The 131,594-nt window shown below is 46.3% G+C and overlaps 1 pseudogene; it reads right to left on the minus strand.

Moving 5' to 3' along the window:
* Positions 1-6,893: 6,893 nt before the first annotated feature.
* Positions 6,894-87,308, minus strand: LOC138651788 (oocyte zinc finger protein XlCOF22-like; annotated as a pseudogene).
* Between the last annotated feature and the right edge of the window lie 44,286 nt (positions 87,309-131,594).

Raw genomic sequence — 131,594 nt, forward strand, 5'->3', positions numbered from 1 at the left:
CTCTGATCTTAGCTTGTTTGACTACTATCCTGTTTTTATCGTCTCCTCTGCACCCCGGTGTTTGGCTCTGCCCCGACCACCTCCTTCTCTGTCACATGGTTCAGGTCCTGGTTGTTACCTGGTTAGTTATCCAGCACTTTCATCAGCTCCCTTGCTGCTGTGTGCAGCTCTCCCAGCAGCAGTAATACCCGGGACTTGGGATATTATAGCTGACCATACAGCCTTTTCCCTGGTGGGGGGTGTTAGCATGCTATGGATCTGGTACAGGCTCTCACGGGGCAGGTTAATGACCTTTCCCAGCTTATGCAGAAGCTGTCCCTGGAGCAGCAAGCCCTGGTCCACTCACACCAACAGGTGCAAAGATGTGGCAGGTGCTTTACAGTGGTCTGCTCCGTTGGGGTTCTGGGAGGGGGGCCCCACTGATATATACCTAGCGGACCCCGAGCCACTGGTAACGTTACCTGACAATTTTTCCAGAGATAAAAATTGTTTAGGGTCTTCAAGGAGGGATGCAAGTTGTTCTTTGAATTGCGTCCCCGGGCCTATGGGAATGAAAGGCAGAGGGTGGGGGTCATAATGTCCTTGTTAAGGGGGCTCCACAGGCATGGGCTTTCTCTCTTCCTCTGCTTCTGTAAGTATGTCTGTGAACCTGTTCTTTGAGGTTCTGGGGCACATTTATGATGAGCCTGATAGAGTGCGTCTGGCAGACGATATGGTGATGAGTGTGACACGGGGAGGCACCCTGCTGAATGGTTCTGCTCAGAATTTAGACATTGGGCAGCCGAACTATCTTGGAACGATGCCACCCTAAGGGGGTTGTTCTGCAAGGGCTTGTCTGACCATCTCAAGGACGCTATGGCACTTCATCCTCCTCCTGATACCATGACGCAGGCGGTCCGGATGGACCAGAGACTCCGTGCTAAAGGAGTGATGCAACAAGAGACTCCCTTGTCCTCCAAATTGTGTGACACTGCACCTGTATCTGAGCCCATGGAGATTGGGTCACTCTCGGTTAAGAAAAGCGAAAAGGCACCGTAGAGACAACTTACTGGAATTAGGTACAGTCATCGATAGACCATTATTTTTAATCTTTAAAGACTCCATAATAACAGGGTCTGTGCCACAGGACTGGCGTATAGCAAATGTGGTGCCAATATTCAAAAAGGGGACAAAAACTGAATCGGAAATTATAGGCCAGTAAGCTTAACCTCTACTGTGGGTAAAATCCTGGAGGGCATTCTAAGGGATGCTATACTGGAGTATCTGAAGAGGAAGAACCTCATGACCCAATATCAACATGGGTTTACTAGGGACTGTTCCTGTCAAGACTATATGGATAGATGGATGCAGGGAAGGTTCGGGCCATTTCAGATTGGGTTCAACCTCATGACCTGAAGGGGTTGCAATGATTCCTGGGCTTCGCTAATTACTATAGGAAGTTCATTAAAGGGTTTTTGCAGGTGGTGAAACACTTGATGGACCTCACTGTCAAAGGGGCAGATGTAAAAAATTGGTCTGTGGCAACAAAAAATTCCTTCCAGACACTGAAGAAATGTTTTACTTCAGCATTCGTGTTGATACAACCCAATCCGTCAAGACCTTTTATCGTGGAGATCGACGCTTCGGAGGTGTGGGTGGAAGCAGTGTTGTCCCAGGGTCCATCCACCCTTACTAAGCTTAAAACCTTTGTCTTTTTCTCTAAAAAATTATCTTCAACAGAGAGAGATTATGTTGTCGGCAACAGGGAATTGTTGGCGGTTAAATTGACCTTCGAAGAATGGAGGCATTTTCTGGAGGGGGCTGTTCATCCCATTACGGTCATCACTGATCATAATAACCTGGCCTATATCGAGTCCGCTAAGAGATTGACCCCCAGACAGTTTTTTTTTCTCTATTTCATTTCATGGTCTAAAAATGTAAAAGGTGGATGCCTTATCCCGAAGTTTTGATTCTGTGTCCGCCTCCAGAACCTCCTTCCTCCATTCTTCAACCGGGAGTGGTTGTGGCAGAAGTCTCATCTGAGTTACAGAGAGAGATTTTGGAAGCACAAGTTCAAGCTCCCAGGAATAAACCCCCAGGTAAACTGTTTGTATCAGAACCTTTCTTATCTCACACTCCTGCAAGAATTTCATGATTCTTTGCTAAGTGCACACTAGTGATGAGTGAATTGCATTGTTGCTCACTTGGGTGATCTCCGAGTATTTTGTAGTGTTCGGACATTTAGTTTTCGTCCTCCTCAGCTGCATGATTTATGGCTGCTAGCCAGGCTGAATACATGTGAGGAATCCCTGATTGTTAGGGAATTCCCACAAGTATTCAGGCTGTCCAGCAACCGTAAATCATGCAGCTGAGGCGACGAAAACTAAATGTACGAGCACTACAAAATACTCGGAGATCACCCGAGCATGCTCAGGGAGACCCGAGCAACAATGCTATTCGGTCATCACTAGTGCACACCCTGGGATTGCAGCTACCCGGGGTGCAGTAGCTAGGAGTTTTTGGCGGCCCTCTATGGGTACTGATATCAAAAGGTTTGTAAGTACTCGTGGGGTGTGCGCTCGCTCTAAGGTTCAGCTGGCTGGGGAATTGGTACCTTTGCCAATTCCAGATAAACCATGGACCACAGGACTTTATCACTAATCTTCCATCTTTAAAGGGGAACTCAGTAGTATGGGTAGTGGTTTTCTAAGCAAGCCCACTTTGTACCTTTACTTGCGCTACCTTCTGCTGAAACCTTGGCTTGTTTGTTTATACAGCATAGTTCAGTTGCATGGGGTACCTGTGAATGTGGTGTCTGACAGGGGTGTGCAATTTGTGGCTAGGTTTTGGAGGGCTTTTTGTAAGAAGTTGGGGGTTACGTTGTTATTCTCCTCTGGTTATCACCCAGAATCTAACGGACAGACTGAACTCACCGAGTCGTTGGAACAAATTTGGAGATGCCTGGCCTCTTCCAGACAAGAGAACTGGTTTGAGGTATTGCCCATGGCAGAATTTGCGTTCAACTATTGTATTAATCAATCTACTGGTAAATCTCCCTTTCAGGTCAATTATGGGTTTGTTTTGCAGTTTGGAGAATTTTCCCGCCTGGATTCTGGTTGCCCTGGTGCCGAGGGTATAGTTCAACAGTTAAGAACCCTTTGGAGTGAGGTTCAGGGGAACATTTCCAAAGCCCAGAAGAACTAAACACATTTTGTGGACAGGATGAGGGGGTCAGCTCCTGCATTGGCTGAGGGGGAGAAGGTGTGGTTGTCTACCCCTAACATCAAACTTAAGATACTCTCTATGAAGTTGGGACCCAGGTTTATAGGTCCATACAAGATTGTAGAGGTGATCAACCCGGTGGCCTATAGAGTAGTTGCCCGCCTCCTTCAAAATATCTAATGTCTTCCACAGGTTCTTATTAAAACCTGTGGGGATGGTTAAGAGAGGATTCCTGGTCCAGTGTCCTCCCAGTGTTGGTAGAGGGTCAGCTATAGTACGAGGTAGGGCGTATCATTGATTCACGGTGGGTGCGCCGAAGGCTTCAGTACCTAATCCATTGGAAGGGATAATCCATTGAGGATCAGTCATAGGTTCCGGCCAGTTCTGTGCGTGCTGATCGACTGGTGTAGGCTTTTCAATACCCTGAAAAGCCTGGGGGTCCAGTGGCCCACCGTTAAGAGGGGGGTACTGTCATGGTTAGGACATGGTTAATGTCCTGTTCTCTCAGGGTTAATTTTGCTGACCTTCCTTTGGATCTGGGAGGGGTATTTATACTCACTTCAGACTAGGCTTCCTTGTCAGCTATACTTTCGTCTTGTCTGTGTGCCTGAACCAATCTCCTGTCTCACCCCTTTGGTACCTAGTGATCTCCTAGCTCTGATCTTAGCTTGTTTAACTACTCTCCTGTGTTTATCGTCTCCTCTGCACCCCGCGTGTGGCTCTTTCCCAACCACCTCCTACTCTGTCACATGGTTCAGGTCCTGGTTGTTACCTGGTTAGTTATCCAGCGCTTTCCTCAGCTCCCTTGCTGCTGTGTGCAGTTATTCCCGCAGCAGTAATACCCGGGAGTCGTGACAGAAATCACATGTTACATTCCATACATAAAACTGTAAGAGGCTTTGGGGGTAATTGTGCCAGTAGTGAAGGGCAAATAATGTCGGAAATGTCACTGACTGAGAAGTTTCCATGTAGCATCCTCTCTCCGGATATCATTCACTGAGGCCCCTGATCATGTGACTCCTGACTCATCCCCTCCTCATTTCTCCTACTCCTGCACTGTTTAAAAGCACTTCACCTTCATATTAAATGGTGAAGGTTTCCTTTAGAAGTGCAGGGGTTCATATGCTCAGCTGAGAGCTCTTGGAAGCTTTCCTACATTAAGCTCTCAGCTGTTAACTGATAGCCACTCCCATCTCCTATATAATCTTGGCCCTGGCTAGCACTCATTGTCAGAACAAGCTTATGCTGCATGGTTTAGAGATGGTGGTTTGTTGTTTGAGAAGGCGTTTGGTGGATTTATCCGAGACTGTGGCGTGGTTTAAGTTGTGTGCTAATCCTCTCCTTCTACTTTGGTTTTAAGCCATCCTCCACTCCCCACTGTTTACCTCTGCTGTTTGTGTGAGCATATTTGTATGATTAGTATTTTCCTTTATATGTTTGTATTAGCTTGTTAGTCTGGTTGATGAATTACTGTACACTATCACTCCCCTCTTCCCTGGGTGGGGGGAGGGTACAAACTGGGGGCAGATTCAAGTGCTAAGGCAAGGTACATGGTCCCGGCGTCTTCTCCATCAGAAGTATACTTCTGGGAAACAGGGCGAGATAGGGTGCCATTAGCATTAGGGAAAGGGAAGGAACCCCTGGTCTCGGAATACCCGACAACTGAGTCATTATAGTGTTTAGAGAGGTTTTAGTTATTTGATATGGTTGCTAAGTTTCCTCTGAATAAATATCATAAAATTGGCACAACACAATGTGAAGATCTGAGGTTGTGGGTTGTAAGAATCACCCAGTCAGGTTAACGATGCAGCAAGCTTTATTTCTTCCATCCACGGTTATACAGCAAATCCAGGTAGATGGCCAAAATACAATGTCCTCAGTCCACAAGTACTCAACCCCGATCGGTAGTTCCACTGCCCAGTACCAGGTGATACCCACTCTGTCTCCCAACTTTTGGTTGGCCCAAAGCTTTTGGTATCTCCCGCTGGTATAGTGTGTAGACACAGCCTATATTCCTCCAGATGACGGATATCACAACCGTAGCAAGTAGCACCCCACCAGTCAACAACCGATCCCCAAACTCCATAGGCCATCCATCCATACGCTCCAGGACCTCAGCGATAGATGTTTGCCCCTTGACATCACTCCAACAATTCCTTGACTATACATGTGGCTTCTGTTCCTCTCTCTAGGATCAGCCCCCTGAATGGACAGAAGTGTTAAGATTGCATGTGAGACATGTGTGGTGACAGCTCTCCTGGGTTTACTATCCTCATTCACACAATGGGTGTAGCAGCTGGTAGAACAATAGCTTGAGTCTCCTGAGATACAGATGAGATAAATAAATGATTGCTTTAAGCCCCCGTCACACACAGCGAGATCGCTAGCGAGATCGCTGAGTTTTGTGACGCAACAGCGATCTCAGTAGCGATCTCGCTATGTGTGACACGTACCAGCGATCAGGCCCCTGCTGTGAGATCGCTGGTCGTGTCGGAATGGCCTGGGCCATTTTTTGATCGTTGAGGTCCCGCTGACATCGCTGAATCGGCGTGTGTGACGCCGATTCAGCGATGTCTTCGCTGGTAACCAGGGTAAACATCGGGTAACTAAGCGCAGGGCCGCGCTTAGTAACCCGATGTTTACCCTGGTTACCATCCTAAAAGTAAAAAAAAACAAACACTACATACTTACCTATCGCTGTCTGTCCTCGGCGCTCAGCTTCTCTGGTCTGGCTGTGAGCGCCGGTCAGCCGGAAAGCAGAGCAGTGACGTCACCGCTCTGCTTTCTGGCCACTGTGCTCACAGCCAGACCAGAGAAGCACAGCGCCGAGGACAGACAGCGATAGGTAAGTATGTAGCAGTTGTTTTTTTTTTACTTTAACGATGGTAACCAGGGTAAACATCGGGTTACTAAGCGCGACCCTGCGCTTAGTTACCCGATGTTTACCCTGGTTACCTGGGACCTCGGGATCGTTGGTCGCTGGAGAGCTGTCTGTGTGACAGCTCTCCAGCGACCAAACAGCGACGCTGCAGCGATCCGGATCGTTGTCGGTATCGCTGCAGCGTCGCTATGTGTGACGGGGCCTTTACAGTAAAGGTACCTTCAGACTGAGCAACTTTTGAACGATAACGATAGCGATTCGTCATGTTGCAGCGTCCTGGATAGCGATCTCGTTGTGTTTGACACGCAACAGCGATCAGGATCCTGCTGTGACATCGCTGGTCGGAGCTAGAAGGCCAGAACTTTATTTTGTCGCTGGATCACCCGTTGTCATCGCTGGATCGGCATGTGTGATGCCGATCCAGCGATGTGTTCACTTGTAACCAGGGTAAACATCGGGTTACTAAGCGCAGGGCCGCGCTTAGTAACCCGATATTTACCCTGTTTACCATTGTAAAAGTAAAAAAAAAAACCAGTACATACTCACATTCCGGTGTCTGTCACGTCCCCCGCCGTCAGTTTCCCGCACTGACTGTGAGCGCCGGCCGTAAAGCACAGCGGTGACGTCACCGCTGTGCTGTGCTTTACGGCCGGCACTGACACAGTCAGTGCGGGAAGCTGACGGCGGGGATGTGACAGACACCGGAATGTGAGTATGTAGTGTTTTTTTTTTTTACATTTACAATGGTAACCAGGGTAAACATCGGGTTACTAAGCGCGGCCCTGCGCTTAGTAACCCGATATTTACCCTGGTTACCTGGGGACTTCGGCATCGTTGGTCGCTGGAGAGCTGTCTGTGTGACAGCTCTCCAGCGACCACACAACGACTTACCAACGATCACGGCCAGGTCGTATCGCTGGTCGTGATCGTTGGAAAGTTGCTTTGTGTGAAGGTACCTTAACCTGTAGCAATCTTCTGTCTTGCCTTATATTTACCAGCATGTCTTCCTCTCCTTAGGGTATGTGCACACGTTCAGGTTTTTTCACGTTTTTTTCACAATAAAAACTCATTAAAAACGCATACATTATGCATCCTATCATTTAGAATGCATTCTGCATGTTTTGTGCACATGATGCATTTCTTTCCGCGAAAAAAACGCATCGCGGTAAAAAAAGCAGCATGTTCATTAATTTTGCGGATTTTCTGCGTTTTTCCTGTTATTCTATGCATTTAGGAAAAAACACACAAAAAACGCACCAAAAATGCGTCAAAAACACATGAAAAAACGCAAAAAAAACCCATGCAGATTTCTGGCAGAAATGTCTGGTTTTTGTCAGGAAAATTTCTGCAAGAAATCCTGACGTGTGCACATACCTTTAGCGTATGTGCACACGATGCGGATTTTGCTGCAGATCCGCAGCAGTTTCCCATGAGTTTACAGTACAATGTAAACCTATGGGAAACCAAAAATGCTGTGCCCATGCTGCGGAAAAAAATGCGCGGAAACGCATTTTATTTTCCGCAGCATGTCAATTCTTTGTGCGGAATCCGCAGCGTTTTTACACATGCTCCAATAGAAAACTGCAGATGTAAAACCGCAGAGGAATCTGCAATAAAAATGTGATATATCCGCAGTAAAAACCGCAGCGGTTTTGCACTGCGGATTTATCAAATCCGCTGCGGAAAAATCCGCAGAGGAGCTTTCTACGTGTGCACATACCCTTACTGTCACTGAATGGAAACATTGATTCCTGAGGTTGAACTGACAAGCAAGCAAATCTCTAATAAAACATAACAATAAGATTGACATAACTGGTGCTCTGTGCTGAAAAAGTCTGCATCCCTTAAAGCCGCGGATTCCACTCTATGTGCATTGGTCCAATCGTCTTTTGCTCCTTACACAAAATATTCTGCATCTTTATATTTGCAAAAACAATAATGTTTTATGCATTAATTATATGTAGCAGTAAAAGGAAAACTTTTATATCCTAGGAACAAGTGAGAACTAAAAACTTTCATTGTCAGATTTGAATTCAGGAGATCAAAATAATTAAGAGATGGCTCATTTCATAACTGAACCTGACAACTTTTGAAAATATGTATAACAGTGTTACATGATCTGAAAGGTTCATAAGCTAGTCGGGTTCTTTAGCTGCACATTCAGGACGTGCAGCCTCTGTGAAGGTCCCAGTACCTTCCTCTCCTGCTCTGCACCAATTAGGCTACTTTCACACTAGCGTCGGCCCGTTGCAGTGCATCGGGCCGAAGTAGCGATGCATCCTGTGACAACGCAGCACAACGGGGGCAGCGGATGCAGTTTTACAACGCATCCGTTGCCCCATTGTGAGTTGCGGGGAGGAGGGGGCGGAGTTCCGGCCGCGCATGCATGAAAAAACATTACATGGAACATTTTTTTGTTCAGACGGTCCGCCACAACACGACGCAACCGTCGCACGATGGTTGCGACGTGTGGCAATGCGTCGCTAATGTTAGTCTATGGGGAAAAACGCATCCTGCAGACAACTTTGCAGGATGCGTTTTTTCTCCAAAACGACACATTGCGACGTGCGTCGTACAACGCTAGTGTGAAAGTAGCCTTAATTACATAAATGTGGGGCTGCAGGAAAGAGCAGTTTTCTCAATGATCAGGAAGGACACAGTCTTATTGTTTTCCTCTGTAACAGGAAGCTGCCTCCAGTGTATAAGATGCAATCACTTATTAGCAAGATTTTTATATTGCTAAAAGTGTGTCTTTCCAAGTAAAACATTTCCACCATAAAGAATATTAAAAAAGGTTTCTCCTCTGTGTGACTGCTCTGGTGACTAAGAAGAGATGATTTCTTCACAAAACATTTTCCATTAAAATGGCTTCACCTCTGTGTGAGTTCTCTGATGTGTAACAAGAGTTGATTTCTTTGAAAAACATTTTCCACATTCTGAACATGAAAAAAGCTTCTCCCGTGTGTGAATTCTTTGGTGCTTTAAAAAATTTGATTTCAGTGCAATACATTTTCCACATTCTGAACATGAAAAAGGCTTCTCACCAGTGTGAATTCTCTGGTGACCAACAAGATATGATTTCTGAACAAAACATTTTCCACATTCGGAACATGAAAAAGGCTTCTCCCCAGTGTGAATTCTCTGGTGACTAACAAGTTCTGATCTCTGGTTAAAACATTTCCCACATTCTAAACATGAAAAAGGCTTCTCCCCTGTGTGGGTTCTCTGGTGTACCACAGCACAGGATTTCCAACTAAAACATTTCCCACATTCTAAACATGAAAAAGGCTTCTCCCCTGTGTGAGTTCTTTGGTGCATAACAAAACTCCATTTCTGTCTAAAGCATTTTCCACATTCTGAACATGAAAATGGTTTCTCCCCTGTGTGAATTCTCTGATGTTTGAGAAGACCTGATTTCTCCGTAAAACATTTTCCACATTCTGAACATGAAAATGGCTTCTCCCCAATGTGAGTTCTCTGATGTGTGGTAAGACTTGATTTCTTTGTAAAATGTTTCCCACATTCGGAACATAAAAATGGCTTCTTCCCAAGGTGATTTCTCTGATGAGTGGTAAGACTTGATTTCTTTGTAAAACTTTTCCCACATTCTGAACATAAAAATGGTTTCTCCTCAATGTGAGCTTTCTGATGTGTGATAAGACTTGATTTCTTTGCAAGACTTTTCCCACATTCTGAACATGAAAATGGCTTTGCCTCAATGTGAGTTTTCTGATGTGTGATAAGACTTGATTTCTTTGTAAACCGTTTCCCACATTCTGAACATAAAAATGGCTTCTCCCCTGTGTGAGTTCTCTGATGTGTGTTAAGACTTGATTTCCTTGTAAAACTTTTCCCACATTCTGAGCATTCTGGCTTTTTTCCTTTAGGAGCAATTTGTTTTTTAATGCCTATTTTGTGGCTTTGATTTTCCTTAGTAGTTGGTAATGAATCAGAAGACATGACCTGTTTCAAAGGATCAGATGACAGATCTTTGCTGTGAAGGGATGATGGTATATCTGTAGTAATGGCATTCACTTCAATTGTATCTTGCGGAATCTCAAGATCATCTGATTTAAAAAATGAAGATGTCTGCTGTCTTTCTAATCTCCTGGTACCGTAATCTGCCAAGAATAAAACCAAATATTATTTTTGAATAAAATATCCATGAATTTTATATTTTAACATTTGTACTTACCAAAAATGGTAAGTTATGTAAAAATACTGAATTATTCACCAAGACAATGATAGTCTAAAAGAAAACCTCATAGGATGTTTATTTTGACTCCCAAATATGGAATGAAAAGTCACAAAACAATTACCGGTAAGTAGGCGAAAATAATACCAATAAAAACTTCTACTCATCTAGCAAAAAACAAACCCCCACTCAGGTCTGTCATCTGTCAGTGGGAATACAGAGGGTGTCTACATTATTTGTGGTACAAAACCTCTAGAAAAGAAGCATGGCTTCCATAAACCAATCCAGCAATATCCACTCTCTCAAAGTCAAATCTCCCCCTCATTTTTGAGCCTTGCAGTGTGCTCAAACCACACTTAGCTTCCATGTATTTAGCATTACTATAGTGAGGATAACCCACTTAAATTTACAAAATTGCAATTTTCACTCTCCAAAATCCATTGCGTGATAATTTGCGGAAAGTGCCTGTGGAGTCAAAATAGTCACTATTCCTATGAATTAATTCACTGATATAATTTTCAAAATGGAGTAACTTTATGGGGATTTCTACTGCTCTGGTTTTCTGTTATTTTGTCATATTAGGACTTCTGCAGAGGATGTGTCCCATCTTCTCTGGGATCAGCTCCTGTGACATCTGTTTTTATCACCAGGATTTATTTATTCTGCAGGCAGCGCTGATAATGGAGGACATGTCGGAACCAGAAGCTCTGGGTGGCACAGGCTCTGCCTAGCCACGAAGGCTACGTTCACATTAGCGTTACGCTAATGTGCGTCGCTGTTGCGTCGGCGACGCAGCGGCGACGCGCCCCTATGTTTAACATAGGGGACGCGTGCGTTTTTTTGTTAGCGTTTTTCGACACGTGCGTCGTTTCCGACGCTAGCGTCGGACGCAAGAAAATGCAACAAGTTGCATTTTTCGTGCGTCCGATTTTCGTCAAAAAACGACGCACGCGTCGCAAAACGCCGCGTTTTTACGCGCGTTTTTTGTGCGTCGTGCCGCCGACGCACCGGCGCGCAACGCTAATGTGAACGTAGCCTAAGAATAGGGTGCCTGGGACCGGTAGCACCATCCAGCCTTGCAATTTAGGTGAGCGTGATGTCCAGCTGAAGTAATCTGCTCCCTGCTTCAGACAATTGGAGCTCGAAGCATATTGCCAGAAGCTTTCAGATACAGCCTGGTTCTCCTCTGGTTCTGTCCTCTCTGCTCAGCTCCCAGCTTGTGTATTTGTTTCCTGTGGTGACCCCGGCAAGTGTACTGACTACTTTTGTGTCTTCTGATTATGTATTTTCTTTGCCCTCCTGGTTCTGACCTGTCTACCTGGTTATGCATGTTGCCATCTCACACCACAGAACAGCAGGTAACACCGTGACCCCAGCCTAGGCGTCTCTGTGTAAGTCTAGATCCATATAAAGGGTTTAAAGAGTGATGAGCAAGACAATCCCTGGGATCTGGAAAACGGAGTAGACAGAGCTAAGCCTTTTTGTGGTGGCCATCTTTTGAGCTGCCAAGTGACCATGAACAGTCCCCCCAATACATTATGTCTGCACATTATTCCAGGAAGTTCTGCATTTAAATAGCTGAATGGCTACTATCAGAATATTTTAATCTAGAAAGGGTAACTAGACAAGTGTGTCCCCTGTCCCCGATGCTCTTTGCCCTACCAATAGAGCCTATTGTTCTTAAAATCAAATCAGGCAATACCCTATGGTAGAAAGAATCACAACAATTTAATCAATTTGGGGGTCTTAAAATAAACTGCAACAATTCCTCAGTTATGCTGCTTACTGAGAATATACACTGCTCAAAAAAATAAAGGGGACACTAAAATCCCACATCCTAGATATCACTGTATGAAATATTCAAGTTGTAAATCTCTATTCATTATATAGTGTAATGCGTTGAGAACAGTAAAACCTAAATATGATCAATGTAAATCACAACTAATATCCCATGGAGGTCTTGAGTTTGTTATGATGCTCAAAATCAAAGTGGAAAATCAAAATGCAGGCTGATCCAACTTCAGTGGAAATGCCTCAAGACAAGGAAATGATACTCAGTAGTGTGGGTGGCCTCGAAATGCCTGTATGACCTCCCTACAACGCCTGGGCATGCTCCTGATGAGTGTTGGTGGATGGAGCAAGACATGATGTCCAAGATGTGTTCAATCGGATTCAGGTCTGGGGAACGGGTGGGCCAGTCCATAGCTTCAAAGCCTTCATCTTGCAGGAAGCGAGAATCATTCTTGCGAAACGCGCGTCGGGGAGAGTGGTCGCCTACAGGTCTGAGCTCTAACATCATGGGTAATTAACCTTTTATTTACAATGCGTACAGATGCAATGCTTTAATACACTCTTTGTGTGACATTTTGCCCTTAACATAGAGCCAGATGGGAGTAACTCTTCCCATAATCTGGCATATATTTGAAATACGAGCACCTTTTCTATTTTCATACTCCTTTATATATTTAATTAACGGTAAAATGTCCGAAATGTGCTATACTTCTCAGCCCTGATTAGCGATCACGTTTGCGCTGTCTGTTGTGAATTCTGTGGCAGAGCTCCCTTTTGTGGTCACAAGTGGTACTTTGGCTGATTCTCTCTGTGAGCTTCCGTTGGTGGAGGAAAGTGGTACTGCGGCTTCTGAGTTTCCTCCTCAGGTAATGTGGTGAAGTCGTTAGGTGCTGCTCTATTTGACTCCACCTGGTGCTTTGATCCTGGCTTCCAGTCAATGTTCTAGTATTGGACCTGTTTCCTCCTGGATCGTTCCTGTGGCCTGCTGCTCTGCATAGCTAAGTTCCGCTTTTGCTTTTTGTTTTCTGTTTTTTTTCTGTCCAGCTTGCTTATTTGTTTTCTCGTGCTTGCTGGAAGCTCTGGGACGCAGAGGGTGTACCTCCGTGCTGTTAGTTCGGTACGGAGGGTTTTTTTGCCCCCTTTGCGTGGTTTTTGTAGGGTTTTGTGTTGACCGCAAAGTTACCTTTCCTATCCTCGCTCTGTTCAGAAAGTCGGGCCTCACTTTGCTAAATCTATTTCATCTCTACGTTTGTCTTTTCATCTTAACTCACAGTCATTATATGTGGGGGCTGCCTTTTCCTTTGGGGTATTTCTCTGAGGCAAGGTAGGCTTATTTTCTATCTTCAGGCTAGCTAGTTTCTCAGGCTGTGCCGAGTTGCATAGGGAGCGTTAGGCGCAATCCACGGCTGCCTCTAGTTGTGTTGGAGAGGATTAGGGATTGCGGTCAGCAGAGTTTCCACGTCTCAGAGCTCGTTCTATGTTTTTGGGTTATTGTCAGGTCACTGTATGTGCTCTGACTCCTATGTCCATTATGGTACTGAATTACTAGATCATGACAGCTGTCACCTAATGGGATCACACAGTTTCTCCATACTGATGACAAATTGTTCTATTTGTATATATATATATTGTTATTGTTTTGCTAATATTTTATATTTAATAAAAGATATACTTTTTATACAAAAAAACTCAATCTCCTAGTTTTCATATTTATCTAGTTTGTATATTCACTAAAAAAAGAGAAAAATACACCATTTTTTTTTCTTTTATTATATTGTGCTGGTTTCCTTTTATATCTTGCAGGAACTGCTGACACACTCCAGGCACATGAGGTCTGGCATTGTCCTGCATTAGGAGGAACTCAGGGCCAACCACACCAGCATATGGTCTCACAAGCGGTCTGAGGATCTCATCTCGGTACCTAATGGCAGTCAGACTACCTCTGGCGAGCACATGGAGGGCTGTGCGGCCCTCCAAAGAAATGCCACCCCACACTATTACTGCCCCACTTCCAAACGGTCATGCTGAAGGATGTTGCAGGCAACAGATTGCTCTCCACGGAGTCTACAGACTCTGTCACATCTGTCACATGTGCTCAGTGTGAACCTCCTTTCATCTGTGAAGAGCACATGGCGCCAGTGGCGAATTTGCCAATCCTGGTGTTCTGTGGCAAGTGCCAAGTGTCCGACATGGTGTTGGGTAGTGAGCACAACCCCATCTGTGGACGTCGGGCACTCAGACCATCCTCATAGAGTCGGTTTCTAACCAATTGTGCAGAAACATGCACATTTGTGGCCTGCTGGAGGTCATTTTGCAGGGCTCTGGCAGTATACCTCCTCGCACAAAGGCTGAGGTAGCGGCCCTGCTGCTGGATTATTGCCCTCCTACGGCCCCCTCCACGTCTCCTGATGTACTGGCTTGTCTCCTGGTAGAGCCTCCAGACTCTGGACACTACGCTGACAGACACAGCAAATCTTCTTGCCACAGTTTACATTGATGTGCCATCCTGGATGAGCTACACTACCTGAGCCACTTGTGTGGGTGGTAGAGTCTGTCTCATGCTACCACGAGTGTGAAAGCACAACGAACATTCAAAAGTGACAAAAAAATCAGCCAAAAGGCATTGGGACAGATGTGGTCTGTGGTCCTCACATGCAGAACCACTCCTTTATTGAGTGTGTCTTGATAATTGCCAATAATTTCCATCTGTTGCCTATTCCATTTGCACAACAGCATGTGAAATTGATTGTCAATCATTGTTGCTTCCTAAGTGGACAGTTTGATTTCACAGAAGTTTGATTTACTTGGAGTTATATTCTGTTGTTTAAGTGTTCCCTTTATTTTTTTGAGCAGTGTACCTTGACCCTAGGAACATGGTTTACAAGTAGTCAACACATTTAAATATCTTGGTATAATTATTAATAAAAGCCTAATTATAGATTTGATAGATAATGTATACCCTCTCACTGAGGTAATTTAAAAAAATGAGAAATGGTCCCAACTCCTTTCTGTAGCAGGACAAATTAGTTTTCTTAAAATGACTTCTCCCAAAGTTTCTCAATATATTGGAACACTCATCAATTAAGATCCCCAAGATATTCTTTAAGAGAATGCACAGTATGATGGTATCCTTCATATGGAGCTCATCAAGGCTTAAAATTAGTATTCGAGCCCGACAGAGACCTAAGTGCCAGGGCGGACATGCAGTACCTGATTTATTTTTATATTATCTAGCTGGCCAGCTGTACCATTTAAAAAGTAGGTTGAGGGATGATAAATCGTCTAATGCGGAGGCTCATATTTTGCAACTTTTAAATAGGATTTAGATATGGGAAATATTGGAGGGATCCTATAAACCACCACAGGGATTACTATTTGTGCATAAACTTGAGATACAGATCTGGAAGGAAAGTAAATTAATTTTGAAATTCACTGACCAAGTGGGTGAGACTCCGTTATGTGACAACCCTGAGTTTCCACATCTTAAGATATTACAGGATCTTATATCTTGGAAGCAATATGGAATAACAACAAATAGTCAAGGTATTTGAAAATGAAGTATTGTTCTCATTTGACCAAATACATACAAAATATGGGATAGGGATTTTTATAAATTTCTGCAAATGAGACATGCTATTACGCACCAGATCCCACATCCCAGAATGCGGATATCAAGATACATGCTAATAGGTGTACTTACTCCCAGGGCCCTACGGGTGTAATTCCCACACTATATACTTTTGTGCTGAATTCAAAAATTGCATCCACATCCTTTGGAAGACAAATGGCGACAATTGATACCCCCATTTACTGAAGAGCAAAGGAGTGATGCTTTAGAAGCCCACAGAATGGTATCTATCACCTGTTGCCAATAATAAATTAATACAATTATATATTTTGCATCAATCTTTACCTAATCCCATCCAAACTAGATAAGTTTGATAGATTATCCTCGGATGGTTGTCATAGATGTGGAAAATGGGGCGTGGATTTTTGAGCATCTTATCTGGAACTGTACAGTGATGAGACATTGGAATGAAGTGGTTTCTACATTATCAAGAATAATTGGGTACCGCTTGATTGTGTGCTGAGACTGTGTGTTGGGAATTTTGGATGGGGGAATTTGGTCACATTATGACATAATTCTCATTTGTGAGACTCTGCTCCTTGCCAGGAAAGCAATAGCATGGAGAAGGATGGGGGGAAGGGCATCTTCCGTTAATCAATGGAAAAAAATAGTAAATATAATACTGTATGAGAATATAGTGTATAGGAATAGAGGATGTCCCCAAAAATTCCATAGAATCTGGGAGAAGTGGTGTGATTCACCTCTGACGCACTTATCTCCCAATGTTTTAGCTTTTTCAATTTCACATTATGTACCCTGGTAGGTTTCAGGTTTTCAACAGGATGAGATACGATTCCTGATACAAAAGAACCTATGAGGGTGTTGCCATTTCTAGCCTCTAAATCATTAAGTTCTTAAGTTTGCAAATTGCTTTTTGTTCTAACAATTGGATGAGAGCATTGTTCTAATTGTGTAAAATACAGTTGTGCTCAAAAGTTCACATACCCCAGCAGAATTTTTGCTTTCTTGTCATTCATATTCTCTGAAAAATGGCCAACACCAAAACTTGGTTGGGTGAAGCCATGTATTGTCAAACTACTGTGTTTTCTCTTTTTAAATCATAATGACAACCCAAAACATCCAAATGATCCTGATCAAAAGTTCACATCCCCTGGTAATTTTGGCCTGATAACTGCCAGGCATCGGGATTTTCTCACTACGTGGGATAGATCCCAAGAATTGCCTGGTGCTGTGGTCTCTCATTCTGGTCCAGCCTCTGTGGGTGCTGCTCCGCACAGACATCGGTCCCAGTGTCTTGCTCAGTCTGATGGTATTCGTTTGGTTACTACTGGCTTTCCAGTCAAACCTATGGTAACCAGCGATAGGCAGGCGCAGCCTGATGCTCGGGAGTCTAAGTCCAGAGATCACCCTATTGAGCACTTCTGTGATGTGGCATCTGCTCATTGGTTGTCAGACAGTTGCTGCACCGACGAGGTGGCAGTTCTGGATTCGACCACGAGTGACGTCACGACTGACTGGGTGTGAGTGTTTGGGGTGGAGCCTTGTGTATAAAAGACCCCCAGCGGCGCATGCAGGTACACTAGTATCACTTATGTGTGGTGTATGTGAGTGGATACGCTACCACTCTGTTTGCATATGTCCCTCTATACTCACAGTCCTTGCTTACGCAGGTAGGGTTAGGACTGGGTAACTCCACTGCGTAAAAACCCACAACTCCCCTTGGCTTAGCATCTGTTTTCTTCATGTGTGCGGTTAGCACAGTAGAGTTACAGAGCAAGTCCAACCCTCAGGTTACACCTTTCAGGGAGAGTGACAGAGCTTTGCACCTAGCGTCATATGAGTTATTTATTTTGGATCAACATCTGCTTCTCTTGTGTGCGGTTAGCACAGCTTAGTTGCAGAGCGAGCGCAATCCATGTGCTATCGTCCATGTGACGTTTAACAGGGTATAGTACTCAGTATTCTGAGTGCAGTACCTCTCAGTGAAGTAACCGAGCTTGGTATTTTGCGTTCTGTTCATATTGTGTGAGTAAACGCAGTCTGATTAACCCCTTAATCCCATATGACGTACTATCCCGTCGAGGCGACCTGGGACTTAATTCCCAGTGATGGGATAGTACGTCATATGCGATCGGCCACGCTCACGGGGGGGGGGGGGGGGAGCGCGGCCGATCGCGGCCGGGTGTCAGCTGACTATCGCAGCTGACATCCGGCACTATGTTCCAGGAGCGGTCACGGACCGCTCCCGGCACATTAACCCCCGGCACACCGCGATCAAACATGATCGCGATGTGCCGGCGGTACAGGGAAGCATCACGCAGGGAGGGGGCTCCCTGCGGGCTTCCCTGAGACGATCGGTACAAGGTGATGTGCTCACCTTGTACCGAACGTTTTCTCCCTGCAGGCCCCGGATCCAAAATGGCCGCAGGGCTGCATCCGGGTCCTGCAGGGAGTACTTCCGGGTCAGGAGCAGGCTGCAGCTGCAGCTCTGTAAGACTGCAGCGATGTCAGTGAGATCGCCGATCTTACAGAGTGCTGTGCAAACTGTAAGATCGGCGATCTGTGATGTCCCCCCCTGGGACAAAGTAAAAAAAAAAATTCCACATGTGTAAAAAAAAATAAAAAATTACTAAATAAATAAATAATAAAAAAAATATTATTCCCATAAATACATTTCTTTATCTAAAAAAAGACAAACAAAACAATAAAAGTACACATATTTAGTATCGCCGCGTCCGTAACGACCCGACCTATAAAACTGTCCCACTAGTTAACCCCTTCAGTGAACACTGTAAGAAAAAAAAAAAAAACAACGAGCCAAAAGACAACGCTTTATTATCATACTGCCGAACAAAAAGTGGAATAACACGCGATCAAAAAGACGGATATAAATAACCGTGATACCGCTGAAAACGTCATCTTGTCCCGCAAAAAACGAGCCACCACAAAGCATAATAAGCAAAAAAATAAAAAAGTTATAGTCCTGAGAATAAAGCGATGCCAAAATAATTATTTTTTCTATAAAATAGCTTTTATCGTATAAAAGCGCCAAAACATAAAAAAATGATATAAATGAGGTATCGCTGTAATCGTACTGACCCGATGAATAAAACTGCTTCATCCACTTTACCAAACGCGGAACGGTATAAACGCCTCCCCCAAAAGAAATTCATGAATAGCTGGTTTTTGGTCATTCTGCCTCACAAAAATCGGAATAAAAAGTGATCAAAAACTGTCACGTGTCCAAAAATGTTACCAATAAAAACGTCAACTCGTCCCGCAAAAAACAAGACCTCACATGACTCTGTGGACCAAAATATGGAAAAATTATAGGTCTCAAAATGTGGGGACGCAAAAACTTTTTTGCTATAAAAAAAAGCGTATTTTAGTGTGTGACGGCTGCCAATCATAAAAATCCATCATCCCTGAGGAAGGAGACCGTTTTGTCTCCGAAACGCGAAGGATTTGGTCCCAAGCTCTTTCCGTAGCCTGTCACGTGATTATTCACGTGACCGTGACGTCACGCTAGGTCCTGCTACTGCAGAATACCGAACGGCTTTGTCCAGCAGCGTGGACACACTCCATAGAACACAGGCGTTCGCTGCCACCGGCCAGGGCAGTGCCTGCAGTCCGGATTTATTTAGGACAGTTTACGGAACATATTCCACCCCACCTTCTCCAGGCACCGCAAGTGGAAGGAACCGTGGAAGACCTCATACCGTCAAAGTAATTGCTTCTTGTATATCCAAAGAAATCATCCGGCAGTGACTTTATCTTATCCCCTTCTGGATAACATGAGTGAACAACGCTAAGGAAGTCCATATTTCCCTCGGACAACTCCTTCAGGTAGTTATTCAACATATTTTAGCTACTTTTTATTTTTTATATGGTTCTTTATATGATGCAGTTTCATTCCAATTTTTTACTGCCGCGGCCCCATTTCTAGATTTTGGTAACCTTTAGTCATTCTGGTTATATTCACCAACTTACTCGGCAGTTTTCTTGATCCTCATGTAGGTCTTATACTGTATTTCCAGCGCAGATAGCTCTTTTTTATCTTTATCATATTTATTGATTTTTGTTTCGGCTGGGTGGTACCGCTACACTATCTGCTGCAGGGACAGTTAGGTGCAAGCGCTACAGGTTTTTTCTTATTAATCATAAAAATCCGATAAAAAAACGCTATAAAAGTAAATCAAACCCCGTTTCATCACCCCCTTAGGGAAAAATAATAAAATTAAAAAAATGTATTTATTTACATTTTCCCATCGGGGCTAGGGTTAGGGTTGGGGCTAGGGTTAGGGTTGGGGCTTGGGTTTGCGCTGGGGTTAGGGTTGGGGCTAGGGTTAGGGCTAGGGTTAGGGTTGGGGCTTGGGTTAGGGTTGGGGCTAGGGTTAGGGTTGGAGCTAAAGTTAGGGTTAGGGTTGGGGCTAAAGTTAGGGTTAGGGTTGGGGCTAAAGTTAGGGTTTGGATTATATTTACGGTTGGGATCAGGGTTGGGATTAGAATTAGGGGTGTGTCAGGGTTAGGGGTGTGGTTAGGGTTACCGTTGGGATTAGGGTTAGGGGTGTGTTAGGGTTAGAGTTTCAGGTAGAATTGGGGAGTTTCCACAATTCAGGCACATCAGGGGCTCTCCAAACGCGACATGGCGTCCGATCTCAATTCCAGCCAATTCTGCGCTGAAAAAGTAAAACAGTGCTCCTTTCCTTCCGAGCTCTCCGATGCGTCCAAACAGGGGTTTACCCCAACATATGGGGTATCAGCGTACTCAGGACAAATTGGACAACAACTTTTGGGGTCCAAGTTCTCTTGTTATCCTTGGGAAAATAAAAATGTGGGAGGCTAAAAATCATTTTTGTGGGAAAAATAAGATTTTTTTTATTTTCGCGGCTCTGCGTTGTAAACTGCAGTGAAACACTTGGGGGTTCAAAGTTCTCACAACACATCTAGATAGGTTCCTTGGGAGGTCTAGTTTCCAATATGGGGTCACTTGTGGGGGGTTTGTACTGTTTGGGTACATCAGGGGCTCTGCAAATGCAACGTGACGCCTGCAGACCAATCCATCTAAGTCTGTATTCCAAATGGCACTCCTTCCCTTCCGAGCTCTGCCATGCGCCCAAACAGTGGTTCCCCCCCACATATAGGGTATCAGCATACTCAGGACAAATTGGACAACAACTTTTGGGGTCCAATTTATCCTGTTACCCTTGTGAAAATACAAAACTGGGGGCTAAAAAATCATTTTTGTGAAAAAAAAAAGAATTTTTATTTTCACGGCTCTGCGTTATAAACTGTAGTGAAACACTTGGGGGTTCAAAGTTCTCACAACACATCTAGATAAGTTCCTTGGGGGGTCTAGTTTCCAATATGGGGTCACTTGTGGGGGGGTTTCTACTGTTTGGGTACATCAGGGGCTCTGCAAATGCAACGTGATGCCTGCAGACCAATCCATCTAAGTCTGCATTCCAAATGGCGCTCCTTCCCTTCCGAGCTCTGCCATGCGCCCAAACAGTGGTTCCCCCCCACATATGGGGTATCGGCGTTCTCAGGACAAATTGGACAACAACTTTTGGGGTACAATTTATCCTGTTACCCTTGTGAAAATACAAAACTTGGGGGTAAAAAAATCATTTTTGTGAAAAAAAAAAAAGAATTTTTATTTTCATGGCTCTGCGTTATAAACTGTAGTGAAACACTTGGGGGTTCAAAGTTCTCACAACACATCTAGATAAGTTCCTTGGGGGTCTAGTTTCCAATATGGGGTCACTTGTGGGGGGTTTCTACTGTTTAGGCACATCAGGGGCTCTCCAAATGCAACATGGCGTCCCATCTCAATTCCAGTCAATTTTGCATTGAAAAGTCAAATGGCGCTCCTTCCCTTCCGAGCTCTGCCATGCGCCCAAACAATGGTTTACACCCACATATGGGGTATCAACGTACTCAGGACAAATTGTACAACAAGTTTTGGGGTCCATTTTCTCCAGTTACCCTTGGTAAAATAAAACAAATTGGAGCTGAAATAAATTTTGTGTGATAAAAAGTTAAATGTTCATTTTTATTTAAACATTCCAAAAATTGCTGTAAAACACCTGAAGGGTTAATAAACTTCTTGAATGTGGTTTTGAGCACCTTGAGGGGTGCAATTTTTAGAATGGTGTCATACTTGGGTATTTTCTATCATATAGACCCCTCAAAATGACTTCAAATGAGATGTGGTCCCTAAAAAAAAAATGGTGTTGTAAAAATGAGAAATTGCTGGTCAAATTTTAACCCTTATAACTCCCTAATAAAAAAAAATTTTGGTTCCAAAATTGTGCTGATGTAAAGTAGACATGTGGGAAATGTTACTTGGGCTACGTTCACATTAGCGTTATGCGTGTTTGCGTCGGATTTGTGTCGGGCGACGCAGCGGCGACGCATGCGTCATGCGCCTCTATATTTAACATTGGGGACGCATGCGTTTTTGTGTGCTGCGTTGTGCGACGCATGCGTTTTTTTTGCCGCAAGCGTCGGGCCAAGAAAACGCAACAAGTTGCATTTTTCTTGCGTCCAAATTTCGGCAAAAAACGACGCATGCGTCGCAAAACGCAGCATTTTTGCGTGCGTTTTTATTTGCGTTGTGCGTTGCGTCGCCGACGCAGCGGCGCACAACGCAAATGTGAACGTAGCCTTATTAAGTATTTTGCATGACATATCTCTGTGATTTAAGGGTATAAAAATTCAAAGTTGGAAAATTGCGAAATTTTCAAAATTTTCGCCAAATTTCCGTTTTTTTCTCAAATAAACGCAAGTTATATCGAATAAATTTTACCACTAACATGAAGTACAATACGTCACGAGAAAACAATGTCAGAATCGCCAAGATCCATTGAAGTGTTCCAGAGTTATAACCTCATAAAGGGACAGTGGTCAGAATTGTAAAAATTGGCCCGGTCATTAACGTGCAAACCACCCTCGGGGATTAAGGGGTTAATATATGCTGTTTATTCTGAGGTATTTTTCAATAAAAAAAAAAGAGTTTAAAAACAGCTGAATGCTGCTTCCCTTCTTAACCCTGCCATGTGCGCAGACAGTAGTGAAAAACTGTGTATAGAGTATTGTCGCATTCAAGAGAAGTTGGTAGATAATTTGTAAGGTCCATTTGTTTCTTATTATTCTTTGTAAAGAATTCCAAAGTTATCACCAAATTAAGTGACCCATGTCAGATATGAAAAATGGGACATGATTAGGAACACAAAACTGCAGGAAGTGGTTAACTCAGAGAATTTTGAAAACTAACTACTGTAGTCAAAAACTGTGACTAAAGACAATAACATCTACTGAAATGATGAAACTCAACAGTCTTTAGGTACCTTCACACATAACGATATCGTTAACGATATCGTTGCTTTTTGTGATGTAGCAACGATATCGTTAAGGAAATCGTTCTGTGTGACAGCGACCAATGATCAGGCCCCTGCTGGGAGATCGTTGGTCGCTGAGGAAAGTCCAGAACTTTATTTTGTCGCTGGATCTCCCGCTGACATCGCTGGATCGGCGTGTGTGACGCCGATCCAGCGATGTCTTCACTGGTAACCAGGGTAAACATCGGGTTACTAAGCGCAGGGCCGCGCTTAGTAACCCGATGTTTACCATGGTTACCAGCGTAAACGTTAAAAAAACAAACACTACATACTTACCTTCAGCTGTCTGTCCCCGGCGCTCTGCTTCTCTGCACTCCTCCTGCATCCTGTGTCAGCGCCGGCCAGCTGGAAAGCACAGCGGTGACGTCACCGCTCTGCTTTCCGGCTGACCGGCGCTGACAGTGCAGAGGAAAGCAGAGCGCCGGAGGACAGACAGCTGAAGGTAAGTATGTAGTGTTTGCTTTTTTAACGTTTACGCTGGTAACCATGGTAAACATCGGGTTACTAAGCGCGGCCCTGCGCTTAGTAACCCGATGTTTACCCTGGTTACCGGGGACCTCGGGATCGTTGGTCGCTGGAGAGCTGTCTGTGTGACAGCTCTCCAGCGACCAAACAGCGACGCTGCAGCGATCGGCATCGTTGTCGGTATCGCTGCAGCGTCGCTCAGTGTGAAGGTACCTTTTTTCAGTAAAAAATGAGTAACTAGTGGTGAAACCTCTCTGGGATATGGGGTTTCGATGGCTCTTGGCTAGAGATGAGCAAATATTTCCATGTTCTGTTCAGATTACGATCACCGATTTTGCAACACTCGACAAATTATTTGTCGAATATTCACCGAACTGTTGTGAATTCAGCTTTTGGGCTCTCTCCGGTGGTTGTAGAGGGTAATGCAGTTGTGCCTGGATTGCAGGAGTGGACATGTGTATCTACTAATTGCAGGACTGACTGGGGTATATAGCTTTGCAGGATCCTTTAGTCAGTGCCAGTTGTCCATTGTTCTTGAAGGATTCACTTCCCTGCTGGTCTCTCCAGTTTGCTGTGTTTTTCTACAAAGATAAGTCCTGGCTTTTTTTGCTGTCCACCTGCAGTGGACCTTATAGTTCTGTGCATTTTCATGTTTTTGTCTTGTCCAGCTTGGTCTGTGAAGGATTTTTTTGCAGTCTAGCTATTTCTCTGGAGATGCAGATATACCCCCCATGTCTTTAGTCAGATGTGGTAATCCGTATTTTCTGCGGTGGATATTTTCTAGTGTTTTTATACTGACCGCATAGTACTCTGTTCTATTCTTTCTTTTTAGCTAGTATGGCCTCCTATGCTATAATCTGATTTCATATCTGCGTATGTTATTTCCATCTCCTCTCACAGTCAATATTTGTGGGGGGCTATCTATCCTTTGGGGATTTTCTCTGAGGCAAGATAGGTTTCCTGTTTCTGTCTTTAGGGGTAGTTAGATCTTAGGCTGTGTCGAGGGGTCTAGGGAGTGTTAGGTACCCCCCACGGCTGCTTCTAGTTGCGTTACTAGGTTCAGGGTTTGCGGTCAGTACAGGGACCACCTTCTCCAGAGTACGTCTCATGCTGCTCCAAGGCCACCAAATCATAACACCGAACGTAGCCGAACGCCATTGGAGTCAATGGGAGGCAAAAACAAACGCATACACAACAAGTTCAAATGGGCCTGAAAGCTGCCAAAATACATCAAATTATGGGCAGACACCAGGAAAGTGGCCTCAATTCACCAACAGTACAAATTTTAGAATGGCAAAGCAGAAATAAGCCATGCATGCGGTATCAGGGTCTGGGCCAGCATTTACAGCTTTGAATTGAACTTCAAATTAAGACGAGGTGGGTGAGGCATTGGTGTAGGCCTGCTGTGATGGGAGACCTGATACCACATGCAACAGCTCAACCTGCCTTTATGCTCAGCCACACTCAGGTGGCACCAATATCAGTTTCATAGACTGCTATTGTAAGAAAAATTTAAGGATTGTAACAGGGGTAGTTGACTGAATATAAGTGGAGGCCTGCCGGTCTCGGAGGCCTACTGTTACAGGCAACACACATGAAAGAAACCCAAAAAGGAGACTACACATTTCCAAAAATTAGTGGCAGACACTACAAAAGTGACATCAATTTCACCAGAGTAGAAGTGGCATCAATTTCACCAGAGTAGAACTAGTATAACGGGGACCTACACCTCTTTCACTACAGACAACTGAACAGATGGAGACTGTAATGGGCAAGGTTGTGGAACCACTCTGCCATAGCACTCAGAAAGCCTGGAGTGGAATAACTAGGTGGCCTACCAAATCCCACCCTGGATAAGCAGCAGCAGGTGAAAACCCGCGACCCAAGGAGGGACAAGGAGGTGGCACCAGGTGCTACTCCAGTGCTGAATTACAGAGGGTGGCACCTAACCCCGTAGAGCGGGGAAGCCTGTACCGCCCAAAGGAGGTATTAAGAATGCAGGTGGGAACTGTAGGGACACTGGAACCATGGGTGCAGATGGTAACAGCTGAGTAACAGAAAAGCACTGGCATGTGCAGGATGGACCGGGTGTTACACAGATGGGCCCTGGCAGGTGCGGACTGGACCAGGTGTTACACAGATTGGCATTGGCAGGTGCGGACTGGGTGTTAGACAGACGGGCCCTGGCAAGTGCTGACTGGACTGGGTGCTACACAGATGTGCACTGGCAGGTGCGGGCTGGACCAGGTGTCACACAGATCATCACTTGCAGCTGCGATCTGGACTGGCAGTTAAACAGATGAGCACTGGCAGGTGTGGGCTGGACCGGGTGTTACACAGATGGGCACTGGCAGGTGCGGACTGGACTGGGTTTTACACAGATGGGCATTGGCAGGTGCGGGCTGGTCTGGGAGTTAAAAAGATGTGCAATGGCTTGTGCGGGCTGGACTGGCAGGGGAATAGGAGGGCACTGGCAGGTGTGGACTGGACTGTGTTAAACAGATGGGTACTAGCAGCTGCGGGCTGGACCAGGTTTTAGACAGAGGAGCACACTGGCAGGAGCAGGCTAGACCAGCTGTTGGACAGATGTGCACAGACAGGTACGAGCAGACGGGTACAGGGTAGACAAGCAGATGGGCTGACCTGGGGAACCTGACAACTAGCAAGCATGCAAGACAAACTAACATGGCTCAGGCACCTCCATATTGGAGGAGGAGCCTTAAATAGAAGGTGTCACCCAGCTATTGGCTGGGAACACCTTAGAGCAATTCGCAGTCACTTTAAGTGGAAGGGAGCACGTGCGCACGCCCTAAGAATAGTGCCCGGGCCGACAACTGAACCTTAGGGGACACGGACACATACAGTTGTGGCCAAAAGTATTGACACCCCTGCAATTCTGCCAGATAATACTCAGTTTCCTCCTGAAAATGATTGCAAACACAAATTCTTTGTTATTTTTATCTTCATTTAATTTGTCTTAAATGAAAAAACACAAAAAGAATTGGATATAATTCCACACCAAACATAAAAAAGGGGGTGGACAAAATTATTGGCACTGTTCAAAAAATAATGTGATGCTTCTCTAATTTGTGTAATTAACAGTATCTGTAACTTACCTGTGGCACCTAACAGGTGTTGGTAATAACTAAATCACACTTGCAGCCAGCTGACATGGATTAAAGTTGACTCAACCTCTGTCCTGTGTCCTTGTGTGTACCACATTGAGCATGGAGAAAAGAGAGAAGACCAAAGAACTGTCTGAGGACTTGAGAAACCAAATTGTGAGCAATCATGAGCAATCTCAAGGCTACAAGTCCATTTCCAAAGACCTGAATGTTCCTGTGTCTACCGTGTGCAGTGTCATCAAGAAGTTTAAAGCCCATGGCACTGTGGCTAACCTCCCTAGATGTGGACAGAAAAGAAAAATTGACAAGAGATTTCAACGCAAGATTGTGCGGATGTTGGATAAAGAACCTTGACTAACATCCAAACAGGTTCAAACTGCCCTGCATTCCGAGGGTACAACAATGTCAACCCATACTATCCGTCGGTGTCTGAATTAAAAAGGGACTGTATGGTAGGAGATCCAGGAAGACCCCACTTCTTACCCCGAGACATAAAAAAGCCAGGCTGGAGTTTGCCAAAACTTACCTGAAAAAGCCGAAAAAGTTTTGGAAGAATGTTCTCTGGTCAGATGAGACAAACGTAGAGCTTTTTGGGCAAAGGCATCAACATAGAGTTTACAGGAGAAAAAAAGAGGCATTAAAAGAAAAGAACACGGTCCCTACAGTCAAACATGGCGGAGGTTCCCTGATGTTTTGGGGTTGCATTGCTGCCTCTGGCACTGGACTGCTTGACCGTGTGCATGGCAATATGAAGTCTGAAGACTACCAACAAATTCTGCAGCATAAAGTAGGGCCCAGTGTGAGAAAGCTGGGTCTCCCTCAGAGGTCATAGGTCTTCCAGCAGGACAATGACCCAAAACACACTTCAAAAAGCACTAGAAAATGGTTTGAGAGAAAGCACTGGAGACTTCTAAGGTGGCCAGCCATGAGTCCAGACCTGAATCCCATAGAACACCTGTGGAAAGATCTAAAAATGGCAGTTTGGAGAAGGCACCCTTCAAATATCAGGGACCTGGAGCAGTTTTCCAAAGAAGAATGGTCTAAAATTCCAGCAGAGCATTGTAAGAAACTCATTGATGGTTACAGGAAGCGGTTGGTTGCAGTTATTTTGGCTAAAGGTTGTGCAACCAAGTATTAGGCTGAGGGTGCCAATACTTTTGTCTGGCCCATTTTTGGAGTTTTGTGTGAAATGATCAATGTTTTGCTTTTTGCTTCATTCTTTTTTGTGTTTTTTTCATTTAAGACAAATTAAATGAAGATAATACCAAAGAATTTGTGATTGCAATCATTTTCAGGAAGAAACTGAGTATTATCTGACAGAATTGCAGGGGTGTCAATACTTTTGGCCACAACTGTAGGGGGGAGATGAGGAGGTGGTGTGTGAGTGGAAGACACTGAATGTTCTGTCTGTTAGGTACGAGGAGACCCAAGAAAGTCTAATGCCAAGACATAAGAAAGTCTGTAGTACGAGGGAATGTCCACTGTGTCAAAGGCAGATGCCAGGTCCAGGAGAAGGAGAAACTAGCATCGCTTTGATTTGGCGGTTAGTAGGTTGATGGGGACTTTAGTCAGGGCGGTTTCAGTGGAATGGTGTGGTTGGAAGCCATATTGTAAGTGGTCAAAAAGAGAGCAAGAGGAGAAGTGGGGGGACAGTTCAAAATGGACGTGTTGTTCCAATATTTTTGAGGCACAGGGGGAAGTGAGATGGGGCGATAGCTAAACAATTAAAATAAAAAATAGCTATATACTTACCTTCTGTCGGCCCCCGGATCCAGCCCAGGCCTTTAGCGATGCTCCTCGCGAAGCTCTGTTCCCAGTGATGCTTTGCGGCAATAACACGTGATGATGTAGCGGTCTCGCGAGACCGCTACGTCATCTCCGGTCATTGCCGCAATGCATTTTTGGGACCGGAGCGTCACAAGGAGCGGGACAAGCTGCCGCGGACGCCGGAAGGTGAGAATATAATGTTTTTTGTTATTATTTTTAACATTATATGTTTTTACTATTGATGCTGCATAGGCAGCATCAATAGTAAAAAGTTGGCCACACAGGGTTAATGGCAGCGTAAACGGACTGCTTTATACCGCGTTATGACGCGGTGTAACGCAGTCCATTTAACGGGCTGCTAAAACCCAATGTGGCCACTGACTGGAGGGGAGTATCGATGGGGCGCTGACTGGAGGAGAGTGGGGAGGGGCCAATTCGCAGCCGGACTGTGCCTGTCGCTGGTCGCGGCAGACAGACAGACAGACGGAAGTACCCCTTAGACCAGGGGTCTCAAACTCGGCTTGGTATATGGGCCGCACACAGAAAAACATTTAATTTCGGGGCTGCATTATTTGCATGACAAAATTACATTTTTAGTGATACCATTTTTTTCTCTATACACCTTTTGAACTGGTCCATATCTTGTAGTAATGTGCCCCATGCTGGTCCCCATCTTGTAGTAATGTGCCCCATGCTGGTCCCCATCTTGTAGTAATGTGCCCCATGCTGGTCCCCATCTTGTAGTAATGTGCCCCATGCTGGTCCCCATCTTGTAGTAATGTGCCCCATGCTGGTCTCCATCTTGTAGTAATGTGCCCCATACTGTTCCCTATCTTGTAGTAATGTGCCCCATCCATGTCCCCATCTTGTAGATATGTCCTCATCCTGGTCCCTTTCTTGTCGTTATGTCCCCCATCCACATACCCATATTGCAGACATGTGCCCCATCTAGGTTCCCCCATATATTGCAGATATGTGCCTGTGACGCCCAAGAGACCGGGGTACCCAGCACCGGACCAATGGGGTCTGTCTCTTGAGGGGGGTGTCACGGGTGGCTTGACCCGGTGCTGTGGCCTCAGGCAATGCACAGTGTAAAGGGTATCGTGAGGGAACAGGCACTTACTTGATCAGCAGCAGGTTCTCCCAGCGGTGATGATCCCAATCCTGGATAGATGGCTATTGTCCAAATGAAAGACTGAGGCACTGAAACGTTTAACCAGTTTATTTTAACAAAAAAGGATTTACAACCAGTCCTGTCACCGGAGTCTGTATGGGAACTCTGAGTTACTTTGACCCTGCCGGGGTCTTCGCCTGTTATTGTACGCAATATCTGTGTGGCCCTGCTGCTGTATGTGAACTGGCTGCCGGCCCAATCTGTCCCCTCCGGGTCCTGGTTCGACGGGCAACCCGAGTCCTTTTATCGGCTTACCCCCTCCAGGAGTACCGCTGAACTCTGTGTCTGTTGCTGCGTCCGGCCCTAGTGAAGCTGATATCACCTCACGTTTTTCCGGTTGCTGTATTATATGTAATGAACACAGCCACAGATCCGGTATCCGTCTTTGCGCCTGTTCTGGGTAGTGATTAATGCTACCCGGTTCTCACAATGTCCTTTTTCTCTATCCCTCTTCTCCTCAGGCCGGTGATTTAGGCCTGGTAACAGTCACAGGGCTGTTAGAGATTCAACTGTATGACCTCTCACTTTCAGCTCCTTAGCCCAACTGCCAGTTCTTCTCTCAGACCAGAATGGATCAAGGGGAGTCTCTGGAGCTCCCCCTTCTGGCCGGAGGTGGTAGTGCAGTCTTGCTATTTTAGTATTTGCATTTACTGTCAGTAACTATTTTTGTGGCAAATACCCCTAGGGGTGCCACATTCCCCCTTAGTTAAGAACAGTACTCCGGGATTGTGGGACAATAACATTTTGAAATAACAATTAATATGTACAGAGTCTTAAAAATGAAAAGTTACAAAAACCACTCGAGGAAACAAAAATATAGTTCTGTACAAAGTCACTTCAAATAGCGTCCATTAATACAGTTCTATCCTTGAAGGTATTAGGAAAGGCACTGTACTTAGTGTCCAGGAATTTAGTTCCATTTTTCCAACGGAGTTATCAATATAAAGTCTAAAGAAAGTTCAAAAAGCAGTCTTTCCGGAGCTTTGATTTAGTGCCTCCGGGCTGATAAAAAGTTCAAGAATATGCAAGAAGTTCATACAGACAAGTCTCTGTAGGCACTGGGCTTAAACGTTGCAGACTGATAACAATGACTATACTACATTTTCTGTTTAACTATATACGGCATAACATATATACAATTCACATTATGAGCTTTATAGTTGGTAATCTGCATACCTGGCCAGTAATTGACCCTGGGTACTACGCTGTGATCTACGTAATAGCGGTGTCTCTTCATGTGGTGTACTACTGTCTACTGCGGATGTAGTATCTGCCCGCTCTGCTAAAGATAATTCCACGACTATGGAGCTGGCAAGTCCACCGTGAATGGGATTACTCTGACCAGGAATCTGTTCTTCCTGGCCTGGAACCTCCTGTAGTACGGGGTCAGCCTCTTCCTGTCTTGGGACTTCTGGTATTGGGTTTGGTGTTGGGTAAAAGGCCACCATGGGAACCACTACTGCACCATGGTATGTTAGTAGGGTTTTGGGAAAGTCTCCTATACAGGTGTGATACACTTCCTCTTCTTTTTCCTTTACTGGTTGAACCTGTATGGGTTGAATAACTTCTGGTTCTGGCTGGACAACGTCTGGCTCTTTCAATGCTTCCGGACATAATTTAAGATTGTCTCTTGACACTAGTACAGATGTTAAGCCTCCGTTTTTGCTAATGAGACACATTTTAGGATTATCCACTCTTGTTGGTAAAACTGTGTAGGGTACGGCTTCCCACTGATTGTCCAGTTTATTGTTTCGACGATTTCTCTTGAGCACTTGGTCACCTGGTCTTAATGGGGTCGCTAGAGCATTCTGGTTGAAAGTTCGCTCTTGTCTTTCTCTAGTTTGCTGAAGGCTTCTTTCCACACTCTCTTGCACTTGGCGATACTGCTTCTGCCGTATGATATCCCAATTGGAGTCTTGGACTTCTGCGTCTGGTTTCAGAATTCCCATTTCTAGATCGATTGGTAATTGGCCGGGTCTTGCACGCATAAGGTAAGCTGGGGTGCAATTGGTGGAACTCACCGGGACATGATTATACAGATCCACCAAGTCAGGCAATTTCTCTGGCCATTGATTCCTTTCTGCCTCAGGTAAAGTCTTTAGTAGTTCTATTACAATATGGTTCATCTTCTCGCATAAGCCGTTTGTTTGTGGATGATAGGCCGTCGTCCGGATCTTTTTGCAACCATACATATTACAGAATTCTCTGAAGATCTCTGATTCAAAGGCTGTACCTTGGTCGGTGAGAACCTGTTCCGGATATCCATGGGGTCTACAAAAGTACGTTTGGAACGCTTTGGCTGCTGTTTTTGCTGTCAGATCTTTTACGGGTACTACTACCAAGAAGCGTGAATAATGGTCCACGATGGTCAAGGCATAGACATAGCCAGACCGGCTTGGTGTCAACTTCACGTGGTCCATGGCTACAAGTTCAAGTGGTTGTTTGGTGATTATGGGCTGCAGTGGTGCTCTTTGGTTCTTTTGATCGTTTCTTCTGAGGTTGCACGGGCCACAATTTCTGCACCACTGTTCGATTGATTTTCTCATCCCGACCCAATAAAATCTTTCTCTTAGAAGTACTTCTAACTTTTTCCAACCGAAGTGACCAGCACCATTATGGTAAGCTTCGAGGACCATCTTGACATCTTGTTTAGGCACGATAATCTGCCAAACCAATTCATGTGTTTTCGGATTGGTGTACCTTCTACAGAGCTTCCCTTGATACAGGAACATTTTGCCTCTCTCTTTCCAGAGTTGATGCGTCTCTTCTGGGGCATCCTCATCGGGATATGCACTTTGCTCAGTTAACAGTTCCTTCACCAACTTCACAGCCGGATTGCTGTCTTGGGTGTCAGCCCATCTATGGTGTGCTAACGGATTTAAATTCACCTCTTGTTGTTTCTGATAGGTACTTGACTGATGATGTTTTACCTTGGGATGATGGAAGGCTGGTAGTTCAATTTCTTCAAGCTCCCCCATTTCTTCTTCTACATCTCTCAAGTGTGGCATCCGGGATAGGGCATCGGCATTTCCATTCTTGCGACCTGCTCGATACTTGATCTTGAAGTTGTAATTAGATAACCGGGCTATCCATCGCTGTTCTAACGCACCTAATTTGGCTGTGTCCAGGTGGGTCAACGGATTGTTGTCAGTATAGACAATAAATTCTGCAGCGGCCAGATAGTGTTTGAAACGTTCAGTCACAGCCCAAACTACTGCCAGTAGTTCCAATTTGAAGGAGCTGTAATTTTCTGAATTTCTTTCAGTAGGCCGGAGCTTTCTACTTGCAAAGGCGATGACTTTCTCCCGACCTTCTTGCTTTTGTGACAGCACCGCTCCTAGTCCCACATTACTGGCATCGGTGTAGAGGATGAAAGGTTGATGGTAATCTGGGTATGCCAGAACCTCTTCTCCGGTTAGTGCCTTCTTTAGTTGTTCAAAGGAGTCTTCCCTTTCGTCGTTCCACTGAAAAGGAGGGTTTCGGTTTGAAGGTTTCTTCGTCTGCCCTACCAAGGTGTCTTGCAAGGGTGCTGCCAACTTGGTAAATCCTTTTATAAATCTGCGATAGTAACCCACCAATCCCAGGAATTGTCTCACTTCTTTTGCGCTGGTAGGTCTTGGCCAATCCCTTATGGCGCTTATTTTCTCGGGATCTGGTGCTACTCCCTCCGAACTCACGATGAGTCCCAGGTACTGTACCTTTGGCTTGAGAAGGTGACATTTGGATGGCTTGACTTTCATGCCATACCTGGATAAGGCTTCGAACACTTCTGCCAGGTCTATTAAGTGTTGTTCGTAAGTCTTTGAGTAGACGATCACATCATCTAGGTACAGGAGGACGGTCTCGAAGTTCTTGTGTCCGAGGCAGCATTCCATCAGCCGCTGGAAGGTACCGGATGCGTTGCAGAGTCCGAACGGCACGCGATTAAATTCACATAGACCCATTGGTGTGGTGAATGCCGTCTTTTCCTTATCTCGCTCAGCCACAGGGACTTGCCAATACCCGCTTGTTAAGTCTAAGGTGGAAAAATAATTAGCAGATTTCAAAGCAGTTAAGGACTCTTCTATCCTAGGCAAGGGGTAGGCGTCTTTATGGGTGATGTTATTAATCTTCCGGTAGTCTACGCACATTCTCATGGTTCCGTCCTTTTTTTTGACAATCACTAGAGGGGCCGCCCAGGGGCTACAGCTGTCTCTTATTACCCCGGCCTGTTTCATCTCCCTCAGCATATCTTTTGCACATTGATAGTGAGCGGGCGGTATGGGTCTATATCTTTCTTTTATTGGGGGATGGTCACTGGTGGGGATTGTGTGTTCTACCCCTTCTATCCGTCCGAAGTCCAATGGGTGTTTACTGAAGACTTGTTCATATTCCGTCACTAGCCTATACACCCCTTGTTTTTGATGGGTAGGTGTTGAATTTATGCCCACGTGTAGCTGTTGGCACCAATCCTCCATTTCTCCATCTGAGCCATTGCCTTCCACCTGACAGGTTGGTTCTAAGGGCTCAATGGTTGTGATGGCATTGTTGTCAACAGTATATAGCTTTGCCATTGTAGCATACCTTGGCAAAGTGACCTCTTCCTCTCCACAGTTCAAAAGTCGTACCGGCACTCGTCCCCGGTGTACCTCGACTATCCCTCGTGCTGTGAGTATAGTGGGCCTGCTGTCGGTGTACACTGGTTCTATTAAGGCTTGATAATCTCGTCCCTTAGTACCAATGGCTGCTCTACACCATACCAGCATTTCTGTTTTTGGTGGGATTACAATAGATGTTGGATCACTTACCCTCACACTGCCGATTTCTCCACCTGCAACTTCTACCTGTTGCCTTAACATCAATACTTTTATTTCCCTCCGGAGAACTCTCTGCTGGCAGGATTGGGCAGTTTCAGCAATTTGCTGTAAGACAGAAATGACTTCGGAAAAGCAGTTCTCTAACACATTCATTCCTATCAATACAGTTGGTTCACAGTTCCGCCGGTCAACATCAACAACAATTATACCCTGTTTCTTCAATTCTACTTTACCAATCTTTATGGTCATCTCCCTGAATCCTAGTTTCGGTACCAACTTACCATTACTGGCCCATATATCTAGTTCAACATCAGAGGGCCCTTTATCAATATCTGCATCAGCCCAGTACCTCTTATAAAGGATATACGATATAGATGAAATCTGGGAACCTGTGTCCAGCAAAGCGTTGAGGGGCATTCCGTCCAGCACGATAGGGATAATGGGTCGTCCTCCGATGTACCTGTCGTGCCAGGGTGTTGGGCCTTGAAAGTTCATTCCTGCGAAGCGGCCCGCATTCCCAGGGGATTCCCGTTTAAATCACAATCTCGTGCAAAGTGGCCTGGCTGCTGGCAACGGCGGCAAATGGGCTGTCCATCCGGTTGGTAGCGGTCGCGGGGTCGTCCTCTCCATGTCGGGTATCTCCGGGGTCTCATCCATGGAACACCTTCTCTACGGTTTGACAACTCCATCTTGGGTCCTCTCATCTCCTGCATGGTTTTAGCCATTGAAGCAACAACATCAGTTAAAGAGTCAAGCTTTTGTTGAAGAGCCTCATTAGTACTGGGCCCCAGGGGCTTAGCAATGGCCCCAGACATAGCTGATGTCACTGGCACTCCCTGTTGTTGAGGTGCCTCTGCCATGAGTTGCGCAGGCTCCTGATCCCGAGGTGCCTCTGCCAGCTGGAGACGTATAACGCTCTCCTTTAATTGGGCAAATGTCAATTCAGGGTTCTTAAAAACAAGCATGCTCACATGCCCCCGGTGAGAAGGGGTGTAGAGTCCCTCAATAAATTGATCTCTTAGCAGTTTATCCGCTCCGGTGTTAAAAATGGGTTCAGCCAGTGTAAGTGATTTAAGGGCTTCCTGCAGGTTTAAGGCAAAGTCTCTCACGCCCTCATTAACTTTTTGTTTGCAATTAAAGAATCGTACTTTAGCTTTGCTGCTGGCAGTGGTTTCAAATGTAGCTTTTAATCCAGCAAATATGCGTTCAACAGTGCCTTTTAGATCAGCTGCCCATGCTGTGACTTCTCGCTTAGCATGGCCACTTAACTGCATCATCAGGAGACTAACACGCTGAACTTCACCCACAGGGAACATGTCAAAATGGGCCAGCATCTTTTCTCTGAAATCGTCAAGGGTATTAGGCTCACCTTCATACATTGGAAGCCATGGGCCACCCGGGGTATATGGCATCAGCACCGGCATGATGGGCGCCACTCCTTGCACCGCTGCGCTACCGGACTCTCTATCGACACTCTGTCTTTCAGCTGCATTAGCGTCGCCGGGTGCTGCGGCGTCTCCGTGCTGCGACATACTGTGCCCCCTTAGTTAATCCGGACCCTTCCGGTCCTCCGCTTCCGTCGGGATAGTGTAGATTCGTTCCGCTGTGCAGCAGGATCGATTTTCCCCTTGCTCTGATGTCAGAGCGCTCAGCTTGGTGCCGCCCACAATGACACGCCCCCTGCTGCTCCCACCCACCGCGCTCTGTAATGGCGGATTCTGAAGTTTTTCAGTTAGACTGGGGCTCAGGTGATGGCGTAGCTCAATTAACAGTCTCGTGCCTAACGGTTATGAAGTGATTACCTCAGGGGATGGCGGCCATCTTTACTCCATTATAACCAATGGGGAAAAGTCACTTTCAATAGTTTTCAATGGAGAATGGATTTTTCTTTAATAAAGTCAATTTTCAAGATTTTTCATCCAAGTTTTCACAGTTTTGGGCTCCAATCACGGCACACAATACCCGGTATACGGGCTGGCTAGATCCTGTTCGTGACGCCAATTGTGACGCCCAAGAGATCGGGGTACCCAGCACCGGACCAATGGGGTCTGTCTCTTGAGGGGGGTGTCACGGGTGGCTTGACCCGGTGCTGTGGCCTCAGGCAATGCACAGTGTAAAGGGTATCGTGAGGGAACAGGCACTTACTTGATCAGCAGCAGGTTCTCCCAGCGGTGATGATCCCAATCCTGGATAGATGGCTATTGTCCAAATGAAAGACTGAGGCACTGAAACGTTTAACCAGTTTACTTTAACAAAAAAGGATTTACAACCAGTCCTGTCACCGGAGTCTGTATGGGAACTCTGAGTTACTTTGACCCTGCCGGGGTCTTCGCCTGTTATTGTACGCAATATCTGTGTGGCCCTGCTGCTGTATGTGAACTGGCTGCCGGCCCAATCTGTCCCCTCCGGGTCCTGGTTCGACGGGCAACCCGAGTCCTTTTATCGACTTACCCCCTCCAGGAGTACCGCTGAACTCTGTGTCTGTTGCTGCGTCCGGCCCTAGTGAAGCTGATATCACCTCACGTTTTTCCGGTTGCTGTATTATATGTAATGAACACAGCCACGGATCCGGTATCCGTCTTTGCGCCTGTTCTGGGTAGTGATTAATGCTACCCGGTTCTCACAATGTCCTTTTTCTCTATCCCTCTTCTCCTCAGGCCGGTGATTTAGGCCTGGTAACAGTCACAGGGCTGTTAGAGATTCAACTGTATGACCTCTCACTTTCAGCTCCTTAGCCCAACTGCCAGTTCTTCTCTCAGACCAGAATGGATCAAGGGGAGTCTCTGGAGCTCCCCCTTCTGGCCGGAGGTGGTAGTGCAGTCTTGCTATTTTAGTATTTGCATTTACTGTCAGTAACTATTTTTGTGGCAAATACCCCTAGGGGTGCCACATGCCCCATCCAGGTTCCCCCATACAGTGCAGAGATATGCCCCATCCAGGTCCCCCCATATTGCAGACATGTCCCCATCCAGGTCCACCCATATATTAGACAGGTCCCCAATCCAGGTCCCCCCATATATTGCAAACAGGTCCTCCATCCAGGTCCCCCCCATATATTGCAGACATTTGTCCCTTCCAGGTCCCCCCATATATTGCAGACATGTGCTCCTTCCAGGTCCCCCCATATATTAGACAGGTCCTTCATCCAGGTCCCCCCCATTTTCACATAGACATAACAGAGAAGAAAAAAAAAAGATTCTTCTCACCTGTCCTCCGTTCCCTCGGCGTCCTTTCTGCTCCTGTGGCCCGCAGGCATATAGACGCCTTGATGATCGCTGCCCGGTCCAGGAGCCGCCGACATCCGCGCTGGCTCTCAGCACAGCAATACTATTGTCAGCCGCCGGCCTATCAGCTGACATCTGCGTCCCGACGTAGTGGCGTATGATGTCACTGCCATGCGCAGATGCCAGCTGCTTGCCTCTGATAGGCCGGTGGCTGACACTAGTATTGCTGTGCCGAGAGCCGTTCTCTGCGTGGCAATACACTGCACTACAGCGCAGATGTCGGTGGCTGCTGGAGCAAGCGCCATCGTTACGGGGCCTATATGTCTGCGGGCCGCATGAAGCAGCCGGAGGCGCCGCGTGTTTGAGACCCCTGCCTTAGACAATTATATATATATACTAGAGGGAAGCCCGATTCTAACGCATCGGGTATTCTAGAATATGTATGTAGTTTATTTATGAAGATTTTAGAATAATACATTGAATACACAGGATTCAGCCGGCCGCGACCAATTAGCGAAGCGTGGTTCAAATCCCACGCCAATTCGCGGCTGGATTGCGCTTGTCGCTAATTGTTCGCGGCCGGCCACGTAGTATATAGCACAGCCACGTAGTATATAACAGCCCACGTAGTAAATAGCACAGCCACGTAGTATATTGCACAGCCACGTAGTATATAGCACAGCAATGTAGTATATAGCACAGCCACATAGTATATAGCACAGCCCACGTAGTATATAGCACAGCCCACGTAGTATATAGCACAGCCCACGGAGTATATTGCACAGCCCGCGTAGTATATTGCACAGCCCGCGCAGTACCACGCACGCAGTATATAACACAGGCCATGTAGTGTATAACACAGGCCACGTAGTGTATAACACAGGGCACGTAGTGTATAACACAGGGCAAGTAGAGTATAGCACACCCCACGTAGTGTATAGCACAGCCCACGCAGTATATTGCACAGCCCACATACTATATTGCACAGCCCGCATAGTACATTGCACAGCCCGTGCAGTACATTGCACAGCGTATATTACACAGCCCACGTAGTATATAGCACAGCCCACGCAGTATATTACACAGCCCGCGTAGTACATTGCACAGCCCGCGTAATATATTGCACAGCCCACGCAGTATATAGCAATGTGGGCACCATATCCCTGTTACAAAAAAGAATTAAAATAGAAAATAGTGATATACTCACCCTCCGTTGGCCCCCGGATCGAAGCGGTTACTGACGCTCCTCGCACGCTCCGGTCTGAAGAGTGCATTGCGAGACCGCTACGTCATCATCTCGTGAGACCGCAATGCATGGAGCGGTCACCGGGGCATCACGAGGAGCGGGAAAGGCCTGTTCCTGATCCGGGGAGCCGACGGACGGTGAGTATATAACTATTTTTTATTTTTTTTCATTATTTTTAACATTAGATCTTTTTACTATTGATGCTGCATAGACAGCATGAATAGTAAAAAGTTGGTCACACAGGGTTAATAGCAGCGTTAACAGAGTGCGTTACACCGCGGTCAACGCTGCCATTAACCCTGTGTGAGCGCTGACTGGAGGGGAGTATGGAGCGGGCACTGATTGCGCGGAGGAAGGAGCGGCCATGTTGCCGCCGGACTGTGCCCGTCGCTGATTGATCGTGGCTGTTTTGCCATGACCAATCAGCGACTTGGATTTCCATGACAGACAGAGGCCGCGACCAATGAATATCCGTGACAGACAGACAGAAGGACAGACAGAAAGACGGAAGTGACCCTTAGACAATTATATAGTATATATATATATATATATATATATATATATATATATATATATATAATATAAGGCTGGGAGCGTCACTCTGTCCGAAGCCTTTATAGACTGCGCAAGCGCCGGCGCAGTCTGGACCCCACAGAGTGACGCAGCCCAGGAGATCGCGGTATGCGTAAGCACTGAACGCACACCGCGATCTCCAACGGAGAAGCAGGGACATGCCAGGAGGGTGAGTACAAGCTATATTCACCTGTCCCGTTCCAGCGCTGCATGCCGCTCCGTGTTCTGGGTCCTCTGCCTGTGACGTTCACAGTTCAGAGGGCGCGATGACGCGCTTAATGCGCGCCGCCCTCTGACTGAACAGTCACAGCCAGAGGACCCGGAACACGGAGCGGCACGCAGCGCTGGAATGGGACAGGTGAATATAGCAAGTGTCGGGGGCCTGAGCTAGCGGCGACTCCGGCACCTGACCCCCACAGCGCGCTGGTGTTCCCGGCTGCTCAGGCCCCCCAGCACTCGGCGCCTAGCGACGATAGGTATGTTATTTTTTTTTTATATATCGCAGCAGCATACGGGGCATATACTATGGAGAATCTTATGGGGGCCATAAACCTTTATGGAGCAGCATACGGGGCATATACTATGGAGCATCTTATGGGGGCCATAAACCTTTATGGAGCAGCATACAGGGAATATACTATGGAGCATCTTATGGGGGCCATCAACCATAATGGAGCAGCATACGGGGCATATACTATGGAGCATCTTATCGGGGCCATAAACCTTTATGGAGCAGCATACGGGGCATATACTATGGAGCATCTTATGGGGCCATAAACCTTTATGGAGCAGTATACGGGGCATATACTATGGAGCATCTTATGGGGGCCATCAACCATAATGCAGCAGCATATGAGGCATATACTATGGAGCATCTTATGGGGGCCATCAACCATAATGCAGCAGCATATGAGGCATATACTATGGAGCATCTTATGGGGGCCATCAACCTTTATGGAGCAGCGTATGGGGCATTTGGATGGGAGCAGCAAATCACAGAACGGTGGCGCAGGATGGGAGCAGCACATGACAGGATGGGGACGCAGGATGGAGCAGCACATGACAGGATGGGGGCGCAGGATGGAGCAGCTCATGACAGGATGGGGGCGCAGGATGGAGCAGCTCATGACAGGATGGGGACGCAGCATGGAGCAGCACGTGACAGGATGGGGACGCAGGATTGAGCAGCACATGACAGGATGGGGGCGCAGGATGGAGCAGCTCATGACAGAATGGGGGCGCAGGATGGAGCAGCACATGACAGGATGGGGACGCAGGATGGAGCAGCACATGACAGGATGGGGGCGCAGGATGGAGCAGCTCATGACAGGATGAGGACGCAGCATGGAGCAGCACATGACAGGATGGGGACGCAGGATGGAGCAGCACATGACAGGATGGGGACGCAGGATGGAGCAGCACATGACAGGATGGGGAGGCAGGATGGAGCAGCACATGACAGGATGGGGACGCAGGATGGAGCAGCACATACCAGGATGGAGACCATATACCAATATAAATGCTCGCCACCGGGGCGTAGAACGGGTTCAATAGCTAATATATATATATATATACAGTGGGGCAAAAAAGTATTTAGTCAGTCAGCAATAGTGCAAGTTCCACCACTTAAAAAGATGAGAGGCGTCTGTAATTTACATCATAGGTAGACCTCAACTATGGGAGACAAACTGAGAAGAAAAAATCCAGAAAATCACATTGTCTGTTTTTTTATCATTTTATTTTCATATTATGGTGGAAAATAAGTATTTGGTCAGAAACAAAATTTCATCTCAATACTTTGTAATATATCCTTTGTTGGCAATGACAGAGGTCAAACGTTTTCTGTAAGTCTTCACAAGGTTGCCACACACTGTTGTTGGTATGTTGGCCCATTCCTCCATGCAGATCTCCTCTAGAGCAGTGATGTTTTTGGCTTTTCGCTTGGCAACACGGACTTTCAACTCCCTCCAAAGGTTTTCTATAGGGTTGAGATCTGGAGACTGGCTAGGCCACTCCAGGACCTTGAAATGCTTCTTACGAAGCCACTCCTTCGTTGCCCTGGCGGTGTGCTTTGGATCATTGTCATGTTGAAAGAACCAGCCACGTTTCATCTTCAATGTCCTTGCTGATGGAAGGAGGTTTGCATTCAAAATCTCACGATACATGGCCCCATTCATTCTTTCATGTACCCGGATCAGTCGTCCTGGCCCCTTTGCAGAGAAACAGCCCCAAAGCATGATGTTTCCATCACCATGCTTTACAGTAGGTATGGTGTTTGATGGATGCAACTCAGTATTCTTTTTCCTCCAAACACGACAAGTTGTGTTTCTACCAAACAGTTCCAGTTTGGTTTCATCAGACCATAGGACATTCTCCCCAAACTCCTCTGGATCATCCAAATGCTCTCTAGCAAACTTCAGAGGGCCCGGACATGTACTGGCTTAAGCAGTGGGACACGTCTGGCACTGCAGGATCTGAGTCCATGGTGGCGTAGTGTGTTACTTATGGTAGGCCTTGTTACATTGGTCCCAGCTCTCTGCAGTTCATTCACTAGGTCCCCCCGCGTGGTTCTGGGATTTTTGCTCACCGTTCTTGTGATCATTCTGACCCCACGGGGTGGGATTTTGCGTGAAGCCCCAGATCGAGGGAGATTATCAGTGGTCTTGTATGTCTTCCATTTTCTAATTATTGCTCCCACTGTTGATTTCTTCACTCCAAGCTGGTTGGCTATTGCAGATTCAGTCTTCCCAGCCTGGTGCAGGGCTACAATTTTGTTTCTGGTGTCCTTTGACAGCTCTTTGGTCTTCACCATAGTGGAGTTTGGAGTCAGACTGTTTGAGGGTGTGCACAGGTGTCTTTTTATACTGATAACAAGTTTAAACAGGTGCCATTACTACAGGTAATGAGTGGAGGAAAGAGGAGACTCTTAAAAAAGAAGTTACAGGTCTGTGAGAGCCAGAAATCTTGATTGTTTGTTTCTGACCAAATACTTATTTTCCACCATAATATGCAAAAAAAATGATAAAAAAACAGACAATGTGATTATCTGGATTTTTTTTTCTCAGTTTGTCTCCCATAGTTGAGGTCTACCTATGATGTCAATTACAGACGCCTCTCATCTTTTTAAGTGGCGGAACTTGCACTATTGCTGACTGACTAAATACTTTTTTGCCCCACTGTATATAGTAGGAAAAAAGGAACAGTACAACACTAGTACTTATCTTCAGGTGCAAGGCCCCAGGCAACCAGTCTAACGATTGCACCAGATTCACAGAGATTCAAAAAAGAGGCAGCACTCCATTGTAAAGTGAAAAAAGTGGAAGGTTTTAATCAACCCACATAGCCGGGCTATGTGGGTTGATTAAAACCTTCCACTTTTTTCACTTTACAATGGAGTGCTGCCTCTTTTTTGAATCTCTCTCTCTCTCTCTCTATATATATTGTAACGTGGCTAAAGGTTGGATAGTCGACGGGAGGTATGTATCACAGAGAAGGCTTGTCGCTGTGATGTGACCCGGAGTGTTTTCTGTGATGCACATAAAGCAATAAGAAATTGTTTAGGATATTTGGGTCCGGGTTACGGACGTTATTGTCCTTGATGAGGGGGTCACTTTATCTCTGACAAACCCTAGCACTGAGGTAGTTAGTGATGGGCTGGGGTTAGAACAGACCTGTAGTAGATCCACATCTGCAATGCCCAGAAAGGGTGAAGTGGCTCAGTATGATGAAGTACCTGATGCTGAAGAGATGGAGAACTCTGAAGTTACCAAGAGTCCAGAGGTACCGAACAGTAAACAGACAGAGAGCCCAGGAGAGACCATAGAGGTGGTTGCGGAAACAGGTCGAACTCTGAAGAGGCAGAGTGTGGGTGGACAAGAGCCCCTGTTTGAAAGTTTAATTAAAGAACTGGTGGTGCGACATGTGCTGGCCAAAAGAGAGCAGGACCATAACATAGAGCTGCTTAAAGAAACTGTTGAACAAGAAAGGGTCCTGAGGCAAGCAATTGAGCACAAAGTGGGTGACCTAGAGAAGGAGGTCGTTGAACTCAGAGGTCACCTATCAGCGTGTCAGGCCATGAATAGGGCCATATTGAAAGATATGGATGTGCTCAGAATGGCTCAAGAAAAGCATCAGCAGGAGCTTCTCCAGAGAAAGGAGGAACGTCGCTGCCTGGCAGAGGAGTTGCCAATGCCCATCTTGGCGAACGCTCAAGCGGAAGAAAAGACTGAGGAAGAGTTTGTGCTAAAAGCGGAACAAAAGAGTCACCCGGTTGTGGCAGATGTCCGTGAAGATGAGACCCCGCTTTTCAAGAGCATAATAGAAGTACCCGAAGACATGCGAGAAGTGTGCGCCAGGAAGGGTGTGCTTTTGTGAATTCTGTTGTCGGGTTCCCTCCTGTGGTCATGAATGGTACTTCGGCTGGTTCTGTCCATGGATTTCCTCTGGTGGGTGTTTCTGAGTTTCCTTCCACAGCTGACGAGGTTAATTCGTTAACTGGCTGCTCTATTTAACTCCACTTAGATCTTTGCTCCATGCCACCTGTCAATGTTCCAGTATTGGTCTAGTTCACTCCTGGATCGTTCTTGTGACCTGTCTTCTCAGCAGAAGCTAAGTTCCTGCTTGTATTTCTTTGGTTTGCTATTTTTCTGTCCAGCTTGCTATTTTTATTGTTGTCTTGCTTGCTGGAAGCTCTGGGACGCAGAGGGAGCGCCTCCGCACCATGAGTCGGTGCGGAGGGTCTTTTTGCGCCCTCTGCGTGGTCTTTTTCTAGGTTTTTGTGCTGACCGCAAAGCAACCTTTCCTATCCTCGGTCTGATCAGTAAGTCGGGCCTCACTTTGCTAAATCTATTTCATCTCTGTGTTTGTATTTTCATCTTTATTCACAGTCATTATATATGGGGGGCTGCCTTTTCCTTTAGGGAATTTTTCTGAGGCAAGGTAGGCTTTATTTTTCTATCTTCAGGGCTAGCTAGTTCCTTAGGCTGTGCCAAGTTGCATAGGGAGCGTTAGGAGCAATCCACGGCTATTTCTAGTGTGTTTGATAGGATTAGGGATTGCGGTCAGCAGAGTTCCCACGTCCCAGAGCTCGTCCTTTATTATCAGTAACTATCAGGTCTTTCCGTGTGCTCTTAACCACCAGGTCCATTATTGTCCTGACCACCAGGTCATAACAGTACAGGTGGCCCAAAGTACTAATGCATCTCAATAGAGGGATAAGAGAAGTTCTGAGACCATTTTTTTTTCTTTGCAGTGTGGTTTGTCTCTCTTTTCCCCTTTACCTCTGGGTGGTTCAGGACACAGGTGTAAACATGGACATTCAAGGTCTGTCCTCTTGGATGGATAATCTCACTACAAGGGTACAAAACATTCAAGATTTTGTGGTTCAGAATCCGATGTCAGAGCCTAGGATTTCAATTCCTGATTTGTTTTTTGGTGATAGATCTAAGTTCTTGAATTTCAAAAATAATTGTAAATTGTTTCTTGCCTTGAAACCTCGCTCCTCAGGTGACCCTGTTCAACAAGTAAAGATCATTATTTCTTTGTTGCGTGGTGACCCTCAAGACTGGGCATTTTCCCTTGCGCCAGGAGATCCGGCATTGCGTGATGTTGATGCATTTTTCCTGGCGCTTGGATTGCTTTATGACGAACCTAATTCAGTGGATCAGGCAGAGAAAATCTTGCTGGCTCTGTGTCAGGGTCAGGATAAAGCGGAGATATATTGTCAGAAGTTTAGAAAGTGGTCTGTGCTCACTCAGTGGAATGAATGTGCCCTGGCAGAAAGGGTCTCTCTGAAGCCCTTAAGGATGTCATGGTGGGATTTCCCATGCCTGCTGGTCTGAATGAGTCTATGTCTTTGGCCATTCAGATCGATCGACGCTTGCGTGAGCGTAAAGCTGTGCACCATTCGGCGGTACTATCTGAGCATGGGTCTGAGCCTATGCAATGTGATAGGACTTTGACCAGAGCTGAATGGCAAGAACACAGACGTCGGAATGGGCTATGTTTTTACTGTGGTGATTCCACTCATGCTATCTCCGATTGTTCTAAGCGCACTAAGCGGTTCGCTAGGTCTGCCACCATTGGTACGGTACAGTCTAAATTTCTATTGTCCGTTACTCTGATTTGTTCTTTGTCATCCTATTCTGTTATGGCATTTGTGGATTCAGGCGCTGCCCTGAATTTGATGGACTTGGAGTATGCTAGGCGCTGTGGTTTTTTCTTGGAGTCCTTGCAGTATCCTATTCCATTGAGAGGAATTGATGCTACGCCTTTGGCCAAGAATAAGCCTCAGTACTGGACCCAATTGACAATGTGCCTGGCTCCTTCACATCAGGAGGATATCCGCTTTCTGGTGTTGCATAATCTGCATGATGTGGTCATTTTGGGGTTGCCATGGCTACAGGTTCATAATCCAGTATTGGACTGGAAATCTATGTCCGTGTCCAGCTGGGGTTGCCAGGGGGTGCATGGTGGTGTTCCATTTTTGTCTATTTTGTCTTCCACTCCTTCTGAAGTTCCAGAGTTTTTGTCGGATTATCGGGATGTATTTGATGAGCCCAAAGCCAGTGCCCCTCCTCATAGGGATTGCGATTGTGCAATTAATTTGATTCCTGGTAGTAAGTTTCCTAAGGGCCGATTGTTCAATTTATCTGTGCCAGAACACGCCGCTATGCGGAGTTATATAAAGGAATCCTTGGAGAAAGGCCATATTCGCCCGTCGTCATCACCGTTAGGAGCAGGGTTCTTTTTTGTGGCCAAGAAGGATGGTTCTTTGAGACCTTGTATTGATTACCGCCTTCTTAATAAAATTACAGTCAAATTTCAGTATCCTTTGCCGTTGCTGTCTGATTTGTTTGCTCGTATTAAAGGGGCTAGTTGGTTCACCAAGATAGATCTCCCCGTCTCTCAAAAGATGTCGGTCATTTGGGTGGTTTGTGATCGCTTTTCTAAAATGGTCCATTTGGTACCTTTGTCTAAATTGCCTTCCTCCTCTGATTTGGTGCCATTATTTTTCCAGCATGTGGTTCGTTTACATGGTATCCCGGAGAACATCGTTTCTGACAGAGGTTCCCAGTTTGTTTCGAGGTTTTGGCGATCCTTTTGTGCTAGGATGGGCATTGATTTGTCTTTTTCCTCGGCTTTCCATCCTCAGACAAATGGCCAAACCGAACGAACTAATCAAACTTTGGAAACATATCTGAGATGCTTTGTTTCTGCTGATCAGGATGATTGGGTGTCCTTTTTGCCGTTGGCTGAGTTCGCCCTTAATAATCGGGCCAGCTCGGCTACTTTGGTTTCGCCGTTTTTCTGCAATTCTGGTTTCCATCCTCGTTTCTCTTCAGGGCAGGTTGAGTCTTCGGACTGTCCTGGTGTAGATACTTTGGTGGATAGGTTGCAGCAGATTTGGACTCATGTGGTGGACAATTTGACATTGTCCCAGGAGAAGGCTCAACGTTTCGCTAACCGCCGGCGCTGTGTGGGTCCCCGACTTCGTGTTGGGGATTTGGTTTGGTTGTCGTCTCGTTATGTTCCTATGAAGGTTTCCTCTCCTAAGTTTAAGCCTCGTTTCATTGGTCCGTATAAGATTTCTGAGGTTATCAATCCTGTGTCATTTCGTTTGGCCCTTCCTGCTTCTTTTGCCATCCATAATGTGTTCCATAGGTCATTATTGCGGAGATACGTGGCGCCTGTGGTTCCATCCGTTGATCCTCCTGCCCCGCTGTTGGTTGAGGGGGAGTTGGAGTATGTGGTGGAGAAGATTTTGGATTCTCGTGTTTCGAGACGGAAACTCCAGTACCTGGTCAAGTGGAAGGGTTATGGTCAGGAAGATAATTCCTGGGTTTTTGCCTCTGATGTTCATGCTGCCGATCTGGTTCGTGCCTTTCATTTGGCTCATCCAGGTCGGCCTGGGGGCTCTGGTGAGGGTTCGGTGACCCCTCCTCAAGGGGGGGGGTACTGTTGTGAATTCTGTTGTCGGGCTCCCTCCTGTGGTCATGAATGGTACTTCGGCTGGTTCTGTCCATGGATTTCCTCTGGTGGGTGTTTCTGAGTTTCCTTCCACAGCTGACGAGGTTAATTCGTTAGCTGGCTGCTCTATTTAACTCCACTTAGATCTTTGGTCCATGCCACCTGTCAATGTTCCAGTATTGGTCTAGTTCACTCCTGGATCGTTCTTGTGACCTGTCTTCTCAGCAGAAGCTAAGTTCCTGCTTGTATTTCTTTGGTTTGCTATTTTTCTGTCCAGCTTGCTATTTTTATTGTTGTCTTGCTTGCTGGAAGCTCTGGGACGCAGAGGGAGCGCCTCCGCACCGTGAGTCGGTGCGGAGGGTCTTTTTGCGCCCGCAAAGCAACCTTTCCTATCCTCGGTCTGTTCAGTAAGTCGGGCCTCACTTTGCTAAATCTATTTCATCTCTGTGTTTGTATTTTCATCTTTACTCACAGTCATTATATGTGGGGGGCTGCCTTTTCCTTTGGGGAATTTCTCTGAGGCAAGGTAGGCTTTATTTTTCTATCTTCAGGGCTAGCTAGTTCCTTAGGCTGTGCCAAGTTGCATAGGGAGCGTTAGGAGCAATCCACGGCTATTTCTAGTGTGTTTGATAGGATTAGGGATTGCGGTCAGCAGAGTTCCCACGTCCCAGAGCTCGTCCTTTATTATCAGTAACTATCAGGTCTTTCCGTGTGCTCTTAACCACCAGGTCCATTATTGTCCTGACCACCAGGTCATAACAGTGTGCATGAAGCATTTAGAAAGGCAGTAGAGGCTTGTAGTGTGCACTGGGCGCCTGAGACTCAGCAATTGGTCATACTGTCGACTAGGGAAGTCACAGTGAAGCGGGTGGCTGTCCTGAGAGATATGCACCTACACTGCCTCCGTACAAAGCGGAAGATCATTTTGAAGAATGATGAAGCCGTTCGACGTTTGGAGCGTGAAAGGAAAGCTCTTAGTCGGCTGGGCTTAGTGGAAGACACAGTCCAAGTACCTAAAGGTCTGGTGGCGGAAGTCATTGGGAAACTTGGGAGAGTGATGCAGGAGATGGTGGATAAATCCGGTCTGAAGAGACTGAGGATACCCGCTGATGAAGAGGTCCAGGTCATGAGTGAAGATGGGATGGTTCCGTTCCTGGTTGTCGGATCCAGAGAGAGTCTCAGGAATATCCGCCTGCTCCTGGAATATCGCATGGCATACCAAAGGGAGGTAGAGAAGCTGAGACTTGAGAGACGGCAAGTTAATAAACAGCTGCCAGAGAGGCGAAGAAGTTTGCGTAAGACCAGAAGTCATCAAGCTGAAGCTAACAGAGGACATAGACAAAAGTGGATGGATTGCTCTCCAGGCAATAAAAACCATGGAAGAAGGTGGCCTGATGAAACGGGTAGAAGCAGTGATGCCTCAGTTAGCTCAGGGTTAAGTGACCTAAGCAGGAGATTCTGTAGCAGACGAGATGACAAGGGGTTATCAAAGGATGTGACGGAAAGGGATGACGAATGCCGACGAAAGGGTTCAATAACAGGCCCTGACTTAGACAGACGGTTTGACTGTCAGGGACGACTGAGAGGGGTCTCTAGTCGGTTTAGGACAAGTGCCAAGCCCCACGGCTTTAGGCAGAGGGGGGAGGTATGTAACGTGGCTAAAGGTTGGATAGTCGACGGGAGGTACAGTTAGGTCCATATATATTTGGACAGAGACAACATTTTTCTAATTTTGGTTATAGACATTACCACAATGAATTTTAAACAAAACAATTCAGATGCAGTTGAAGTTCAGATGTTCAGCTTTCATTTGAGGGTATCCACATTAAAATTGGATGAAGGGTTTAGGAGTATCAGCTCCTTAACACGTGCCATCCTGTTTTTAAAGGGACCAAAAGTAATTGGACAATTGACTCCAAGGCTATTTCATGGACACGTGTGGGCAATCCCTTCGTTATTTCATTCTCAATTAAGCAGATAAAAGGTTTCGAGTTGATTTGAGGTGTGGTGCTTGCATTTGGAAGGTTTTGCTGTGAAGTAAACATGAGGTCAAAGGAGCTCTCCATGCTGGTGAAACAAGCCATCCTTAAGCTGCGAAAACAGAAAAAACCCATCCGAGAATTTGCTACAATATTAGGAATGGCAAAATCTACAGTTTGATACATACTGAGAAAGAAAGAAAGCACTGGGGAACTTATCAATGCAAAAAGACCTGGGCGCCCACGGAAGGCAACAGTGGTGGATGATCGCAGAATAATCTCCATGGTGAAGAGAAACCCCTTCACAACAGTCAACCAAGTGAACAACACTTTCCAGGGGGTCGGCGTATCAATATCCAAATCTACCATAAAGAGAAGACTGCATGAAAGTAAATACAGAGGGTTCACTGAACGGTGCAAGCCACTCATAAGCATCAAGAATAAAAAGGCTAGACTGGACTTTGCTAAAAAACATCTAAAAAAGCCAGCACAGTTCTGGAAGAACATTCTTTGGACAGATGAAACCAAGATCAACCTCTACCAGAATGATGGAAAGAGAAAAGTATGGTGAAGGCGTGGTACAGCTCATGATCCAAAGCATACCACATCATCTGTAAAACACGGTGGAGGCAGTGTGATGGCTTGGGCATGCATGGCTGCCGGTGGCACTGGGTCACTAGTGTTTATTGATGGCGTGACAAAGGACAGAAGCAGCCGAATGAATTCTGAGGTATTCAGAGACATACTGTGTGCTCAGATCCAGCCAAATGCAGCCAAACTGATTGGTCGTCGTTTCATACTACAGATGGACAATGACCCAAAACATAAAGCCAAAGCAACCCAGGAGTTTATTAAAGCAAAGAAGTGCAATATTCTTGATTGGCCAAGTCAGTCACCTGATCTCCACCCAATTGAGCATGCATTTCACTTGTTAAAGACTAAACTTCAGACAGAAAGGCCCACAAACAAACAGCAACTGAAAACCACCGCAGTGAAGGCCTGGCAGAGTGTCAAAAATGAGGAAACACAGCGTCTGGTGATGTCCTTGTGTTCAAGATTTCAGGCAGTCATTGCCAACAAAGGGTTTTCAACCAAGTACTAGAAATGAACATTTTATTTAAAATTATTGAATCTGTCCAATTACTTTTGGTCCCTTTAAAAACAGGGTGGCACATGTTAAGGAGCTGAAACTCCTAAACCCTTCATTCAATTTTAATGTGGATACCCTCAAATGAAAGCTGAAAGTCTGAACTTCAACTGCATCTGAATTGTTTTGTTTAAAATTCATTGTGGTGATGTCTATAACCAAAATTAGAAAAATGTTGTCTCTGTCCAAATATATATGGACCTAACTGTATGTATCACAGAGAAGGCTTGTCGCTGTGATGTGACCCGGAGTGTTTTCTGTAATGCACATAAAGCAATAAGAAATTGTTTAGGATATTTGGGTCCGGGTTACGGGTAGCTATGAGAGATGAGAGGGTCTGGCTACCCATATACCTTACCCCTGGGTAAGGGGCATAACCATGCCTATCTATGTTTGGTTCAGGACCTGTGGTGATGTCACAACCACATGTCTAATCATGTGATGGGTTCCTGGGTGTGGTTACACCTATGTAAAGAGATGTGTGTAGCACATGGAGAGAGTGTGTTTGGGAGTCTGCAAGAGTGGACAGACTTCCATGTGTCCTGGATGGACACTGCAGAGTGGCCTGTGTGTTGGACGGTTCCAGGTGGGGACAGACATCCTGAACAGCACACAGAGACCATATTTAGGCTGGAGAGCCTACGTGCTGGACATGGCACAGCCTGTGTGCCTACAGGTCTGAGAGAGAGCGGAGCTCTAATATGGACATTGAGGATTCAACTGTCTGAAGTAAGACTGTTTACCTGTTGTTTGTAACAACTCTGCTGGCATCACGGCATGGCCTCACATCTCTCACACAATCTTACCCACTGCTCCAGGCCATGATGTGGTTTCTGTTTCATGCCAGCTCCATGTTCTGTGTCTCTACTCTGTGCATGCTTCATGGCTATGTGTATAGGGGGCCGGCGCCTGAACTCTCTGGTTCTTATAGGAATCAGGTGCATCTGTCTAATCAGTTCCTGACCAATTACCGAGAGGCCTCCTGTATATAGTGCAGCTCCTCCCTGTGCTCTGGGCCTGTGCAACTTACTCCCTCAGTCAGTTCTTAGCTGCTGAGGTGCCAGGTCGTGTCTCGGTTACTCTCTCTTGTCTGCCACCCAGGGGGGCGTTGTACCCTGGTCTTGTCCTGTGTAGCCACCCAGCGGGGCTTCGTACCCTGGCCTATGTCTGCCACCCAAAGGGGCATCATACCCTGGCTTGTGTCTATGTCTCTGTGTCTTGTCTCGTTCCTGACTCTGTCTTAGTCTAGTCCTATTCCACTGTCTGTTTATATCTGTCTTGGTTTGCCTTTTCTGCTCTATTCGCCACTGTCTGTGGCTCTGCTTCTCTTTGCTCAGTTCTACCACAACCTGTGCTTCTGTGTCTCTCAGCTTTTCCCTCAGCTCAGCTCTCTGTAACCTTTGGTCTGCACTCTGACCTTGCTTTACACTCTCTGGCTTTGCTATCAGCTCTGCACTCTGACCTTGCTTCGCACTCTGTGGCTTTGCTCTGTGGCTCCGCCTCCAGCGTCTCCGCTCTTGGCTCCTCCTCCAGCATCTCCGCTCTTGGCTCCGCCTCCAGCATCTCCACTCTTGGCTCCGCCTCCAGCATCTCCGCTCTTGGCTCCGCCTCCAGCGTCTCTGCTCTTGGCTCCGCCTCCAGCATCTCCGGTCTTGGCTCCGCCTCCAGCGTCTCCGTTCTTGGCTCCGCCTCCAGTGTCTCCGCTCTTGGCTCTGCCTCCAGCGTCTCCGCTCTTGGCTCCGCCTCTTGCGGCTCAGTCCTTGGCTTTGCCTTCTCTTCTCTTAGTTCCACCTTCTACTCGTACTCAGCCTCCTGGGTTTCTGTTCTTGGTTCTAGCTCTTGTGCTTTCGCCCTGCATCCGCTCTTGCGGTCTTTCTCTACTTGTTACTTAGTCCTCCTGTCTGAACAGGTTCCTACCTGTTTCTCATACCTGCCTGCAGACCGGTCCCTACCGGTTCTTCCTATGTTCCAGCGGTACCTGCCTGCCTACCAGAGAGCCAGTCGTGTCCGCCTGCCCACCAGTGTCTGTTGTACCCGTCTGCCTGCCTGTGTCCCAGCCGTGCCCGCCTGTCAGCCAGTGTGCCAGCCATGCCCGCTCCGTTCTTTAGTGGGATCAGCAGCCACAGCCAGACATTACCCTGGAGTGGCACCTGGTAGCTTCCTATTACACAAGTCTGACCTCACCATCAGAGGCTCCAGCGAACACCTAGCAAGCTACTTAGTTACGCCCCTTCCAGGGAAGTTTGGTCTGTGGTCCAGTGGGGCCACACCACCGTATGCCCGCGCCAACCAGTCTGGGCGCGTGCGTGACATTGTTCCTGTTGCTATGTGGTTTATGGAGCAATAAACCTGTGAACTTTTAATGAAACGTGTCTCCTGAGTGACATCCGCCGCACCTGAGCGAGTACAATCCCTACTATATATATATATATATATATATATATATATATATATATATATATATATATATATATATATACACACACATACATATATACACATATATATACACACACACACACACACATACACAGTACAGACCAAAAGTTTGGACACACATGATTTAAAGATTTTTCTGTATTTTCATGACTATGAAAATAGTACATTCACACTGAAGACATCAAAACTATGAATTAACACATGTGAAATTATATAATTAACAAAAAAGTGTGAAACAACTGAATTTATGTCTTATATTCTAGGTTCTTCAAAATAGCTACCTTTTTCTTTGACTGCTGTTATCCCGCCACCAACACACTATGGACTTTGACCTCAGAAGAGAGACCGACCCATGAGCGCTTTCTTGCAATACTATCTGCAATATGATTGTTGCCCGTATTGTTAGGATTCAAAATAGTGCTCACTACTGGTTAGTCAGTCTGTTTGATCTACGATACAAAAGTAAATTTTGCCAGTTGCTTCCCCCCCTGGAAAGAGGGACATGCCCATGCTGCAGAACATGCTTGAAGACAATCTTGACAGTGGTTTTCCCCAAGACAGCAGTGAGGCACACAGTGTGTATCGCAGTGATAGGCTTCCAACCCTGGGAACGTTGACTCGTCAATGCAAAAACTTTAGCAGCCTTGCAGCGCTGGAGTCCTAAGTTCCAACCTCACCAAGGACAGCATCTGCAAGAGGTTTGTATGTTCTCCCCGTGTTTGCGAAGGTTTCCTTCGAGTACTCATTTTTCTTCCCACACTCCAAAGACATACTGATAGGAAATTTAGATTGTGAGACCCAATGGGGACAATGCCAGTAATATCTGTAAATGTCTGTAAAGCATTGTGGAATTATTGGCGCTATATAAGTGAGTAAAATAAATAAATAGAAATTGATGCCACTTTTAGTGGTATCTGTCCATAATTTTTGGAAATGTTTGGTATCCAAGATAGGTCTCCTTCATTTGTGTTGCTGAATTTGGCACAGCTCTCAGAGCACCAGGCACCACTGTCACTCGTCCACCAGTTACTGATCAAACTTTAAGCAAGAAATACTGCTCTAAGGCTACGTTCACATTAGCGTCGCTGTTGCGTCGGCGACGCAGCGGCGACGCGCCCCTATGTTTAACATAGGGGACGCGTGCGTCTTTTTGCACGCGTTTTCCGACACGTGCGTCGTTTTAGACGCTAGCGTCGGAAGCAAGAAAACGCTACAAGTTGCATTTTTCTTGCGTCCGATTTCGTAAAAAAAAGACGCACGCGTCGCAAAACGCGCGTTTTTGCGCGCGTTTGCGTGCGTTTTTCCGTGCGTCGCGCGTTGCGTCGCCGACGCAGGGCGGCGCAACGCTAGTGTGAACGTAGCCTAAGCTCTGTCCAATGCTTAAATGTGGCATGGTTTAAATACCATGCTATTAGCACCAAGAACTTTTATTTAAAAGATAAAATGTGGCTTGCATTATGTAGCACGGTAGTAACAGAAAAAAATAGATGTATACAGCAGAATCTAAAGCACAAAGAATTACAACCTCAGACGTGGCCAAATTTTTGGAGCACGGTAGTAACTGAACAGATTTATAGTTTATCATGTGTACCCCTGTATGGACAACAATATCTGCACCGAAAAATCTCAAACTGACAGCTAGCCTGCTGTACAATGTTACTAACAGAAGAAAGTATTTTTTTTTTACTGTGGGAGGCCTGTATACAATAAAATATATGCTCAAAGCAATTTCCATCTCAGATCTAGCCTGCTGTATCACGTTTGGCACAGAAAAATATATATTTTTTTACTCTGCATGATCTTTGCACACAGCTGAATTTCACTGTCACTAAATAAAAAGGTGGTATCACATTTGTAACCCCAAAAATTGTTCTTTTTTACTCTGCATACAACTGAATTTCACCCCCAATAAATTGATAAGGTGGGATACAGCGTGCTGAATCACGTTAGCAACTGCCAAAAATATATTTTTTACTGTACAACAGCTCAAATCACAGAACAATTTCACAGTCACGGTATGACAAGGTGGGATATGGCATGCTGTTCACATTTAGCAACAAAAAATAATTGATTTTTGTACTCTGCAACAGCTGTGCAGAAAGCTGAATTTCACCGTCGCTGTTTCATGTTAACTGAAAAAATATTTTTTTTACTCTGTATTAGCTCTGCACACAGCTGAATTTCACCACCACTTAATGACAAGATGGGATATGGCGTGCTGAATCACGTTCGCAATTGCTAAATGCTTAAATTATTTTTTTTTACTGTGCAACAGCTCTGCATACCGAACCATTTCACTGCCACTGAATGACAAAGTGGGATATGGCGTGCTGAATCATGTTAGCAACTGCCAATTTTTTTTTTTTTACTGTGCGACAGGTCAAATCACAGAACAATTTCACCGCCACTGAATGACTGTCACACTGCAGCAATGCAGGTAACTGCAACTTCCACCAGATGGCAACAGAGTGGAAGGAAAATAACAAGTCTGCAAGGGCAGACCTGCAGTGCTGCAGTGAAGCTACCACCAGGTGGCAGCAGAATAGTCAAAAAGGCCGAGTAAACCTAGACCATCACGCAATACAAAGGAAAAAACAATAGCAGAGTCAGTAGAGAGCAAAAGGGTGAAATACCAGACAAGAGGCAGAAGTACAAAGGACTAGAGGGAGAGAAAAGCAAGAGTCAAAGTCGAGTCAAACACAGAAATCCAAAAGCAATCAGGAAACACTAAGACAAGATGGGCAGGGAAGGAGGAATAGACACGGGCAAGGTCAAAAAGCGCAGCAGGACAAGTCAGGGTACAACCGGAGTCAGGTACTCACACCGAAGGCAGAAAATATAACCGACACCGCCTGCAGGATGCAACGGAGCTAAATAGCAAACCTGAAACCAGAATGAGGCAGAGCAAAGTTAAACCTTGACATGAACAGCCTGGGAAAAGGGTAGACATGACTCAAAACCCAGCCTGGATCATGACAATGACAAAGTGGGTTATGGCGGCGTGTTTCACATTTAGTAACAGAAAAAAAATGTGTTTTTTTTACTCTGTATGAGTTCTGCACACAGCTGAATTTCACTGCCACTAAATGACAAGGTGGGATATGGTGAGCTGTATCATGTTTTGCAACAGAAAATGATTGTTTATTTTACTCTGCAACAGCTGTGCAGAAAGATGAATTTCACTGCCACTAAATTACAACGTGAGATATGGCGTGCTGAATCACGTTAGCAACTGCCAAATGGCAAGGGATATGGAGGGCTGTATCACACTTATCAACAAAAAATAATTGTTTTTTTACTCTGCAACAGCTGTGCAGTAAGATGAATTTCATCGCCACTAAATGACCAAGTGAGATATGGCGTGCTGAATCACGTTAGCAACTGCCAAAAATATATTTTTTTACTGTGTAACAGGTCAAATCACAGAACAATTTCACTACCACTAAACAAGGGATATGGCGTGCTGTATCACGTTTAGCCACTGAAAAAATAAGATTTAGAAAGGTCTACTCGTGCATGAAGCACAATAGAAGCAGTACACAACACACTTCTATGAAATGTGCCCTGCTGTCTTTGTCTCTGGACCTCAGAAATGGCACAAAAAAAATCTGCTGAAAGGTCGATTTCACAGCCACACAGGACATTAGTTATGTCAACTATCTGACTTGGGCTTCTTTCACACTTCCGTCGTCTGGCGGCCGTCACAATGCATCGGCGCAACGTATTGACGGATACGTCAAAAATAGTGAAAAACGGATGCAAAGCATACAGTATTTCGACGGATCCGCTAGACGGTTCCGTTGAAAAACTGGTTCCGTTCAATCTGTCTTGTCCGTTTTTACCATCCTTTTTTTTGACGGATCCGTTTTCCATGCCTAAAAATGGGAGTCTCCCAAATGTGATTGGCTACTGGAAAATAAGGAAAACCTATATATTGATTGTTTTTACACCACAACTTTGACAGGGTTTAGAGAAAGTGGCAGAGATGGAAGGAGTACTAGTGAAGATTGCGACCATATGTTCTGATGTTATTTTTGAGACCAATAGGCTGGCAATAATAGTTTGGGAAAAGGAGGCAGCAGCAAGAGAGAGGATTCTTCAACAGCGACGTAGCCGCCTATGGATAAATCCCATAAACGCACAATGAATGACCCGGGGCATGTATTCAACAGTCTATATGGAGTTGCGGCAGGACCCGGATAAATTATTTAACTATGTGCGAATGAGACAGGAACACTGATGTTTTGTTGGAACTTGTTGGGGATGTCATCCGAAGGAAGAACATACAGTTGAGGTTTTCCATCTCACCGGCGGAGCAGCCGATGATGACACTGCGGTAAGCCTATTTTTATGTATTTTTTTTATCATTGTTCATAGTTAATGCCATGTGCACATGTTAACCTATGGAAAACCACATCAGCAGTGAACATGCTGCAGAAAATACTGCGCTGAAACACTGCGTTGCATTTTATACAGCATGTCAATTATTTTATTATTTGTGCCCATTCCACAGTGTTTAACATTTGCTCCATAATAGGAATGCACAGATCTAAAAATGCTGGTTTAAATGTGCACTAAAAAAGAAAAAAAAACTTCCGCAGTGCCGTTTAACAAAATAAAAAAAATTTAAAAAATTAAAATTAAAGATATTATTATGTGTGAAAATTGCATTAAAATGTAATGTTGGAGCTTGCATTTTGAATAATTTTTTTTTCCCACAGATTCCTTGCTACCGGAAAATCACTATCATCACTGCATTATCAGTTTCGTCTGGGAATATCCACAATTTCTGTAACTTTGCACCAGGAATTCATTCCGAATCCGACTATGGACATCTGGCTGCAGAGTGCTGAAAATTTTGAAAAACTGTGCCATTTCCCTAACTGCTTGGGTGCCGTAGATGGCAAACATATCTGGATTTCAAAACCTGCAGGATCTGGCTCCGAGTACTATAATTACAAAAAGTATTTTTCTATAGTGCTTATGGCCATAGCGGATGCCAATTGTAAGTTTATTGCCGTGGACATTGGAGTCTATGGCCGTTCAAACGACTCACAGGTCTTTAAAACATCTCCTATGGGCCGTTGTCTATATGGAGACACCTATGATTTTCCACCACCAAGACCACTCCCGGGAACATCTGGCCCACCTATGCCATTTGTCTGTGTTGGTGATGAGGCATTCCAGCTGTCACCACTCCTACTGAAACCTTATTCAAGCAGTGGATTGACCAGAATCAAACGAGTGTTTAACTACGGTTTAACTAGAGCCAGAAGAGTGGTGGAGTGCGCGTTTGGCATTTTAACAGCAAAGTGGCGAGTGCTGCTAACCGCCATAAACTACAGACAGAGACTGTGGATGAGGTGGTCAAGGCCTGTGTGGTGCTGCACAATTATGCGATTTCCCAGGAGCCAGTTATCATGGATGAAGAGGACTCTCAGACAACCTTGTGGGACTATCAAAGCAACTCAGTTCGTACCGCAGTTGCGGTTTCCAGGATGAGGGACCACTTCGCTGATTATTTCATGTCACCTGAAGGCAGAGTTCCATGGCAAGATGACATAGTTTGAGATGTTTCTTTGATGTCTATGTCAATAATGTTTCTGTGTAAAGTCTTATGATTTTCTTGACACCAAGTTTTACTTAGTTCCCTAAAGTTTGGTATGTTTTCTAATAAACCAAACATGTTATACCTTGTCAGCATGTGTTATGTTTTTGTACCTTTTTTTTCTTACCATACTTAAATGAAGACATGTAACAATAAAATAGTTTTTAAACAAAACCAACTTTTATTTTACATATTTTTATTAAACACTTTTTTTTTTTACCTTTTTGGGTAAAACACATTTTTTAAAACCCTTTTTGGGTAAACACTTTTTTAAACCCTTTTTGGGTTAAACAAAATAATCTAAACAATTTTTATTACACAAAATGTTAAAACATTACACTTTATAAATCTGTAAATTGTGGGGTGGATATACTAACGGAGGGGCTGGAAGGTTGGACCACGTCGATAGTGGGGGAAAGCCTACTGGGTTGGTGTTGATCTGTAGTGGAAGGAGGGGGAGGAAACATGAGGCTGAGCAGGGAGGTCAGGTTGGACAGGGGGTGGTGTTGGGGTAGGTGGAAAACTAAACGGGGAAGGAAAATTTGATAGGGAAGGAAACAGTGGGGAGGACATTAGTATTTGGGCCTGGGTTGGGAATTGGGCGTGGGTTGGGAAATGACAAGTAGTTTGGAAAGGGTTGGTAGGAGAGACAGTGGCTGTGTGGGGAGGTGTGGGAGTTGGAGGGGCTTGGGTGATGGCCTGCACTAGAGCAGCATGGCAGCCTTGCATTACATGCATCTGCTGGTCAAGAGTTAGCTTTCCCATACTCCCAAGCATTGATTGGAAAAAAAGGTTATTTGGAGATTGCCTTGCATCTGAATGCAGCCTATCCAAGCGACTGCTGAGTTCACTGATGCTTTTGTTAACCATGCTGAACCCAGCAGTCACTTGCTCTCCCAAAAGTTTGAAAGAGCTCTGGAAGGCTGCATTCAGATGCAAGAACTTAGGAGCATAACTCCTTTCCTTACCCCTCTGTCGCCCTGAACCTAATGGTGGTCTAGAGGTGGCAGGATCAGAGGGGTGGGGTAAAGGGAAAGCTAAATCATCACCAGCAGCTTCAAGAAAGGAAGGCTGCGATGATTCTCCAGCGCTGGCGGAGATTGAAGTGGATGGGGCAGAGGTACCGGAAATGAGGGAAGGGCCAAACAAGGAGTCAGAGGGGTGGGGTCTACCGATGTGGCCCACGGTGGCGGACTCCTGTGGGTTCGCTCCAGAGGGGTCCAAGGTAGAAGCAGGCTCCTGAGTGCTGAAGAAGGTGCTGTGAAATAATAGAAAAAAAAACAATTAATATATTGATAGGAAAAAGCCCTGCCTGAAACAAAAAAAAGGTTAGACAGGTAAACATGGTGAATTATTAAATGAAATGGGCTGTTGAATATTTACCTTCTTCTCAACATCGTTTCCCGGAGGAATGACAGAGCACGGCTATATTTGTATTGTGGCCTGCGTCCTCTTGAGCCACTCGGGGCCTGTATCTCCTTGTTGAACTCCCTCTTGAAGCGATCCCTGAGTGACCGCCACCGCTTTATAACCCTTTCACCTGTGAAGAGAAGAATAAAATAAAAAAATGGGTTAATTACAACACATTCCGTCCTGCTACAGAAATTACTAAAATGTGACTACTTATGTTCTCGAGTCTGCTGCCTTGGATCAACATCCTCCCAGTTGGCCACAAAATTCACACATATTTGCTCCCAGAGCCGACGTGTTACAAACTGATCTGCACGGCTGCGGTCAGCCATGTTCCACAGCGGCTCCCGCTTTTGGACCTCCTCGATGAGGCGGTCCACATCTAGTCCGCCATCCTCAACATCTGAGTCGGGGGCACGCTGTGAATACTGTGAAAAGAGCAAAAAAAAATTAGTACACTGAAACACAAAACTACCAAGAGAAAAAAGAAAAAAAAAAACTTACTGCTGGCTGACCGCTGTGGCGACTATGACGCCGACTCTGGGCGGCTGGGAGGACCTTCATGGCGTTGGCCAGAATGTGCAGCAAACTAAAAATAAAGGAAAATGAATTATGTTGGATGTAGGCATACGTTTTATGTGTACTGTGATGTATGATGATCTGTTTTGTGTTGGATGCACTGTGATGTGTGAAGCAACTGTTTTGGCACAACTTACACTCTGTGCGCCCGCTCCTGGCGTTTCTCCACCCACCTCGCCTCCTTCTGAGAGGCCCTCAGCTGCTTCAGCTTCCTGTGAAAACATAATTAATGCATATAGTGTTTAACCGAAATTTTAACAAGGACACCAAAAACTAAACATTTTTTTAGATTACCTCACTACGCAGATGCTTTGGAGGAGGGCTCCCAGAAGAAGACATTTTCTGCTGGCTCGGTGGTCTCTGGTGTATCTGCAAGTATAAAGACACTTGTAAGCTACTATACAAATTAAATTCCAAGCTTTGTGGTCTTTAATACTTACATCAGGAAAATGTCTTGCTGGCACGGTGGTCCCTGCTGTCCTGGTGGTCCCTGCTGGCTGAGTGGTCCCTGATGGATCTGTAAGTATAAAGAATTTATACTTCGACCCACAAACCCCCCAAACTAGCTAATGTAAAAGATTTAAAAACCACCCTGCTCAAATGATCTGAGCAATGTTCAAGCAGGCCAACAAACAACGTTTTGAGAACCAACCCAAAAAAATATACCCAAGGCACACCAGTCTGAGCTGGATTACCTAGTTCAATAATATGCGCCAGCTGTAAAACCATTGAAATTGAAATGCCTAAACACCAGTTGAAAATATATTGACCACATATGTGATTTGAAAAGATCCGTTTACAAATTTCTAAAAAAAATAAAATAAACCTATTAAAAATTATCATTAACCTTTTATATTAAAAAATAAACCCTCAACCAACTCTGTATTGCATGTGTGTACATTTGTACATACACCACACTTTAAAATTTACCTTTATGAAATGATACTACGGACATTTTGAATTAAAAATTTTTAATAATTCTTTTTTAATTTTCTTTTTTTTTTACCATCACAATTAGAAGCTACAATGCTCTTTATTTTAAATACAAGTACATTAACTGTAAATGTTTTCAACAATACAATAAAAAAAATTAAATAAAAAACCAAACACACACATACACACCACCATTACACACACACACACACACACTGAAACCACATGCTGCACACAGCACAGTACTTGTTAAATACATCACAGTAAAAAAACATGCGCACGCACGCACCCAGACGCGCACACGCATACGCACAAAAGCATACACACAATGCATGCACACGCACAAAAACACACAAACGCACGCACAATGCATGCACACGCACGAAAGCACACAGGCACATGCACGAAAGCACACAGGCGCATGCAAACACACAGATGCACATGCACGAAAGCACACAGGCGCGCACAAACACACAGACGCACATACAGACACACGCACGCACACACAGACGCACGCAAAAATGGCAGGACTCACACTGGCTGGCTGGCTTCTGGCTGGACGCTGGCTGGCTTCTGGCTGGACGCTGGCTGGCTTCTGGCTGGACGCTGGCTGGCTTCTGGCTGGATGCTGGCAGGCCTCTGGCTGGACGCTGGCAGGCCTCTGGCTGGACGCTGGCAGGCCTCTGGCTGGATGCTGGCTGGCCTCTGGCTGGATGCTGGCTGGCCTCTGGCTGGACGCTGGCTGGCTTCTGGCTTGACGCTGGCAGGCCTCTGGCTAGACGCTGGCTGGCCTCTGGCTAGACGCTGGCAGGCCTCTGGCTGGAAGCTGGCTGGCTTCTGGCTTGACGCTGGCAGGCCTCTGGCTGGATGCTGGCAGGCCTCTGGCTGGATGCTGGCAGGCCTCTGGCTGGATGCTGGCAGGCCTCTGGCTGGATGCTGGCAGGCCTCTGGCTGGATGCTGGCAGGCCTCTGGCTGGCTTCTGGCTTGACGCTGGCTGGCCTCTGGCTAGACGCTGGCTGGCCTGTGGCTAGACGCTGGCAGGCCTCTGGCTGGATGCTGGCAGGCCTCTGGCTGGATGCTGGCAGGCCTCTGGCTGGATGCTGGCAGGCCTCTGGCTGGATGCTGGCAGGCCTCTGGCTGGATGCTGGCAGGCCTCTGGCTGGATGCTGGCTGGCCTCTGGCTGGCTTCTGGCTTGACGCTGGCAGGCCTCTGGCTAGACGCTGGCTGGCCTCTGGCTAGACGCTGGCAGGCCTCTGGCTAGACGCTGGCAGGCCTCTGGCTGGACGCTGGCAGGCCTCTGGCTGGACGCTGGCTGGCCTCTGGCTGACTGCTGGCTGGCTTCTATCTGGATGCTGGCAGGAGTCTTGCTGGCACATTTGGGGGTGAAGCCCCAGGCCAAGTTTATATAGATTTGGGGCTCTCTGGTGAATTGGCTGCAAAATCCTCATTCTGAGCATGCTCAGTGTAAAAAGACGTATTCCAGCACTGGATTCCATCATACGACGTGCCACGATGGATCCTGCGTCCATAGGCTTCCATTCTAGCCAACGACGTATGCCGCAGGATAAGTCATGGCACGTTTCTCTGACGCAGACAAAAAACGTTACATTGAACGTTTTTTCCAGACGACGTGTCGCCAAATTCCGACAAATCCAGTGCACGACAGACGAAACGTGTGGCCATACGTCGCGATCCGTCGCTAATACAAGTCTATGGGAAAAAACGCATCCTGCGGGCAAATTTGCAGGATGCGTTTTTTCCCAAAACGACGCATTGTGACGGATCTAAAAAGACGGAAGTGTGAAAGAGGCCTTAGAAACAACCGCCTAGCTAACTAGCTAAAATCTATAAAGGCACAGATGATTGGCCTCGGGGAGACCAAAACATCCAACACCGCGGAGACACCATCACGTGTTTCTCAACGCAGTGATTCCAGAACACTGCCCCCATCCCTTATGGGAAATATGCAGATGCATGTAAAGAAGCTGCGGAGACACCATCACGTGTTTCTCGACGCAAGCAGTGAATAGCCAGGCCTTTCCCCGGGAAGGAACAACCACGGGAAGGGCAGCATCCTATGAAGGAAAGCCACCTATGCCAAGCATGGTATCCATCCACAGACAGCTGTTTCGGGGTTTTTGCCCCTCATCAGTGTGGAGTAGGAATCTGGCTATTAGGAGCAGTGCCTAGTAAAAAGGCTATAAAGGCACAGATGATTGGCCTCGGGGAGACCAAAACATCCAACACCGCGGAGACACCATTGTTGTGAGTTCTGTTTTTGGGCTCCCTCTGGTGGTTGCTGATGGTACTGGGTGACTTGTCTTTCCTGGGTTTCTGGGTTCCACCTGTTCCATCAGCATATGGGAGTTTCCTATTTAACCTGGCTTTGCTGGCATTTCCTCGCCGGTTATCAATGTATCCAGTGTGTCTTGTTACCTCTGCTCCCTGCTCCTAGAACCTTCTGGTCAAGCTAAGTTTGGATTTTCCTGTTTTGGTGTTTTGCTTTATTTGGTTTTTAGTCCAGCCTGCAGATATGTGATTCTTGCTGCTGGTTGCTCTAGTGGACTGAAATTGCTCCTCATGTACCATGAGTTGGCACATGAGTTCAAGTAATTTCAGGATGGTTTTTTGAAGGGTTTTTCGCTGACCGCGCAGTTCACTTTTGTATCCTCTGCTATCTAGCTTTAGCGGGCCTCATTTTTCTGAAACTGTTTTCATACTGCGTATGTGCTTTCCTCTCATTTCACCGTCATTATATGTGGGGGGCTGCTATTTCTGTGGGGGATTTCTCTGGAGGCAAGAGAGGTCTGTGTTTCTTCTAATAGGGGAAGTTAGATCTTCGGCTGGAGCGAGACGTCTAGGATCATCGTAGGCACGTTCCCCGGCTACTTTTATTTGTGTGTTAGGTTCAGGGTCGCGGTCAGCTCAGGTTCCATCGCCCTAGAGCTTGTTTGTATCTGTGCTTGTCCTTTAGTGATCCCCTGCCATTGGGATCATGACAGTATAACCGGCCCACAAAGTGTTAATTGTATTGGCTGAAGTAGGAGGATAAGTAGTCTGAGGAAGTTTTTTTTTTTTCTTTCTCTTTCCCTCAGAGTTTGCTGCCTAGCCTTATTGCAGCCTGGCTACTTCCTCCTCCTCTTAATCTTTGAATGGCTTTGATCCCAGCTGTTTATCATGGACGTCCAGAGTTTGGCTTCCAGCCTGAATAATCTTGCCACTAAGGTTCAAAATATACAGGATTTTGTTGTACATGCGCCTATGTCTGAACCTAGAATTCCTGTCCCAGAGTTTTTTTCTGGAGATAGATCTCGTTTTCTGAATTTTAGGAACAATTGCAAGTTGTTTCTTTCTTTGAAATCTCGCTCCTCTGGAGACCCTGCTCAGCAAGTCAAGATAATTATATCTTTCCTGCGGGGTGACCCTCAGGATTGGGCATTTGCATTGGCACCAGGGGACCCTGCGTTGCTTAATGCGGATGCGTTTTTTCTGGCATTGGGTTTGCTCTATGAGGAACCTAACCAAGAGATTCAGGCTGAAAAAGCTTTGTTGGCCCTCTCTCAGGGGCAAGATGAAGCAGAAATTTATTGTCAAAAATTTCGGAAGTGGTCGGTACTTACTCAGTGGAATGAGTGCGCTCTGGCTGCAAAGTTTAGAGATGGCCTTTCTGAGGCCATTAAAGATGTTATGGTGGGGTTCCCTGCGCCTGCTGGTCTGAATGAGTCTATGACTATGGCTGTTCAGATTGATCGGCGTTTACGGGAGCGCAAACCTGTGCATCATTTGGCGGTGTCGTCTGAACCGTCACCTGAGATAATGCAATGTGATAGAATTCAGTCCAGAAGTGAACGGCAAAAGTATAGGCGGAAAAAAGGGTTGTGCTTTTATTGTGGTGATTCAGCTCATGTTATATCAGCATGCTCTAAACGCACAAAAAAGGTTGATAAGTCTGTTGCCATTAGTACTCTACAGTCTAAGTTCATTCTGTCTGTGACTCTGATTTGTTCATTATCATCCATTTCCGTCGATGCCTATGTGGATTCAGGCGCTGCCCTGAGTCTTATGGATTGGTCATTTGCCAATCGCTGTGGGTTTAGTCTGGAGCCTCTGGAAGTCCCTATTCCTTTGAAGGGAATTGACTCTACACCTTTGGCTATGAATAAACCTCAGTACTGGACACAAGTGACCATGCGTATGACTCCCGTTCATCAGGAGGTGATTCGCTTCCTGGTACTGTATAATTTGCATGATGTCCTAGTACTTGGTCTGCCATGGTTACAAACTCATAATCCAGTCCTTGACTGGAAATCAATGTCTGTGTTAAGCTGGGGTTGTCAGGGGGTTCATGATGATGCACCTCCAATTTCTATCGCTTCATCTACTCCTTCTGAGATTCCTGTGTTTTTGTCTGACTATCGGGATGTTTTTGAGGAGCCTAAGCTCAGTTCGCTTCCTCCTCACAGGGATTGCGATTGTACTATAAATTTAATTCCAGGAAGTAAATTTCCTAAAGGTCGTTTGTTCAATCTGTCAGTGCCAGAGCATACTGCTATGCGGGATTATGTTAAGGAGTCCTTGGAAAAGGGACATATCCGTCCATCTTTGTCCCCTTTGGGAGCAGGTTTTTTTTTCGTGGCCAAAAAAGATGGTTCCTTGAGGCCTTGTATAGATTATCGTCTTTTGAATAAGATTACCGTAAAATATCAGTATCCTTTGCCATTGTTGACTGATTTGTTTGCTCGCATTAAGGGGGCTAAATGGTTCACTAAGATTGATCTTCGGGGTGCGTATAATCTTATACGAATAAAGCAAGGTGATGAGTGGAAAACCGCATTTAATACGCCTGAGGGCCATTTTGAGTATTTGGTAATGCCTTTTGGACTTTCTAATGCTCCTTCAGTCTTCCAGTCCTTTATGCACGATATTTTCCGTGAATATCTGGATAAATTTATGATTGTGTATTTGGATGATATTTTGGTTTTTTCTGATGACTGGGAGTCTCATGTTCAGCAGGTCAGGAAGGTGTTTCAGGTCCTGCGGGCCAATTCCTTGTTTGTAAAAGGCTCAAAGTGTCTCTTTGGAGTCCAGAAGATTTCTTTCTTGGGGTATATTTTTTCCCCTTCTACTATTGAGATGGATCCCGTCAAGGTTCAGGCTATTTGTGACTGGACGCAGCCTACATCTCTTAAGAGTCTACAGAAGTTCTTGGGCTTTGCTAATTTCTATCGTCGTTTTATAACTAATTTTTCTAGTGTTGTTAAGCCTTTGACGGATTTGACTAAGAAGGGTGCTGATGTTGCTAATTGGTCTCCTGCGGCTGTGGAGGCCTTTCAGGAACTTAAGCGCCGGTTTTCTTCTGCTCCTGTGTTGCGTCAGCCTGATGTTTCGCTCCCTTTTCAGGTTGAGGTTGATGCTTCCGAGATTGGAGCGGGGGCGGTTTTGTCACAGAGAAGCTCCGATGGCTCAGTGATGAAGCCATGCGCGTTTTTTTCTAGAAAGTTTTCGCCGGCTGAGCGGAATTATGATGTTGGTAATCGGGAACTTTTGGCCATGAAGTGGGCATTTGAGGAGTGGCGTCATTGGCTAGAGGGTGCTAGACATCGTGTGGTGGTCTTGACTGATCACAAAAATTTGATTTACCTTGAGTCTGCCAGGCGTCTGAATCCTAGACAGGCTCGTTGGTCACTGTTTTTCTCTCGTTTCAATTTTGTGGTTTCATACCTGCCAGGTTCGAAGAATGTGAAGGCGGATGCTCTTTCTAGGAGTTTTGTGCCTGACTCCCTTGGAAATTCTGAGCCCTCTGGTATCCTTAGGGATGGGGTGATTTTGTCTGCTGTCTCCCCAGACTTGCGACGTGCTTTGCAGGAGTTTCAGGCGGGTAAACCTGATCGTTGTCCGCCTGAGAGACTGTTTGTTCCGGATAATTGGACCAGTAGAGTCATCTCCGAGGTCCATTCTTCTGCGTTGGCAGGTCATCCTGGAATATTTGGTACTAGAGACTTGGTGGCCAGGTCTTTTTGGTGGCCTTCCTTGTCGAGGGATGTGCGTTCTTTTGTGCAGTCTTGTGAGGTTTGTGCTCGGGCTAAGCCTTGCTGTTCTCGGGCCAGTGGATTGTTGTCACCTTTGCCTATCCCGAAGAGGCCTTGGACGCACATTTCCATGGACTTTATTTCGGATCTCCCTGTCTCTCAAAAAATGTCCGTCATCTGGGTTGTGTGTGATCGCTTTTCTAAAATGGTTCATCTGGTACCCTTGCCTAAGTTGCCTTCCTCCTCTGAGTTGGTCCCTCTATTTTTTCAGAATGTGGTTCGTTTGCATGGGATTCCTGAGAACATCGTTTCTGACAGGGGATCCCAGTTTGTGTCTAGATTTTGGCGGACGTTCTGTGCTAAGATGGGCATTGATTTGTCCTTTTCGTCTGCATTCCATCCTCAGACGAATGGCCAGACTGAACGAACTAATCAGACCTTGGAAACTTATTTAAGGTGTTTTGTTTCTGCTGATCAGGATGACTGGGTTACCTTTTTGCCGCTGGCCGAGTTTGCCCTTAATAATCGGGCTAGTTCTGCTACCTTGGTTTCTCCTTTCTTTTGTAATTCGGGGTTTCATCCTCGTTTTTCCTCTGGTCAGGTGGAACCTTCTGATTGTCCTGGAGTGGACATGGTGGTGGATAGGTTGCATCGGATTTGGAGTCATGTGGTGGACAATTTGAAGTTGTCCCAGGAGAAGGCTCAGCAGTTTGCTAATCGCCGTTGCCGCGTGGGTCCTCGACTTCTTGTTGGTGACTTGGTGTGGTTGTCTTCTCGTTTTGTTCCTATGAAGGTCTCTTCTCCTAAGTTCAAGCCTCGGTTCATCGGTCCCTATAGGATCTTGGAAATTCTTAACCCTGTGTCGTTTCGTTTGGATCTCCCGGCATCGTTTGCTATTCATAATGTGTTTCATCGGTCGTTGTTGCGGAAGTATGAGGTACCTGTTGTTCCTTCGCTTGAGCCTCCTGCTCCAGTGCTGGTGGAGGGAGAATTGGAGTATGTTGTGGAGAAGATCTTGGATTCTCGTGTTTCCAGACGGAAACTCCAGTATTTGGTCAAGTGGAAGGGTTATGGTCAGGAGGATAATTCTTGGGTGGTTGCCTCGGATGTTCATGCTGATGATTTGGTTCGCGCTTTTCATAGGGCTCATCCTGGTCGCCCTGGTGGTTCTCGTGAGGGTTCGGTGACCCCTCCTCAAGGGGGGGGTACTGTTGTGAGTTCTGTTTTTGGGCTCCCTCTGGTGGTTGCTGATGGTACTGGGTGACTTGTCTTTCCTGGGTTTCTGGGTTCCACCTGTTCCATCAGCATATGGGAGTTTCCTATTTAACCTGGCTTTGCTGGCATTTCCTCGCCGGTTATCAATGTATCCAGTGTGTCTTGTTACCTCTGCTCCCTGCTCCTAGAACCTTCTGGTCAAGCTAAGTTTGGATTTTCCTGTTTTGGTGTTTTGCTTTATTTGGTTTTTAGTCCAGCCTGCAGATATGTGATTCTTGCTGCTGGTTGCTCTAGTGGGCTGAAATTGCTCCTCATGTACCATGAGTTGGCACATGAGTTCAAGTAATTTCAGGATGGTTTTTTGAAGGGTTTTTCGCTGACCGCGCAGTTCACTTTTGTATCCTCTGCTATCTAGCTTTAGCGGGCCTCATTTTTCTGAAACTGTTTTCATACTGCGTATGTGCTTTCCTCTCATTTCACCGTCATTATATGTGGGGGGCTGCTATTTCTGTGGGGGATTTCTCTGGAGGCAAGAGAGGTCTGTGTTTCTTCTAATAGGGGAAGTTAGATCTTCGGCTGGAGCGAGACGTCTAGGATCATCGTAGGCACGTTCCCCGGCTACTTTTATTTGTGTGTTAGGTTCAGGGTCGCGGTCAGCTCAGGTTCCATCGCCCTAGAGCTTGTTTGTATCTGTGCTTGTCCTTTAGTGATCCCCTGCCATTGGGATCATGACACACCATCACGTGTTTCTCAACGCAGTGATTCCATAACACTGCCCCCATCCCTTATGGGAAATATGCAGATGCATGTAAAGAAGCTGCGGAGACACCATCATGTGTTTCTCGACGCAAGCAGTGAATAGCCAGGCCTTTCCCCGGGAAGGAACAACCACGGGAAGGGCAGCATCCTATGAAGGAAAGCCACCTATGCCAAGCATGGTATCCATCCACAGACAGCTGTTTCGGGGTTTTTGCCCCTCATCAGTGTGGAGTAGGAATCTGGCTATTAGGAGCAGTGCCTAGTAAAAAGGCTATAAAGGCACAGATGATTGGCCTCGGGGAGACCAAAACATCCAACACCGCGGAGACACCATCACGTGTTTCTCAACGCAGTGATTCCAGAACACTGCCCCCATCCCTTATGGGAAATATGCAGATGCATGTAAAGAAGCTGCGGAGACACCATCACGTGTTTCTCGACGCAAGCAGTGAATAGCCAGGCCTTTCCCCGGGAAGGACAGCATCCTATGAAGGAAAGCCACCTATGCCAAGCATGGTATCCATCCACAGACAGCTGTTTCGGGGTTTTTGCCCCTCATCAGTGTGGAGTAGGAATCTGGCTATTAGGAGCAGTGCCTAGTAAAAAGGCTATAAAAGGCACAGATGATTGGCCTCGGGGAGACCAAAACATCCAACACCGCGGAGACACCATCACGTGTTTCTCAACGCAGTCATAGGTGGCTTTCCTTCATAGGATGCTGCCCTTCCCGTGGTTGTTCCTTCCCGGGGAAAGGCCTGGCTATTCACTGCTTGCGTCGAGAAACACGTGATGGTGTCTCCGCAGCTTCTTTACATGCATCTGCATATTTCCCATAAGGGATGGGGGCAGTGTTCTGGAATCACTGCGTTGAGAAACACGTGATGGTGTCTCCGCGGTGTTGGATGTTTTGGTCTCCCCGAGGCCAATCATCTGTGCCTTTATAGCCTTTTTACTAGGCACTGCTCCTAATAGCCAGATTCCTACTCCACACTGATGAGGGGCAAAAACCCCGAAACAGCTGTCTGTGGATGGATACCATGCTTGGCATAGGTGGCTTTCCTTCATAGGATGCTGCCCTTCCCGTGGTTGTTCCTTCCCGGGGAAAGGCCTGGCTATTCACTGCTTGCGTCGAGAAACACGTGATGGTGTCTCCGCAGCTTCTTTACATGCATCTGCATATTTCCCATAAGGGATGGGGGCAGTGTTCTGGAATCACTGCGTTGAGAAACACGTGATGGTGTCTCCGCGGTGTTGGATGTTTTGGTCTCCCCGAGGCCAATCATCTGTGCCTTTATAGCCTTTTTACTAGGCACTGCTCCTAATAGCCAGATTCCTACTCCACACTGATGAGGGGCAAAAACCCCGAAACAGCTGTCTGTGGATGGATACCATGCTTGGCATAGGTGGCTTTCCTTCATAGGATGCTGCCCTTCCCGTGGTTGTTCCTTCCCGGGGAAAGGCCTAGCTAAAATCTATAAGCACCCAGACCCAGGATCAAGAGCAGCCTCTCTGCGCTGTGCTAGTGATAAAATGTCACTAAAACAAGATGTCCGCTCTTTGTATAGAGAAGGACATGTGATTTCATAAGCCAATGACACAAGCCATTGTGTCAGGACATTGTGGATGTTTCCTGTGCCCTGAATGGCTAGCCGCAATATGCGCACAAAGTTAAAAAAAACATTTTTTTTACAAGCACGCCGCTCCTCTGAGCTCTCCTCAAACACGTGTACCACACTCATGATACACCACCCAGTATCCTAGCCAAAGTGCTCAAGATACTTTAGTGGCAACGCAAATATTTTCCGCACTTTTTAACGAATATTACCGATTTTTTCAGATTTTATAAAAATTTGCTCCCGTTTCCGATCATGAATCCGAATGTGCATATTCGTTTCGAATTTATGTTTGGTAATCATTTTTCGAACATATTCGCTCATCTCTATCTTAGAGGCTTATCATAAAATTTTATTTAGAAAAATTTTCTAACTTGTTAGCACATTCTACGTTCACTGTCATTTGGCTTTGTAGTTTATACATCTCTGCAGGTAACAGTCAGAGATATCAAATTTACGAAGGAGGGTCCTGCAGGGTGTATGTTCCATAGAAGGGCTTTCAATGCTCAAAATCATTTGATCAGTTTTGGGTGAAAGAAAATGTTGTGCTCCAGCAGCAAAATGATTGTGATAAGGTCGGACTACACCACCGATAAAGCAGCCACAGTCGGTGACTGAGAAGAATCTGTGACTTCTCTGCATTTAGTGGTTACTACTCACCTGGGTAGTCATATGTAGGAATCTCCTCTTTACATCGCTCATCACCCCTCACATATGTCTCTGTAGTGTTAATATGGGTCAGATCTTCACCCTGAAACAAATATTGTAAAAGTCTCAGACAGATGGAGAAGTCCCATCTATGATCAGCTCTAATCCTGCCGTCTCCACTGTTCTCATTACACAAGTATAAAACATATAATACTGGTGGCTAAAACAAGACTGAGCACAAGACCTTCACAGCCGTCTACAGATCATAAGGGAGATTTCATGACTAGTGATGAGCGAGTGTACTCGTTCCTCGGGTTTTCCTGAGCAGGCTCGGGTGGTCTTCGAGTATTTATGACTGCTCGGAGATTAAGTTTTCATCACCTCAGCAGCATGATATACAGCTATTAGCCAGCTTGATTACATGTGGGGATTCCCTAGCAACCAGGCAACCCCCACATGTACTCAGCCTGGCTAGTAGCTGTAAATCATTCAGCTGCCGTGATGAAAACTAAATCTCCGAACACTAACAAATACTCGGAGGTCACCCGAGCGTGCTCAGGAAAACCCGAGGAACGAGTACACTTGCTCATCACTATTCATGACACCTCCCTATCTACCTGATGATCCTGAGGAACATTGGGATCTTCTTGTTTACAGTCCTGTGGAAGAAGAGGATGGAGACATCTTTCTGGTGTTGTCCTTTTACTGGATATATCTGGAGGAAACACATACAGAGACTGAATTTATTCTTTACATACAGATAATTACAGGTCGTGTGTATTTAGTCCTGTCTATTACCTGGTGATGTGAGGGGCTGGGGAACCTCCATGACGTCTTTGTACACATCTTTGTGTCTTTCTAAATATTCCCACTCCACCATGGAGAAATAGACAGCGACATCCTGACACCTTATAGGAACCTAACACATACAATGATACCGTCATCCCCCTGATCTCTTCATATCCTTACTGTATAATGTCCCAGCATTCCCAGCAGTGTCACCTCTCCAGTCAGCAGCTCAATCATCTTGTAGGTGATTTCTAGGATCTTCTGGTCATTGATGTCCTCATGTATCAGGTGAGGTGGAGGCCCCATGATTGGGCTCAGGGGTCTTCTCCATCCCTCAGACACAGGGTCCTGACAGCGCTCACTAGAGGTCTTCTTCACTACTGTGCAATCCTGGTTATGGAGAGACACATTAATAAATCTCAATACAGACATTTCCAGAGTCCTCACTAGAGTTGAGCAAATTTGATCGGCTGTGTGACAGTCATGACACATGCATAAAGAGCCCAACAAACAGGCTCTTCATGTATGTGTCATGACTGTCACACAGCCGTGACGCATACACCTGCGGAGCTGAACAGCTGATCAGCCGGAGCGATTCAGGAAGATGGGTTCCCTCTGCAGATTATTCGGTAAGCGCTATAGCTTGCCGAATAAGCCCTGACCCGATCAAATTCGTTCAACTCTAAAGGTACCTTCACACTGAGCGACGCTGCAGCGATACCGACAACGATGTCGATCGCTGCAGCGTCGCTGTTTGGTCGCTGGAGAGCTGTCACACAGACAGCTCTCCAGCGACCAACGATCCCGAGGTCCCCGGTAACCAGGGTAAACATCGGGTTACTAAGCGCACGACCGTTAAAAAAACAAACACTACATACTTACCTTCAGCTGTCTGTCCCCGGCGCTCTGCTTTCCCCTGCACTGTCAGCGCCGGTCAGCAGAGCGGTGACGTCACCGCTGTGCTTTCCGGCTGGCTGGCGCTTACACAGGATGCAGAAGGAGTGCAGAGAAGCACAGCGCCGGGGACAGACAGCTGAAGGTAAGTATGTAGTGTTTGTTTTTTTAACGTTTACGCTGGTAACCAGGGTAAACATCGGGTTACTAAGCGCGGCCCTGGTTACCAGTGAAGACATCGCTGGATCGGCGTCACACACGCCGATCCAGCGATGTCAGCGGGAAGTCCAGCTACGAAATAAAGTTCTGGACTTTCCTCAGCGACCAACGATCTCCCAGCAGGGGCCTGATCGTTGGTCGCTGTCACACATAACGATTTGCTTAATGATATCGTTGCTACGTCACAAAAAGCAACGATATCGTTAACGATATCGTTATGTGTGACGGTACCTTAATCCTCACCTCTCCAGTTCTGTCCATCTGTTATTCCCATAGATAAGAATGATGTAATGTGACGTCATCAGAATCTCTTACCTCTCCAGTAAGACGGAAGAGGATCTCTAGGGTGAGGTGTAATATTCTCTCCGCCATCTTGTCTCTGTCCATACCCATCCTTGATGAGTAAATCAGGATAATTCTCTTATATAGAAAATCTTCACGGAGAGGATCTGATATTGTAGACACCTACATGAGAAGATGAGCCGATGCAACATCATAAAAATCCTGTGTAATAATACAATTACTGGAGATACAGAAAAAGGAGGAGAACCAGGAGCATATAATGACGGTATAAATAAGATAATCTTTATTAATATAACAAAGTTAAAAGTATGGACATCAGTAATAGTCACAATGCATACCACAATACAGCAACGAAAAAAGGGGGAAAAAAGAATGAACCAGTACACACCTCACATCTCACCACCCTGACAAAGTATAGGAGATGATCATAGTATGGCTAGAAGCAATACACAACATGTAGTACAGAGAAGATACAAGGGGGAGGGGAGTCGCAGCTGTGACAGGTCCTAGCCAAAAAGTAGTAATATAAGAGGCAAGTGCACCCTGACAGCTAGAGTGAACCCCGTGACAGCGGCGATATCCAACCCCAATATAACAATACCATATACAGGGCCTAACCAAGAATAAAGAACAAATTGCAATACAAGCGTAGCAGCGGTATAGCTAACGCTAGATATAACATGCCAATCATGGCCTGAAATTCAGGCATCACAGCTATGGTGATACCTGGCACAAAGAGTGAAGCCAGTGCGCCCAGATGGGTAGGTAGAGCCCTGTAAACATGGAGGTAACCAGGTTGTATGCTTACCAGTACAGGTGTGGGAGGGAGGTGAGAAGGTCCCGCCGGTAGGAACACCCCTGTGTTGCCATGTTATATCTAGCGTTAGCTATACCGCTGCTACGCTTGTATTGCAATTTGTTCTTTATTCTTGGTTAGGCCCTGTATATGGTATTGTTATATTGGGGTTGGATATCGCCGCTGTCACGGGGTTCACTCTAGGTGTCAGGGTGCACTTGCCTCTTATATTACTACTTTTTGGCTAGGACCTGTCACAGCTGCGACTCCCCTCCCCCTTGTATCTTCTCTGTACTACATGTTGTGTATTGCTTCTAGCCATACTATGATCATCTCCTATACTTTGTCAGGGTGGTGAGATGTGAGGTGTGTACTGGTTCATTCTTTTTTCCCCCTTTTTTCGTTGCTGTATTGTGGTATACATTGTGACTATTACTGATGTCCATGCTTTTAACTTTGTTATATTAATAAAGATTATCTTATTTATACCGTCATTATATGCTCCTGGTTCTCCTCCTTTTTCTATATCTATTATTTGGAGCGATTACATCTATTATCTGGGTTATTACCAGAAAATACTAGTATCTTTTCTCCAGATTTTGTTGATATGTTTTTGGAACTTAGATCGATATTAATTACTGGAGATAATACGGGAAACATATGAGGAGATTTATTATTTTACAGTATTTAGTTTCCTTCTTTACATCTACTAATAAAACCTATATATTTTAGGCCACAAACAACAATCAGTTTCTTCCTCGGAGTCGGCAGCTGAATACGTTTCTCATAGACTCATCTTCCATAACGCTAATTCTCGTCTCATTTACCGACACTGGAATCAGCATTAGCAATACTGCAGGAGATATTCATTACACGTGACATGAGAAATAACTACTTCATGATGAGGACGACATCTTCTACTACGGCTCCAGAAACATATTTGGCCAGAGTCCATCACTGACTCCATCACCACCGGCCGTCTATATATGAATGTTTCCCGTCTTCCCCGGACTGTAATCTTCTATCACATTAGATCTCATGTCTGATTCACACAGAAGTTTGAGACTTTTACAAAAGCTTTTTTGTAAGAACAACAAGACAGGAGATATTTGATGCCAATATCTCCATGTACAGTGTTTTATAGGGTTTATTTCTGGCATTAAGCTTTCTTATATTACAAGAAAAATGCCAGAAAAAGTTACATATTAAAATATTTCCAAAGAAAATAATAATAATAACAACAACAATAATAATAATAATTATTGGAAAAGGAAAAAAATATACAACAAAGCAGAAGACGCTTTTATTTTTAACACATTTGCTGTTTTTTGTTTTTTTAATAACCCTTTTGGGCCCCAGAACATAGATATACACTGCAGGGACAGCACAGTTGTGGCTGCAACAAAAACCCTGGCAGGTTAACCACTTGCTTGCTACTGTCAAAAGCAAACATGGCGTATAAGAAGGTGAGTCCAGCTGAATGCAACCCACCCCCAAGTACTCGATAGTATGCGGCGGCCTAATTACTACTATACTTTCATGCCTAATAATGGTGTCTGAGCCTGCAATGTACGAAGGGTCTATTAGGCTGGGCCAGAGGCAGCGTTCAATAAGTTACCTTTTATCACCCCCATACACATTAGACTAAAGTTACATGAAAGCATTGATTAGCATTGGGCGACTATATAATGTATTTGGGGGTCTCCTGACAGATGATGTCAAGCCAGAGAAGGTTCTGTCATCCTGAATCTCAGAGGCTAATCCGGTTGTTCTTCCTGTAGATAATCCTCCCCTAGAGGAGTCTGGAGGCGACTCTCTCATACAGACCACAGGAAAGTGGGAATATTTGTGTGTGTTTGGGGGGGGGGGGAATCGGGAGCGATAGCCGTCTGCAAAATGACCGTTCAGCCACCACGATCACAGTTGAGTGACTTTATTTCCCCCTCCTCCAAGTTTTTTTGCACACAGTTGCGCACCCCCTGCTGGATTACGGGACTGCAACCCTGAAAGGGTTAATTACCTTCGCTAACAAAAATGGACTGGGTGTAGCTGCTCTGAGTTTGGTGCTATTTTAACCCTGAACTGCCCCTGAGAACGTACAAGCAGCACACTTGTTTTAAAAGGGAAAGTACTCTACTAAAGGAGGGTGGGGGAAATCTGAGTAGGAGGACACATGGAGCAAGCCGGGTCAGGACTGTATGGACTGTTGAAGCAGTGGTGAGATGGCCACTGCTTGATTACATGGACTGTTAGTAAGCATCTTATGTGTATGGGTCCCAGGAGGAAAGGGACCGGGGTCAGTCGGACCCGTGTTAAAAGAAGCTGAACTCTATGTTCCAGGGTTTCAGCCTGAAGCCACTGGTGACCCACAGGCAGCTTTAGACATAGACTATATTAATTATATAAAGGTTTTAAAAATGCCATCAGTTTTAAGTTGCAGGTGCTATGATGGTCGGGGACAACCATATTTTAGAAGGAAGGAGTATAAGGCCGGCTTCACACTCAGCGTATGAAAATACGGTCCGTATATTACGGCCGTAATACGCTGAAATGTCCCGAAAATAGTGGTCCGTAGCTCCTCCGTAGGCAGGGTGTGTCAGCGTTTTTTGCGCATGGCATCCTCCGTATGTAATCCGTATGGCATCCGTACTGCGTGGTTTTCTCGCAGGCTTGCAAAACCAACATACCGCTATAGAAATGATCCATGTGTCCCAAAAAGAAAAAAATATATATATATACTGTCTATCTATCTATCTATCTATCTATCTATCTATCTATATATATATATATATATATATATATATGTCAGTAGACACATATATGTATATATATTACTATTTTTTCCAGCGCTATACAGCTTGAAAGCCGGTAATTCAATTACCGGCTTTTTCTTTCTCCTTCCTAAAACCCGACATGATTTGAGACATGGTTTACATACAGTAAACCATGTCTTCTCTCCATTTTTTTGGCAGATTCCACACTACTAATGTCAATAGAGTGTATCTGCAAAATTTGGCCGTTCTAGCTCTTAAAATAAAGGGTTAAATGGCGGAAAAAATTGGCGTGGGCTCCCGCGCAATTTTCTCCGCCAGAGTAGTAAAGCCAGTGACTGAGGGCAGATATTAATAGCCTGGAGAGGGTCCATGGTTATTGGCCCCCCCCTGGCTAAAAATATCTGCCCCCAGCCACCCCAGAAAAGGCACATCTGGAAGATGCGCCTATTCTGGAACTTGGCCACTCTCTTCCCATTCCCGTGTAGCGGTGGGATATGGGGTAATGAAGGGTTAATGCCACCTTGCTATTGTAAGGTGACATTAAGCCTAATTAATAATGGAGAGGCGTCAATTATGACACCTATCCATTATTAATCCAATTGTAGTAAAGGGTTAAATAAAACACAAACACATTATTTAAAATTATTTTAATGAAATAAAAACAATGGTTGTTGGAGTATTTTATTCTACGCCCAATCCAGTCACTGAAGACCCTCGTTCTGTGAAAGAAAAAACATAATAAACCAACAATATACTTACCCTCCGCAGATCTGTAACGTCCAACGATGTAAATCCTTCTGAAGGGGTTAAAACATTTTGCAGCAAGGAGCTTTGCTAATGCAATGCTACTCCTCGCTGCAAAACCCCGGGGAATGTGTCTAAATATAGATCAATGAGCTATATTTAGCTTCATTTGCGGTGAGGCGCCCTCTGCTGGATGTTCATAGATCGTGGGAACTTTCCTAGAAAGCCTGGGAGCTTTCTAGGTAAGTTCCCACGATCTATGAACATCCAGCAGAGGGCGCCTCACCGCAAATGAAGCTAAATATAGCTCATTGATCTATATTTAGACTCATTCCCCGGGGTTTTGCAGCGAGGAGTAGCATTGCATTAGCAAAGCTCCTTGCTGCAAAATGTTTTAACCCCTTCAGAAGGATTTACATCGTTGGACGTTACAGATCTGCGGAGGGTAAGTATATTGTTGGTTTATTATGTTTTTTTTGTTACAGAACGAGGGTCTTCAGTGACTGGATTGGGCGTAGAATAAAATACTCCAACAAACATTGTTTTTATTTCATTAAAATAATTTTAAATAATGTGTTTGTGTTTTATTTAACCCTTTACTACAATTGGATTAATAATGGATAGGTGTCATAATTGACGCCTCTCCATTATTAATTAGGCTTAATGTCACCTTACAATAGCAAGGTGGCATTAACCCTTCATTACCCCATATCCCACCGCTACACGGGAATGGGAAGAGAGTGGCCAAGTGCCAGAATAGGCGCATCTTCCAGATGTGCCTTTTCTGGGGTGGCTGGGGGCAGATATTTTTAGCCAGGGGGGGGGGCAATAACCATGGACCCTCTCCAGGCTATTAATATCTGCCCTCAGTCACTGGCTTTACTACTCTGGTGGAGAAAATTGCGCGGGAGCCCACGCCAATTTTTTCCGCCATTTAACCCTTTAATTTAATAGCTAGAACGGCCAAATTTTGCATATACACACTACTGACATTAGTAGTGTGGAATATGCAAAAAAAGGGGGATATGACATGGTTTACTGTATGTAAACCATGTCTCATATCATGTCGGGTTTAGGAAGGAGAAAGCAAAAGCCGGCAATTGAATTACCAGCTTTAAAGCTATCTAGCGCTGTATGAAATATTAATATATATACATATATGTGTCTCACTGACATATATATATATATACCTATTCTATGTGTACGCATTTATTCTACCTATTCTACTGGAAGCTGTCAGTGTGATTTTACTGTACACCGCACTGAATTGCCGGCTTTTTTCTCTAACACCGCTGCGTATTTCTCGCAAGTCACACTGCTGGTCCGTGTGGAATCTGCCAAAAAAATGGAGAGAAGACATGGTTTACTGTATGTAAACCATGTCTCAAATCATGTCGGGTTTTAGGAAGGAGAAAGAAAAAGCCGGTAATTGAATTACCGGCTTTCAAGCTGTATAGCGCTGGAATAAATATTAATATATATACATATATATGTCTCAATGACATATATATATATATATATATACCTATTCTATGTGTACACATTTATTCTACCTATTGGACTGTAAGCTGTCAGTGTGATTTTACTGTACACCGCACTGAATTGCCGGCTTTTCTCTCTAACAGCGCTGCGTATTTCTCGCAAGTCACACTGCTTGTCCGTGTGTAATCCGTATTTTTCACGCTTCCATAGACTTTCATTGGCGTATTTCTTGCGCAGTACGGTGACAAACGCAGCATGCTGCGATTTTGTACGGCCGTAGAAAGCCGTATAATACTGATCAGTAAAATACGGCAGATAGGAGCAGGGGCATAGAGAATAATTGTGCCGTATTTTTTGCGAGTTTTACGGACGTAGTTTCTGCGCTCTTACGTCCGTAAAACTCGCAAGTGTGAAGCCGGCCTAAGGAGGTAACCGAGGTTGGCATCTGCTTTCCCCTCTTTGAACAATGTTCATACGGATTATGTGCGGTACCTTGTCGTTTACTAATGTCAACATACTCATGTAATATTGGTATGTGTGTAATTGAAATGTTTGGTTTATGAGCTAAAGGTACCGTCACACTTAGCGACGCTGCAGCGATACCGACAACGATCCGGATCGCTGCAGCGTCGCTGTTTGGTCGCTGGAGAGCTGTCACACAGAGCGCTCTCCAGCGACCAACGATGCCGGTAACCAGGGTAAACATCGGGTAACTAAGCGCAGGGCCGCGCTTAGTAACCCGATGTTTACCCTGGTTACCATCCTAAAAGTAAAAAAAAACAAACACTACATACTTACCTACAGCCGTCTGTCCTCCAGCGCTGTGCTCTGCACTCCTCCTGTACTGTCTGTGTGAGCACAGCGGCCGGAAAGCAGAGCGGTGACGTCACCGCTCTAAGCAGAGCGGTGACGTCACCGCTCTGCTTTCCGGCTGACCGACGCTCACAGCCAGTGCAGGAGGAGTGCAGAGCACAGCGCTGGAGGACAGACGGCTGTAGGTAAGTATGTAGTGTTTTTTTTTTTTTACTTTTAGGATGGTAACCAGGGTAAACATCGGTTACTAAGCGCGGCCCTGCGCTTAGTTACCCGATGTTTACCCTGGTTACCAGTGAAGACATCGCTGAATCGGTGTCACACACGCCGATTCAGCGATGTCTACGGGGAGTCCAGCGACCAAATAAAGTTCTGGACTTTCTTCCCCGACCAGCGACAGCACAGCAGGGGCCTGATCGCTGCTGCCTGTCACACTGGACGATATAGCTAGCGAGGACGCTGCAACGTCACGGATCGCTAGCGATATCGTCTAGTGTGACGGTACCTTTAGGGATAGAATAGAAGATAGCATAGGACAATAGTGGGATTAGATGAAGTGGGGCACGTTAGTGACAGGGAATCAGAATCTCAGAGTAGGTATAATGAGCATTAGGGGTTTGCCAGTTATTATTATTTATTTATATAGCACTATTGATTCCATGGTGCTGTACATGAGAAGGGGTTACATACAAATTAGACATCACTTACAGTAAGCAAACTAACAAATACAGACTGACACAGAGGGGAGAGGAGAACTTTTCAGAATATTTTCCCAGGCTCGAGTTCATATGAGGACATCCAGCAGAGGGCGCATCACCGCAACTCGAGGTAACTACAGGTCATTCACCTACATTCCATTCATTCGCCGTGTTTTCACAGGCAGGGGCGGCTGCATTAGCAGGCTTCTGCTTGTAAAATTAGCTAACCCTTTCAGACGGATTTACAGCGTGGGACGAGACAGATCGTCGGAAGGTATGGAATATTGTTGTTTGTTTTTTTTACATTTGTTCCAGGTGACAAGGGTCTTCAGGTGGATTACTAGTATAATAAAATATTACAACAACCTGTGTATTTATTTCATTAAAATACTTTGTAATAATGTGTGTGCGTTTTTTTAACCATTTCATACTATTGGATTAATAAAGGATAGGTGTCATAATTGACGCCTCAACATTATTAATTTGGCTTAATGTCACCTTACAATAGCAAGGTGGCATTAACCCTTCATTACCCCATATCCCACCCCTACACGGCAATGGGAAGAGAGTGGCCAAGTGCCAGAATAGGCGCATCTTCCAGATGTGCCTTTTCTGGGGTGGCTGGAGACAGATGTTTTTAGCCAGGGGGGGGGGGGGGCAATAACCGTGGACCCTCTCCAGGCTATTAATATCTGTCCTCAGTCACTGGCTTTACCATTCTGGCGGAGAAAATTACGTGGGAGCCCACGCAAATTTTTTCCGCCATTTAACCCTTTAATAGCTAGAGCGCCCAAATTTTGCACATACACACTACTAACATTAGTAGTGTGGAATATGAAAAAAAAAGGTGATATGAGATGGTTTACTGTATGTAAACCATGTCTAATATCATGTCGGGTTTGAGAAGGAGATAGGAAAAGCCGGCAATTGAATTACCGGCTTTTTAGCTATCTAGCGCTGTATGATATATTAATATATATATATATATGTCGGTTTTGCAAGCCTGCGAGAAAATCACGCAGTACGGATGCCATACGGAGGATGCCATGCGCAAAATACGCTGACACACCCTGCCTACGGATGACATACGGATCACTATTTTGGGGACTTTTCTGCGTATTAGGGCCATAAAAAACGGACCGTATTTTTATACGCTGAGTATGAGGCCGGCCTCAGAGGGAGATCCCTCCGCATACAGCATCGCAAGCTCCCCGAAGGAACAGGAAACCAAACTGAGGAGAGAGGTAGCGCCCCCATCTTTTATCTCCACTGCAGGTTTCCTGTTTCTGGGGGCGGGAGCCATCTCTCATGTAACGGTGCTGTCATGGGGAAGGGAAAAAAGGTTTTACCAGTGGAGGAATGGGTAAAGAAACTGCAGATTCTTCTAACAAGCCAAGTCCCCTTGGGTACAAGTGTTTTATAGAAACTATGCAGTAAATGGTCTCTAATTTACCAACCCTTTTTGAAAGTTATTGTGGGAGTAGACCCTACAGCACCACTCAGGTCCGGGTAGACCATAAGTATATTCCAGTCTTTTCTGACGATATTAAAAATATGGTCACTCTGATTGTCGTGGGTTCACATTACATTTCCGCAGTCCGTTACTTCAGAAAGAACAGGACCAGCATGATATAAATGGGATCACCACACCAATATACAAAAATATAACAAAATTTTTATTATTTGTAAACAACACCACACAAAGAAAACTGAAATTTAAAAACAATTAAAAACTCCCATAAACAACCATGGGAGATAAGGGTCAATACAATATATGAGTTAAATACTCAAAGAACATTGCATAATCTATACCACATACATGAAAACCATTCTCAAACCGTGACCATATGAAAAAAGAAAAAACAGGTCAAGTAATATAAGCATGCTGTGTCTTCCAACAACTAAATGCTGGATTTAAGGTCCCAATAACATATTAAGTGTATATATGGCATGCATATCAATAATAAAATTCCTGTGGAACCAATATCCTAATAACCTGTTTAGAAATACATATGGCATATAAACTTATGTGCAAGTTCCCATGCAAATAAATGAGAATGTACCAGTATCCACAAAGGTATGTCAGACCCAGGTGGGTCTCCCTAAGCAAGTCGCACCTAGAGACCCGGTATAATACCACCCCACCATAAGTCAGAGTCACCTCAATAAATAACAGGGTAGATTAATGCAATGTGAGACCGCAGTCCGTGATTTCCGCAGTCCGTTAACGCGGCCATTAAGCCCTATGTCAGACGCATCGCTAGCGCATGCCCACAATGGGCTTGCACAAGCGATGTGCCGTCATTGAATGACGGACCCTGGGACGTTGGCTGCAGCGTTTCCGGGTTCGTCACCGCTAGCGCAGATAGAGCATCTGCTAGCTCTATCTGCGCTAGCATGTCGGCACTTGCGTTAACGCAGCTCGTTTAACGCATGTGTTGAACAGGCTGCTGTTAACGCAATGTGAACCTAGCCTAACTCGTGTTATCCCATCTTTTTCTTGGTAAGATTTGAAGGAGTGTCTGTCTCTCCCATTTTCATGCAATTGATCATGTAAAATCCAAAATGTACTATGGGTACCCATTTTCCCTGAATCTGGTGTTCATGTCTATTGCCTTTATATTGCAATCTGTGACATTAGAACAGTTTCTTCTCCATCGTAAAAATTGGCCCTTGGGTGTTCCGTTTTTTATGGAGATGGGGTGGTTGCGATCCCTCTTCAATAAGCTATTAAAGCTTGTAGGTTTATGGTCCCATCCCGTTCTTTCAAAATTAATACATCCAGGAAAGGCAACCTGTTATAATTAAACTGGATGTAAATCTCAAGCCCACTCTTGACGTTGAGCTCCCTGACAAATTCAAGAAATTGTTCACTCATCCATGACCAGATCATAAAAATGTTGTCTATATATCTATACTATACCCCTATATATAGATGTAATCACTTAGAATCATCCCTGAATATTGTGGTTTCCTCCCACTAGCCCAGGAACAGGTTAACATACGAGGGGGCACATGGCCTCCCCATCGTAGTTCCTCTAAGCTAGCGGAAATATTTCCTGTCAAAAAGAAAGAAGTTATGAGTAAGAATGAATTTTAGAAGATCAGCCGTGAAGTCATTATGTCTGCAATACTTAGAATGTCTTACCTCTTTGCAACCATCCTCATGTGGTATATTACTGTACAAAGCATCAAAATCTAGTAAGGCCTGCTCCCATGCATGCTCGAGGGTATACATGTAGGGGAGCAAGCAAAGGTAAAACCATTTTCCAGAGAGATTATTCCAACTGTAAAATATCAGGACTTATGCCAACTGCAAGACCTCAGGAACCTCAGGCGGTACTGTGAGAACATTACACTGTCTGGGGGGATGACGGCACTGTGAGAACATTATATGTGTGGGGGAATGGTGGTACTGTAGGAATATTATACTGCGTGGGAAGGATGGCTGTACTGTGAGAACATTATACCGTCTGGGGAATGACGGCACTGTGAGAACATTGTACTGTGTGTGGGGGAATGGTGGTACTGTAGGAACATTATACTGTGTGGGGGAATGGTGGTACTGTAGGAACATTATACTGTGTGGGGGAATGGTGGTACTGTAGGAACATTATACTGTGTGGGGGATGGCTGTACTGTGGGAACATTATACTGTGTGGGGGGATGACAGCACTGTGAGAACATTATACTGTGTGGGGGGATGACGGCACTGTGGGAACATTATACCGTCTGGGGGATGACAGCACTGTGAGAACATTATACCGTCTGGGGGATGACAGCACTGTGAGAACATTATACTGTGTGGGGGGATGGCGGCACTGTGAGAACATTATACCGTCTGGGGGGATGACGGCACTGTGAGAACATTATACCGTCAGGGGGATGACGGCACTGTGAGAACATTATACTGTGTGGGGGATGGCGGCACTGTTAGAACATTATACTGTGTGGGGGATGGCGGCACTGTGAGAACATTATACTGTGTGGGGGGATGGCGGCACTGTGAGAACATTATACCGTCTGGGGGATGACGGCACTGTGAGAACATTATACCGTCAGGGGGATGATGGCACTGTGAGAACATTATACCATCTGGGGGATGACGGCACTGTGAGAACATTATACTGTGTGTGTGGGGGGATGGCGGCACTGTGAGAACATTATACCGCCTGGGGGATGACGGCACTGTGAGAACATTATACCGTCTGGGGGATGACGGCACTGTGAGAACATTATACTGTGTGGGGGATGGCGGCACTGTTATAACATTATACTGTGTGGGGGATGGCGGCACTGTGAGAACATTATACTGTGTGGGGGGATGGCGGCACTGTGAGAACATTATACCGTCTGGGGGATGACGGCACTGTGAGAACATTATACTGTGTGGGGGATGGCGGCACTGTTAGAACATTATACTGTGTGGGGGATGGCGGCACTGTGAGAACATTATACTGTGTGGGGGATGGCGGCACTGTGAGAACATTATACTGTGTGGGGGGATGGCGGCACTGTGAGAACATTATACCGTCTGGGGGATGACGGCACTGTGAGAACATTATACCGTCTGGGGGATGACGGCACTGTGAGAACATTATACTGTGTGGGGGATGGCGGCACTGTTAGAACATTATACTGTGTGGGGGATGGCGGCACTGTGAGAACATTATACTGTGTGGGGGGATGGCGGCACTGTGAGAACATTATACCGTCTGGGGGATGACGGCACTGTGAGAACATTATACCGTCTGGGGGATGACGGCACTGCGAGAACATTATACTGTGTGGGGAGGATGGATGGCTGTACTGTGAGAACATTATACTGTGTGGGGGTGGATGGCTGTACTGTGAGAACATTATACCGTCTGGGGGATGACGGCACTGTGAGAACATTATACTGTGTGGGGGGATGGCAGCACTGTGAGAACAATATACTGTGTGGGGGATGACTATACTGGGGGAACATTATACTGTGTGGGGGGATGGCGGCACTGTGAGAACATTATACTGTTTGTGGGGGATGACTATACTGTGGGAACATACTGTGTGTGGAGTGATGATGGTACTGTTAGAAGAATATACTGTGTGTTGGGGAACAGAGGTACAGTGAAAATATACTGTGTATGAGGGGGATGGCAGCACTGTGGGAACATTATACAGTGTGTGGGGTATGGCGGCAATTTGGAAACATTATACTGTGTTTAGGGGGATGGCGGTAGTCTGGGAATATTATACCATGTAGGGGATGGAGATACTGTGGGAAGATTGTACTGTGTGTGGGGGATGGCAGTACTGTGGGAACATTATACTGAGGGTGCTGGGGATGACTATACTGTGGGAACTGTACCAGTTATGACTTGTATTGTTTAAGATTATTGTACTTGTTTTTACTATGTATACCCCTCCTCACACGTAAAGCGCCATGGAATAAATGGCGCTATAATAATAAATAATAATAATAATATTATACTGTGTGTGGAAGGGATTGCGGTACTGTGGGAACAATATAGCTTGGGTGGTGGGGATGATGGTGCAGTGAAAATATAAAGTTTGGCGGATGGCGGTAATGTGGGAACATTATACTATTTGTGGGGGTGTGGCGGTATTGTGTCAACACTATATTATGTGTTGGGGATGACTGTAATGTGGGAACATAATATTGTGGGAAAATTATACTGTTGATGGGTGGATGGTGGTACTGTTGGAACGTTATACTGTATGGGGCATTATACATACTGCATATTGTACATAATGGGAGCATTACACTGTGTGGGGCCAAGGAAGGGGCCCTGTACTATGCAAACACTCAGTTTCCTCACTTCCTGTCTTCCATAGTTGGGTCGTACATATATATTATTAGAGGAAACAGAGCAAAAACGTTATGATTCTTATAAAGTGGCAAAAAAAACCCTAAAGAGTCTAAGTGCTGAAGGGGTTAATGTCCCACGCGCTCAGTAATGGAGAACTTCCACATACCTCCACCTGCAGAGTCGCACACCACCTATAGGGCAGGCTGTTCTGTGCGCACAGGACCTGTGATGAGGTCACAGGATGGGAGGAGTCAGGGGTCACATGATCACATGGCCTCAGTGCCTCCTCAGTCCTGACTAAGGCAATGCTGCGGGTCCGCAGCAGTTTCCATAGCGTTTACAGTAAACATGTAAACCAATGGGAAACCGCAAACCGCTGTGCACATGCTGCGGTTTACAATCCGCAGCATGTCACGCATTTGTGCAGAATCGCAGCGATTCTGCACACATAGAAATGCATTGATCCTCTTATTTCCCGCATGGGGCTGTGCCCACCATGCGGGAAGTAAGCGGATAATGTGCGGTGGCTACCCGGGGTGGAGGAGAGGAGACTCTCCTCCAGGCCCCGGGAACCATATTTGTGGTAAAAAAAAAAGAATTAAAATAAAAAATAATGATATACTCACCTCTCAGCGCTGCACGCGGCCGTCCGGTCTCATGGTTGCTATGCGAGCAGGACCTGCGATGACGTCGCGGTCACATGACAGTGACATCACGAAGGTCCTTCTCGCACAGCATCTTTGGAATTGGACCGCCACCTGCAGCACCGAGGAGATCGGGACGTCAGAGGGTTAGTATAACCATTTTTATTTTTAACATTACTATTGATGCTGCATATGCAGCATCAATAGTAGGAGTAAATCCTGCAGCGGAAACCGCAGGACAAAACGGGATAAATCTGCAGGGATAACAGCAGCGGTTTTGCCCTGCAGATTTATCAAATCCGCTGCGGGACAACCCGCAGGGACCCGACCCTACGTGTGCACATAGCCTAATACTATGATACCAAACAATGTGCTGAGTCCCTCCTCCTATACACACTATATACAGTATAGGCCATGATGAGGCCAGTGAATTATATCTTTATTTGGGACTAAGGTAACTCAGATCCTGACTCCAGCACTGAAGGATGGTGGAACACTTAGGCGAGTTTTACGGACGTAAGAGAGGTGCTGAAAATACGGATTGCATACGGTACAATTATTCTCTATGCCCCTGCTCCTATCAGCCGTATTTTACTGATCCGTATTATACGGTCTTCTATGGCTGTAGAAAATCGCAGCATGCTGCGTTTGTCACCGTATTGCGCAAAAAATCCACCAATGCAAGTCTATGGGGGCCAGAAAATTACAGGATTACACACGGACCAGCAGTGTGACTTGCGAGAAATACGCAGCGGTGTTAGAGAAAAAAGCCGGCAATTCAGTGCGGTGTACAGTAAAATCACACTGACAGCTTCCAGTAGAATAGGTAGAATAAATGTGTACACATAGAATAGGTATATATATATATATATATGTCAGTGAGACACATATATGTATATATATTATTTCATACAGCGCTAGATAGCTTTAAAGCTGGTAATTCAATTGCCGGCTTTTGCTTTCTCCTTCCTAAACCCGACATGATATGAGACATGGTTTACATACAGTAAACCATCTCATATCACCATTTTTTTGCATATTCCACACTACTAATGTCAGTAGTGTGTATATGCAAAATTTGGCCGTTCTAGCTATTAAATTAAAGGGTTAAATGGCGGAAAAAATTGGCGTGGGCTCCCGCGCAATTTTCTCCGCCAGAGTAGTAAAGCCAGTGACTGAGGGCAGATATTAATAGCCTGGAGAGGGTCCACGGTTATTGGCTCCCCCCTGGCTAAAAATATCTGCCCCCAGCCACCCCAGAAAAGGCACATCTGGAAGATGCGCCTATTCTGGCACTTGGCCACTCTCTTCCCATTCCCGTGTAGCGGTGGGATATGGGATAATAAAGGGTTAATGTCACCTTGCTATTGTAAGGTGACATTAAGCCAGATTAATAATGGAGAGGCGTCAATTCTGACACCTATCCATTATTAATCCAATTGTATGAAATGGTTAAAAAAACCACACACACATTATTAAAAATTATTTTAATGAAATAAACACACAGGTTGTTTTAATATTTTATTGTTCTCTCAATCCACCTGAAGACCCTCGCTCTGTAACAAAGGAAAAATAATAAACCAACAATATACATACCTTCCGAGGATCTGTCACGTCCCACGATGTAAATCCATCTGAAGGGGTTCAAATATTTTACAGGCAGGAGCTCTGCTATAATGCAGCTGTGCTCCTGCCTGCAAAACCCCGGGGAATGAATGGAAAGCAGGTCAATGACCTGTAGTTACCTTCATTCGCGGTGATGCGCCCTCTGCTGGATGTCCCTCGAGCGTGGGAACTTTCCTGGAAAGCTCCCAGGCTCGAGTTCATATGAGGATAACCAGCAGAGGGCGCATCACCGTGCCCAGTCCACAGCTACTTCTCCTCCCACAGGAGTCACAGTCAGGCTTCACTACCCTGAATCTGGTAAGCTGCAGCCAAGAAAGGAAAAAAAATACCCTGCTCCCTCACACTGCAGAGCTGACTCCTTTCATTCACAGCAGGGAGTCGGCTCTTTGTATGGGATCTTTCAGGAAGGACACATCACGCAGCAGGACTCTGCTGTGCTGGTTGTCATGGTGCTGGATGAGGGGAAGTTTATGTGTGGGGTCAGGGGTTTACAATGTGGATGTAGCAGAGCCGTATGTGTACAAGGTGTACGGAGAGGGGCCGCACGTGTACGAGGTGTATGGAGCGGAGCCGGGTGTGTACGAGTTGTACGGAGCGGAGCCGCCTGTGTAGGAGGTCTACGGAGTGGAGCCGTGTGTGTGTGAGGTTTACAGACCAAAGCCTCATGTGTACGAGGTGTACGGAGCGGAGCCGTGTGTACGAGGTGTATGGAGCGGAGCCGCTAGTGTACGAGGTGTACGGAGCGGAGCCGTGTGTGTACGAGGTTTATGGAGTGGAGCCGTGTGTGCGGGGGGTTTATTGAGTGGAGCTGAGTGTGTACGAGGTGTACGGAGCGGAGCCGTGTGTGTACGAGGTGTATGGAGCAGAGCCGCTAGTGTACGAGGTGTACGGAGCGGAGCCGTGTGTACGAGGTGTATGGAGTGGAGCTACTAGTGTACGAGGTTTATGGAGCAGAGCCGTGTGTGTAGGAGGTGTACGGAGCGGAGCAGTGTGTGTACGAGGTGTATGGAGCGGAGCCACTAGTGTACGAGGTGTACGGAGCGGAGCCGTGTGTGTACGAGGTGTGTGGAGCGGAGCCGCTAGTGTATGAGGTTTATGGAGTGGAGCCGTGTGTGTACGGAGTGGAGCAGCCTGTGTGCAGAGATGGTTGTATACGAGATGTACAGAGCGGATCCGCGAGTGTACAGAGCAGAGCCATGTGTGTACGAAGTGTTTGCAGTGGAGCCGCTTGTGTACGAGATTTGCGGAACTTGTGTACAACCCCTGGCAAAAATTATATAATCACCGGCCTTGGAGGATGTTCATTCAGTTGTTTAATTTTGTAGAAAAAAAGCAGATCACAGACATGGCACAAAACTAAAGTCATTTCAAATGGCAACTTTCTGGCTTTAAGAAACACTAAAATAAATCAAGAACAAAAAATGTGGTAGTCAGTAATGGTTACTTTTTTTAACCAAGCATAGGGGGAAAATTATGGAATCATGAAAAACAAACAAACAAAAAAAAACACTCCAACACATCACTAGTATTTTGTTGCAGCACCTCTGGCTTTTATAACAGCTTGCAGTCTCTGAGGCATGGACTTAATGAGTGTCAAACAGGACTCTTCATCAATCTAGCTCCAACTTTCTCTGATTGCTGTTGCCAGATCAGCTTTGCAGGTTGGCGCCTTGTCATGGAACATTTTCTTCAATTTCCACCAAAGATTTTCAATTGGATTGAGATCCGGACGATTTGCAGGCCATGACATTGACCTTATGTGTCTTTTTTCAAGGAATGTTTTCACAGTTTTTGCGCTATGGCAGGATGCATTATCATCTTGAAAAATGATTTCATCATCCCCAAACATCCTTTCAATTGACGGGATAAGAAAAGTGTCCAAAATATCAACATAAACTTGTGCATTTATTGAGGATGTAATGACAGCCATCTCCCCAGTGCCTTTACCTGACATGCAGCCCCATATCATCTATGACTGTGGAAATTTGCATGTTCTCTTCAGGCAGTCATCTTTATAAATCTCATTGGAACGGCACCAAACAAAAGCTCCAGCATCACCACCTTGCCCAATGCAGATTCACGATTCATCACTGAATATGACTTTCATCCAGTCATCCACAGTCCACGATTGCTTTTCCTTAGTCCATTGTAACCTTGTTTTTTTCTGTTTAGGTGATAATGATGGCTTTCGTTAAGTTTTTCTGTATGTAAATCCCATTTCCTTTAGGCGGTTTCTTACAGTTCGGTCACAGACGTTGACTCAAGTTTGCACCCGTTCATTCCTCATTTGTTTTGTTGTGCATTTCCTGTTTTGGAGACATATTGCTTTAAGTTTCCGGTCTTGAGAATTTGATGTCTTCCTTGGTCTACCAGTATGTTTGCCTTTAACAACCTTCCCATGTTGTTTGTATTTGGTCCAGATTTTAGACACAGCTGACTGTGAACAACCAACATCTTTTGCAACATTGCGTGATGATTTACTTTCTTTTAAGAGTTTGATCCTCTCCTTCATTTCAATTGACATCTCTCGTGTTGGAGCCATGATTCATGTCAGTCCACTTGGTGCAACAGCTCTCCAAGGTGTGATCTCTCCTTTTTAGGCTGGGATCACACATGCGAGAAATACATCCGAGTCTCGCATGGTAATCCCTGGCCCTGCCACCTGCACTCCGGAGCGGAGCGTGCGGCCGCATAGCAACAAACATGGAGCCGCACGCTCCGCTCCTGAGTGTCGGGTGCAGGACTGGGGATTACTATGCGAGACTCGGACGTATGGAGCAGAACCGTGTGTGTATGAGGTGTATGGAGCGGAGCCGCTTGTGTACGAGGTGTATGGAGCGGATCCACTTGTGTGCGAGGTGTACGGAACTTGTGTATGGAGCGAAGCCGCATGTGTACGAGGGGTATGGAGCAGAGCCACGTATGTACGAGCAGACCTGCATGTGTATGAGGTGTACGGGGCGGAGCAGCGTGTGTACGAGGTGTACGGAGCGGAACCATGTGTGTACGAGGTTTATGGAGCAAAGCCGTGTGTACGGAGCAGAGCCGCGTGTATACAAGGTGTACGGAGCAGAGCCGCATGTGTGATAGGTGTACGGAGTGGAGCTGCGTGTGTTCAAGGTGCACGGAGCCAAGCCGCGTGTGTACGAGGTGTATGGAGCAGAGCCGCATGTGTGTATGGAGCGGAGCAGCACGTGTACAAGCTGTACGGAGCAGAGCCGCATGTGTGTTTGAGGTGCACGGAGCGGAGCCACTTGTGTATGAGGTGAACGGAGCGGAGCCATGTGTTTACAAGGTATATGGAGCTGAGCTGTGTATTTATTTCTATACGGATGTCTCTGCAGAGATAATGTTACTCCATGCGCTCGCCAGAGGTACCCTGGCTGCCATTAGGTACTGGGATGAGATCTTCAGACCCACTGTGAGACCATATGAAGATGCAGTGGGCCCTTTGTTCCTTCTGAAGCAGGACAGTGCTAGGACTGATGTGGCTGAAGTGTGTCAGCAGTTACTGCATGATGAAGGTATTGATGCTATGGACTGGCTCGCCCGTTCCCCGGACCTGAATCTAATTGAGCATATCTGGGACATCATGTCTCGTTCTACCTACCACGTTGCACCACAGACTGTCCAGGAGCTGACTGATGTTTTAATCTAGATCTGAGAATATCCCTCAGGAGACCATCCGCGGCCTCATCAGGAGCATGGCCAGGTGTTGTAGGAAGATCATGCAGGCACATGGAGGCCACGCACATTACTGAGCATCATTTCCTTGTCTTGAGGCACTTCCACTGAAGTTGGATTAGCCTGTAATTTGATTTTCCACTTTGATTTTGAGTATCATTCCAAATCCAGACCTTTATAGGATATTAATTTTGATTAACCATAATTTTTCGGACTATAAGATGCACGGGATCATAAGATGCACCTAGGTTTTAAAGGAGGAAATTAGAAAAAAATTGAAGCCGAAAATGTGGTCAATTCTGTACTTACCGTATTTTTCCGACTATAAGACGCACTTTTTGCCCCAAAAAATTGTGAGGAAAATGGGGGGTGCGTCTTATAGTTGGAAGGTAGGCTTACCGACATTGTGGCGGCGACAGAGGTGCGGGGATGATGTGGTGCGGTGATCGGTATGGCGTGAGCAGGGTCCTGTCCACATTTGAGGTGAATCTGTGGCCCGGTATTGAAGGAGAGAAGCAGAGCTGGGTGAGTTACGGTTTTCCCGGTGGTGGCGGCCATCTTCCTGAGGCCGCGCGTGCGCAGATTGAGTTTTCTGCTTCCTCGCACTTCAGGAAAATGGCCGCGGGAGGCCGCGCGTGCGCAGATAGAGATCGTGGTGGCCATTTTCCTAAAGCCGAGTTCGCAGATTGAGATCTCGGCTTCAGGAAAATGGCCGCCGCGATCTCCATCTGCGCACGTGCGGCCTCCCGCAGCCATTTTCCTGAAGCCCTGGGAAGCAGAGTACTGAATCTGCGCACGCGCGGCCTCAAAGATGGTCGCCGCCACCGGGAAAACCGTAACTCACCCAGCTCTGCTGCTCTCCTTCAATACCAGGCCGCGGATTCACCTCAAATGTGGACGGGACCCTGCTCACGCCATACTGGTCACCGCGCCACATCATCCCTGCACCTCTGTCGCCTCCACAATGCCGTTATGCCCGCCGCCACCGGGAAAACCGTGACTCACCCAGCTCTGCTGCTCTCCTTCAATACTGCCGTGGCGTCACCTCAAATGTGGAAGGGACCCTGGCTGCCGCCACCTGAGGATGTGACCGCACATCTGCCGCCGCCACAGCACTGCCGCAACCTCCCCATGGACACCAGGCCATGGCGTCGCCCACCTAAGCAGGATGGGACCCTGCTCAGGTGCACACCGTTCCGCCCACCGCACCTCAGCATCACCTCACCTCTGCCACCACCATGCCTCATGTGACCCTGCTCTGCCACTGCCTGCCCTCAGGTAAGAGATCTTAAATTCGGACAATAAGACGGACCCCCATCTTATAAAAAAAAATCTCTTTTTCTGCAATTTTCACCCCAAATTTGGGGTGCGTCTTATGGTACGGTGCGTCTTATAGTCCGAAAAATACGGTATATCCCCCATCCTGGTATGCATGGCCCCCTCATTCATATCCTGGTATGCATGACACCCTTTTCCCAAGGCTGGTAGGCATGGCCCCATCCTTATCCTGGTATGATTGCCCCCCATCTCTGTCCTGATATGTATGGCCCCATCAGAAAAACATTAAAAAAACATAAACCGTTATACTTACCATCCTGTGCTCCCTCGCAGCGTCTTGTTACGAAGCCAGCAACTGATTTATGCTTGTAAGCAGTGCATGGCAGGGATGCCATGTGCTGCTTGCAAGCCGAGGATAGCTGCCGGAATACTCACCACTACTCCACATTTCTTAAGGAAAGAAGTGCGTCTTATTGTCTGAAAAATATGGTACATTGATCATTTTTATGTTTTATCGTTATGAACACATTCCACTATGTAAAGAATAAAGATTTGCAACGGAAATATTTCATTCAGTGATATCTAGAATGTGGAATTTTAGTGTTCCCTTTATTTTATCAAGCATTGTATATTAGCCAATGATCAAACATTAGGCAAGCCCCTGCCCAGAAACCCTGGCATTACTTTTAGGAGAGCGCCCACTATTAGAAATATCCTGTCCCCCAGTAAGTTGGAAGCATGGCAGTTTTCTCAGATGATTTGAAACCTTCTTTCAGGCTGCCTGAACGACAAACAAAGGTGTTTTTTATTTCAATAATTTTTATTTGGAGAAATTTCACAATATCAAGTAGGGGGGAAATTTATATGCAACAATATAACATGAGTTGAAATTCAACATATTTAATATTATTGGAGTATGTCAAATAATACCATAGAAACTATATGAAGAATAATAATAGAAATGTAGACAGGATAAAGGGGACAAGGAAAAAAGGGAGGAGGTAAACTTGGATACGGTAGGACAAAGGGGAAATTAGGGATTATACAAGGGAAAGAAAGAGGAACAGGACAAAACAATAGTCCACTGAGAGTGGTGACATGGTAAAAAGCAACAATCTTAAAAGATTACTACTTGACATATCCACTGGCTATAGAGACATATCAGTAAGTTGTAAAGGACTCTGCATGTGGAAAAAAATGAGTTCCATAATGCCCATTTAGATTTATTTGTAAGAGAGTTGTTGTTGAAGGCAAAAACTAATTGGAAGATGTTATGGGATGCTAATCTGCCCATTAGCATATTGAGACTAGCAATGGTATCGGATTTCCACTAGGCGCCTATAAGCATTTTGGACAAAAGAGAGATTTGAGAGACATAATTCATTTGTATTTCCCTATTTTAAAAATAAGATCGTAAACCTCCTTCCAAAAGGGTCTTATTTTTGGACCCAACCAAAAAATGTGCATTATATTGCCTTTAAATCCACATCCTCTCCAACATGTGCCTGGATAAGACGGGAAAGCTGAGTTGAGTCTAACGGGTAAGATGCCATCTTGCAAGAATTTAAAAATAATTTTTCTGAATACTAGAGTTGATATTGCTTTTATACATCAATTTAAAGGTTTGTTGCCAAGTTTTATTAGAAAATGTTTGATTTACATCTTGTTCCCATTTGATTATATGATTTTGCGTGACAAATTCGTGTCTGAAATAAAAAGATTATATATATTTTTCATATTCCACACTGAAACCAAATGGGGAATTCTTAAAAGAGTATTGATAGCCTTAGGTAAAACTAAGGGAGGAGAGATTTTATTTCTCACAAATTTTCTAAGATCTAGGAGGTTGTAGAGTTCCTCATCTGGTAGACCGAATGCAAATGTTAAAGTTTGAAAATTTGCTATAATATCTTTATTGGGACCTGTAAGTAGACGTGAACAGTCTTTGATGCCTAGTTTAGACCATTTACTGTATAGAAAATTAGGAAAATTGGAAAGAAAATATGTAATGGCAATTTTTCTGGTGGAAAAGAGAACAGATTCTGAGATGTTAATTTATTGAATTTTTTCCATTGTGTAATTGTGGCCTTTAATAACGAATGGGAAGGTAGTTGTTCTGTCTTCACTAGCTGAGGCAGGCTCATACGTATCATCCAATAAGGAGACTGTGGTTGAGTCTGTGCTTTATTAAATGTAGTGGTATATTGGTGCGGTGAAACTGTGAACAATGATATACATAGAATCAGTGCATGGTATAGAACAGATACATACTACACATGATGTACATTATGCATAACATTTAGAAGGCTAGTAACTGAACTAGGAGTACAACTGGTTAAACTAGGCTAAAATAGAGCAGAAATATCTACAGAAAGCATAAAGACATACCGGCAATGCAATCGCAAGGGGGTTGAAGTGAAGCGTCTTTCCTGAAGGCAAACTGAAGAAAGTGAAAGGAAAAATGGAGGGAAATGGAGGCTAAGCTACCATAATGCATTGCAAAGGAGGAGGAGAATCAGACATGGATAATACAAACACAGAAGATTGAACTGCCAACATAACTCTGGCCGCTAGAGGGAGCCAAAGCATACAAACAAATAAAAGTATGAATATCCATACTGAGAAACCTGCAATTATGCAAAGAGATAATCAGGGTAACAATATTAGATGGCGGAGACAGAACAGTAGTGGAAGGGATCGAACTAACAAATGTACTAAAATGAGGGATATTATTGGGTTTTTATTATTTTGATCTTCTTCCAAAGCAACCCAATTGTGTTTCATGTTGAGTATAAGCCACTTTGCACTCTGTAGGGTAATATTTGCTTCGTAATAAGCTTGTAAATTAGTGAGGTCTATACCCTCTTTATCCTTACTTTTGAAAAGGATATTTGTAGTTATTCTTGGTGTTTTTTATGTCAAGTGAAATATGATAGTTGTTTGTGAAATTTTTTAATCCAGGATGAAGAGATAATTAAAGGGACATTCCTAAAAATATATGGAAGTCTAGGAAGGATTAGCATCTTTTAAGTCACAATTCTACCCAACAGTGAGGTATTTGTTTTGTCATATTTATTAAGATTTGAATGACCTTAAATATTTGCAAAAAGTTGAACTCCAGGGTTCGGCTTATTGGGTTTGGTAAACTAATTCCCAAAAAGAAAATCTCTGATACTTCCTATGAGTAAGAGAATTCACCCTTTTTCAAGTTCACTTTTCTGGGTCTAAATTAAAGCTAAAGATTTTGCATTTTTGCATTTTTTTCTCATTAATTTTATAATGAGATATAAATGAGAAATTATTAATTAACACATAATTCGCAAAGGGAATTCATTGGGTTGGTGATGAAGAGTAGAATGTTGTCAGCGAAAAGACCCAGTTTATGATGCCTCAAACAGGCTGGGATGCCTTTGATTAATTGGTTGCATCTTAATAATTCTACAAATGGTTCAATTATTAAAATAAAGACTGTTGGGGATAGTGGGCATCCTTGATGCATACCATTTGATAAGTGTGACGCTAGTCACTTCTCACGGCCAAGCCGTGAGTCAAAGTGGTCAAGGAGTCCAAGGTCAAAAGCCAGGAGGGTACGTCATAAACAGAAGGAAGAGACAAATGTGTAGTCAGGTAACATTCCGAAGTCAGAGTACTGGGAGGATAACAGATCAGAGCTGAAGGGGTTAAACAGGTGGATGGCCAGAACGAAGTCCAAAGTCAGGCACAACAGATCAAACATACAGTACTCAAGGCACAAGAAAGCGCAGCACAAACCTCACAAGCTGAAAGTACGTTTAGCAGAGTTCTGGGAGTCACAGCTCAGTTAAGAAGCATGGCAATTAACTGGAATAATGAACACATGGAGACCGCCGATGCCTTACAGTCTCAGAGTGGATAGTTGAGCTGTCAATCAACACACTGACAGCTCAGCATGGCCTTGCACCAGATTGATTGACAGCTTGGCCATCCAAAGTACTGACAGCTTCAGCACACCCCTAAACCAGATTTAACGGCCGTGCTGACATTAGCTGCATCCCAGACACACTGAGGGGTGGAACCGTGACAGTACCCCCTCTTCTAGGGGGGCCATTGGACCCCCAGGCTTCCCAGGAAATTTTAGATGGAAGACCCTGACTAACCAATCGGCCTTCAAATATCATACAGGGACCCAGGATATCTCCTCTGGTCCATATCCCCTCCAGTGGATGAGGTACTGGAGGGAATTTCGAACCTTCTGAAAATCCACAACCCCCTGAACCTCATACTCCAATCCACCACATACTGAAAGCGGAGGAGGCGAGGATGAGGGAGATAATGTAGAAGGGACATACTTCTTTAATAGGGATTTGTGGAATATGTTCGTGATGTGAAGGGATGGAGGAAGTTTTAATTTAAATGCCACAGGATTGACCACCTTTAGGATCTCATATGGACCAATACATTTTGGACCCAACTTCGCTGATGGCACTTTAAGTTTAATGTTTCTGGAAGACAACCAAACCTTATCCCCAATCTTAAAAAATAGGACCCAACGAACATCTTCTATCGGCCTTTCGTTTATGGCGAATCTGGGCAGTCCCAATATTCTTTTGAACCTCCCTCCAGACATCCACAAGTCTCTGCACGGTGACCTCCACCCCAGGGCCTTCAGAATTCTAGAAAATTCATCAAAATGGGATGGAAACCAAAATTACAGAAGAACGGTGAGGTACCGGTAGATTGATTTACTCATCTGTTAAAAGCAAACTCAGCAAGAGGTAAAAACGAAGACCAGTCCTCCTGTCGCACTGCCACAAAGCACCTTAAATTTGTTCCAATGATTGATTTGTCTTCTCAGTCTGACAATTGGTTTCAGGGTGATAAGCAGATGAAAATGAAAAGTCAATCCCTAGTTTACTGCGAAAAGTTCTCCAAAATTTAGAGACAAATTGTACTCCCCTATCAGACACAACGTTCAGAGGGATCCCATGTAACATTACAATAAGTGAAATAAACAATTTGGAGAGTGTCTCTGAATTAGGTAATCCTGACAAAGGAGCAAATTGAGCTTGTTTGCTGAATTCCCCAGCCGGCTGGCTATGACTGACTTTAGCGAATGCGCAGACTTCACAAGCAGATGCAAAATCTTTAACATCATTAAGCATGGATGGCCACCAAAAAAGTCTAGCAATGGCTTTCCTTGTGGCAGTAACCCCAGGACCCAGGATGACCACTTAAAATGGAAATATGAAATTCCTGTAACATCTGCAATCTTAGGTACACATGAACAAATAATTTGGACCCTGGGGAAGTGGAAGGAGCCAGCAACTGGGCTTTATGAATCTCCTCTTCCAGCTCTGAGGTTATCATAGACACCACAATACCTTGAAGAATAATGGAGGATGGTGGTTCTGGAGGAGAAATGTAATCTAAACTATGAGATAAAGCATTAGCTTTCACATTCTTAGACCCTGGCCTGAATGTAATAGAAAAATTAAACCGAAAGAAAGACAAGGATCATCTGGCCTGTCTAGGAGTTATCCTTTTAGCCGATTCAATGTAAGCTAAATTCTTGTGATCCGTGATCACCGTAACTGGATGAACAGCCTCTCAAAAAAAAAAAATGCCTCCATTCCTCAAAGGCCAATTTGACAGCCAGTAATATCATAATTTCTTTCCTCCGGTGAAATTTTTTTAGAAAGAAAATCAAATGGACGCAGGTTAGTCAGAGTTTTGGCTCCTGCGATAAGACTGCCCCCACTCCGATCTCCGAAGCATCCACCTCCACAATGAAAGGTTCTTGGAGATCAGGTTGGATCAGAATGGGTGTGGACATAAAATACTCTTTTAGTCTTTCAAAATCCCTAACACCTGGCAACCAAACCTTGAGATTTGCTACCTTACATGTAAGGTCAGTAAGTGGTTTAGCGATCTGTGAAAACACCTTGATAAATTTTTATAATAATTGGCGAATCCCAGAAAATGCTGCAAAGCTTTAAGATCACGAGGTTCAACCCAATCAACTATAGCTTGCATCTTCCTAGGGTCCATCCTAAACCCTTCTCCTGACAAGATAAACCCCAAGAAAGAGATTTCTTGCACAAACACATTTCTCTATTTTAGCAAACAGAGGGTTCTCCCTCAGGGTATGTGCACACGTTGCGGATCCGTAGCATTTTTTTCCGAGCAGAATCACTGCAGATCCGCAAGTGATTTACAGTACAATGTAAATCAATGGGAAAAAAAATGCTGTGCTATTGGTGCGGAAAAATATGCATGGAAAACGCAGCATATTTAAAAAAGGACCATGTCAATTCTTTTTGCGGATCTGCAGCATTTCTGAACCCATTCCATAATAGAAATCCACAGGGGTAAAAATCGTATAAAATCCGAACAGAATCTGCAACAAATCCGCAAAAAAACCCACACAAAATCCACAAAAAAAAATGCAGATTTTGACCTGCGTTTTCTGCCAAGAAATGCAGAATCTGCACAGAAAATTCCACAGTCTAATCCGCAACTTGTGCATATAGCCTCAATTTCTGTAACACAACACGGACGTGTTCCTGGTGAGTGTCCAAGTCTGGTGAGAAAATTAGAATGTCATTGAGGTAAATAACAATAAATCTTCCAATGAAATCAGAGAAAATATAATTCATAACATTTTGAAACACAGCAGGTGCATTAGATAATCTGAAAGGCATGACAAGGTTTTCAAACAGACCCTCAGACGTTAAAAACGCGATTTTTCCACTCATCACCCTTCCAGATGCGTATCAAATTATAAGCCCCTCTAAGATCAAGTTTAGAAAATACCCTGGCTCCCAGAAGCTGATTATATAGGTCAGGGATGAGTGGAAGTGGGTAAGTAATTTTAACCATGATCTTATTTAGTTCTCAGAAATCAAGGCAAGGATGGAGACCCCATCTTTTTTTTTTTAACAAAGAAAAATAAAGCAGCTAAAGGGGAGGAGGAAGGACAGATATGACCCTTCCGTAAACATTCGCTAACATATTCTTTTATGGCGGTCTGCTCAGACACTGTCAAATTGTAAAGGCGAACTTTTGGCAACTTGGCGCTAGGAATAAGATCAATAGCACAATCATAGGGATAATGGGGAGGTAGTATCTCCGCCTGTTTTCCGAGAATACATCACTGAAGTCCTTCAGGTACCACGGAAGACCTTCCAGACTAGCAGAGCATATTTGTACATTTTTTAGACATTTCTTGCAACAATTGGGGCTCCATTTCACAATCTCCTTCTGACACCAATCAATAACTGGATTGTGAATCTGCAACCATGGAAACTCCAGTAACATTCCAGCAGGTAATTTAGCCAAAACAAAATAAGAGATGGATCTCAGAGTGGAGTGCTCCCACTTGGAGAGTGAAATCCACCGTTGCTCTCTTGACCAAATTTTGAGCTAACGGTGTCTTGTCAAGATCGATGATTTGAATAGGTCTTTCTAAACTAACTGTCCCTAACCCTAACTTCAGAACCAGTCTCGAATCAAAATAGTTAACAGTGAACACACAAGCAATAAATGCCAATGTTGATAACACCTGGTTCTCAAAGGAAATCAACGTATTTAGCAGTACTTTATTAGAGGAAGGAAATGGTACCTGGGAATCTGGGTGACCTCCTCGGCCGTCACCCAGACTGAGACGTTCTCCCGTTCTCCCGTTTGGTAAGCTTGAGGACGAGTTGGGCAATTCTTAAGAAAATGTCCAGAGAAACCACAGTAATAGAAAGAGTCTGAGATCTTGTCTCCGTCTTCTCTCCGTAGCGCGGACCTCGGTTAAGTGGACCTGCTCCAGGGAAGTATAACATGCGGCCTGCTGTTCACCATGTTTCTCATGGATTCTGCGGTTCTTTGTATGGCCTAAGTCATGGACTCCATCAGAGAAAAAGGGGCATCATGGAGAACCAGAGCATCCTTGAGTGTCTCAGAAAGGCCTATTTGGAACTGGCATCTGAGAGCAGCATCGTTCCATAGAACTTTGGTGGACCACTGCTGGAACTCAGTACAGTAGTCCTCAGCTGTGCGACCCCTCCCCTGTGCCAGGTTCATGATCTTAGCCTCAGTGACCTTGATTCTGTCGTGTTCATCATATATCTGACCTAAACGGTCAAAAAAGGCATCAACAGAAAACTGTTCTGTGGGCATGTGGGGAGAATGAAAATGCCCATGTCTGAGGACCAGCTCACAGTAGGGACATGATTATTCCCACCCGGTGGATCTTCTCCCCTGACAACTGGGGGCACAGGGTAAAAAATAACTTACAGCTCTCCCTGAATACTGTAAACTGGTATTTGTGTCCCAAAAATTTATCAGGGAGGGATATCACAGGTTTGGAAGAGACCAACTGTACATCAGAGGTTACTGATGTCACAGCCACTGCTGGGTGGGGGGAGCTATGGGGGCTCTTCATAAAATTATCTAACCCTGCAACTGATATTGCGATAACTCCAGACTCTGGCAATCCTTTGCCAGATCCTGAGTCATCTGCATCAAATTCTCCACCTGGTCACAAAGCGTGTGAACAGGATCCATACTGGCAAAAAAGAAAAACGTATCGGCCAGACGTATTGTGACGCTAGTCAGGAGGGTACTTTATAAGCAAAAGGAAGAGACAAAAGCGTAGTCAGGTAATGTTCCGAAGTCAGAGTGACGGGAGGATAATGGATCAAAGCTGAAGGGGTTATACAGGCAGATGGTCAGAACAAAGTCCAAGCTCAGGTAACAGATCAAGCATACAAACCTCAAGACACAGGAAAGCACAGCACAAACCTGTCACAGACGTGGTTTGTGGAACCAGTGTGCTACTGATCACACAAAAATAATACACAGACATTGATGCCCTGCATCAATCCCAGGTCCCTCCAGCATGGCCCTAATTGGTTCTGGGCATCAGGCCCGGACTGGGACTAAAATTCAGCCCTGGCATTTGAGGTTACACAGGCCCACTTGTCACATGGTGACTGTATAATATCTTTGTACACTTGTAAGCAGAGCCGGTTTTAGGCAAAGTGGGGCCCTAGGCAAAGTTTAAAATGTGGCCCCAAATGCTAACATATTGCACATCCCACAGAAGCATTTCAGTTGTATTTACAAGCGCTGAGTTCAGGCCGCTAAATGAGTTTGATCGACAATACTAAAGTTGTTCAACGCTTGTTTCCCGGCCTCTTTTCACCAGCTGAGGAATAATGATGGGACAGAATGATCACTAATAGATCACTAAAAGATCACCATGCAGTATCATGTTATCAGCAGCACATCTACAGTTTAAATCGGCGATGTGCTGCTGAGAACAATGATTTTTGTTCCGGCAAAAGCAATCTGAATATGCAGCATTTTACTTGTTTAGTAAAATACACCCCATATATTATAATGTGCACCACAGTCCTCCATATAGTATAATACACTCCCTATAGTCCTCCATATATTAAAATACACTGCTCAGTCCTCCACATAGTATAATACACTCCTCATAGTCCTCCATATTATTATTTATTATTATTATTTATTTATATAGCACCATTTATTCCATGGTGCTGTACATGAGAAGGGGTTACATCAAAATACAAATATCACTTAAAGTAAACAAAACTAACAATGACAGACTGGTACAGAGGGAAGAGGACCCTGCCCTTACTGGCTTACAATCTACAGGATTATGGAGAAGGAGACAGTAGGTCGAGGGTTGCGGTAGCTCCAATGGTTTTGAGGTGGCCGTGTGGTCTTTACAAGCTGTAATCTTCCTTGAAGAGGTGGGTTTTCAGGTTTCTTTTGAAGGATCCAAAAGTAGTGGATAACCGGATGTGTTGGGGCACTGAATTCCAGAGGATGGGTGATATTCGGGAGAAGTCTTGGAGGCGATTGAGTGAGGAGCGAATAAGCGTGGAGGAGAGGAGGAGGTCTTGGGAGGACCGGAGATTACGTGAGGGAAGATATTGAGAGATTAGTGTGGAAATATACGGAGGAGAAAGGTTATGGATGGCTTTGTAGGTCAGTGTTAGTAATTTAAACTGGATACGCTGGGACATTGGGAGCCAGAGAAGGGATTTGCAAAGAGGTGAAGCAGGAGTGTAGCGAGGAGAGAGATTAATTAGTCGGGCAGCAGAGTTAAGGATGGACTGGAGGGGTGCGAGAGTGTTAGAAGGTAGGCCACAGAGGAGTACCGTATATACTCGAGTATAAGCCGACCCGAGTATAAGCTGACCCCCCTAATTTTGCCACAAAAAACTGGGAAAACTTATTGACTCGAGTATAAGCCTAGGGTGGAAATGCAGCATTTACCGGTGAATTTCAAAAATAAAAATAGATCATTATTTCCCCATAGCTGTGCCATATAGTGCTCTGCACCGTTCATATTGCCCCATATCTGTGCCCCATATATGCTCTGCACCGTTCATTTTTGCCCAATATCTGTGCCCCATACAGTGCTCTGCAGGGCCGCCATCAGGGCATTACAGCCGTGACTGGCGTAAGGGGCCCGGTGAGCAGAGGGGGCCCGCATCGGGCCCCCTCTTACCTGCTCACCGGGCCCCTACCGGCAGCCGCAGGCTGAACCGGGCCCTTAGCGGCGGCCGGCGCTGCAGCTGTACGCTATTGACATGCGGGCCCGCGCCCGCACGTCAATAGTTAACAGCCGCCAGCCGCAGCGTGCAGGTCGCCGGCGTCTGACGTCATTGTCAGTCGCCGGCGAGTGCACAGTGCAGCTGCGTGGAGAGATCAGGAGCGCGGCAGGTAAGTAGAACTTTTTTTTTCTATTAAGAGCGGAGAGCGGAGAGCGGCGATCGGGGGGGGGGGGTTTGGGCAGAAGGCTGGACACAGAGGGGGCAGAAGGCAGCTGGACACAGGGGGGCAGTAAAGCTGGACACAGAGGGGGCAGAAGGCAGCTGGACACAGGGGGGCAGAAGGCAGCTGGACACAGAGGGGGCAGAAGGCAGCTGGACACGGGGGCAGTAAAGCTGGACACAGGGGGGCAGAAGGCAGCTGGACACAGAGGGGGCAGAAGGCAGCTGGACACAGAGGGGCAGAAGGCAGCTGGACACAGGGGGGCAGAAGGCAGCTGGACACAGAGGGGGCAGAAGGCAGCTGGACACAGGGGGGCAGTAAAGCTGGACACAGGGGGGCAGAAGGCAGCTGGACACAGAGGGGGCAGAAGGCAGCTGGACACAGGGGGGCAGAAGGCAGCTGGACACAGGGGGGCAGAAGGCAGCTGGACACAGAGGGGGCAGAAGGCAGCTGGACACAGGGGGGCAGTAAAGCTGGACACAGGGGGGCAGAAGGCAGCTGGACACAGAGGGGGCAGAAGGCAGCTGGACACAGGGGGGCAGAAGGCAGCTGGACACAGAGGGGGCAGAAGGCAGCTGGACACAGGGGGGCAGAAGGCAGCTGGACACAGATGGGGCAGAAGGCAGCTGGACACAGAGGGGGCAGAAGGCAGCTGGACACAGGGGGGCAGTAAAGCTGGACACAGGGGGGCAGAAGGCAGCTGGACACAGAGGGGGCAGAAGGCAGCTGGACACAGGGGGGCAGTAAAGCTGGACACAGGGGGGCAGAAGGCAGCTGGACACAGAGGGGGCAGAAGGCAGCTGGACACAGGGGGGCAGAAGGCAGCTGGACACAGGGGGGCAGAAGGCAGCTGGACACAGAGGGGGCAGAAGGCAGCTGGACACAGGGGGGCAGTAAAGCTGGACACAGGGGGGCAGAAGGCAGCTGGACACAGAGGGGGCAGAAGGCAGCTGGACACAGGGGGGCAGAAGGCAGCTGGACACAGGGGGGCAGAAGGCAGCTGGACACAGAGGGGGCAGAAGGCAGCTGGACACAGGGGGGCAGTAAAGCTGGACACAGGGGGGCAGAAGGCAGCTGGACACAGAGGGGGCAGAAGGCAGCTGGACACAGGGGGGCAGAAGGCAGCTGGACACAGGGGGGCAGAAGGCAGCTGGACACAGAGGGGGCAGAAGGCAGCTGGACACAGGGGGGCAGTAAAGCTGGACACAGGGGGGCAGAAGGCAGCTGGACACAGAGGGGGCAGAAGGCAGCTGGACACAGGGGGGCAGAAGGCAGCTGGACACAGAGGGGGCAGAAGGCAGCTGGACACAGGGGGGCAGAAGGCAGCTGGACACAGAGGGGGCAGAAGGCAGCTGGACACAGAGGGGGCAGAAGGCAGCTGGACACGGGGGCAGAAGGCCGCTGGACACGGGGGCAGAAGGCCTCTGGACACAGGGGGGCAGAAGGCCGCTGGACACAGGGGGGCAGTAAAGCTGGACACAGAGGGGGCAGAAGGCAGCTGGACACAGAGGGGGCACAAGGCAGCTGGACACGGGGGCAGAAGGCCGCTGGACACGGGGGGGCAGTAAAGCTGGACACAGAGGGGGCAGAAGGCAGCTGGACACAGGGGGGCAGAAGGCAGCTGGACACAGAGGGGGCAGAAGGCAGCTGGACACGGGGGCAGAAGGCAGCTGGACACAGAGGGGGCAGAAGGCAGCTGGACACAGAGGGGCAGAAGGCAGCTGGACACAGAGGGGGCAGAAGGCAGCTGGACACAGAGGGGGCAGAAGGCAGCTGGACACGGGGGCAGAAGGCAGCTGGACACAGAGGGGGCAGAAGGCAGCTGGACACAGAAGGGGCAGAAGGCCGCTGGACACAGGGGGGCAGTAAAGCTGGACACGGGGGGCAGAAGGCTGGACACAGGGGGGCAGTAAAGCTGGACACAGGGGGGGCAGAAGGCTGGACACAGAGGGGGCAGTAAAGCTGGACACAGGGGGCAGTAAAGCTGGACACGGGGCAGTAAATCTGGACACAGAGGGGGCAGTAAATCTGGACACAGAGGGGGCAGTAAATCTGGACACAGAGGGGGCAGTAAATCTGGACACAGAGGGGGCAGTAAAGCTGGACACGGGGGGGGGCAGAAAGCTGGACACGGGGGGGCAGAAAGCTGGACACGGGGGGGCAGAAAGCTGGACACGGGGGGGCAGAAAGCTGGACACGGGTGGGGCAGAAAGCTGGACAGGGGGGGCGGGGCAGAAAGCTGGACACGGGGGGGGGGCAGAAAGCTGGACACATGGGGGGCAGAAAGCTGGACACATGGGGGGCAGAAAGCTGGACACGGGGCAGAGTGCTGGACAGAGATGGGGCAGAGTGCTGGACAGAGATGGGGCAGAGTGCTGGACAGAGATGGGGCAGAGTGCTGGACAGAGATGGGGCAGAGTGCTGGACAGAGATGGGGCAGAGTGCTGGGCAGAGTGCTGGACAGAGATGGGGCAGAGTGCTGGACAGAGATGGGGCAGAGTGCTGGACAGAGATGGGGCAGAGTGCTGGGCAGAGTGCTGGACAGAGATGGGGCAGAGTGCTGGACAGAGATGGGGCAGAGTGCTGGACAGAGATGGGGCAGAGTGCTGGACAGAGATGGGGCAGAGTGCTGGACAGAGATGGGGCAGAGTGCTGGACAGAGATGGGGCAGAGTGCTGGACAGAGATGGGGCAGAGTGCTGGACAGAGATGGGGCAGAGTGCTGGACAGAGATGGTGCAGGATTGGAAACAGATGGGGCAGGATGGATACGATGGAGACAGATGGGGCAGGATGGGGAGATCATATGGGGTAGAATGGATACTCATGAGGGCAGGATGAGAGAACATATGGCTGGAGCCTGAAATGAGACACACGGTGGCCAGGATGGCGAATATTACCATAGGGGCTAATTAAGGGATATTATTATTGCAGTGATGTATTTATTTTATTTTTTGAGTATACTGTTTTAAATGGGGGGGCGGTCCTGTTACTGTGTAGAGTGATACTATGTTGCCTTCTTCATGTGGTGTAATGTAGAAGTTGGGAAAATTAAGTAATGTGTTCTACAAGCGGAACTCGAGATAACTGTTTTATTTCCTGCAGAGACGAGTCCTGGCTGGATAAAGTGATGGCGGTCTGTGCTGGATGAAAGATGAAGGACTTCACCTAGAGACGTCACTGGTGAGTCAGTGTTACCTATACACTTACACTATACACTGTATACTATATACAGAGGTCCTGTGTACAATGTCACCAGTGATCACTGTATTATCTATACATTATATACAGAGCTCCTGTGTGTAATGTCACCAGTGATCACTGTATTACCTGTACACAGACACTGCTTACTAATTACAGATCTCCTGTGCATAATGGCACTGATGGTGATAGTATTGTGGGTTTTTTTTGTATTACTGATCAGTATTGTCGTATTCAGTCATTGTTGGTAATATGTGGTCTGGTCATGATGTGGAGGTAATATGTGGTCTGGTCATGGTGTAGCGGTATTTGTTCCTTGTATTTTATATTATTCGATCACTGTGGTGGTAATATGTCATCTGGTCATAGTGTTGTGGTATTTGTTCCTTGTATGTAGTATTATAGGTCATTTTAAAAATTGAAAAATAAATAAAAATATACCTAAATTGTATTGCATATTTTAACAAATATTTAGTAGGTTACAGTAGAGTAGGGCCCGGCCAAAAGTGTCTACCTTGTTGTGGTGGCGGCTTAAAAAATCTTTTGGCCAAAACAAAAGCTGCCGGCTATATGTGTGATCTGGTGATGGGAACTGTTAATGTGTGATAGGTGAGAAGTGGAGATTTTCCAAGAGAGAGCGGTGGGACTGTGGACAGTTCGTGGGGTGGAGCCTGGAGGCGGGGCTGGGGTGGAGCCTGGGCGGAGTTTCAAGGGGGCCCCGAAAATTTTGCCAGTATGGGGCCCCGAAATTTCTAGTGGCAGCCCTGGTGCTCTGCACCGTTCATATTGCCCCATAGATGCTGCACAGATGCCCCATAGTGCTCTGCACAGTTCATATTGCCCCATAGATGCTGCACAGATGCCCCATAGTGCTCTGCACCGTTCATATTGCCCCATAGATGCTGCACAGATGCCCCATATAGTGCTCTGCAGCGTTCATTGTGCCCCATAGATGCTGCACAGATGCCCCATATAGTGCTCTGCAGCGTTCATTGTGCCCCATAGATGCTGCACAGATGCCCCATATAGTGCTCTGCAGCGTTCATTGTGCCCCATAGATGCTGCACAGATGCCCCATATATTGCTCTGCAGTGTTCATTGTGCCCCATAGATGCTGCACAGATGCCCCATATATTGCTCTGCAGCGTTCATTGTGCCCCATAGATGCTGCACAGATGCCCCATATAGTGCTCTGCAGCGTTCATTGTTCCCCATAGATGCTGCACAGATGCCCCATATATTGCTCTGCAGCGTTCATTGTGCCCCATAGATGCTGCACATAAATCTGTGCCATGGCCGCTGCTGCTGCAATAAAAAAAAACAAAACACATACTCACCTCTCTTGATTGCAGCTCCCAGCGTCTCGTTCCGGCGTCTCCCCGCTCTGACTGATCAGGCGCTGCGCACACTATATGCGTCATCGCGCCCTCTGACCTGAACAGTCAGAGCGCAGACGCCGGGAAGATGGAGCGGCGCCCGGCGGCTGGAACGTGGACAGGTAAATATAACATACTCACCTAGTCCCAGCGATCCTCGCGCTGTCCCTGCCTTCCTCCCCTTCTTCTGTGCTGCAGCCTCTTCCTGTCAGCGGTCATCGGCACCGCTGATTAGAGAAATGAATAGGCTGAAATTTGGGCTGAAAATCTCGGCTTATACTCGAGTATATACGGTATGTTGCAGTAGTCAAGGCGGGAGATGATTAGGGCATGCACGAGCATTTTGGTAGAGTGTGGGTTGAGGAAAGGACGGATTTTGGAAATATTTTTGAGCTGGAGGTGACAGGAGGTGGCGAGAGCTTGGATGTGCGGTTTGAAGGAGAGGGCAGAGTCAAGGGTTACTCCGAGGCAGCGGATTTTGGGGACAGGGGAAAGTGTGATTTCATTTATTTTGATAGATAGATCAGGTAGGGAAGATATGCGTGATGGAGGAAAGATAATGAGTTCAGATTTGTCCACATTGAGCTTGAGGAAGCGAGAGGAGAAGAAGGAGGATATGGCTGATAGACACTCTGGGATTCTGGAGAGCAGAGAGGAGACATCTGGGCCAGAGAGATAGATCTGAGTGTCATCGGCATATAGATGGTACTGGAAGCCATAGGACCTTATGAGTTGTCCTAGGCCGAGTGTATAGATTGAGAAGAATAAGGGTCCTAGGACAGAGCCTTGGGGGACTCCAACAGAGAGGGGGAAAATGAAGAGGTAGTATGGGAGTAGGAAATGCTAAATGTGCGGTTGGAAAGGTATGAGTAGATCCAAGATAGGGCAAGGTCTTTGACCCCAAAGGAAGAGAGGATCTGGAGCAGTAGGCAGTGGTCAACTGTGTCGAAGGCAGAGGACAGGTCTAGGAGGAGGAGTATAGAGATTTGTCTGTTAGCTTTGGCTGTAAGTAAGTAGTTAGTAATTTTGGTCAGGGCAGTCTCAGTGGAATGGTGGGGACGGAAGCCAGATTGTAGGTTGTCGAAGAGAGAGTTAGATGCAAAGTGAGAGGAAAGTTCAGCATGGACGTGCTGCTCAAGGAGTTTGGAAGCAAATGGGAGCAAAGATATGGGGCGATAGCTGGACATACCGCTTGGGTCAAGGAATGGCTTTTTGAGGATAGGTATGATTGTGGCATGTTTGAAAGCAGAGGGGAAGGTGCCAGAAGTTAGTGAAAGGTTGAAGAGATGGGTTAGGGATGGGATTAGTGTGGTGGTGAGGTTGGGGAGGAGGTGGGTTGGGATGGGGTCAAGTGTACAAGTAGTGAGGTGTGATTTGGAGAGAAGGTGAGCAAGCTCCCCTTCAGAGATTTTGTAGAGTGAAGTTATGGGGTTTGGGCATTGGTCTCTCATACAAAGGGGTTGTGGTGGTTGGACAACAAAGTCTTACCTTGTTTGGTTTATCTTATTTTTGAAGTGCGTGGCAAAGTCCTCAGCAACGATTAGGGAACTCGGAGAGGGCAGTGGTGGGCGGAGGAGGGAGTTAAAAGTGTTGAACAACTGTTTGGGGTTGTGGGATAAGGAAGATACGAGGCTTGCGAAGTAGGCCTGTTTAGCAGAGGTGAGAGCTGATTTGAGTGCCAGTGTTGCTTGTTTGAGTGCAGTGAAATCATCTTGCGAATGCGTTTTCTTCCAACGCCGTTCGGCAGTTCTGGATACTTGCCAAAGCTTTTTAGTGATGTTATTGTGCCAGGGTTGTCTATTGGTTCTTCGCACTCTGCTATGTATGACAGGGGCGACCGTGTCAATAGCTGATGCAAGAGTGGCATTGTAGAAAGCAGTGACAGTGTCTGTGTCGTGGAGTGAGGATATAGAGGACAGTGGTAGGATAGAGTCAGAGAGTGTGTTGGTGTCTAGGTGTGCGAGGTTCCTGCATGGGTGCGCATGGTGCTGGACATGGGTGACAGGTGAGGAGGACAGGGATGAGAAAGTGAGTAGATGGTGGTCAGATAGAGGGAGAGGGGAGGTTGTGAAGTTAGATAAGAAGCAAAAATGGGTGAAGACCAGGTCTAATGTGTGTCCATCTGTGTGGGTGGCTGAGGAGGACCACTGAGTAAGTCCAAAGGATAAAGTAAGGGACAGGAGTTTGGAGGCTGCTGACTAGTGGGTGTCAATGGGGATGCTGAAGTCACCCATGATGATGGTGGGAATGACAGTAGACAGAAAGTGAAGGAGCCAGGTGGAGAATTGGTCAATAAGGCAGTGGCCGGGCCTGGAGGTCGGTATATGATTGCCATTTGGAGGTTGTAGGGGAAGTAGATGCGGACAGAGTGGACTTCAAAAGAGGGGAGGATAAGGGAGGGTAGAGGTGGGATTGGGTTAAAGGTACAGTTGGAAGAAAGAAGGCCCACTCCTCCACCGTGTTTGTTGCCAGGGCGAGGAGTGTGGGTGAAGTGGAGGCCACCATAACATAGTGCAGCAGGGGAGGCTGTGTCAGAGGGTGTCATAGGTGTCATGTTTCGGTGATGCCCAGAAAGAAAAATTACGAGAGGTAAAGAGGTCGTGAATCACGTGGAGTTTATTGCAAATGGAGCGGGCATTCCATAGTGATCCAGAGAGAGGGTGCAGGGGGGTGGGCGTCATGGGCATGTATTTGAGGTGGGCAAGATTTCGGGTGTTTATATTGGGTTGGGAGCGATAGGAGGGGGTAGTAATAGGAGGTATGAGCTGTGGGGCCCAGGGTTGGGAGATATGTCTCCATTAGTGAGAAGCAGAGAGAGACAGAGCAGGTGGGAGAAAGAGAGTGGGCGGCTTGTTTTGTGGTTTATTAGGAGAGATCTGAGGTTGAGGAGCAGGTCAGCAGAGGAGGTCAGGTGGGGAGGCAGGAGGAAATAGCATAATACACTCCTCATAGTGCTCCATATAGTATAATGCACCGCCATAGTCATCCATGTAGTACAATTCACTTCCCATAGTATAATGCACCTGTTATGACCTGGTGGTTAGGACAATAATGGACCTGGTGGTTAAGAGCGCACGGAAAGACCTGACAGTTACAATAATACAGGACAAGCTCTGGGAAGTGGAAACTCTGCTGACCGCAATCCCTAATCCTATCACACACACTAGAAATAGCCGTGGATTGCTCCTAGCGCTCCCTATGCAACTCGTCACAGCCTCAGAACTAGCTAGCCCTAAAGATAGAAAAATAAAGCCTACCTTGCCTCAGAGGCAGCCCCCCACATATAATGACTGTGAGTTAAGATGAAAATCACAAACACAGAGATGAAATAGATTTTAGCAAAGAGAGGCCCAACTTACTGAACAGACAGAGGATAGGAAAGGTAACTTTGCGGTCAGCACAAAAACTACAAAAAAACCACGCAGAGTGCGCAAAAAGACCCTCCGCACCGACTCACGGTGCGGAGGCGCCACCCTGCATCCCAGAGCTTCCAGCAAGCAAGACAAAAATCAAAATAGCAAGCTGGACCGAAAAAATAGCAAACAAGAGAAAAACAAGCAGGAACTTAGCTTCTGCTGGAGAAGACAGGTCACCAGAACGATCCAGGAGCGAACTAGACCAATACTAGAACATTGACAGGTGGCAAGGAGCAATGATCTAAGTGGAGTTAAATAGAGCAGCCAGCTAACGAATTAACCTCGTCACCTGTGGAAGGAAACTCAGAAGCCGCAGCCCCACTCACAGCCACCAGAGGAAGCCCATGGACAGAACCAGCCGAAGTACCATTCATGACCACAGGAGGGAGCTTGACAACAGAATTCACAACATGCACCCCATAGTTCTTCATATAGTACACTCTCACCGGCACATATTTATATATAGGTTTATATCTGTAAACACTACACTTCCACCGGCACATATTTATATACAGGTGTATATCTGTAGACACTACACTCCCACCGGCACATATTTATATATAGGTGTAGATCTGTAGACACTACACTCTCACCGGTACATATTTATATATAGGTGTATATCTGTAGATACTACACTCCCACCGGCACATATTTATATATAGGTGTATATCTGTAGACACTACACTTTCACCAGCACATATTTATATATACTGTAGGTGTATATCTGTAGACACTACACTCCCACCCGCACATATTTATATACAGGTGTATATTTGAAGACACTACACTCCCACCGGCACATCTATAATATAACGCTGGGAGCGTCACTCTGTCCGAAGCCTTTATAGACTGCGCAGGCACAAGCGCCGGCGCAGTCTGACCCCCACAGAGTGACGCTCCCAGGAGATCGCGGTATGCGTAAGCACTTAACGCATACCGCGATCTCCACCGGAGAGTCAGGGACCGTGGACGCGCCAGGAGGGAGGGTAAGTATATTCACCTGTCCTCCGTTCCAGCGCTGCGTGCGGCTCCGTCTCCCGGCTCCTCTGCTGTGACAGGCAGAGGAGCCGGAGTGTGTTCAAGAAAATGGCGCCGGAAAGCGCGGACTGCGCAGGCGCCGATTCCTGCTGCCGGAATCGGCGCCTGCGCAGTCCGCGCTTTCCGGCGCCATTTTCTTGAAGACACACTCCGGCTCCACTGCAGGTGTGTCTTCAAGAAAATGGCGCCGGAGAGCGCGGACTGCACAGGCGCCGATTCCTACTGCCGGTCTCTAAACACGCTGATCCTTATCTGACCAGTTTCCATATGTGACCGCACAGCACCCCATACGCTAGGTTACCTTCTAGGAGCTCCTGCTCCATATGCTGACTCCTGTCAGTACTCTCTCAGGGAAGCTGCTGAACTGGGATCACCATCCTGGGCAATGCCTTGCTCACCAGGCCACCTGACAGTCCAGATCCTTAGATGGGCTGTAGCTTCCCCAAACGCAGTGCCATCACGGACTCTGCACATGCGTCCTCTCTGCGTGCTATTCAGGACGTCCATCCCCATCTGGGACCGTCCAACACACAGGCCCCCCAGGTCCAAGCCCTCCCCCATGTGCTTTTCAAGGATCTAGTCCTACTCCCAGGACCTCCCAACACATCGGCCCTCCAGGACCTGGCACACAGACCACTCAGGTCCATCCATTTTTTCCCCATGTGACCCACATGGTCACATTATATACTTCTAGCCACTCCCATGGTGGGAGGTGTGTGTGGCTAGTTCAACCATTACAACTACAGATATGCCTCCATGCATATCCTGAGGAGCACATGCAGCGCCCCCTAGCTGTAACATGGGTCACTGCATCACATAAGGCAGACTTTCGTGTTGTCGAAGTTTGAAGGTAGGATAGTATACGGTTCTGCTTTCCACTGGTCGTCGTCAAGTTTGTGCAATCTTCTTTTACGTTTTAGCACTTGTTCACCTGGTAACAAGGGAATTGCAGGGGCACGTTGGTTATAGTCTCTCTCTTGTTTCTGTCTCGCCTGTGATAGACTTCTTTCAACGCACTCTTGTACTTGGCGGTATTTTTGTTGTCTCTCAGTATCCCAATCTACATCTGGTGAGGTATTCTCTGGGGTTAGGACTCCCATGTGTAGATCAACAGGTAGTGTGCTGGATCTTCCTCTCATTAGGTATGCTGGAATACAGTTGGTGGAATTCACTGGGATGTGGTTATACACGTTTACCAAGTCTGGCAACTTCTCTGGCCATAAGTTTCTAAAGGCAAGGTATTCAGTAAGTCAATCACTACTTGGTTCATCTTTTCACACATACCGTTGGTTTGTGGGTGGTACAGTGTGGTTCTGATCTTTTTACATCCGTAGAGGTTGCAAAACTCTTGAAACACTTCTGCTTCGAAGGCTGGTCCTTGATCAGTAAGTACCTTCTCAGGATATCCATGTGGTCTACAGAAGTGCTGTTGGAAGGCTCTGGCTGCCGTCTTTGCTGTCCAGTCCTTGACCGGTACGACTACCAGGAATCTGGAGTAGTGATCCACAATAGTCAAAGCGTAGACATAGCCTGACCGGCTTGGAGTTAGCTTCACATGGTCTAAGGCCACCAGTTCAAGTGGCTGCTTGGTGACTATGGGCTGTAGGGGAGCCTTCTGGCTGTCACGGTCCTTTCTGCGCAAGCTACATGGGCCACACTCTTGGCACCACTTTTCGATGGCTTTTCTCATGCCAATCCAATAGAACCTTCCATGAATTAGGATCTCTAACTTCTTCCATCCGAAGTGTCCTGCTCCATCGTGGTACACTTCTAGAACCATTGGTGCATCTTGTCTTGGGACCACAATCTACCAGACCAGCTCATGAGTGCGTGAGTCAATACTCCTCCGACACAGCTTACCATCGTACATAAAAAGTTTGCCTTTTTCTTTCCACAGCTGTTGAATGTCGTGTGGAGCATCTGGACCAGGGTGCGAATTGGCTTGTGTCAGCAGCTCTTTGACCAGACGGACTACGGGGTCACTGTCCTGTGTCTCTGCCCACCCATGGTGGGGCAATAGGTTCAGCGTGGCGTCTTGCTAGTTTCGGTGCCTGTTCCTCACATGATGGGAATACTGAGTCACCTTAGCGTGATGGAACGTTGGCAACTCTATTTCTTCGAGTGTTTCTGCATCTTCTCCCATCTCTGGCAAGTTGGGCATCCTGAACAAGGCATCGGCATTTGCATTCTTGTGCCCCGCACGGTACTTGATGGTGAACTCGTAATTGGACAACCAAGCCATCCATCGCTGCTCCAAAGCACCTAGTTTTGCTGTGTCCAGGTGTGTCAGTATCAGTAGATTGTTGTCCGTGAAGACGGTGAACCTTGCCGAGGCCAGGTAGTGCTTGAACCGCTCTGTCACCACCCAGACGATAGCGAGGAACTCCAGCTTAAAGGAACTGTAGTTCTCGGGGGTTCCTTTCGGTGGGGCAAAGTTTCCTGCTGGTGTAGGCGATTACCCTTTCTTTGCCTTTCTGTACCTGGGACAATACCGCACCCAGTCCCATGTTGCTGCCGTCCATGTACAGCACAAATGGTTGGTCATATTCATGGTAAGCCAGTACTTCATCTCTTGTGAGAGCCAACTTCAATCGAGTGAAAGATCTCTCCAGCCCATCGTCCCAGTCAAATGGGGTATTCTTACCCTTGGTTTTCTTAGATTGGCCCACTAACAGGTCTTGTAGTGGTGCGGCTATCTTGGTGAAGTCTTTAATAAATCTTCTGTAGTAGCCTACCAACCCAAGGAACTGCTGGATTTCATGGAGGTTGCTGGGCTTTGGCCAGTCTCTGATCACGGTGACCTTGTCAGGGTCTGGTGCCTGTTAGGAGTCGAGTTCTCGCCTCTGCACAGGGGGAATCTCGAGCCGTGTCTGCTACGGTCTCCCATTCTGCATCGGCCACAGTGGAGCCTGCTCAGCGGAGACATCGGTCCCAGCGTCTCATTGAATCTGATACTGTGCAAAGGGTTACTGCTGTCTCTCCAGGCTCTGGTATTGTACCCTGCACTGGTCTGCGATGAGCAGGCTTTTCTGGGACTAAGTCCTGCTCTGCACACACTGAGCATGCCCAGGGTAAGATCTCTCAGTGGAGGTCTAGGGTCACATGCTCAGGTACTGCAGCAACTTCTATTGGTCCTCCAGGAAGGCCTTGTACCTGATCAAGTTCTGTGGCAGCCTCCCATTGGTCCTTCTAGGAAGATCCTGAAGTTGCTGCAGCTATAAAAGGTTCTCATGACCGCACGGCCATGCGCTAGTATCAAATATGTACGAGCTCAGTGCCAGTGTGGTCATGTGTGTGGTCAGGGACCCGGCTGAAATAAGCCACAAGAATGCTGGCATTTCCGGCGAGGAGTTTTTGTGTATTCAGTCAGGGACCCGGCTGAAATAAGCCCCTAAAATGCTGGCACCTCCAGCGAGGAGTTTCTCTTGAGTGAATTCAGGGCTGGCTAATAGCCATTAGAATTCCGGCTCACCCGGAGAGGAGCAGCGTGTTTGGTTGAGACTGCATGACCACTGTCGGCTCTACTCAGTAGCTGTGTTCCTTGTGAGCTAAACAGGGCACAGCGTTCATGTTACTACGAGCTCTGTGAAGTAACAGAGTTCGTTTATACTAATTTACTTCACCGCCTTACTTAGCAGCAGGTTCTTTCCTGCATGGTGGATCCCGGGTTGCGAACGCACCTATCATCTAATAAATACATTCGGTGCGTTCCGCCAACCCTAACAGTGCCACTCCTTCGGCACTCACCACATGGCGCAGGTACTGCATTTTGGGTTTCAACAGGTGAAATTTAGATGGTTTTACCTTCAAGCCAAAGTTGTACAGAGCTTCGAACACCTCGGCCAGGTGCTTCAGGTGGTCCTCATAAGTCTTGGAGAAGACGATGACATCATCCAGGTACAACAAGACAGTTTTGAAGTTCTTGTGCTCGAGACAGCACTCCATCATACTCTGAAACGTTCCTGGGGCGTTGCACAGTCCGAACAGCATGTAGTTGAATTCACAGAGACCCATCGGTGTGGTGAAGGCCGTCTTTTCCTCATCCGCTTCTGCTACAGGAACCTGCCAGTACCCACTGGTGAGATCCAAGGTAGAAAAGTAGGTAGCAGATTTTAAAGCAGCTAATGACACTTCTATTCTAGGCAAGGGGTATGCATCTTTGTGTGTAATGCGGTTTATTTGCCTATCATCTAGACACATTCTCATGGTGCCACCCTTTTTCCTGACGAGGACTAATGGAGCTGCCCAGGGGCTACAACTATCTCTGATTACCCTAGCCTCTTTCATCTCTCGTAACATGTCTTTGGCACACTGATAATGAGCTGGAGGTACAGGCCGGTATCTCTCCTTAATGGGCAGATGATCTTCCGTGGGAATATGATGTTGAATCCCTTTGACCTGCCCAAAATCTAGTGGGTGTTTGCTGAATACTCCCTCATACTCATGGACCACCCGGTAAGCCCCTTGTTTTTGGTGTGAATGTGTAGAATCAGTGCCCACTTGTAATTTCTGACACCAATCTTCCACTTGTCCTGCAGAGCCATTGTCCTCCGCCTGGTTGGACAGGACCAAGGGTTCTGTTGCCTGTATTACATAATTATCAACAGTAAACAGTTTGGCAAGTGTGGCATATTTGGTTATTGTGGACCTCCTTCTCTCCACAGTTAAGGACACGTACTGGCACCCTCCCCTTGCGGACTTCAACCACCCCTCTGGCTGTCAGGATTGTGGGCCTACTATCTGAATACACAGGTTCTACCAGGGCCTGGTAGTCTTTACCTCTGAGGCCTATTGCTGCCCGACACCATATTAACATTTCACTCCTGGGGGGGTATTGCGATGGGGATTGAATCACTCACTGTGGCACGGCCAAATTCTCCACCAGATAGTTCTACCTGCTGTCTCTGCACCAGAGCTCTTATTTCTTTCTGCAGGACATGTTGTTCGCTGGAACCAGCAGTTTTGGCTACCTGTTGTAATAAGAAAATAACCTCTGCAAGACAATTTTCTATGACATTAGTACCAATGGTCATCATAGGGTTACCTTCACATCGGTCAATATCAACAATCACCATTCCTTGGGCATTCAATTCTACCCGCCCCACCTTAATGGTGACCTCTTTGTACCTCACCTGTGGCAACGGCTGACTGTTACTGGCTACTATTGTCAAATCATCATCTGGAGCACGATTAATGTCTGTGCCAGCCCAGTACCCATTATATAGAATGTAAGGCATAGTTGTCACTTGAGAACCGGTGTCCAATAAAGCGTTCATTGGGATGCCGTCGATCACAATGGGAAGGACAGGTCATCCTCCGACGTACTTGGCTCGCCAATTTTGTGGTCCTGGTCATTCTATTCCCGGGGGTTGGCCCTCTGCCCCAGGGGTCGCTCGTTTAAATGACAGTACCTTGCGATGTGTCCTGCCTGGTCGCAGAGGCGGCAGATGGGTCATCCGTACTGATGATAGCGATCGTTGTCTCTCCCTCTGGTAAGCGGGATTTTCTGTTGTCGCCAGGGGACGTCCTCCGGTCTGGAAGCAAGCTTGGTCTTTTCTTTCGGCGACTTCTGCAGGGACTGCACGTTTTTAGCTAGCTTTGCTTTTAGTCAGTTCCTGGACCTGGAGGCGTAGTCCTGTGGAAGAGTCATCATCCAGGATCTGTGCGTCGGCCTCAGCTGGGACCTGATGATATGATGTCACCTCCTGGTGGTACATGAGAGCTGGATGCCTATGGGGCACTGTGCGGCTGGGCTGAGGTTAATGCAGCACCCGGATGGCTCTGTCCTTAAATTGCGCAAAGTCCAGGTCAGGGTTTTGCAAGGCCAGGATGCGCAGCTGTGTCCTGTGGTTGCTGGACAGGGGACCCTCAATGAACTGTTCCTTTAAGAGTTTGTCTCCATCCTGCACGCTGTTAGGGTCAACCTGTCTGACAGCCCGCAGTGCCTCCTAGAGATTAAGGGCATAGTCCCGTATGCTATCCTGTGCTCTCTGCTTGCACCCAAAGAACTTCATTTTGATTTCTGCAGCAGTGCGGGTGTCAAAGGAGGGTTTAAGTTTAGCAAATATCTGCTGCAGTTCTTTTTTCCATATTTGGCCTTTTGATGCTCAGTTAAAGGATAAACTTCAAACAGGCTGCAGAGTCTTTCTTTAAAGTCACTTAATGTATGGGACTCCCCAGAATATTGTGGAAGCCAGCCGCTCCAGGAATATAGTCATGGAAAGCAGCATGATGGGCACTGTAGTTGCAGCGGGGTCCGGCCTGCTGGTAGAAGCTGCGGGGCCTGGTGGCAATATGTGGCCTGCAGGTGCATCTGCAGTGGGGCCCAGGGGTGCCAGGAGACCGGCGGCTGTGTCCCCCACAGGGTCTTGGGGTATCACCAGGGCTGCGGCTGGGTCCACCCCAAGGTCTTGGAGCATCACAGGGGCTGCAGCTGCGTCCGCCGCCATGTCTCCCCCCTGATCTGACATAGCTTCTACCCCTTGCTAACCTTTTAGGGGCCAGCGTCTCTCCTCCGGAGTTTGTAGCGGTTCCTCCGGTGCGTCGCTCGGCACTTTGCGGTGTCTTTACATCTGGCTCTGCTGTAAGGCATCTTCACTTATGGCGTTCCTCTTGCAGTGCGGCACCCGTTTCCTTCTTTGCACCCTTTCCGTCTGGCTCCGCCCACGAAGGTATGTCTCCTCCTCCTTACACTCCACGCGCGGCGGCAATTCACAATGCAGTCTCTCAATAAATCAAAGTTTAGGCACAGTCTCTTAGGCGCACATGACCCGATTCTCAGGATCGGTCCGTCCTGTTCGTGATGCCAAGATGAGTCGCCCGCCAGTGCCAGTGGATGTCACGGTGGCGACCCGGCCCGTGGCCCTGGGCGCCCATGTAAAAGGGGAAAGTCTTTAAATATGTAGGTTAATTATGGTAATACTCCTATATAGGATGGTGACTGTGTGTGTGGGTATGTCTTTATTTAATATTAATTAGGGTATCTGGCTGAAGTGGTTGAACAAGGAAATGACATCACATTTTTTTAAAAATAATATATATTAAGCTTACAAAAACACACACAAAACCGCATGAAAAACAGCATGAAAATCCACATCAAAAATGCATAAAAACCGCGTTGAATTTCCATTGCATTTTATGCCAAGAGATGCAGAAACCGGGCAGAAATTTCCACAAGCAAATCCGCAAGGTGCACACAAAGCCTAAAAGTCAACAAAATAGCTGGCCTGGACAATGTAATCAACATATCAGCAAACATCACTGTTCCATAACCCTGTATCACTAGTCAGTCAGGATAAGAGCACAATATGTTATAACATATTGTCAACTTACAAGTCAATATTACAGGTTTACACGAGCAAGTCTACTTTCTTGACCAACAAGAAAGAAACATATAAATTCAAAAGTCATCATATACATAACAATCTATTCTTCCTGTCTTGCTGAAAATAGACGTCTGGTTAATTAAGATAAAATGCTGTGTCCTCACAGTATTCATCAGCCGGCGCCTGCGCTAAGAATAAAAAATGGCATGGGTTCCCCTTTATTTTTGATAACCAGTCAGGCAAAACTGACAGCTGTCAGCTTTAGCAAGGTTGGTTATCAAGAATAGCGGGTCTCCAAGCTGTTTTTTTTATTATTTAAATAAATAATTTGAAAAAACAAAGTGGGGCCTCCCTATTTTTGACATCCAGCCAAGCTAAAGCAGACAGGTGGGGGCTGTTATTCTCAGGCTGGTAAAGGGGCATGGATATTGGCCCCCATCAGCCTAACAATTGCAGCCGGCAGCAGCCCAAAAAAGGTGGTCTTCCCACTTGTCCTGTAGTAGTGGCAAGACATCTATCCATTACTAATCCTATAGTTGTATTGTAAATAAAGACACAGCCAGAATAAAGTCTTTTATTTGAAATTAAAGGGAACCTGTCACCCCGTTTATTCAGATTGAGCTATAAATACTGTTAAATAGGGCCTGCGCTGTGCGTTACTATAGTGTATGTAGTGTACCCTGATTCCCCATGTATGCTGAGAAATACATTACCAAAGTTGCCGTTTTCGCCTGTCAATCAGGCTGGTCTGGTCAGGTGGGCGTGTTCACAGCGCTCTTTTCTTCCCCAGCTTTCCGTTGGTGGCGTAGTGGTGTGCGCATGTCCAAGGTCCGAATTCCCTGCGCCCACGTGAAGACACAGCGCGCGATCTGCGCTGTAATCCCTTGCATCGGTGGGGGCGGCCATCTTCCTGGGGCCGCGCGTGCGCAGATGGATTGCTCTGCTGCACGGGGCTTCAGGAAAATGGCCGCGGGATGCCGCGCGTGCGCATTAGAGATCGCGGCGGCCATTTTCCCAAAGCCGAGATGCAAACTCGGCTTTGGGAAAATGGCCGCCGCGATCTCTAATGCGCACGCGCGGCCACCAACAGAAAGCTGGGGAAGAAAAGAGCGCTGTGAACACGCCCACCTGACCAGACCAGCCTGATTGACAGGCGAAAACGGCGACTTTGGTAATGTATTTCTCAGCATACATGGGGAATCAGTGTACACTACATACACTATAGTAACGCACAGCGCAGGCCCTATTTAACAGTATTTATAGCTCAATCTGAAAAAACGGGGTGACAGGTTCCCTTTAAAAAAACAAAACTTTTACTTTTTTTATTTAAAAATAACAAACACAGTTAGGCTGCCGTCACACTAGCAGTATTAGGTCAGTATTTTACATCAGTATTTGTAAACCAGGAGTTGAACAAATAGAGGAAAAGTATAATCTAAACATATGCACCACTTCTGCATTTATCACCCACTACTGGTTTTGGCTTACAAATACTGATGTAAGATACTGACCAAATACTGCTAGTGTGACGGCAGCCTAATACTCAATGCCCATTCCATTTAATCCCTCGTGTTCTGTCTTCCTCCACGTAGGATGCTGTGTGGATTCCAACATACAGCTAAACCTTCATCCACATCCCAGTAAACAGACTGTGTTGATGCTTAAGTCTTATTTATTAGGGTGATGATAACCAAAACTATAACGTTGAACAACAATGGTGGACAGTATTCATAGTAGATGATCGAATAGTGAATGATGTTGATGTACAAAGTGGATGTTCAGTGAATAATCATAGTGGATGACTGATCATAGTGGATGACTGGTGAAAAACTGTAAAGAATAACAGCATTTCAGTATATGCACATACAGGGTGCAATCACATAAATAACTGGGACATAACAGCAAGAATTATACAGAGTGCATTACACAGTAATTCTAACAGCACTGCCCTATTCTATACAAGAATGCATCTATCTAAATGCAGAGTACACATTAACCTAACTGCAAGCTGCAAAGCACATCTGCCTAACTATATCTGACTGTAGGAGCTGCATAAGGCTTAAATACTAACACAAACATAAGATGCATTAAACCTTTATAAACGTACCGAGATCCGTTAGGACAGGGGTAAGAAAGTAAGCGAGACAGGAGCACGTGTGCCTCTCTTCAGATCTGAGGAAAAATGGCTACTGAAGCTTGTCTTCATAAGAAGAATGTGGGCGGAACTAACCCATAAGACATTTCTCTTAGGAGGGAAAGGTTGGTAAACAACATGAAAAGTAGGCAACTGATGACCTCCAGTGGCCACAACTTGAATAACATGATAATTAACTCTCTGCACATTAAGATGGGCAGAACACTCCCCGCTTGGCGTCAACAGATGCCACAATTAGGTTCTTTTGGGGAAAATAATAATACAAGCTCGGTAACGGGTCTGAGGAACAGTTTGTTTTCTCTAAGCTTGCACACTCTGACCTCTACTTTCCGCACTTTCCCATCTTTACTGGGCAGGGTCTTAATGACTAGGCCGAGTGGCCACTCGTTCCGATGTGACTGACTGTCTTTGACGAGTACAACATCGCCAGATTGAATGTTTGGGCGGTCTTTCTGCCACTTTGTCCTGCTTTGCAGAGTGGAGAGATACTGTTTCCTCCATCTATTCCAGAAGACGTTGGACACGCTTTGTACTTGCCTCCATTGTCGTCTGTAGAGGTCTTTGTCATTGAATTCTCCGAGTGGAGCTTTCGGGACACAGGTTTTCCGTGTGAGTAACATTGCAGGAGTAAGGATGGATGGATCTCCAGAATCACTAGAAAGTGCTGTCTTGTAGGACTGGGTTACATGAAATAGACAAGCTATAGCTCAAACAAGTGACTTCCATGTGGAGAACCTGCTGAACCGGTGAGATTCGAGGTGGCAGCTTGAAATCTCTGTATGTAGAGCAGACACTTGAGGTCGGATCTCTTCATCTGTGTCTGGACCCACTAGTTCGAAAGTTTCAGGCCTGCTGATGTGGGACATCGAACGGTACAAAGAGGTAGGACCTGTGAACCATGAAGTGTCCTTCAGATGACTGGGTGCAACGGATCTAGTCGCGTGGTCCGCAGGATTGTGGTGAGTAGGTACGTAGTGCCACTGATTAGGGTCGGTGAATCTTCTTACCCGAAGTACCCGGTTGCTGACGTAGATGTAGAAGCGTCGTGTCTCGTTACAGATGTACCCCAGTACCACCTTGCTATCGGTGTAGAACTCTGCATCCTCGATCTTCAGGCCCATCGCATCCGAGACCAGCTCGGCTAACTCAACTGCGAGGACAGCAGCACAGAGTTCCAGTCTGGGTATCGTGTGTTCACGAAGTGGCGCCAATTTCGTCCGGCTCATAACGAACCCGATATGGCATTGTCCGCTTACGTCTGTGGATTTGAGGTACGCTACTGCTGCAATCGCTTTGACTGATGCATCACAGAAAATGCAAAGTGTTTGCGTTTTGACCTCTGTGTATGGCACAGGAGCATACGGTCGTTTCACACGAAGGTTGGTCAGGGCTTCAAGAGACTTCCTCCACTCTGCCCACAGGTCAGCCTTTCCCGCTGGAAGTGGATCATCCCAATCAGTAGTGTCTTGGGTGAAGTCCCTGAGCATCAGCTTTCCTTGGATAGTTACTGGAGTATAAACTATTCACGAAGGAAAGAACTCCTCTGCGCGTGAAGGGTTTCTCATCCTTGCTGATCTGAAAGGTGAAGGTATCTGTCTTCAGGTCCCACAGCAATCCAAGGCTCCGCTGCATAGGAAGGGGGTCGATGCTGAGGTCTAAATCCTTTAGATCGCTGGAATAGTCTTCAGAGGGAAAGGCTTCCATCAACTCTCGGCTGTTGGAAGAAATCTTGTGTAACCTTAGGTTAGACTGGGAATAAATATATAATTGGAGGGCACTGCAAAAATACAACAAAGATTGGAAGGTTCACTGTGGGCTTGTGATTAAACATGAAGAAAGAGCAAGAAAAAGATCATGCCCACATAGACAGGAACACCTCCATATATAATCCAGTATCAAAAATAGTTTTTATTATTAAATTGGCAAAAAACTCAAGACTGCACATAAGTACACACACAAAACAACAACACATGTGGGCATGATCTTTTTCTTGCTCTTTCTTCTTAGGTTAGACTGAGCGAGCATGTCACGAGTCCTCTTTAGTAGACTGATTGCTGCCTCACTTGTCGGTGTGGACTTCAAACAGTCATCCACGTAAAAATCCTTTTCCACAAAGTACCTGACGTCCGAGCCATACTCTTCTTCACCCTTTTTGGCAGAATGTCGGAGGCCGTAGATTGCGACCGCTGGGGAAGGACTGTTCCCAAAGATGTGTACCCGCATCCGGTACTCTGCGATGTCTTCGTCCGGGTCGTTGTCACGGTACCAGAAGAACCTCAGGTAGTTTCTGTGTTCCTCTTTGACGAGAAAACAGTGGAACATCTGTTGTATGTCGGCCATAAATGCCACTGAATCTCTACGGAAACAGAGTAATACTTCCAGAAGTCTGTTGTTGAGGTCTGGGCCCGACAGTAAGACATCATTCAATGACACGTCTTCGCATTTGGCACTTGAGTTGAATACCACTCTAATTTGACCTGGCTTCTTAGGATGGTACACTCCGAAGATGGGCAGGTACCAACACTCCTCTCCGTGTCGAAGTGCAGGTGCAATCTCTGCGTGGTTGTTCTGGAATATCTTTCCCATGAAGGTAAAGAAATGTTCCTTCGTCTCAGGTGACTTCTGAAGCTTGTGTCTTAGGGAGATGAATCTGCTGTAGACCAATTTCTTGTTGTTGGGTAGGCGTCTCCTCTGAGGTCGAAATGGTAGAGGTGCGACCCAACTATTCGCCGTATCCTTGACTATTTGTTCATCCATGATGTCCAGGAATATCTTGTCTTCTATAGACATCGCTACCTTGTTGTCTTCCTTCGTCCTGTGGAAGACTGTACATCCTATGTGGTCTTGTTCACCTTCACAGGCGTGGTCTTCGTTGATAGGAACTGAAAAAGGGCAAGGAAGGGGAGTGCTGCTCGGTAGTTCCTTTACCAGCAGACTATTGTGACACGGCTGGAAGAGAGATGGACGTCCATTTTCTAGTGTGCTGGTAAGCATACTGTTGACTGAGACCGGCTTGTGTGCTCCTCCTAGACAGACATCTCCTACAATGACCCATCCAAGGTCTTGCCTCTGCGCGTATGGAGCATTCAGTGAGCCGTTGATATATTCTCTAGTCTTGTGTACTCGTAGTATATCTCTTCCCAGAAGTAAAGCTATCGGCGCTTCTGGTTCCAACTTAGGTATCAGGTGGACTATACGCTTCAGGTGGGGGTGATACGTTGCCACCTCTGGTGACGGTATCTCAGACCTGTTGTCAGGAATCTGGTTGCACTCCAGGATGGTCGGTAGTGACAGACAGGTCTGGCTATCCATGGACTCCACTTTGTATCCGGTTGCTTTCCTCCCCGCCGTCTCGACGGTACCTGAACATGTCCTAAGGGAGTAGGGAGAACCGGGGCCTACAATGCTGAAGTTGTCAAAGAAGATGGACCTGGCTAAAGACCTATTACTTTGGTCATCTAGGATTGCATATATCTTGAGCGCTTTGTCTCTGTGGCCTGTTGGATAGACTCGGACAAGGCAGATTTTTGAGCAGGATCTTCCTCCCTTGAGTCCCTTACAGATCTCCGTACATTGAGAGGTGACCGCAGGGGTGTCTTCGTCTGTGTTCTTCTGTTTCTCATCGTGCTCCTCTGCTTGTGACAACACTCCTGGAGGTGGTCCAGGATGCAAGGCTGTATTGTGATCCGTGCTGCTGCATTCTGCACATTTCCCGCTAGCTCCACAGTTCCTGGCGAAGTGAGAGGTCGTAGCACAGCATTTGAAGCAGATGTTGTTTTCCTTGAGGAAACCTTTGCGATCCTCTAAAGTCTTCTCCCTGAAGGCTCTGCACTTTAGTAGAGGATGTGGTTTCCTGCGTAGAGGACACTGCTTACTGACATCCTGAGGTTTGCTCTCTTCCGTAGGGGGCTTAATTGTCTTGTGTGGAGGACCTGTGGAATCAATATCAGTTTTATGGACTGCCACGGTTGTCTTACTGGGTTTGACACCAGGGGTAGTGGAACATGACAGAGTGAAATCAAAACTAGGGTCATTTCTGATCTTGGCTTGCTGGGTGACAAACTCAACAAATACAGTAAAAGGAGGGAATGGTACGTTATGAATTTGTTTATACCGTGAACCATGTATAATCCACCTTTCTTGAAGATTGTAAGGAAGTTTTTGTACTATTGGATTGACACCCCTAGCAGTGTCTAAGAATGCCAATCCAGCCAAGTGACCTTCCTTCTGGGCGACCTGTAACTCTATCAATAAATCATTCAATTCTCTAAGTCTTTGATAACCCTTGGGCCCTATCTTAGGGAAATCATCAATTCTTTTGAATAAAGCATTCTCTATTACTTCTACGGACCCATAGCATTCGTCAAGTCTTTCCCACACTTTACGTAAACCTATGTGTGGGTATTCTATGCTAATGTCTCTTAGTCTTTTAGCATGCTCGACCGATTCAGTTCCAAGCCACTTTACCAGGAGATCTAACTCCTCACTACTAGAAAGGTCCAGTCCCTGAATGGCGTTCTGGAACGAAGCTCGCCACGACCTGTAGTTTTCGGCTTTGTCAGTGAACTTTACAAGTCCTTTAGTTACAAGTTCTCGGCGGGCAAAGAACTTTGCCAAGTCTATGGTGGCTTGATCAGTGTTGGTACGAGCCGGTATGTTATAGCCATGTCTAGTGTGTGGTGCGTCACCATACCTGTGAGACGCTCTTGGCTTCGGACAGTCTGCATAGTACCTTTCTGGTGAAGAAGATGTCTCTTTAAGGTGAGGTGGGAGCTGTACCTTCTTCTCAGTGGAACGGTAGCTGTGGTCGACTCCTCTGTGTTGGACGTCATCTTGTTTGTAGTAGTGAAGTTCGGGGTTGGATCGATGATAATCGGCGTAGGCTGATCGTTATAGTCTGTCGATGGTGTTGTCCATGCTGGAGTGTCGATGAACGTACTATGCGACGCGCTGAGCTGGATCTTGCTGCTCTAGATCTGTTCCAAGAACGTTGCTGCGTCTCTCATAATCAGGATCCTTCATGGCTTCCAAGTACTCTGCCTTAGCTATTGCAGCTGCTGCCTCTTTGTCTACCATAAGTCTTTCTAGAGACACTTGCAGGCGCGCACCTTCTGCTTCTTGCTCTGCCCGCAAACGTGCGGTTTCAGCCTGCAAACGTGCATTTTCTGCTTCATGCTCTGCCCGCAAACGTGCGGTTTCGGTTGCAGGCGTGCAGTTTGTTCTGCCTGCAAACGTACCTTTTCTGCCTCATGCTCTGCTTGTCTCAGCTTTAGATGCATTTCTTTCTTGGCAAAGGAGGACCTCGCTTTGGCTGCTTCAGCTTCAGCACGAGCGACAGCAGCCAGCTCTGCTAATGATGACCTGCTAGAGCTTGCTCGTGACCTCGTCTTGAGTGAGGATGTGCTGTTTCAAGACATTGTGCGCTTAGCTGCGTACTGCTGAGTGTTTTGGCGGGAAACTGAGTCTAGGTGCGGTGAGCTTCCACGTGGCGGGAATGATGTAGCTCCTCTTGGCGGGCTGCAGTATAGTCCCGCGGCTGTATGGCGGCTGCTGTGATACCCGAATGCGGAGCAGTGTGGGTGTTAGCGGTTCTGTACAGTCTGAACAACTACAGCCTGCGACCGGCTATCAGTTTCACTGAAGGCAGCTAATCTGTTCTTACTTTACAATCACCGCCTGCGACTGGCGGTCTCATTTTTCACTGTTCTGTCTTCCTCCACGTAGGATGCTGTGTGGATTCCAACATACGGCTAAACCTTCATCCACATCCCAGTAAACAGACTGTGTTGATGCTTAAGTCTTATTTATTAGGGTGATTATAACCAAAACTATAACGTTGAACAACAATGGTGGACAGTATTCATAGTAGATGATCGAATAGTGAATGATGTTGATGTACAAAGTGGATGTTCAGTGAATAATCATAGTGGATGACTGATCATAGTGGATGACTGATCATAGTGGATGACTGGTGAAAAACTGTAAAGAATAACAGCATTTCAGTATATGCACATACAGGGTGCAATCACATAAATAACTGGGACATAACAGCAAGAATTATACAGAGTGCATTACACAGTAATTCTAACAGCACTGCCCTATTCTATACAAGAATGCATCTATCTAAATGCAGAGTACACATTAACCTAACTGTAAGCTGCAAAGCACATCTGCCTAACTATATCTGACTATAGGAGCTGCATAAGGCTTAAATACTAACACAAACATAAGATGCATTAAACCTTTATAAACGTACCGAGATCCGTTAGGACAGGGGTAAGAAAGTAAGCGAGACAGGAGCACGTGTGCCTCTCTTCAGATCTGAGGAAAAATGGCTACTGAAGCTTGTCTTCACAAGAAGAATGTGGGCGGAACTAACCCATAAGACATTGCTCTTAGGAGGGAAAGGTTGGTAAACAACATGAAAAGTAGGCAACTGATGACCTCCAGTGGCCACAACTTGAATAACATGATAATTAACTCTCTGCACATTAAGATGGGCAGAACACCTCGTCCCTTGTAATAAAACATAAATAAAAAACAACATTATCCCTCACCTGTCGTCGTTCTATCCCACGCTGTAATTCATGTCTGTGGATTAACATCTTTCAACCTGGATGGTGCCAAATACGACCATCTTGGCTGATAGCCACTGAAAGAATGAGCTGCTGCGAGTGATGTCATCGACGTTACTGCCTGTCACTGAGGCTGCATTCCCAACCGTGCTGAACTGTAGTGCCCTCATTGAAATCTCTGCTAACACGGTGAGAAAAAGTCTCATGGTGCACCACTGTGCTCAGTGAGTTCACTTTAAGAAATTTCTCATTGAGCTTTTTACCTATTTTGTTAAAAAAAATTTAATCCGATTGGTGCGTGATGCATCAGCGCTAAATAGTCTAATGTAGAGAGAAAAATGCTGATACATCGTACACACACGGGTCCACTCCATACACACAGCTCCTCTCTATAGACACATGGCTCTGATCCATACACCTTGTACACACACACGGCACAACTCCTTACACACCCACAGCTCTGCTCTGTACACTTCATACACACATGGCTCTGCTCCATACACCTCGTACACACATGGCTCCGTTCCGTACACACACGGCTCTGCTCCGTACACCTCGTACACACATGGCTCTGCTCCATACACCTCGTACACACATGGCTCTGCTCCGTACACCTCGTACACACACGGCTCTGCTCCGTACACCTCGTACACACACGGCTCTGCTCCGTACACCTCGTACACACATGGCTCTGCTCCATACACCTCGTACACACATGGCTCTGCTCCGTACACCTCGTACACACACAGCTCTGCTCCGTACACACAAGGCTCTGCTCCATACACCTCGTACACACATGGCTCCGCTCCGTACACACACGGCTCTGCTCCGTACACCTCGTACACACATGGCTCTGCTCCGTACACCTCGTACACACACAGCTCTGCTCCGTACACCTCGTACACACATGGCTCCGCTCCGTACACACACGGCTCTGCTCCGTACACCTCGTACACACATGGCTCTGCTCCGTACACCTCGTACACACACAGCTCTGCTCCTTACACCTCGTACACACACAGCTCTGCTCCGTACACACATGGCTCTGCTCCATACACCTTGTACACACATGGCTCTGCTCCTTACACACCCTCAGCTCTGCTCTGTACACTTCATACACACATGGCTCTGCTCCATACACCTTGTACACACATGGCTCTGCTCCTTACACACCCACAGCTCCGCTCTGTATACCTCGTACACACATGGCTCCGCTCCGTACACACACAGCTCTGCTCCGTACACCTCATACACACGGCTCTGCTCCGTACACTTCGTACACACACAGCTCTGCTCCGTACACCTCGTACACACACAGCTCTGCTCCGTACACACATGGCTCTGCTCCATACACCTTGTACACACATGGCTCTGCTCCTTACACACCCTCAGCTCTGCTCTGTACACTTCATACA

Source organism: Ranitomeya imitator, chromosome 10 (genome assembly GCF_032444005.1).
Source record: "Ranitomeya imitator isolate aRanImi1 chromosome 10, aRanImi1.pri, whole genome shotgun sequence".
Lineage (NCBI taxonomy): Eukaryota > Metazoa > Chordata > Amphibia > Anura > Dendrobatidae > Ranitomeya > Ranitomeya imitator.